The 106,974-nt window shown below is 38.7% G+C and overlaps 6 protein-coding genes and 1 long non-coding RNA gene across 8 annotated transcripts; 4 read left to right on the top strand and 3 right to left on the bottom strand.

The window, feature by feature from the left end:
* Positions 1–3,957: 3,957 nt before the first annotated feature.
* On the top strand, positions 3,958–33,017 carry samd1b (sterile alpha motif domain containing 1b). Its single transcript, XM_066708131.1, has 7 exons — positions 3,958–5,194; positions 12,224–12,725; positions 22,052–22,191; positions 22,570–22,630; positions 26,301–26,406; positions 29,554–29,668; positions 32,114–33,017. The coding sequence occupies exons 1-7, from the start codon at positions 4,079–4,081 to the stop codon at positions 32,261–32,263; spliced, it is 2,190 nt and encodes a 729-aa protein (XP_066564228.1). The 5' UTR covers positions 3,958–4,078; the 3' UTR covers positions 32,264–33,017.
* A 5,002-nt stretch (positions 33,018–38,019) lies between these two features.
* Positions 38,020–41,496, top strand: LOC136752640 (zinc-binding protein A33). Its single transcript, XM_066708130.1, has 6 exons — positions 38,020–38,533; positions 38,961–39,056; positions 39,133–39,363; positions 39,491–39,513; positions 39,596–39,714; positions 40,397–41,496. The coding sequence occupies exons 1-6, from the start codon at positions 38,129–38,131 to the stop codon at positions 40,930–40,932; spliced, it is 1,410 nt and encodes a 469-aa protein (XP_066564227.1). The 5' UTR covers positions 38,020–38,128; the 3' UTR covers positions 40,933–41,496.
* Positions 41,497–41,553: 57 nt separating this feature from the next.
* Positions 41,554–50,382, bottom strand: LOC136752639 (E3 ubiquitin-protein ligase TRIM35). The gene is made up of 6 exons (XM_066708129.1): positions 49,835–50,382; positions 45,599–45,694; positions 44,138–44,368; positions 43,984–44,006; positions 43,790–43,908; positions 41,554–43,567 (listed from the first exon to the last, which is right to left on the bottom strand). The coding sequence occupies exons 1-6, from the start codon at positions 50,237–50,239 to the stop codon at positions 43,032–43,034; spliced, it is 1,410 nt and encodes a 469-aa protein (XP_066564226.1). The 5' UTR covers positions 50,240–50,382; the 3' UTR covers positions 41,554–43,031.
* LOC136752641 (uncharacterized) lies at positions 46,196–50,728 on the top strand. The gene is made up of 2 exons (XR_010817324.1): positions 46,196–46,471; positions 50,367–50,728. It is a non-coding gene; the product is annotated as an uncharacterized LOC136752641 (long non-coding RNA).
* Positions 50,729–52,242: 1,514 nt separating this feature from the next.
* On the bottom strand, positions 52,243–69,897 carry LOC136754019 (TPR and ankyrin repeat-containing protein 1). Its single transcript, XM_066710383.1, has 7 exons — positions 69,817–69,897; positions 64,561–64,690; positions 63,885–64,041; positions 63,576–63,649; positions 62,781–62,860; positions 61,889–62,021; positions 52,243–52,563 (listed from the first exon to the last, which is right to left on the bottom strand). The coding sequence occupies exons 2-7, from the start codon at positions 64,660–64,662 to the stop codon at positions 52,558–52,560; spliced, it is 552 nt and encodes a 183-aa protein (XP_066566480.1). The 5' UTR covers positions 64,663–64,690; positions 69,817–69,897; the 3' UTR covers positions 52,243–52,557.
* Positions 69,898–76,364: 6,467 nt separating this feature from the next.
* LOC136754018 (E3 ubiquitin-protein ligase TRIM39-like) lies at positions 76,365–78,185 on the bottom strand. Its single transcript, XM_066710382.1, has one exon. The coding sequence runs from the start codon at positions 78,083–78,085 to the stop codon at positions 76,439–76,441; it is 1,647 nt and encodes a 548-aa protein (XP_066566479.1). The 5' UTR covers positions 78,086–78,185; the 3' UTR covers positions 76,365–76,438.
* A 6,003-nt stretch (positions 78,186–84,188) lies between these two features.
* On the top strand, positions 84,189–105,699 carry LOC136752638 (transitional endoplasmic reticulum ATPase). 2 transcript variants are annotated; one of them, XM_066708126.1, is made up of 18 exons: positions 84,189–84,364; positions 85,739–85,850; positions 86,422–86,594; positions 88,804–88,946; positions 89,474–89,604; positions 90,666–90,797; positions 91,200–91,302; positions 92,508–92,641; positions 92,787–92,922; positions 94,840–94,952; positions 95,676–95,840; positions 97,323–97,445; positions 98,536–98,748; positions 99,426–99,604; positions 100,083–100,212; positions 103,008–103,166; positions 104,252–104,403; positions 104,713–105,699. In XM_066708126.1, exons 1-18 carry the CDS (start codon positions 84,345–84,347, stop codon positions 104,816–104,818), a joined length of 2,424 nt encoding a protein of 807 aa, XP_066564223.1. In that variant the 5' UTR covers positions 84,189–84,344; the 3' UTR covers positions 104,819–105,699. The 2 variants fall into 2 exon arrangements, with proteins under 2 accessions (XP_066564223.1, XP_066564224.1); XM_066708127.1 differs by lacking the exon at positions 84,189–84,364 and adding an exon at positions 85,483–85,575.
* The last annotated feature ends 1,275 nt before the right edge of the window (positions 105,700–106,974 follow it).

Below are 106,974 nucleotides of genomic sequence, written 5' to 3'. Positions count from 1 at the left end.
AGGTCGTGTACAGCAATGGCTGGAATGCAGCTCGGTGGTGGCATTAGGAGCTGGTGTGTGATCGTGTTTTAATTTTCTCCCCCCGCGTTTGGGAATGGCCAATTGTGCTAATGCACTACACGTGGGGCGGGCGAGGAAGTGCGACTGGCATCCTCCGATCCCGCCTCCCCGCCCGTCTCCCCGGCGCAAACGCACGCCTGCAGGCACCTGTGCAGCCGCCAGGGGGCGCCCAGCCGAGAGAGACCCGCACGGTGCAGCCCAACTGGGCGCAGCTCGGCGGCGCAGTCACTGTCCGCACATTCCAGCAGCTGGGACCCAACCGGCGCACCTCGGCTCAGAGGGCTCAGCTATGTGTGCACTGTAATGCATGAGAGAGGATGGTAGGAGAAAAACTTCTGCGTCCTTAAGTTGGGGTTTTGAAGATGTGTGAAGCTTGTGATCATTTGGAGATGTATGGGTTATGTTGCAGGAAAAAAAGTCTCAAATGCATCAAATGCATTATCTGTCCGTTGAACTGGAATTAACTAGATAAACTGGACTTAGCGTTCTGAGAATGTACCAATAATTGAATGTAAATAATAACATGATCCTGCTCTGTCATAATGCTGGTTGAAATATCATTGTACAAGACAAATCAAATTAGCCAATTACAGGAAAAGAGTAATGAGAAGGAACTGACACTGGTGCAGTTGCATCACTAGGCAGCATATAACAACATTAGGCTTGATTTCATACATTTTGTGCAGATGCAAACCTGTAATGTACAGTAGGAAAGCTAAGCCTGGCTGTGTGCATTGTTACCATAAACAGTATTAAAACATAACTAAATAACCTGTCTACTGGCTTAAGTCTCAATAGAACATTTATACAACCTTTTAATCTCTAAACTAATGCATCACAGGATGGTTTCTTTACAGTGCTATATCTGCCCCAGGGTTAAATCAGGGTTGACATTTGACACTTACATTTGGGCAATTTTAAACTTAAAACGTATTAAAAAAAAAAAAAAGTTGGCGCAGTCTTTAGTTTTGTACTAAAATACTGTACAGGGAAATTAAATATGAATGTAGATATGCTATCTAGAGTGATTTTACATGCAGAATAATTACTGTTTTCAGAAATTACCTGTTGAAAAATGGAAAGTAAAAGAAAGCAGGTTTAATTTGGATTGTGCCTGTATTTGTTAATGCACAAGACCCTAAGACCAACGCAACTCATTTCCTGGCTCAGTATCGGAACAGCTCAAGAATTCAAGAGTCAAGAATTAACCTTAGGGGAAAAAAATACTGGAAAGGATAGGAGTGTTACCCGAGTTGGATAAACTGCACTTTTTTGTAGTTTGTAGTGTATAATAACAATAATTGCAGGTTCACTGAAAGTTGCATTATTAAATTAGAAATTGATGGGGCATTGCATTTGGTTATCAATCTGGCTTCATATGATATAATAGAATAGAAAATAATAGGTCAAACAATGTGTTTGTTAAAAGAATGAGACCTGCAAACAAATTTCCCAGCACCATTTGCTAATATAATAATACCAAAGTCTTTTGAACTGCTGTCAATTTATTTCCTTCATCTGGAAAAGTGTGAAGGAGGTAATGAACATATATTAGCAATGATGACCTATCATTTTTTCTGATCACCACAAATATATGCTGCACCAAACCAGAGAAAATTGCAGCAGACAAGTTATTTAATTACTTTACCTCTGAAATGTGGCTTTTTTTTTGTTACATCATAACAAAGTGGGATTTCCAAAGAGATAGCTTTACTCTTTCCCATGTACTGGTTTTATTTTTAAGTAATTATATCTGGAGTGCCCAACGCCCAATGACCGATAACACAATGCCCTGGTTAGTTTATTACACCCCACTGCTCTGAAATTGTAACTCAGTGGTTACAACCCATGATGTCAAATGGAATAGAAAAGTTATCTTATCATATTCATTCTCTGTAATGCATCAAAGGGCACAACAGGGAGGAAAGATGGGCAGATAACAACAAAATATGACTTATTTGAGAAGCTTATTTTGATTTCTACTGTGGGTGACAACCTAGCAATTTAAAACGAAGAATATTTTACATTTGTTAATAGCTGAAAATAGTTTTCAAATAGTTGAATATTACAATTATTAAGTATAACTATTGAACCCTGTGGAATGGCACTGAATACAGTATTAGAAATATGTGCAGTAACAATAGTGTTTCAGATACAGAGGAAGGCTCCTGGCTACAGCCTTTTCAATGGTTTCAGTACTTGACTAATGCGATTTTCAAATAAATATGCTGCAATTTGTTTTTTGGTGAGTGCATGGCAATCTTTCACTTATACTGAACACTGGGAACTACCCTGAGTACGATGAATGGTGGCAGAATTAAATTAAACTTAAGAGATTGTACAGAGAAATGTTCTTACAGCAAGAAAGATGTATTACAATGAGAGCAACTTTTACAACCAGTCATGGTTAAAATGTAAAAAAAAAAATACTATTAGTCCTACACCATACATAAATAAGTATCAGAAATGTACTGTAGGTCTTTTAGGTCACACAATAGATGGGAAGACAGAGAATTACCCAGGAACATGGTTTTACAATTTTCCAGTGAATAATGCAATGAAAACATGTAAATACTGCTAAGAGACATATGCAACTGGAACAATCCAAGTACATTTGCATAACAACTGGATATTTCAGTTAGGGATTTTCATTCTTACTTGTATATTGAACAACCAATAACCCCTAATGGAGAAAATAATGAGCTTAAAACAGCTGTAATAGAAGGGAACCAAATTAAAAGGCTATACATTAAAATGAACCAGTTATCACAAAAGAAATGCCACAAGTGAGGCAGAATTGTCTAACAATTAAGCCTGCAATGCAGTCAGGTTCTTCTAGGTTTCATAGGACACCACAGGCCACTTACTGACTGAAGATACGTCAGAATCATCTGTGTACAATATAATGAAACAGATGAAATGTTAAATATGAAGATCTCCTCCAGTTCTTCCAGTCTTAACTCAATACCAGCCCATGTGTGGACTGATTCTTAAACACAGGGCAGCCGCTTCAACTCTCTGCAAACGACCACAAAGTGGACCTATTTAGATATCGCTCAAATTACACGTTAAGATTATGTAACTTGTTGTAAATTTCCCACTAAACCCATCTGTCTCTTTTGTAAGTGATACCTCGATTTCTGAAAATATGAATGTTTGCACCACAGAGCTTATCGGAGTTGAGAGACTTCCAGCACACATTAAGGGGAATAATATTTAAATACTGCCAGGCTGCACCCCTCTTTATTTCTAAGACAAATGCTTGCATTTAACCCGTCCCAGTGGCACAGGCTTTCAATGTCATTGCAGCATTCAAATACAAGCCACTGCGCATATCCATCTAAGAGCGAGGGATTCAATGAAGCCAGGAGTGAGACGGACGCTTAACTCCACTGCGCGCCGCATTCATGTGTCTGATGGAGGAGAAGACACACCAGGACACGACGCGCTCAAAATGACATCATTCACAGGAGCAGCCCGCAGAAACGTGTCAAGAGGTTACACATGCGGCGTTACGGTGGCAACATCAAGTCGGTCTAAATGTAAAACAAATGCATTATTATTATTACTAGTATTATTATTACTATTGTGAATGTTGTTGCGGTGTTCACTGCCTTTGTTTTTATAAACAACGATAATCTGAATCCTCATAAGAAAAGCAGCAGCGACATCTTAAACGCATTTGCTTTTTAACTAACTGATCTAAAAGAGAAAATCAAATAAAATACAAAAACTGTTCATTTGGGCGACCACGCTCAAACACTGCAAGGGAAAAAGCGCCAGGAAGCGAAGCCGCAACGTCCCGGCCCATCTTAAATGCGCGCTGCCCGGACTGCGACTTGTGCGTGCGTGATCTCTGCCAGTCCACCTTAAAAGCGCAATGTGGGCAACGCAGGCGTACAGCGAGGCTTCCGCTTCATTCCCAGCCGGGCTCGGACCGGATCGGAGCGGCGGCGTCACTCTGGGGAAGACACGACAAAGGTTCTCGGTACAACCCAGCCGAACCCAGGCCAGCACCATGTCGGAACCGAAGTACCGCGACTGGATCCTGGAGACCATCGACTCGCTGCGCTCAAGAAAAGCGCGACCGGACCTGGAAAGGATCTGCCGAATGGTCCGCAGGCGACACGGGTCAGACCCAGACCGAACCCGCTCGGAACTGGAGAAACTGATCCAGGAGCAAACAGTGCTGAAAGTTAGCTACAAGGGCTCCATTTCGTACCGGAACGCGGCCAAGGTGCAGCGCAAGAGCCGCAAAAAAATCGAACAAGGTACCGGCGGCGGCGGCGGCGGCGGTGCTGTGGGTGAACAAACCCAAAATGCCAGCCCTCACAACAACGGCGCCAGTCCGGCAGAGAGCAAGGATGCCCGCGGGAAGGGCTCGGAATGTTCTGGGCCGAGGCAGTGCCCCGAGCCGCAGCCCCCCAGCCCGGGCGACGGCCGTGAGGGGGATGCGGGAGGTTTGGTCCCGGTTAGCGGAAACAGTTGTCTGTGCTGTGGCGCAGCGGCTTGCAAAAGTCAACCTCGCACGGCTCCCGGCAGCGGCGTGAAGGCAAGTGCACCCAAAGAGAAGAAACTGCAACACGGCAGCAGCCCTGCGAGCGCAGACAAGGGCACCGACACCGACGGCAGCAACAAAGCGAGGGTCACCCGCGGGCTGGAAGCGGGCTTGTCTGGACGCGAGTGCGGCAATAACGGCGGCGCACACAGGAAAACTTGCAGCCACCTTCGGCACAAGCAGCCGCCGCTCAAACCGAAATGCAGGGTCGCTGCGAAGGCGAGCCGCAGCGGCGCGGAGGGCGCTAATCCGGATTTGGGAGACCGGCTGGTGGCTTCTGTGCGGAGCCTGGCGGAGAGAAGGGGACCATCTGCGGCCAGGGGACACACGCACCTCGGCTTGAAGGAAATCCTCGGCTTCCTGAGCACCCAGGAGCGCCTGTCGGAGGAGAAGCTCACTCGCAGCAAAGTGAAGGTGGTCCTGGAGAGGGAGGTCGCCCGGGGTCGGCTGCGCAGGACGCGGTTTGGGAATATCACCCTGCCGGTGCTCGGGGCCGGGGCCGGGGCCGGGGCCGGGGCGAAACCCGCGGCGCGGCTGGTGAAGAGCGCACTGCAGGGCAGGCAGAGCACGAAAAAGGTAACTTAATATTTCCAACACGTCTGACAGTCGCGGCCGTACGCTTTTTTATTTGGCCGATTATTATTAGGAGGACACCCTAATTGGGACGGTACCTTAGAACACGTTTCGCGAAGCGGACGCACAGTCCGGTGAATATCATTTCTCACCATCGCGCTGACCCACTTCTGAGTGTTACTTAACATTCAAAAAGAGAACAGTAGTAAAAATAATAAATTATATATATATATGTAAACACGAGATGAACTGTTAGTCCACGTTTTCACGCACATTTTGGGTAGCGATGGAAACACCTCTGGGTTTGCCCATGTTTGAACACGTTGAGGTCGTGGTAGTGCGGGCTGGACGTGCGGAGGTCGTCGTTGTTCGCAGCTCCTCGGAGGAGCCGGCTGTGCTGTATGTGCGCCGGTGCGGCTCCCGGCGGGGCTGCGGGGCTGCGCTGCTGCTGCACGACGACAACTTCGCTGCCGTGTCTGGCGGGTCGGAAACAGCAGCGCACAGCGATCAGTTGCATATTATATTATAACGTATTGTTTGCGTATGTAGTGACAGTTTCGACGTCGGTTGGTGCATTTGTACTAGTTCTGTGCACTTTTGTGATCTGAGTCGGACTGGGTTTTCTTTCAACTCGTAGTGTGAGCCCAGTGTGCACGCAGTGTCTGGATCCCATGTCGCGCAGTTGAGGAGCGAAATCAGGGAGTGTTGGTGTCTCTGGGGATGACAGTGCTGTGAATACTAGTGCCAATGAGACATTTAAGGGTAAAGCACCTTAACTGGGAAAACACGCAACAACCACATTGTATAATTCCGTGTATAAGACTGCTGCATATACAGGGTATAACTAAAACCTCATCCATTTCTTTTTCTTGTTTCTTCGGAGCGGGGGTGGCGCACAATGCTTGATTAGTATCTAGATAAGGCGCGGGGCTAGATGTGCATCCCATGCGAGTGGTCTGTGACAGTGGATTCTGTTCAACTGCTGTGAGATCATTCCCCATAACAGTTTGGAAAAAATGTATTTTACTCCTCGGAAAGCAGGATAAACCAAAAAAATAAGTGCCACAAAGAAGAGTTTACATCATGTTTTGGTCAGGGCACTGTGTGTAACACTTAAACAGAGGGACAGGAAGTGTGCAGGGGAATTTAAACAGTGTCAGACTGTCAGGAAGTGTGTAGGGGAGCCAAATTCAAGTTGCATAAACCTGAATAGTTATTCAACAATTAAGATCTTTAGGTTTCAACCCTTTAACTCATTTATGTGTTCCTGTCAAGGTTGTGCAAATATTTTGATTCACCTTTTAAGTTGGACAATACTATTTAGATTTAGGCCTATATTTAAGATGTAATTTCTGAAGCTTCTTGGTCTTACAATGGAATAGTTAACATTGTAAATGCCTAAGCAGAAACAGCTACAGAATCACACACACAACATACTGGATATGAATCCTATATCCTGGAGAGCTACAATGATGTTTGGGTTTTATTCCAAACAAAGCTCCCAGTCACTTAATTTAACACACATGTATATATAAACAAATTAAGTTATCATAATCTGTAGCTATTAATTTAAAACTGCTAAATATAATAACCTGTTTGAGACCTTCCAGTCTGGCTTTCACTCTATGCTCAGCACTGTAAGTTAATTGCACTACTTAAAGTAACCAACCACCTTCTATACTAGTCCTAACCTCTGTGCAGCCTTTGATACTGTTGATCATGCGATTTTAATTGATCGACTTAGAAACAGGATGGGTGTCTCTGATACTGCTCTGAATTGGTAATCTTCTCTCTCAGGCACACAGTTTTTAGTTTCTGTTGGTGATTTTTTTTTTTTTTTTTGTCTCCCTCTGCTCCAATTCATTGTCCCTCAAAGGTAACTTTTGGGCCAATTTCATTTTCTGTATCTATGCTTCATTTTGGTCATATCACACGTAACCATATTATCTCTCTTCACTTTTATGCTGATGTGACTAGTGACTTGAGTAGGTTACAATTGACATTAGTAGGTGATACTGAGAAGGTAATTCAAGCTTTTATTTCATTGTGATTGTATCACATTGTGACTGCTGTAATTCACTTTACACCTAAGTCGCCAAGCACTCTAAAGTCTGCAGTTGGTTCCAAATTTTGCTGTGAGGCACGAAAAATAGAGAGCACACCAATTACCCCAATCCTTGCATCTCTGCACTGGCTTCCAGTGGCTTTTGGAGTAGATTTTACATTTTAATTAAGGGAAGACTTGGGATAGTCCCGATTTACATTTTAACCCCTTACAAAACCGAGCGGCCAAATGACAAAGCCTTTCTGACTTTTCCAGATTCCAAGCTAAAATACAGACTGTGCAAGCTTCTGTGCTGGACCAATCTTCCTCAAGAGCTTAAAGCAGCAAAATCAATGTCTTCTTTTAAAACCATTTAAAAAATATTTTTATAAACTTGCTTTTAAGTGTGAATAACTTATGGCTTTTCATTCCTTTTAAGTCCTTTTATAATTGTGCTCGGTATTTTATTGTGATTTAATTATTACTTATTTTAATTTCTCAGTATTTCCTACTGTGATTGCACCATTATCGGTTTTACTGGTTCAAAAATCTGTATAGTGCTTTGTACACCAGCAAGAAAAGTGCTGAATAAATAGTTATCAATAGTAATATTATTATAGAATTTGAATGTTAAGGGCTCTTCCAAACCAAAGTTGATTAGAGAAATGTTTTTAATATAGGGTTGTTGCCTGCTTCTGCAACCCCATGACATCTTAAGAGAAATATTCAAATCTTTGCTAAATTATGATATTTACATATTTTACAAGTGCTAGCCTATAATATGGATGATTCCTTCATTTCCAGGTGTACAAAACATAATGTTAATTTTGAATAACCTTTTCTGTGCAATTTATCAGGGTTTATAAAGTTGCTGCTTACAAAGTTTAAGATGAACACACTCAGAAACCTCATCACTCCTCCTGATTCAACATGTGATTATATTAATCAGGTGTTCAGTGGCTCTTGTCATCAGCAAAAAGTAGGCCAAAGAGAGCAGACTAAAACATCCAGTCAGGTCCAATTAAATAAATTGAGATTGATTGTTTTCAGTGATTCTGTAGCAAATATGTTCATTGCTAACCTTTTCCTGTCTTTTACCTAGGGATTATGAGGCTAAGCAATAACCCTAGTTCCACTGAGTTTGAACAGCCTTATCAAGGACCTCTGATCCACACAGCTCCAAATAAGTGACAAATCTCTATTTTAAGTAAAGACTGGTCCACTGACAGGGGGAGGCTGAAACACTGCCAGATCTAGGGGCATAACCTCACCATAACAGACTCATGCACACTTTTTCAGTAAAAAATCAGTTGTGGATTTCTGAAACAGATAGCTTTGTACTTCCTCTCATTATTATTATTATTATTATTATTATTATTATTATTATTATGTATTATTTATTTATTTGCAGAAACCCTAATCCAGGGTGATTTACAGGTTATTTACAGTTGCAACAGTTGTTTATATAATGTATCTGTGTTTTACAGTTAACATTCTTTAATTTATTTTAAAATTCAGTGACTGTCCATCTCACTTTGCTTTTAGAATATGTATTTTTATATACTATGTTTTTCATTATATGCCATTGACATCTTCCAGGGCAAACCACAGACATTTGTTTACAATCCGCTGACATTGTTTGCGATTTCCCATTATATCAGTGTCATTTATATGATACAAGAGTCGTTAAATCAGATCCAACAAAGAAAATAAGTGAAAGTTAATACAGCTGTATTTCAATTGGTTGACATGACTTCCATTATGTTTAGATGAGTTTTAAAACAGTGAGCTGCTCAGTGTGGGGGAGTGAGGCCTCAGTGTCACACAGTGGCTCAATGATCTGGGGAGAACACTGGCACCAGGCGGAGTCGGACATGTCAACGCAGAAATTCAGAAACAACGGAATTGAGAGAGGTTTTAAAGCAAAAGTTATACTTGGCAGATACAAGGAGCACTAGGACAGGGCTTGTTCTGATTCAGAAATGCATATAAACTGCAGACTGGTCCTAAAAACTAAAAACAGCTTCAATTTAACTGATCTCCTAATGCTTCCTTGAAGGAATGGTCTGCTGTGTTTAAACATTACATTAGAAATGCATTTAAAATCCTATAGCCTACTTCCCAAATATGTTGTGAGATCACTGGGAGGCATCAGACAAACATGATGATAGTTTTACTCTATAAAATACATGTTTTCAATCAATAATATGTGCAATTGACCATTATAATAAAAAAAAATCACAATAATACATCAATAGGTTTTAAGCAAAAGCATATTTAGCTACTTTAAAATTTAAGACCTACATTTTGATTTTCATGAATACATGTAATATTTGATCTTAAGCCTAAACCTAAAACACACATAATATGCAATTATTACAAAATATAGTTACTGTAACCATAGATACAAGTGTAACTGATCAGTTTTGAGAATTGCTTTACTAGGGCTGTTGATTTTGTTTTATGCAGTTGCCAATTTCAATGCAAGTTGCCTTAACCAGGGTGACTTACAATATATCACATTCTTTTTGTCATTTTACCCATTTATGCAGCTGGAGCAATCTAGGCAAAGTACCTTGCTCAAAGGTACAACAGCAGTGCCCCAACCTGGGATCAAACCCACAACCCTGTGCTACAGAGTCCAGAGCCCTAACCACTTTCCTAACCTAATTCACATGTATTAATAATTTAGTTTTGACATCAGAAGAGATCTATATGGCATTGCCTGCTTGGTCCATATTACAATGTGACTATGTGACAAATCGGCGCTTACGACACAATGCACTTGCAATACTATCTCTCTCTCTCGCGTATATATGACTTGTCCACAAGATGGCTTAATGTACATATACATGCAACAAAGTCAGTCGGGACCCCCCCTATATATATTTTAGTGTTTTATGAGATTTGCGCTTATCCCAACTATGGCCCATTGGATAGCCTAAATGTCGGAATTCTGAACACTGTCTGAAACACATTATTCTAGGTCACTGTGCAAAGAAAAATTGAAAAACATCCATACAACCCTGGAGTTGCTGGCACCCTGACACTCTTCTCCTCGGTGTTGCTCTATTTCTCTGCCATTTTCACTACACTAACATAGTAACATGTAAACACTTAGTTATCATTAAGAAGTCAAAGCATATAAGCTGCATGAAGCTAAATGCGTGAATGCAATTTATGAATACAAGAACTTGAATACCCAAAAAATCCTTGAATATTAAAATAATCGGTTTGGTTAATTCAATTAATTACCCCAGCTCTACTGCGGATATTGTGAAACAAGCTCTTGAAACACTTGAGTTAATTCATACTCAATGCCATTATTGCAATGCTGTGCTACTAAGGGGGGGGGGGGGGTGGGTTAGGCTTGGTTTAACTTGATGCCCAATGGAGATCTTGAAGTTTCTTACATCCTGCACCATTTTTGTAGCTGACCAGATTAACTTTAGCTTGTATTTGTGGGGGAACAAATATTGTATTTTTGCTGAAAGATTAATCAGTTTGTAATCAATGTATTTTATAGTTCACCTTTTTTCATGGAGCTACATATCAAAGTGTTTTACAGATTACCATAGTTATCATGGTTACCACAGTTCAGCAGCAGAATAGTACAGGAAGTATAACGGGAAGTATTTATCGAAATCACCATATACATTATATTAAGGTAACATGAACAGGGTAGATGCATTACTTGTTTCCAGGACCTTGAAATGTCAAGAACTAGCACAAAGCTTTTTCATTTAAAATGTTGCTGAGTAAGGTTACAATAGGAAAGGTCTGTTCTTATCAGATATTCATATTTAGAAGAAGCCTGGAATACAATTTTCAAACTTTGATATGTTGTAGCTCGGTTGTCTTTGTAAAAAAAACGATGGAAGTGACAGAACCATTCTTTGAGGCGACACATATATTGACTAACTCTTTCAGCTGTTTCTATAGGCACCTCTACATCTGTCTATGTGCCCATATACTGAAATGTAATATACATTTAATAAATAAATTGCGACTTAGAACAGCCTCAGACATTTTTCAATGTATTTATTTTTACAATAATCAAGAAAGTGAGACTGCACTCATTATGTACCATTTTTAAAATCATAATTCATTTATGTATTAAATATAGCAGTAGACATTTAAAGGCTGAAAAAAACAGGTAAAAAACAACAAACATGTTTCAGCCAAGAGGTTGTCAATGCTGAATAAAAATTAATGAATTACAGTTTGAAAAATTGTAGGCTACATCATGAGTGTGGACTCATTTTATAATTGTAACTTGTGGAATCACCACAGGCTCTTACCTTTCTTAAAGGGAATTGTGCATGATTCCTAAAATTATGGTTTTATGCATCATTGCATGTTGCGGTCAGATGTTTACCACTCTTCTATTATTATTATTATTATTTTTATTTCTTGGCAGACGCCCTTATCCAGGGCAACTTACAACATAAGTGCAAAAATACAGAGAAGTACAAGGCATCAATCATTACAAATTCAACTTAGCTAAAACATAGCAATTCAAAATAATAAATTTCACAAATTCCAATTACAATTTACACAAGTACAGTAAGAGACTTCCTACATCCTGGACAGTGAAAGCTAAGTGCTGTTCTAGTTCGATTCTGGCATATAAGCAACTTTTAAGACTTACCAAATAAAAGCGGATGTCATACTCTGGCATGTATGCTCTTTCAGTGTTTCAGAATGTGTCGGGTCATAACTACATGGAAAGTGGAAAAACTTCAAAATAACAGGACATGTCTTTCCTTTTGCAACTTGAGTCATTATTATCACATCAACCGAGTATTAGCATTTTACAGTCTTACACCTTGATAGTAATTATGGTTTGGGAACTAGCAGGTTGGACATTCTTGCATTTCATTTGCATTTGTTTATTTCAAAACATTTTGAATCCTTCAGTTCTGTTGAATATTTTAAGACCAAGTATGATTCATTACTGGTTATGAAACTGTTTCATGTTTCTTAAGGAGGAAAAAGATGCCGAAGAGCAGATGGATTCAGACTCCAGTGAGGAAGACACGCCAGATGAGCCACAGAAACCGGATTCCACTGAGCCTCCTCACAACAAGGAGGACCCTTCACCACCAGGTGCTGATGAATCTGCAATGGAGAAAGAAGATGCTTCTCCAGAAGAAGGCGACTTGGAAATCATTCCACAGGATCTTTCTGCTGTTACCGACCAGGAATCCGTCCCAGAAAAGGAACATGACTGTGCATCCACAGAGGTGAAGGAGGGCAACCTTAAGATGGATGCTTGCAAGGATCAGGAGATGGAAGTTGATGCTCCCATCAGTGAGAACACCATCACTGAACAGTGTGCCATTGCCAAGGTACTTCCCATAAGCCATGTGGACCTTGATCCATCTGCCAGTAGTGCAGCTGACGCAGGCGAAGTGAGCACTGTTGAGAAGCGTCCGGGTGAATCCTCTGCCACTGAAGACCTGGGCCGAAATCTCCAAGAAAATACAGGTAAGTTAGCCAGAGTTATATACTTTTTGAGAGGAAAGAACATCTCTGGCGAAATATAATAGCCATGCAGAGAATTAAACTGTTAATTCAACTCTAATTAAATTACAAATTGTATACAAAGCTACAGTGCAGAAACTGCAAAAAAATGTTTTGTGGGTATTACATTTATGAGTGATTAAAATAATAATCCTTTAATTATAAGGGTACCACACCCCACGTTCTTTAGAGGCATGTTTATACAAAAGCAAACTGCTGTCTCTGGTGGCACTGATGCAGTATTTCTTTCAAGGGAAATGCTGGTAAACTACAATCACATTTTGTTAGCACTGAACCAACACTCTAGGTGGCTCAGTTGCAGCATGTGGCATGTTAACTTGACTGAAGTAATCTTTTCTGTGTAAAGTGCACCTTTTTAATAGAGCATGTTTTATGAGTATGGCTTTGGATCAAAATGATGCATTTCCACTGCATATCAGGACATAATGCTTTTGTAAATGGTTGCAATCTGTTTTTGTACTCCAGGAGTCATTATTATCACAGACATTCGTCTCTTGTTGCAAAAAGGTAAAAGTGGAGAAAAAAGTAGTGGAAGGCAAAATCATACAGCATTTGATTTGTGAATTTCACATGAACATGCATTTCAAAATCATTTAAGCACAGAATGTTCAGAACTTCTTAATAACAGAAATATATAGGCTAAAGCTTTGGAAATATTATGGCATTCAGTAGTATAGTTAAAACTGAAATCACATGGAACATTGCTCTGACTGGTGTTTATAAAAATAAATGGTAATTTACAAAGTTTGGGCAAAGGTAATGCAGTGACTTTTATACAGTGTTTTTTTTAATACATTGACTATGGTGCAAAGTAACTACATTTTACAGTTTGTGTTGTGTGTTTCAAAATCGTCAGGATCTATGTGATGACCAATGAACATGAAGTGTAGGAAATAAGTCAATCATATACTCCTTAAGAGAACATCGGCTACTTACAGAACAATGGAAGAATGCATTCTCATAAATAGATTATGTGATTTATATATTATGTACTATTTTTTATTTGGTTTTCCTTACAAAGTTCTGTGGGTGCCAACTGTGTACCACACCTATTTTGAACTTCAATTAAAAGTTTTTGTCATGTGACATTGTAGTGGAAAAACTTCTAATTGCACCTTGAATTAACCAACTGTTGAGAAATGTTGACAGTCAGAGGCTTAAATTCTGAGTGAAACTACTGCCATTGCTATGATCCAAAAAAATGGTTGGATGTATGGCATCTTAATACAGTTGAATAACCTAAATCTTTTCTCTGGTATGCTTGATTAATATTGTTTTTTCTGATTGAATAAGAGGTCATACTGAGAATTTCACACATCAAATTGAAGAATCTCAGCATGTAGGTCTTTCATTTCTGGCCAATGATACTCAGGAATGATAGTCCACTTGGGTGAATAAATCTGATGTTCATCAAATAGATCTGACATCTTTCCAGCAGGACAGGAAACAAATGCTGTCACATACAGGACATGAGTGATCATATTTTATATTGATGAACTTTGACAGCTTTTGATAAATTCAAAGACTTGGGGCCTGATTTAAATACAAAATGTTTGCATGCCTCTAATGTAAAATGTTGCAGGAGAGTTGCAGCTCTGAATACAGCAGTGTCACTTCTAGCTAAAATGTCAGCAGCTGAGAACAGGGAAGAGACGAGCTTTGAAGGGGGAAAAATATATGTATCCTTGCTTAATAGCACTTATATACTGCAAATACATATAGTGGTGTGGGTTGAATGCCAACCCCTGATTGGAAAAATATAATGCAAATTAATATTAATTAATGCTTCAATGTATTTGCCCTCCCTGAAAGAAAGTCAAGCTACACCATTGTGATGATTTATTTTATTTACATTGCTCGATTGTGTAGTTGAACAGGTTGAAATGTAGGCCTATGTGATTTATTACAATTGTTTCAATTTCAGGGTCACATTTATAAATAATGTTATAAACCTAAATCTTTATTAGGCATACTATTTCTCTTCCCCACAGCTGGTTGCCCAGAAAGTAATGCCCCAGATTTCTTTCTACGGGAATTTTAGAATGTGGGGCATTAGGCTACATTCTGGGTGACCCTTTTGTGTGTATATGCGTATATGTGTATGTGTATATGTATATGTAAGTGTGTGTGTAATATATATATATGTGTGTATATATATATATATATATATATATATATATATATATATATATATATATATATATATATATATATATATGGGTCATTCTTCCTTAACATGTACCACCGAGGGTGATCACCAACTTGGTAATAGTTCAAGTTAATAGTTAAAACAAAACATGAATACATATCTTAACATCCATTGTTAGAATGCATACAAAATCAAGGAATGAATATGATGGTTTCAATAGTGAAATCCTTACCGTTTGTGTGTAATTAATATTTTTGATCACAAAAAGTTGCTGTATTGTAGTCATCACAGACATGAGTATGCCCTCTATATTTATTTGAACTAAAATGACTCGGAATTGTGTGCCTTACTCATTCATTATAAACAGAATTTAGACTGATATTATAACATATGAATTGATAACAAAATAAAACGCTTAGTTATTTACAATTTTTTACCCACATCGAATTCAAAACACTCGTGTCTTTTAAGTATTATTTTTTGTGCCCATCTTTGTATTGAATAGAAACTACCGAGTCATGATATATTATCAGATGAATATAACCACACTAATATAGGGTTGGTTATATGTGTGCAGTGTTATGCAATAATTAAAAATAAATTGTTTATGCAAGCACGGTGTCCCAAAATCATATTCGATCTGTACATTAAAGGGACGTATTTTCTTGCACTCGGCATCCAATAAGTGCATTTATTCTGCGTTTATAAATAACCTACTGTTGGCTGGAAAATGACAGTTGCTAAATTTGGAAGGGTTACTATGTGTAAGAAGTGGAAAGAGCAATTGTGTCCGTGGTGTCTCATTTGTGATTCAGATTACCACAGAGATTTCAGTCAGCAAAAAAATGGACTTGTGTGAATTTAAGGTAATGTAAGGAATACATTATCACATGATATATTTACAGTGAAAAGATTTTTGTTTGTCTGTTGTATTTTTGTTGCAGGTCGTGTTGGTCGTGCGCTACACGACCACAGATCTCAAGCGCTGTATTTAGTTAACTGTGACACCTTTTTGTGCAATTCTACAGTAGCAAAACATCAGAAATAAATAAATAATAAATAACCTAAACAGGTATCAAAATGTTATGTTGGGTGTGCCAGAAAATGAAACGCATACCCAAAAATGGCGGCAGCACACAACTTTTTAAAAATGTGGCCATCCACCTGTTCAGACGCTCATGAACACCCACAGATGCATGCAGACATTGTTTATATGTTACAATGAGCATCAGACAACCAAAAACACAAGATAATATTTTTTTATATACTTTTTGTACACCTGTTTGGTGCCTGTGTTCCAATCAAAACCCTATGGGAGGTGGTAAAAACATGCCTCTAGCACAAAATGTAGCTGGCTGATTATAAATACATTTAATAATTAAAAAACACAAGAATGTAATAGATAATGACACGTTACATGTTTGACTCTCGTGTAACACTAATGGTACATGTTTTTGGGAGAATTACCCATATATAGATATCTATATCAATACCTATATCAATCCACTGCTGTATGAAGGCCTCCCCAAGATACTTCAGTCTATAGCTCCCTTTCCCATATCACACCTGCAAATTTTATTCTTTAATCTTCCCATTTTTTATGTGGTTGTCATATTTTTTAATCTCCTGGGATCTATTCAATAGATCCCAGGAGATTAAAAACTGTCCCATTGAATATCCTATTGAATAGAATAGAAACTATTGAATAGACTATTGAATAGGAAAACTCCACGCCATCCCCGGTGGTGAAACCCTGCATATATAAATGCCGTGGAGTTTTCCTCCCTTCTGCTTTTTTTTTTTTTTTATCCCTTCTTCTGATGGTAAAATGTTATTCCTTGGCGGGGACACGGCATATCCCCACTTCTGATATGCATTTGTTGAAATATACCCCCCTGACCCGCCTCTCCCTTTGCTATCGCCAACCCCCCCCCCCAATAAGCAATAATTTATAAATTTGTCGATTATTGAAAGTTGGGAAAAATGTATGAATCGATGCATCAAATTAGAATAAATCTTTGCCAGTTTACATTTCATCCTCGAGTGTGGGTGATACTTTACATGGTTGTACAGTAAACTGTGAGCATGTTAAGGCAGTTAGATGATTTACTTTGCGGTACTCAACAGTCATAGCTTAATCTAACATGCAATTATGTTGATATTCTTTAACAAGAATATGCACCTAACTGACATAGCATAACTGATACACAGGGACCGGAATTAAAACCGTCCTTCTGCTGGATATACCCCATCTGAAATTTGCACAGTTGATGCCTGGAGAGTCTGCATTTTTTTTAATTTAAAAGTGAAAGGAACATAGCCCACCTATTTCGTTATTTGTAGCCTAATACTTTAAATATAACAACATAATTAAATCCACTGTCTGTTGTTCCAAATCATGGTTCTTGGTTATATGATATGCTTTACAAATAATAAACAAAAACAGGGTGATAATAAGTATGAATAAACACTGTTTAATCCATAGTAGCACCCCTGTGACCCAACTCTGACATTTTCGAATAAATGAAAGACGTTGTAAAGACAGAATAAAAGTAAAGAATAAAATTAACATAATTAGCGTAAGTAGAATAAATGAATAAGTCACAAATGTTAACAAATCAGTAATGAACAGGTAAACAGCTAAAAATGCAAGTAGAAGAATAAAACAGTGAATAAATTTAAATGAACAAATGGATGCAAAAACATATGGATGTTGGCGATTCACATTTAATTTGTTCATCTAATTGTGTCACACCATTAGGCTACTTCAGTTACTGTTAGCATTCTGGCAGAAAAGTGTGTGGATATAAGTCTATATAACACTTGTATTTCTTTACATTTGCCAAACTTGCTTTGTTAACATGTTGGCATAATCACGATAAGCTTTTAGACAGCAATACAGTTGTCTAAAACAAGAGGAGCTGTGAGAGCATTTGCAGGTGGTTGTCTTGCAGGTGTTTTCTTGATTTTAATACTGCTAGAATGTGACCACTCCTACGGCATTGTGTGAAACAAGATCTGTGAGAAGCTCATTTGGCACTGCAGATGATTTTAGTTTTGATACCATGAAAGTTTAGCAGCTGAAAATGCTTCTGTGAGCGGTTTGCCGCACAAAGTTTTTATTTAGTTGAGCCGTTAGTAAATACAATGAGTTTTGTTAATGACAACTAGATTCCTAAATCTCTTTAGTAGTGTTGCTCCATTTGCTTTTTGATTTTTTGTTTAAAATATTAGGTTATGCATCGTTGCTGTGACACTGATGAAGCAGTTATTGATTACGAATGAATGAATTAATTAATAAGTTAGGTCTGTTTGTAATGTTATTCTGTATTTTTGAATATTGAAGATGGTGAGAATATAGTCAAGAAAGGGTTGTAGAAACTCCACATTCTAGTTTTTTCTCTTTCTTCAGTACCTAACTAAAAAGCCCCTGTGATGAATCAGGTGGTAGTCATTAATAATTATAGTAATAACATTATTTCATTCCTGTTTGGTGGAGAGGTAGCCTAACTGTCCACAGTTGTCAGAGTCAGCTGGATCTTCAAAGCACCTGCCAGGGAATAGAACTATACCATCGAGACGTTTCAAGTACGACCATTCATATTCATTACCCTTCTTTTATGAAGCTGCTATTCTTTTCAAAATAAAATAATGTCTTTACATTTTTGCAATGTTGACGTATGATGTAAATGAGCAGACTTAAACTGAAAAATATAGTCTCGGGAAGGAAGTGGAATATGTGCCACTGAGGTCAGAAGTTTTAAGCTGATAATACCTACACATTAAAGATTTGAAATAAAGTAATGAGTTTCAGACAGGTTGAGGTGTTTTTTATACACAAATACAGACAGCACAGATTGGGCAATTACTTTTACATTTAAGCCCCTGCTTGTGTGCATTTCCTAACGCCTCATGCCCATGATGTCAACAGGATTTGTGTCCAGGACAAAAAGTTGTATCAATACAGTTTGCCTATCCGACGAGTAAGGTTCCCAAATTGTGGGTCAGGACCCACCACCTCTGTCACTTGCGTTTGTTTGTTTTCAATTGTATTCCTATTTTGTATTCATGTAGCTGCAGCTAGCACAATGTAACAATCTATGTGGAATTATATTTCAGTCCAGTGTATGTGTGTGGAGGGTGATCAGTGCCAAAAGATTAACGTGATTATGAACGTGATTATGAACATGATTATGAAGATGAACATGAACATGATTATTAACATGATGATGCAGACCATCCGCTTTTACAATGTTGCCATAGACACTAGTCGGAAATCAGACATTTCAACACAGAGCAATGGTGGACAGATGTGTTTCAATGGAAGTTAAAACATAATAGTTTGCATATTGTATTTTGTACCTTCCTATTTGGGAAAATGTACAAAGATACATTTACTCACTTACACGGTCCCTATAGATAAAGGGAGGTGTTACATGAAGTTTTACATTTTACTCAATTGCATTTATTTTAGGCTTTATACAATTAATTGTGGAGCTATAGAAAACATATACATCTACAGATAGGCTTTATATATATATATATATACATACACAAACATGTTTTTTTCTTCATTGATAAGTTCACTTGAGCAGTAATTCAGTCTAATCTAATTGGCTGCGGCGGCTATAAATTGCTTAAAACAGGCCTATTATTATTATTATTATTATTATTATTATTATTATTATTACTCGATTTCTTAGCAATTACAATTCTATATATCACATATATCACATTCTAAAGATTATAGCTCAGCATAGTGGTTAAGATGTGTGACTGCAAGTCTGGTATTGTGGGTTTGAATCCTGATGTATGCATGATTTTTTTTATGTATATATATATTTTATATACAGTATCCTGGAGTTAAACATTTTCAAACTATGGAGGACTATAAATACTAAAATGTAAAATAAATACACAAAGACAATAACATATGAAATAAATAAATACACGGATATTTAGGCCTATCTATTTATTTCAACATTTATTTATTCATGTATATATTTATTTCCCATTTGCCTTTTTGCTATTTACATTTCTCAGTGCGCTATTTTTTTCAGTTTTTGTGACAAAATGTGACAAAACCCCCCTCTATCAATCACAGCTATTGGGCTAATCCAATGGACATAATCATCTTCATAATCATGTTCATCTTAATTTTGGTACTGATCACCCACATACAAGTGTTCTTTGCCTTGTAGTGCTTGTACATTGTCATCAGGCTATAGTTAGAATTTAAAATCTGATAGAAAAGCAGTTAAAATATTGAGTGTTATCCAGATTATGACAAGGTGTGCCACAACCTGCAAAGCCCATGCATTGCTTGTTAAACATAAATGTCTGTAGTAAAATATACTCCAAAGTCAGTCCAAATAAAGAACTTTGTTGGAGTAAATGATCAACCTAAATAGCTTGAGAATTAAGAAATGACCTGTGATGTATTTATAATTTGATGTTAAAATATATCATAGGTCTTAAACATGCATAAGCAACATGGTTGCAAGCAATACAGAAAAAATACAGGCTGTGGAAAATCAAGGTGAAACATCGCTTACAGCACTAAAAATAGAAAATGTGACACTGAAAATTTGTGAAACAAGAAACATAAATAGTAGGCTAATGAAAGTCACTCAAAATATAGTAATTAAAATTATCAAAGACAATTGGCACTGTAGCACAGACCAATCATTTTTTTTCTGTCACAAAAAAAGCAATGTTTAACATTTTAAAATGTTTTGTTCACCACCTTGTGAGTGTTTATGGCCAAATAGGATACACAAAATGCTCATGTGAATTTTAAAGACATTTAACTGCATAGTGGTGCATATAAGTTTATGATTCATGCAACTTTGGTTACAGATATTTATTTATTTTTTTAATTATTTTTATTTTTTATGTTTTTATTATGTTTGAGAGTGCAAGGGGGTGAATACTTCCTATAGCCACTGTATATGTTGAGAAAAGATATTTATGAACAAATGGTTTCATAGTAAATGTATGTGCCTTCTGTGTGTCGTCTTGTGTACATGCACATTGGGACACTCTTTTCAGAAAAGGAAACGCACCAAGGAAAAGGCTGTTTAAAGGAGTCCCCCACCTACTTGAATTGAGCAGCTGATTATTTCGGTCGCACAGGGTATGGTTCACCTGCTGTGTAACCTGAAGTATAGTGAAAGGAACAAAACGAGCAGAGCGAGAGTCTGCACTGATTCATGTAATTAAAAATATTCAAAACTACCCCTGTTAAGATCTTCTAGTGGTTCATACATAGTTCCCATGATTGCTAACATCATGAACAACATACATCAACAAAAATGTTAAGTGATTAGCTGTATAGTCCTTGAACGTCAAAAACATTCACATTATATTTATGTTACCATGTATATAGTATAGTTATAATTTTTTAGTTTCCATTTTATTCTATGTCGTGGACATGAAAGGCGGCAAGCTGGTTGTTAGTCCTCCAAAGATGGGATCTTCATAAGATGCTTTTATAGGTTTACATAACTATGAGATAATAATGATACATGTGATCATCAATTTTAAAGGGCTGTTCACAAGGATCCTTTTTTTGTACAGGATAATAACATTTTGAAATTATTATTCACTTAAAGGTGGCACTGAATTTCCTTTCAGAGTGAACTGAAGGAAAAATTACTTATTTAAAATAAGTTGACCTATGTTTTCTCCAAGAAGGAATATACACTTTGCATTAGACATATTACAAAATAAGAAAGGTATATTATTTATTTCAATAAAATATAATCACACTCACAGACTTTAATTTGGAGGATTGATTTGAGATTAGTAATACATTATGCTTACTTACTTACTTACTATTTTAATAAGAAACCACATATGATGTAAAAATTTAGTTATGTTTAGTGGTGAATATTCACACAATCTGATGTGAATTATCAGTCTAGTTCTAAAATCAGTATTTAAAAAATCAAAACTAAACAAAAACACCTCAAAGCTCTGGTTTATTTCACAGTGATGAGCTTTCTACATTAGTTATATTCAGATCCTTGCTTAGTCTTGGGTTACAACACATTGGAAAACGTGCGGAAACAATACCTGTTATATTGAATGTTGAATACAATCTGCTTGTCTGTTCCAGATGCTGTGGAGCAGCCTGTACAACAGGAGATGGTCTGTCCTCCTGTCCAGATAGACAACAAGAATGGAGAGGATAATTTGCAGGTGGAAGAAGCCATTGTCACACCTGCACAGTTCATATTGGACTCCAGCTCAGCACAGGTTTGATTACCAACCTATCAATACCTACCAATATCTATACCTACCAATCTTTTTCTTCATTTGCTAATTAAAATCATTCTCATAAGCCAGAATGTATCTCTCTACTTACTAATCATTTTCCTATGTGCCTGCTGTACCCCTTGTGCTTTATCATTGCCAGTCATTATCAATGTGCTTTACAATATTTATCATTGGTTTACAGAGCTAGTGAGATACGTGTCCTTTTACAAATCTTTCAACAAACATTTTTACACAGCTTGCAGCTTAAATGCACAAGAGCATTGATCAAAGCACTTATATTGTGAAATAGTTCATAATATTTATTTATTTCAATGCCTAAATGCCTGATTTTTGTTTTTGTTTTTCTTCACTTTTTAGGACAAAACGACAGAATGTATGGAAGGTGTAACCCTGACTGCTGCAGTACCAGTTGAGAGCTGTGAGTTGTTTTTTTGTAAAATTTTATTTTCTGTAAATCATATTTTTAATTTAAAATCCTAAACTCTGTGGAGGTCCTTGCTTCAGACAGGACTCTCAGTCTAGAGAGCCACAAAGTTTCACCCTTTAATTAGTTTCTAGATCCAAATATTTTTGTATGTGAATAAGATTTGAATAAAACCACATGGTATACTTGTGTTAGACTGAGATGAACAGAAGCATGTAGTCAGTATTAGCAGGTATAAACTACATTAAAACATATGGGAAGTGGGAAGTTTCAGACTACAGGAGAAGCAATATTGGTTTTTACCTTCCCCCAGGAACCAGTTCAACAGACTTCCTCATTTGCCTTCTTTAGACGCTCCAAGCAAGATAAGAACTATCAGTATAGCTATCACTGCAAGGCGGTCCTGGCCTATCCCTTTGGCCAAACTGACTGCAACCCACGGTTTTACAATAGATATTCCCTTTAAACTGGATAACTCGACAAGTCATATGACTGTGTGACTCCAAAGTCTTCAAGAGATAATGCAGATACTGTTTCTTTAACTCTTTTTTTTATTTTTGTATTCTAACTTCGTTCCAGTCTAATCAATCACACAACAGCAAACAAATGTGCTCCTCTGAAAAAGCAGAGCAGTACATTGATGATCTAAAAGAACTTTACTCTAATTTCACTGTTTTCCATCTATCAAACACTGGGATTCGTTTGGAACTAACAATTGAAATTTCAAATTGTGTTATGAAACCACATGTTATTTAATTTGATGTTGCTCATTTTCATGGTGAGCCCACTCCCATCAGCATTAAGTAGATTATATAAGTTTTAAATATATATATTAGACACAAAGAAGTCTGATCATATTTTGCAGAACAATGTGAAGCATTGTGTACAAGGCTCAATTGAATGCATTTTGAAATTCCAACAACCAAAATGTACAAAATAAATTAAATAAAAAGAAAAACAAATCCAAAAAAGGGCAGTTATGTAAACAAACATTGATGATTGTGGAAAATGTATTTACTTGTTAATCATATTTAAATTATAACCAGAGATTAACAAATTTAAGAACATCAGAAAACATTGCAATTTTTTGCATCAGGGCATCTGTGGTGGCTTCTAATCAATCAATCAATTTTTATTTTTATAGTGCCCTTCGCAGGGTAGCCACAGAGCGCTTTGCAGAATGATAAACACACAACAACATAATAAATAAATAAACATTGAACCATATTGAAACTAAAATAAGCCCACATAAAAGAAACCAAAATAAAATAAACCATTAGGCATGGAGAGGAGAAAAACTAAAACTCCTGTGGATGGCAGATTGTTATAGGAGAAAATAAATCTCTTGGGGTCCACAGTTTAGGCTTAGGCCTAGGCCTAATGTGTGCTGCTGGCTGTGGTATGTGGGTTGGTGTTGGAACATCAGCAGCCGTTGGTTGGCGATGATTCGTCACTTCTTGGGGGGCGGGTGCACTGTTCGCCCTCTGTGCTCGGGTGCCTCATCAGCCCTTTGGGGTGGGTGATTGTGCCTCTTTGAGCTTCCAAGGTGGGGGTCAAGGTGCCTCATCGGCCGCTCGGAGGAGGCTATTGCTGGAAGACAAAATTACCCCTTAACTCCCCTAAATATAATCATTATTTGTATTTATTTATTTACTATGCTGTACTTTTACATTTATCTTCATTAATATTACTATTATTTTGTCTAAAGTTGTATGTGTTACGTTCATGCTCTTACTGCTATGTTTCTTGAAATATGTATATTTTGCGACAAGTGTAAGTTCCCCTGGGTAAAGGTGTCTGCTAAACAATAGTAATTTAGTGATATTAATGATTCAAGAATCAAAGCCATTATATTTTTGAATGATCCCAAGGAGTAAGACTTTTACTGCCCTATGTGAATAAATGTCTGTTTTCAGTTCTGAATGTTTAAACTCGGTTTTCATTTATCTTCCCCAGTCTCAGTATCATTGTTGATCTTGAAAAGGTCCTTTTGATTGACCTAGTTGATACCTTTCTTGATTTTTGAATAACTGAATCAATTCTACATAGTCTTCTCAGGTCTTGGCCAAGAACATTCCAGTCCCTTTATCTGCCCAGGCGTAGTCACTGCCTAGGTGCACAGGTTGGGTGCTTGGTTAAAATGGACAACACAGGTTCCAACCCATTCCAATTATCATACGAATCACTGTAGTGTCAAAGCAATTTGCACATACTTTTAACCAGACGGTCCAACATTTGAGTGTTTTAACACTTCAGTTACACAGAACAATGGTCAATGATTTTCTTTGTTTGCATCTCAAATGTAGGGAACTGCAACAGACCTAAATCAATTGCAACTAAAACGTTGCTAGAATATGTTACTTTCTACTTTATTAACAGAACAGGATATAATGAGCAAATAGTGGGATTCTGAAAAATACATTTCTCTACATTTCACTCACTTTCTTTAGTGTTTTTTCTCAGTAACTATGCTTATGTTATGGGGTTGTGACAAACCTGTCCTTTGACCAAGAACAACAGCAAGCCTATTATTATAATTCCTGAACAGGTTACACATCTGTAATGACCCATGATGTCACAAGGAATTTGGTATCTGTTTCTTACATTGTTGTTTCATAGTGCATATTTGCATAGTGCAAACCTAGAGGGGCATGCCACACATTATACAGTGCACAGGAGAGGACATGTTGAAAACAAAGTGAAATTACATTTTAACTGACTTTAACACCTAACTATAAAGTTAGTTTAAGAAAGCAAAACAACAAAGAGAAACTCTACATTCACTTTAAGTAAAAGAGAAGAGATTAATGAATATGGTGATCTTCCAGAGTGATTGTGAATCTTGTGTGAACTGCTCTGTAACAATACAGTGAATGACAGCAGCCCCTATATACAGATGTGCCTTTATGCCAGTGTCTCCTGGGCCTGGGCATTAGGATTAATTGTCTTATAAATCTTAATTGCTAGGATTTATCAAGCCCCTATATTTATTTTTTCCTTCCCTTTTTCACCACATTAGGCGTGCTGCTGCCAAGACATTCAGCAAACAGAATTCTGTTTAGTTTGTCCTTAAAAGGTTGATGAACTGTTTCTGAAACCGGTCTAAATGACGCATTCTTTATTCTGCAAGGGTATAAGTGGTTCAATTCCAGACATGACACATGGTCATTGAATCAGCTCAACTATGAGGGGAGTTCTCAAACTCAGCTTTTTTTAAAGGCATAATCATTTTTTCGAATACAAAATCTCATTAAGCTCAAATTCAGCTTACATAGGTGTTGTATCATACTAGAAGTGTGTGTGTGTGTGTGTGTGTGTGTGTGATATATATATATCTACATGTATGGCATATTTTTATTTGGAATTTGGGAGAAATGTTTCCAGAAGTTTATAGAATAAAACAAAAATGTTAATTTTACCCAAACACATACCTATAAATAGTAAAACCAGAGAAACTGATAATTTTGTAGTAGTCTCTTAATTTTTTCCACAGTTGTATATATGTATGTATGTATGTTTTTTATGACTTCATATATTGTGCAGTAATTTATATCAGTTTTAAAATATTTACAATAGTTGACGATTCACACATTGTCAGTTCTTCTGTTGAATATGAAGACCTGAATATATTAATATATCCTGTATTTTGCTGTGTGATCTGCAGGTTCTAGTTGCAAAATGGAGGTGGGTGTTGCATCCTGTCTGCTCACACCCACAGCGTCTCCGGGAGACACAGACGTGAGCGAGGAGAGAGTTCTGAATGGAGAGATGTGAGTATCTGTGTGGAGATGGGGATGGGATATGGGGCTTTATTATTTAAATGGAGATGTTTAACTGGTTTCCTGTCATTAACAGGGATGCACTATATATATATATATATATATATACACTCACCTAAAGGATTATTAGGAACACCTGTTCAATTTCTCATTAATGCAATTATCTAATCAACCAATCACATGGCAGTTGCTTCAATGCATTTAGGGGGGTGGTCCTGGTCAAGACAATCTCCTGAACTCCAAACTGAATGTCTGAATGGGAAAGAAAGGTGATTTAAGCAATTTTGAGCATGGCATGGTTGTTGGTGCCAGACGGGCCGGTCTGAGTATTTCACAATCTGCTCAGTTACTGGGATTTTTACACACAACCATTTCTAGGGTTTACAAAGAATGGTGTGAAAAGGGAAAAACATCCAGTATGCGGCAGTCCTGTGGGCGAAAATGCCTTGTTGGTGCTAGAGGTCAGAGGAGAATGGGCCGACTGATTCAAGCTGATAGAAGAGCAACTTTGACTGAAATAACCACTCGTTACAACCGAGGTATGCAGCAAAAAAATTTGTGAAGCCACAACACGTACAACCTTGAGGCGGATGGGCTACAACAGCAGAAGACCCCACCGGGTACCACTCATCTCCACTACAAATAGGAAAAAGAGGCTACAATTTGCACAAGCTCACCAAAATTGGACAGTTGAAGACTGGAAAAATGTTGCCTGGTCTGATGAGTCTCGATTTCTGTTGAGACATTCAGATGGTAGAGTCAGAATTTGGCGTAAACAGAATGAGAACATGGATCTATCATGCCTTGTTACCACTGTGCAGGCTGGTGGTGGTGGTGTAATGGTGTGGGAGATGTTTTCTTGGCACACTTTAGGCCCCTTAGTGCCAATTGGGCATCGTTTAAATGCCATGGCCTACCTGAGCATTGTTTCTGACCATGTCCATCCCTTTATGACCACCATGTACCCATCCTCTGATGGCTACTTCCAGCAGGATAATGCACCATGTCACAAAGGTCGAATCATTTCAAATTGGTTTCTTGAACATGACAATGAGTTCACTGTACTAAACTGGCCCCCACAGTCACCAGATCTCAACCCAATAGAGCATCTTTGGGATGTGGTGGAACGGGAGCTTCGTGCCCTGGATGTGCATCCCACAAATCTCCATCAACTGCAAGATGCTATCCTATCAATATGGGCCTACATTTCTAAAGAATGCTTTCAGCACCTTGTTGAATCAATGCCACGTAGAATTAAGGCAGTTCTGAAGGCGAAAGGGGGTCAAACACAGTATTAGTATGGTGTTCCTAATAATCCTTTAGGTGAGTGTATGTATATATATATATATATATATATTAAATTCCCCTTCCCTGTATTACTGTGTGTTATACAGTTGAATTGTATTCAGTTGAATACATTGTCTCCAAAACAAACTTCATATTAAACCTTTGTTAATGAACGAAGAACTAAAAAATAGCCTTTAAGGTGAAGTTTGCTTTTTAATATACATTGATGTTTTATGCAGTTTTGCGAAGGGCTTCACTTTTCTTTCATTGTTTCAGTGACTGCGACTATTTTAAAATGTTTCAAACTTTACTTGTGCATGCTTCATAGCAGCAGTCTGTGTAAGACTGTAGTAAAGGGGGAATTTTAAGTTTTCAAGGCTTGGAAAATATTTAAGAAAGGAAAGGTTAGAGCCTTCAATGGAAGTTTATATAATTTACTGGTGGCCATTATTTAGTTTGTGATCTAAAATGACATTTCCGTTGGTAACAATATATATGGAATTAAACATTGATCTATTTTAAATAATGTAATATGTGACATTATTAATCATTTACCATGTAATTCAAAAAATGTAAATTATGCATAGCCTATCTGTTTCTATTACTGTATTTCTTTAACAAAATACAATAGCAATAGTGTTTAAAGAGGCAGTTATGTGGGCAAGAAAAATGCAGCAAAATTCAGTGCAACACATTTTTATTTTAGATGCGCATTTTATGGAGATGGTTAATTTTATTTATTCTTTCACCAATTTCCAGACATTATATTTTATTTTGTCATTTAGTGCTGAAAACTTGTTTTGGTCCACTGATTAGCTAAATGTCTATGTGGTTGTGCTAATACAAAAATAAACATATATGCATAGCTAGAGGAGCTTAGACATTCATTGAGCACTGGTACTCGGCAGAAAATGCTTTTTAAATGTGTGAGTTGGGTTTACATACTGAGTTTTAACACCCTGTGAAGCTTGCAAGTAAGTAAAAAATGTGCTCCATGCTTGAATATCTAATTCTGTACAAGAACTTAAAACCTCTGGCTAGCACACGTTTGAAGCTTTGAAAACATGCCTATGTAAGACTGATGTCAGAAGGTTACAATCGTTATTATAAATAGCTTTTCACTTGGTTGCTGATGCTTGGAATGACCTTTCACTCTCTCATACTGCTTATTTTGTGACAAAGATGATGACAAACCAAGACCATTAAAAGCCCAGTAATTATTGTCCTTAGATTTCTGTTCCTCTTCTCTCTTTCCCTAATTTGCACGTTACATAGTAAGGTAATCGGCCAAAGTAGACAATCATTTGTTAGTTTTTGGGTCCGGATTCAAAACTTTGACCCACCCGCTAATAGCAAACTACAAAGCTGTACATCATAGCGATTACATTTCTGATTAGAAGAAAGTGACATCTTACTGAAAATGAAGCTGCAACTGAGTACAGTTCTGTAGTTTTCGATTAGCGGGTGGGTCAAACTTTTGATTTAATCACAGCCTGAGTTCTTCAGGTGTGATTTCTTATGCAAAACCAATCAAACCTAAAAGCTGCAATTAGAATACATTTGCACACTAGTGTTACATTTAAATAAAATCTTAAATTATCCAGGGTCTTAAATCCGTGAAACACATTATTTTTCATTTCCTTCAAAATAAATAATACATGTCTTTATGCTAATAAAACAGTACTTTAATTAAACACATTTCTACTCTGATACAACCCTTTGTGCCAAAGCTGAAAGTGGTAAAATATTGTACAAAAAAATTAAACTTATATATCGAGTTAGGCTTTTAGGTAGGGGGGGGGGTTATTTGTTAGTCAAAGGAGATTCATACTTTCCCCTCTTATTTAACAGCTTTGTGAAGTCTGAGAAGCCCAGTGTGGACCCAATGGACTGGACAGTGTCGGACGTGGTCAGCTATTTCACGGCGGCTGGATTTGGGGAGCAGGCCAGCGCTTTCAGGATGCAGGTCAGTGTCTATAATACTCACAGCCACAGGAGGGCAGTATAACCTTTGCAATGAGGGCTGATTCTCCTCTTGTATCCCATAAAGCTGAGTAACAAGAGTTAATAAATTGATAAACTGTGGCTTTCAGGGTGATATGAAAAGGAAAGGAAAGTGAGTGTCACACTGGACAAGCATTTGTTTCCATTGTAGCAATAGCCAAAATCAAAACAAAGCATTATTTTTAGCCTGGAGCCAAACAAATTAAAATAAACCTGGAAAACCCATTACTCATATTTTAAGTATTTTAAAGTTACATATAATAAAAAAGCTATATTGCTGGAGGTATTTGTATAGATTCAAAGTAGATAATTGAAAAACATTTATTTTCCCTTATTGTCTTGGTATTAATCTGAATTACAGGATTCTAATCACATTCATATTATAATGTCAGCTTGTTTATGGGCAGGTTATTAGGTCACTTTAATTGATTAAATCTTACTAAATGCTTTTTAATGATTGGATAATACAGGTATTTTCTTGTATAAACCTTAGGACATAAGAATAATTGAAGGGTCCTGAACTGCGACCAAATCATTCACATTTGCGACTTGGCAAGTGCAAGTGAAAATAGTAGCCTGCCACATTTTATGTTGACAATTTGCTTACGGTAGGATACAGTTGCCTAGGGCTGACGGTAAAAGGTATACCACATTTTTTGTTTGTTTAAATATAAAGCTGTGATGTGAGACATTGGAATAGGTGTCTGTCAGGCTGTTCACAGCTGTAGCATCAACACATAACAACAGTCTTTGAATGAACTTCTCTGTTGGGGGAGTAGCTGCATTAAGTGTCGGCTGTCTGTACAGTTAGCAAGCCGCATTTTTAGTATTCCAATAGTCTAATAAATGCTCTCATGATTCTGCTAAAACATTGGGTTGCCTACAGTTATAAAACTACATGGGACTACTTCTTATTTTCCAATATATTGAGAAATATATAATATGTCTCTCGGAGACAATCCCCATTATGAAACATAATTGCATTTTCTTTGTCAGCGATTCATTATATTCACTTTCAACTTGGTTTCTGATAATTTGGTTACTGCTAATAACTCTATCCATGTGTTACACATGCAAGTTTGGCATTAAGCATTATGTTTAATGTGTGGGCAGATGGATTTAATTTCCCAACAGAACCTCCAGGAATTTAAAACACCAAGTCAGAGCTTCCGACATTTTCATAGTAACGAATGAGCTGCATCATCATTGCCAATGCTGTTCCACTGACCAAACCTACTCTGTACAACTGCACTGACTTAAATACTAAAATATACAGCCGACAAATCTTACCTGCTGTTGAGAGTATGACTTGGCATATCAGAAGCTATAGAATTATAACTTCTATTGGTTGTTGTTTTGCCTTAATCTTTCACGCCCAATCGGGCTTGTTTTTATGTTAGATTTTTTCATTGTGGGTGAAAAAATTACTTTAGGTGGGTACCTACATTTTGGGTAACTTTTTTTCTACATTGCTCAGGTGTTACAGTGATGTGTATTTTGACTGAATTCCAAGTTCCAAAATACAAAAGTCTCAGAAACACTCTCCTTTGTTTTCTTCACTACTGTTGCTAAATGTCTCACAACCTCAAATCTCAGATTCTGTGCAGCCCCTGATTTATTTAAGCAGCGATGTTCTCAGAAAGATTTCTGTGAACACATGGCTCAATTTTGGGTTGCTTCTGCGCAGAATGATCCACAGCGTGTGACTAAATCACTTGTGTAAAATACATTCTTCACACTATATTTAGCAAGTCTGTACACTCTTTGCAAATTGTTTATTCGAGCTGTTAATTTTATTTCATTCATGTATTTTTAATACAAGTAAATAATAATTTCAGTACAACAATATGTACATAAATGGGGGAGTGGGTTTATTCATGTAAATGTAGTGAAGGGTAAAAACACCACATATATTGATTTACTTTGGGATTGTCATAAATAAATATTGGACTGATTTTGGGCAACTAGTGCATTTTTTACATGCATTCCCATGATTGTGTGTTTCTAAAAGCCTCTTGTTAAACAGTGCTATTTCAATGTATTTCTATTCAATTCAATATTATATTCAATTTGTATATATAATTATTTTAACTGATACATTTTTTCCCCCTGAAATGCTGTCCGTGTTTCTCTGCAATGCAGATTTCACAGGGCCTTAATACACTGGCAAAGCATGTCTCCTCCCTGTTTGCAGCTCCTGATATTTTAGTTTTAATACAGCCGGACATGGCGCTGTGATATTCAGAGCTGTGACTTATTTGCAATGTTTTGCATTAGCAGCATGCAAACAGGTTTTATTGAACTGGGCCCATGACCAGGTGTAGAGTCACTCTGCAAAATAGCAAATGTAGGACATCATTGCCTTACTCTCCTGTTTCTCATCATTCTGCTTGAACCCCCCACACAGGAAATTGATGGAAAATCCCTCCTTCTCATGCAGCGGAATGATGTGCTGACAGGGCTGTCAATCAGACTTGGCCCTGCCCTCAAGATCTATGAATATCATGTCAAGGAGCTCCAGAGGACCCACTTCCAGGATGACAGCGCACTGTGCTGATACACCTCCATGCTATGCAGCTTTACATCTTTCAAGAGGTGAAGGTGCTGTTGTTCGGCCCGACAGGCTTGCACCATCTTGGCAAGGAAGGATTTGATGCAAAGCTGTAGCTAATAACAGCATTGTCAGGGCTTCAGACCCTCTGCTTTGATTTTGGAGGATGCCATCCTCTGTTCCGCCCGTATAATGTGTTTTACTTCAGGATCCCCGTTGCTGAAGCTTACTGAAATCTGCATTCACAACCAGCAGACTGGCTTCCACTCGCTCCATCTGACTGTGAAACCCTTTGATCCATTTCTTCCCAAGTACACTTTTCTTGTTTACAGTACGCAAGGGTTTCTTTAAGCCTGGCTCATGACAACCTCTTTTCTCATTCTCAAGGTTACTAGCTCACACATCCAATTTTGTACTAATGCTGTTTTTATAAGGATTTTTGGAGTTGTTTATGTTATACAATGGAAAAATCAAACATCCCTATTTATGGCATTGTTACAAGCTTTTTTAAATTTAATTTCCCATAAATGTCCTGTTTTGATAACCATATACCTTTAAAGTCAGAGAATTAATGTTTGTGTAAGTGATGCTTCATTTTAACAGTCTAGTGATGTATGCAAAATATAAAATTGATCGACGATAGTCCTTCTTATGACCCTCTATGATTGTCCATACTTTTTGTGTCTTTTCTTATTGTGGCAGAAAATAACGAGACTACCTGAATCCCTCTTTTACACAACAATAAAAGCAGTCAGACATGCGCAAACTCTTCAGGCCTCAACATTTAATTTTAACATTGTGTCGTTTTTTATAACGGAACTGATCGCCATTTTGCAGGATGTAACTATGTTACCAGTACGTATATAAATCTGGATGGCATAAATACTTATCAGAATATAGGTTTCTGTATCATCTCTCTTTTTCTAGATTAATTTGCACCATAAAATATATCTCTTTGGTTACAAGTACATGAATTTGTGTGATTTATAGCAGGTCCCTCCCTCCTATAAAAATAAAGTGTATAAGTTAAAAGTTAAGAAGAAAAACTTTAAAATATGTACACTTGCATAATTTCCAGTAACACATATATTTATTTAATTGCATAACATAGTATAAATACATTTTCTTCCACTATGCACATCAGTGTGATGTATTGTCCTGTGAAGGGCAGCATGAGGGGTGCATTATTTTCCTAATCCCTTTCTTTAATCAGAAGGTTTTCTGTGGTCATGATATTATGACTGCAGTGTGATCTTCCTAACATGCCATGTTCAAAGCAAGCTGAAGACATGTTTTCTGACCTTTTGTACGACTTTTTACAAATGCTTTTGGTGGTAGTAACATTGTAAGCAGCAACCTTACTCAAAGGGCTAGTCTCTTATTATAATTTTTTCTGTTGATTAATGATTTTGCTTTATATATAACAAGCAGAAATGTTTGGCTTAATCTTCAAAAGTATAGGATACATGAAACCATTTGAGAAAAGAAGAGTTTTACAATTATTTTGTAGTATTTCATTAAAATACATAATAGACAAGTTGGAAAGAAACAATGTCAAAACCACTGAATACTTTGGTCTAATATGTTTTCTGTTATACCAGAAATTAAATATTGCATCAATAATTATTTTAAATTCCCAATGGTTAAAAAATGAATGAATGCTGTAATACAATTCTGACCCGTACAACATTGTATTTAATTCAGATTTTAGGTAGTGTAGCATTTTTTTATGTCACTTCAGTTAATGGACTTTTAGTTAATGAAGTTTTTCAGGTAAAACAATGTCCAGGTTTCACAGAGTTTGGTATTTGTCTTGTAGTGGAGCAGGCAGAATGTTAATTTCAGTGTGTGTTCATTGCGTACCCTGGTAATCCAAATTATGCAGAGCTTAATACAATCCTACTACAAAAGGTAAACAGTACATAAACAAATGGTTTATTCGGTTTATATCCAATCTGTTCAAAGATTATTTCTGACATTTTACCTCAGCTATTGCCATTGCAGTCCGAAGGCTGCACACTTTTTAAAACCAGAACAAAGAAAATGGAACCATTTGAAACTCTTGGAACAAGCCAGTTAAACAGGCAGGTACGGGAGAAGTAAATGGTAAGTTATCATGTTGAAAATATGATTTTGTATTAGAAGGTATAGTTTGTAAGAGAGGGTATGCTGTGAATGAACCTGTAGAAACTGGTAAAAAGAGTGATTAAGGAGTTTTCAGACCAAGGAAACACTGCAGGGCAGGAGTCTAAAATTGTGTAGTAGCTGAAGTAAAACATGAAGTGTAATTTGAAGGTTAGAAATTGCCCTGCTTTACCCCAGGAAGGCTACTTGTGCATTAATTTAATTGGCATAATGACCCCAAACACACAGACTACACCAATTCTGAATTAGAAAGAGGAAGAACAGTTTTGAACACCTGTCTCCAGACTCCTCACCTTCATCCCATTGATATTTGATAGGATGTGTTTGACGAAAGAGTGCCAGGAGCAGGATCTTACTTTATCTTACATTGATCTCTGAAAAATGGTAAACCAGGTTAATGGATACAATATTTATCTTAATTAACAATAATAATGTTAAAGCATTATTGCATTGTTTTATTTTGTCATTTAAATTTTAAATGTAATATTTGTTTCCAAATCTGCAGTAGTTTCACTGCCCAAAGACTGATAGCAGAATCAGATTATGTTGTGTATATAGTCTATCAACAGCTATGAACATTTGAAAGAGGGTATCTCTATGCATGAAAAGCAAGTTTTTGTTTTAATAAGAAAGAAAAAATATAATTGTCTACTACATTGGGTTTTTACACAATGTCTAATAGGGGACTTGTAAGACAACAGATCATGTTATTAATTTGTTAGTTTCTATGTGTCTGTGCTCTATACATTTTAATTCATAATCATTACTAAAGAAAGAGTATACTTATTGTTTTTTGTTTGTTTGTTTTAATCTCCAGGCCACAGGTGATACATGATTATGGTCTATAGCTTGGTAAATTCAACTGCGGGTGCCGTGTTTTTGTTTGAGGAAAGTAACCAACAAGGTCAAGCTGAAGTTATTTAAGTATGAGTATGCAATACAAATGCTTCTCAATTGTATTTTACAGCTGATGCAGGAATTTAAAACCAGTCCAAGAACCACATGTGTTCAAAATGAAATAAATGGTCTTCATATGGATAACAAAATATGGGATGCCATTGGATATGTTACAAATCTTCGATCTTTTAATATGAATTTTCCAATCTTTCCTTGAAGGAATCCCTTCAAAACAGGGACATTTGACAAACTCTTCCTCTTCGTCTTGCATTTGAATGCATCAGACTGAGGTTCAACAGAATAAAGGCACAAATGTTTTTATAAGAGACTGTTACTATAACAGTGTGGTTGTTCAGTGTGGACTTAAATTGCATACAGAATATTGACTGATTTTTATTTTATTTTTTATTATTATTATTTTTATATTTTATTATTTCACACTTGAAATGATACATGTGTACTGATTTTTGCTTGTTTTCCTGTTTTTGTTTTTTTGTAAAAAACACATTTTGAATAAAATATAAAGTACAATTTCACATTATGTACTTTTCTTTACATTTCATGTAATAAAGTATAACAGGCTTGTAATTTGTAACTGTATGAAGTGATGCAGCAAAACAAATAATGACTGCATAAACTCAGTTTGAAAGCAAGTGATACATGGTAATACGATAATAAAGGTATGTTCACACAATTGAATAATTTGTTTACATAATTCATCAGTTCTTCAGTGTATTAAGTGCAATAAGACTTGTAAGCTGTGCAAAAGAAATTAGGTTTACTTTATTTTCTCAATCATGATGCCTCATACTGAATCATACTGAAATTCACCGATTTAGTAAAAAGTTATATTTACTTTGTATATACATGTATTATGTTCTCAAGACTCATTAGGGTATAAGGATATTAAAGCAGCTGTGTGTCCTGTTGTCAGCAAGGTTGGCTCCAGCTCACAGCAACCCTGTTCTGGTAGAAGCAGTTGTTGAACATGGATGGATGGGTGGATGGATGGATGGATGTTGAAGCAGCACAGAGAGAATGTAGGGCCAGTAGTTTTCAGTAGAGAGTGGAGACTGGACAACTGACATGGTCAACTGATTTGAGACCATTAGAGAATGAATGGAGAGACAAGGCAATCATTCTGGGAAGATGAGGCGAGACTGTAAATGTATGTTGTTTTTTTATAATCTACAAAGTATACCTATATACAAATCTTTGTAATCAAAGTGATTGTTGAATTGCTTGACAGTAATTTAAAACGAATTAGATCTTCCCTTTGTAGTTGTATTTCAGTCTTAATTAATCAATATTTATTTGACAAGAACACCACCGAGCAGGTGGGTACGACCGTCTAACAGCAACCTTGAGCATCTTACTTGCCTTTCTCACTACAGAGGTCAGTCCATTTGAACATCAACACAACGGACCACATTGGCTCACTTCTAATCAAGTCACTGGTGTCAGGGCCCCTAGTGAATGAAAAAAACAGAAGATGGGGAAGAGTTATGTTTGCAATGAGATAGATCGCTTTTTGGTCTAATGTAGTACATGCAGTGAAAATCTATTGTCTTCATCGGACAGTGATCCTGGGTCAAGGATGGCTATAGGGAGTTGAACAGTATAGGACTGCAAGGCTGTGGCTTGGTCAGTGCTCCCTAAGAGCCATGTTGTCTGATCACTTAGGTCGGAGCCTGCCTCTTTTGTAAAAACCAAGCCTTTCCCCAAAGTTATTCCAATTATAAAAGCCACTGTTTGTAGAGGCATGCCAGTTTGTCAGCCAGCAGTTTTAAGAGGATAATTGCTACTTTTTTCTTTTTGAACATAAAATTAATATCTGATCGTGAAAATTGTATAAAATTCATGCCAGCGTGTATAACACTATTATTACCAGTCAGTACTTCCGATTCACCCGCCATATGAGACACACTGACCCTCAGGAGGCATTTCACATACTGCTGGTGACGTAATCTCAACATGTCTTAACAATAGTCACCAATAATCACCACCTTATAAGCGGGCATACTGCTGAGAATTTCAAATGTGCCTGATGTCTGAATAGGGGACTGGTGTGCAGGAGCTGGAACTATTGATTGATACTTCTAAAGCCCCTTTCTATTGAGAGCCAGCAATCAGCCAGGCCGCAGTGCAGACTAAAAAGACATTAGTAGAGTCGAGCCAAAGTTTGGTCTCTTTTATTGGTCTCGTTTATTTGAATATGCAAATGCATTCCTCCAACGCACACCTTTTCTCCACCATCCCTTTATTTAGTATGTATTTACTTTATTTTATGTGTGTCACAATAGTATTAGAGAGAGCTCCTTGGGTTTCCTAAATCAATTTCCAGTATATTATCAAAATGGGTATTTCTTTCCTGCTCTGCTTATTAAGAAAAAAAGTTGAAAGAAATGTACTATTCACCTTGCGAACACACACTAGCATAATTTTAGGAACCGTGCATGTTTCTATTTAATATTTGCAGGTAAAATTACCTTCATTTGAGATAGTAGATGAACTTAGGTAATTCAGGTTTTATGTTTATAAATGTTTTCAAATTTGTATTGCAACTTCTTAAAGAGAACTGCATTGGTCTTCTAATCTACAGAACATGAATTACAGAGAAACCTGTTATGACTGCAATGATTGGCACACAAGTACAGAGCTACAGGTTCCTCTAGGGGGCAGCATTGAACTGGAGAAGTACTATATACCTTTCACAACACATACATTTTGGGTTCCTGTCCACGTTTTCCCTTCCCAAGTCAGCGAAAATGAAACTAAATCTCTGTAATCAGAATCCATGAACAGAACGAGCAGGAAATCTGTGGAGAAATGGCAGCAAGATCTTCTGAGATGGAAGAGGAGCTCTCCTGTCCTGTGTGCTGTGACATCTACAAGGATCCTGTTCTACTGCTATGCAGCCACAGCTTCTGTAAGGCCTGTCTGGAGCAGTACTGGGGACAGAAGGGCTCACGTGATTGTCCAGTGTGCAGGATAGTGTCGTCTATGGAGAATCCTCCCCTCAACCTGGCTTTAAAGAATCTCTGTGAGTCCTTTATCAATGACAAAAGTCGGAGACCTTCAGGAGCGTGTGAAAAAGTCTGCCTTCAACATGGGGAGAAACTGAAGTTGTTCTGTCTGGAGGATAAAGTGCCTCTTTGCCTGGTCTGTCAAACTTCCAAAAAGCATAAAAACCATCGGCTTTGTCCGTTAGAGGAGGCTGTGCTGGATTTTAAGGTAAGTGCACAGAATGTATCATTTTTAAGGAAAAAATTAAACCACCTATAAAATGTTCTGTGAGTATATTGAGTAATTAACATATTTTAAGATAGTAGCTGTAAAAATAAAAAGTGAAATTCTGAAATAAGCCTACCTGAGAAAATTATAAAATTAACTAAACGCCTGCTGTAAAATAAACAAGAAGATACTGCAAGAGCTCTGGAATTGGATTTGGACGCCCCTGCCCTAACTTCCCTATCACCTGAGAAATTCAAAAAATGTATTGACTTCACCTGTACTAGATATATTATTATTATTTGAAGAGTTAATTGCATTTTCCTTGCGATTGTGCTCATGCTCTGTGCAGGTGCCATGTTTTGTGTGATGGCAGTGATGTCTGTTAGTGTGTTTCTCCACTAGTGTCAACTCTATAATTTAATTTAAGGAGGAACTCAAGATGGCACTGGAGCCCCTGCAGAAGAAGCTGGAAGTCTACAAATACATGAAAATAATCTTTGATCAGACCGCAAAACACATTACGGTAATGTATTGATGTGGTAATACAGTTGAAATCTGAAGAATGCAGACAGAGATGTATTAATTGTTTTCTATTCCAGACCCAGGCCCAAAAAACAGAGAGGCAGATAAAGGAGGAGTTTGAGAAACTTCACCAGTTTCTGCGAGATGAAGAGGCCACCAGTATAGCTGTACTGAGGGAGGAAGAAGTAGAAAAAAGTCTAATAATGAAGGAGAAAGTTGAAAACATTACAAGAAAGATGTCATCCTTTTCAGACACAATCAGAGCCCTAGAACAGGAGATGGGAGCTGAAGACATATCATTCCTGCAGGTGAGGACTGTTTCTCTGTGACAATAGTCAGTCAATGAACAATTATATTAATGTTTATCTACATTTATACTCATGTCAGTTTTGTGTCTATTAACACTTATTAACTAGACCTGTTGTCATTTTCTAGAACTACAAGAAGACAAAGAGCAGGTATTCAATTTCCAGCCTGTCTTCTGCTTTTTGCTATTGAATCCAAAGCCACAGCAGCACTGACTCCTGAATATTATTGCAGAGCCCAGTGCCCACTGCAAGATCCAGAGGGGGTTTCAGGAGCGCTGATACATGTTGCCAAGCACCTGGGCTCTCTGAAGTACAGAGTATGGGAGAAGATGCTGGGAATTGTTCAATACAGTGAGTACTGGGGGGCAGGGGGCACACAGGAGGACCATTGAGCAACATTTACACCCAGAGTCAAAGCTTGGTGACATTTTAATATTAAGTAATTTTCTCCAAGTATAAACATTGTACTGTGTTCTTATTGTTTTACTCATCAGTTGTCTGTCACAATCAATTTATGTCTGAATTTCATAAAGTTGGTGCAGGGGGCACAAGGAGGGGCGATTTACAGACTTTCACAATGCAAGAGGAACATTTAAGCAGCATTTGGCAGTCAACCATTCCCCAGCAGGAAATAGTGAAATTTCAACATTACATTTTCTCACATTATTTAATCATTATCAACACAACTGAGCAGTTAAACTGCATTGTTTTCTAATAGTGTGAATTATTTTTTTCAATAATGTATAGATTTTTATATGACAGTAAAATAATGTAGATAAATTAGAAATTAATAGCAGACTATTATCCCCAGACCCCAGGTTCTAAGCTCAGGTGTATCAGTTAATTGCCAGTTTCTGCTGATTAGCTATAACCAATACATTGCAAGAACTGACTGTTGTATGGTAAATAAGCTAACTGTTGGGCCCGCAAGACCTCATGAGCTGCAGAATAGCTCACAATTTGCATAGAGGAGAGAAAACATGTATAAACATACAGTTCAGCATTGATTTCTAATCCTTCCTTTTCCTTTCAGGTCCTGTGACTCTGGACCCCAACACGGCATACCCCCGGCTCTCACTATCTAAGGATCTGAGCAGTGTGAGAGTCGGTGCTGAGAGACAGCATCTTCCTGACAACCCAGAGAGGTTTGATCAAATTAGATTTGTGCTGGGCTCCGAGGGATTCAGCTCAGGGAGGCACTGCTGGGATGTTGAATTGGGGAACAAATCTCACTGGTTATTGGGAGTGGCCAAAGAGTCCATGGACAGGAAAGGAAAATTCAGTGTGAGTCCTGAAGGAGGCTTCTGGATAATTGGTCTGCAGGATCAGGGTTACATAGCACTGTCCTCACCATGGACACGACTCACTGTGAAGAGGAAACCTCAGAAGATCAGAGTGCAGCTGGACTATGACAGGGGGGAGGTGTCATTCTCTGACCCCAGTGACAACACACTTATCTTCACTTTTAAAGACACATTTACTGAGAGGCTATTTCCATTCTTCTGCCCTGGCATTGACCCTGTTCCTCTGCGAATCAGCCCGGTGAAAATATCTATAACATTGGAATAACACACTGCATTGAGAGTAAAATGTAGGTTCATAGCTTGTTTGAAGAACTCTTTTAAATGAAGATGTGACTCGACTGGCCCCTGAAAGGTGATGGGATGTACCAGATTACACGGTTCCAGTTTAAACCTGATGAAAAATATATCTACAATAAATTAATTAAATTACTGAAATGTAATATTGTCTTCTCATACACAGAGGCCCATGATAATTGTAAAGCAGTATTTCTATGTGAATAGTTCAGTTCTGCTGTTCATTTTATTCTAAAGCCCAGCATTAAAAAAAAACAATACTACCAAAACTTTTCCCCATAAAATTACAGTAATTGTCAGTGGCCAGCATAAATTCAGTGTGCGTGAGCAATAGGCTTGTTTCTCTTTACAAATTTCTACAAACCTTAACATACAATGAAATTAAAAGTTAAGACAAGAATTTATACAATGAGATATTTGAATGCAAAACACAATACAATCCTGATGGGAGATTAGGAAACATAAAACATGTCAAGAATGGGTCACACTAGTAGAATACTGAAATTATAGGGACTTTAACTGCATCAGATCTATGTATTGCAGATTTTCTTTGTGTAAGAAATCCAGTTTTTAAGGAATCCATGGGACGACATTGAATCAATAAGATGTTTATTAGAAAATAGCAATAAAATAATATAGAGATACAGGTGACAGAGATACAGAGGATTCCTGGACTCAGTGTAGGTTCTGAGCCCTGAGCAAAATAGATTGGTTCATTTATAGGGCGAGACCTTGAAACAGAACAAAGAAAAAGTCTGTATATGGAAATAATTGAAAGAATAAATTAATATTCATTAAATGTGGATTTATATGCAAGTCTAAGATTATATTGGCTACTGAATAATATCGAAATTAGTAAATATGATGCCCCTCTGTCATGCCTTTTGGTACAATTCCACTTCACCACTTCTGTGACCTTGTATATGACTCTCGGAAACAACAGGATGGCTTGTTATCAATGTAATCATGTTTAGCTCATCTCCTGGAAGTGTCAAAGCAAGGGAAATCTAATGTTTTGGGAACCAAGTGTCAGCTACAGACTTCTGAAGACACCGAAAGAAAGGCAGATATACATATACTGCATATGTCAAATTGAATGATTTGGGTAAGTTTGATATAGTTGCTGATCAATACTAGACATTTTCACAAGCAGGTTCCCCTCAGGTTACATTCCATCATCACCATGTAACAGTCCCTGCCTTAGGCTGTCATCTCAGAGGCAGTCTTACCCATCATAGGGAGCATCCCATCATTAGTGTAAAAGGTCACAGAGCTTGATTAGTTCCAGGTGATGCTGAGATTGATTAATACTTTTCAAGTAGAGAGACATGCCCACAGTAGTCAGGTAGGTATCTATCATCAGGCCACAGGTCACTGAACATTCTGCCAAAGTTTTTGTCCATCACCTGAGGTTATCAATGAATTTACATCTCTAATAATTCATTTGTTTTGTTGTTGCATTTTATTCAGATGAGAACAGTTATATCCCAATATACATTATGCCAAGACACTGACACTGGAGGTTTCATCATATCTGCTAATTCAGTGATATATTACTTCCATGCCTCTTGAAAATAAATTGCAATATAGGATACAGAACATTTTAATATGATATGGTTCAGGAAATAAATGTACACAGATACAAGATAGTATTTGATAGTACAAGATAATACAAATGTTTTATGAGCCATGAACTACAGGACCAATGATGAGAAACTACATCTGTCACAGAACTGTAACAGTATCAGGCTGTGCTCCTGGTTATATGCAGTGTACTGACCAATAATTTCAGCCTGGCAAATCAGGTGCTGCCAAACCATGATTAATTCTTCCAGGGCTTCTGGGAGATGTTGTACCAAAAAAAGTCTGTTGGCCATTTTTTCAGGGATTATTTTCAATTATTTGTCAAAAGCTCATTTATTTTAGATTTAATCTCCTAGTACATCAGATTTCCACATAAACTCTTCCTCCCGCACAACTCTGCTATTTAGACTGCAGTGACCAGTGACCACCCCAACAGTCAAAACTTTTAGTAGTGTTGTTCATGCAAGCTGTGCGCAACACACTGTGCTACTGCACTGTTATAGAAACCTTCAATGAGCAGATTGTCAAAGGAACCCGGTCAGTACCAAGCAAGAAGACTGGAAACACCCTCTCAGTGAATGTTTCTATAAAAGTATAGATATGTTCCTGATCATTGGCATCAAAGAATGACACCTCCCCTCTGTCACAGTCCAACTGCACTCTGATCTTCTGGGGTTTCCTCTTCACAGTGAGTGGTGTCATTGGTGAAGTGAGTGCTATATGAACACCTTCATGCAAACATAAAGTCCAGAATCCAACTTCTGGGCTTACAGTGAGTTCTCCTTTCCTGTTGATGGACTCCTTGGCCACACCAAACCACCAGAAAGATCTTTTCCCCAATTCAATATCCCAGTAGTGTCTCCCTGAGTTGAATCCTTCAGAGCCCAGGACACACACATGGGGCTCAAACCTCTCCGGGTTGTCAGGAAGCTGCTGTCTCTCAGCACTCCGTCTCACGCTGGTTAGATCCTCAGAAAGTAAGAGGCGGGGCTCTGCTGTATTGGGATCCAGAATCACATGAGCTGAAAGATACAAGTGAAATATTCAGCATATTCTGAAACATGACCAACTTTATGAAATTGAAACATAAATTAATAATTAAATAATGTTTGTGCCAAAAAATAATATGTTTATGTTTATACTTGGAGAACATTATTTCATATTAAAATGTCACCAAGCTTTGACCCTGGGAATAAATGCTGCTCAATGGTCCTCCTGTGTGCCCCCTGCCCCCCAGTACTCACTGTATTGAACAATTCCCAGCATCTTCTCCCATACTCTGTACTTCAGGGAGCCCAGGTGCTTGGCAACATCTATCAGCGCTCCTGAAACCCCTTCTGGATCCTGCAGTGGGCACTGGGCTCTGCAATCATAGTCAGGAGTCAGTGCTGCTGTGGCTTTGGTTTGAGAAGAGGAAGATGGGCTGGAGTTTACATACCTGCTCTTTGTCTCCTTGTGGTTCTGGAAAACAACACATAGATAATGTATTAATTATATCCATACCAACACAAACATAAGTATGTGATTGTGATTACATATTAATGTTGGTCTGCAATTAGGAAAACTATTGTTAAAGACTAAACAATTCTTACCTGCAGGAATGATATGTCTTCAGCACACATATCCAGTTCTAGGGCTCTGATTGTGTTTGAAAGGGATGATATCTTTCTTATTATGTTTTCAATCTTCTCCTTCATCAATCGACTCTTTTGTTCCTCTTCCTCCCTCAGTGCAGCTATCCTGGCCACCTCTTCATCGTGTAGGAACTGGTAGAGTTTCTCAAACTCCTCCTTTATCTGTCTTTCTGTTTTCTCAGCTTGGATCTGGAACAGAAAAGGTTATGTCTATTTTAATATTTTTATTCTTGTAATCTTTAAATACATATTTAAGTTATTACTCTGAAAATTTAAAATTTATATAAATATATATACACCGATCAGCCACAACATTATGACCACTGACAGGTGAAGTGAATAACACTGATCATCTCGTTATCATGGCACCTGTCAGTGGGTGGGATATATTAGGCCACAAGTGAACATTTTGTCCTCAAAGTTGATGTGTTAGAAGCAGGAAAAATGGGCAAGCGTAAGGATCTGAGCGACTTTGACAAGGGCCAAATTGGGATGGCTAGACAACTGGGTCAGAGCATCACCAAAACTGCAGGGTCATGGGCGGCCAAGGCTCATCGATGCTCGTGGGGAGCGAAGGCTGGCCCGTGTGGTCTGATCCAACAGATGAGCTACTGTAGCTCAAATCAATGTATAACTTTTTTGAAATGCGTTTTTCTGGATTTTTTTGCTGTTATTCTGTCTCTCAGTGTTAAAATACACCTACCATTAAAATTATAGACTGATCATTTATTTGTCAGTGGGCAAACGTACAAAATCAGCAGGGGATCAAATACTTTTTTCCCTCACTGTATATATATATATATACAGACGGGTGACAAATTAAAGGAAAACCCTTTAATTTTAATAAATGAGTGGAAGAACATAATGAATTCAGATGCCTCCAAAGAGGTGTACTGCATGATACAATTAAGCAATTAACATGGTTTGGATCCACTTTTCCCCATAGAGGGAAGGGTCACTGCAAATCATTATAAAGTTATTCTGAGTGATCACCTTTATCCTATGGTGACACATTTCTATCCTGATGGGAGTGGTCTCTTCCAGGATGACAATGCCCCCAACCACAGTGCACAAGGGGCCACTGAATGGTTTGATGAGTATGAAAATTATATTAATTATATGCTATGGCCTTCACAGTCACCAGGTCTCAACCCAATTGTACACCTATGGGAGATTTTGGACCAATGCTTTCCACCACCATCATTAAAACACCAAATGAACTTTTGTAAGAATGGTGTTCCATCCCTCCAGTAGAGTTCCAGAGCTTCGTAGAATCTATGCCAAGGCGCATTGAAGCTGTTTTGGATGCTCATGGTGGCCCAACACCTTAATGAGACAATTTATGTAGTTTTTTCCTTTAATTTGTCACCAGTCTGTATATTAATAATTTGTATTTATTTATTTATTTATTAAGTTTACCACGATATATTCTTCTGTTTCGTAATAGGTTTCTTTCATTACATTAAAGGCTTCCATCTTCTTCTGCAGGAGCTCCAGTGCAGACTTGAGTTCCTTCTGGAATAAAATGACAGAGTTTACAGTGTACTGGAAAAACACATCAATGGCAAACCTTACAACACAGACAACAATTTGCAGTTTTACATAACAAATATAAAATGTCTTGAATATATACATAAACTGAAAAAATGTGTCGCAGGCCTATCACTAGCTTTCTATTATCAATGGTCTGAATAAATGTATGCTGATAGGCCAAGCAGCAATCATTTCAATCAATGCATTTTTATTTTGTATGTCTCCCTTTGCAGGGTAGCCACAGAGCATTTTACATATTGAAATAAAAAATTACACAAAATAATAAACCATAAATAATTAAGTAAATTTAGGAGAGAGAGAAAAACAAAAACTCCTGTAGATAACAGATTATTATAAGAGAATATAAATCTCTGGAGGTCCATGGCTTAAGGCCTAGGCTTAATGGTTGCCTCCCCTCCAGGCAGTATAATATGAAGTGTACAAGATACTGCACAGTGACATTTAGCCCAGTGCACCAACACCGGCAGTGCACTGGGCAGAGGAAACTCAATGCTCATGTAAACAGGAGACATGGACTGGTTGAAGAGCTGTTGGGAACCCTACCATCTACAGTGCCACACAACTCAGCCTCAGTCATGGACTATTTTAAGGAGCACCAACAGCTTGTGTGTTAATTCAGCATGGGAATCACACAGGTCTGCTGGTACCCCAGAAGTGTCAAACTCCTGAGTGCTGCAAGGAAAACCCTGGAACAAAAGGGGAATTTACAGCACAGACAAGCATACACACAACAGAAAGGTAAGAAATAACAGTAATGAAAACAAAACTGAATCTTAAGAGCGAGTTTCAGAACCAGAGCCCTCGACCAAAGCAAATAAAATAATTATAACCGTCAAATATATGTAATACAATTACAGAAATCGAATCCTGTGCAGTAGAAAGAAAAGAGTAAATGTAAAGTTGTAAAGTTTTCAAATGAGTAGAATGCAAAAAGCAAGCACATAAAGAAAGTCTCTCCAATTTCTGGGAAACTGACTAACCACAGATCAATACCAGTCATCAATAATCTGCAAACTGATAGTGCAATTTTCCCGACATGGCATACCTGATGTTGTAGTCTGTTACAACAGGACTTCACAAGAATTCAAACAATTTTACACAGACTAGGAAATTTCTAGCAAGACTTACACTCTAGGATACTCCCAGAGCAACTGAAAGACTGATCCAGATGTGAAAACAGCCGAAAGACTGGTGGGGAGAGGAAAAGCAGCAGGTTCAGATGCATCCTTGGGCAATTGTAGGCCATAGAAACACCCCTTCAGAAGGAATAAGTGCAAGTGCCGGAACAGAGAGTATTTCAACAGAAATTCAAGAGCCCTAGACTCACTATAACAAGCAGCAAGCAGATTAAAGTAAAAAAGTAAAACCACATGAACCACAAAATAAAAAGCTACAGTGCTACACCCTGTGGACACTAGATCAAGCCTCATTTTCCTGGTTTAGAGGAAACTATCAGACTAGACTAAGCATGAAACTACAAACGTGATCGCATGCTTCCTGAGGAATGCCATGTACTGCACTATGAAGCAAAGGTCCCAACCATTGCTCATAAAAGAGCTAAATGAAGCGTTAAGTTTCCACAATGCTTTAGAGACTGTGTTTGTTAGAATGATTGTGTGTATGTGTGTGTGTGACAGAGAGAGAGAGAGAGAGAGAGAGAGAGAGAGAGAGAGAGAGAGAGAGATCTAATGTTAATTTCCAAAAAAAGGAAAGGTGTAACAATACGGATATTGTGGGAACTTAGGTTGTGTTGACTGAGACACATCCACATACAATGAAGATTTGGACCATAAATATTATTGTTTTGTGAGAATACATACATTTTAGCTGTATGTACAAAATAGAGAAATAATACTTCACAAACAAAGTGTTTCCCCCCAAGCTCATGAACTGCCACCTTTTAAACGCTAAAAAAAAAAACTTTCAAACAAAAGCACAAAAGAATCAAGAAAATCCACTAACAACATTTATACATGCGCAGTTCTGTCTGGGCTCGTTCAATCTCGTTTACACATGCGCAGTTCTCTCTACTCGCTCGCAGCTTTTTGACAGTTTTCAGACTTTCAAAAAACAGAGAGCAGACATCCTAGATGATCATCGCACTATCGATCTCCATTCTCATCAAATATGGCAGACCACACGCCTATAACCGTCTAAAAAAGCTGAACGTGGCTTTATGTGCTTTATGTGTGTAACAGTTTGGAAAGTGTCAGTCTTGTCATTTATAGATTGGGTTTAAACGTTGAGCATTTTCTACATTAAGTGATATTCACCTTAAGAGAATTATTATATGCAGGGCTTAAGGTCGTAATTATATTTTTTATGTTACTAAAAACATATCCATCCTCTATTCATAGAATGTGGACATGCTAAAGGAAACGTTCAAAATCTGCAAAGCCACGTTTTTTTAGACTCTGCCTCTGCTGCCATGTGGTCCGCCATGTTTGATGAGAATAGAGACCGATAGTGCGATGATAATCTAGGATGCCTGCCTGAAAATTGTCGAAAAGAGCTGCGAGCGAGTAGAGAGAACTGCGCATGTGTAAACGAGAATGAACGAGCGCAGAATTGCCTTGCAAGCATAACATAAAAAATGCAAGTGTAGTTTTGCACATAAAAGTTGTAGTTCTGTGCTCACTCATTTTGAGAGTGAATTCACTCCATAGACATCACACCTTGCACCACTTTAACTCCCCAGTGCTGATGGTCTAGTGAAGTTTGTTGCATCTTAAGAACTTTAGAGAAACTTAATAATGCACAGTGAATGAAAATACCGAAATCATAATGGAATCATCAATGGCATGGTATATATTACAATTTGAGTCCTTTGCTCATTTTGACTATATAGGTACTCTTTCATGTGTGAGGTGTTTAATACTCCACCGTAAATTACAGACTCCAGATTGTTCCTCCACAACTGATCACATGTCAATTACAGGAAATTGCTGAAAGTGAACAAATGTGGAATTTCAATTGGGAAGGGACACTATCTCAGATACTACCTTAATTCTAACCTCAACACTATGATACTATAAATGCAATTATATTTAGAAAAGTTTGTACTTTTTCTTCACTGACCCAATTTAATTATATAAAAAGTGTGTTTCCGCAATCAACCAATTTTAGTTGATTTAGTATTGAAAAACAAATAGTTTTTAATGTTGATTGCAGACTTAATTAAGATGTACACTATATTACTTTGCAGTTGTTTTAATACGTATCAGCCCACATTTGTACACATTTAGAAAAAAATATATAGAAACAAATTAAACAGAGGACTGTTAGTCAAGTTCAAGTTTTCTGTGACTCACAGATAAACTGTGATGGACAGAGTTCATGGCCTACATGCTTTTGGGATGTTTGACAGCCCAGGGAAATAGTTCAATTAATGTTAAAGTGAAAATATACTTTCTATATTAAGGCATAATTGTGCTATTCCATGTAGAAGTGGGGGATTGGGGGGCAAAGGGGTGACGGCCACAGCTCTACTGCCTTGCCACACAGAAAGTGTTCGTTTGCATCCTCCCCCCCCCCCCCGCTGGACCGATTTCCTACCTCCCCGCTTGACAGATCACACAGTGTAACACATTTTTATTTTATTTTGTTCCTGGTTAGTAAGTGTTATTTCCTAATTGCTTATGCCTCAACAGTATAGAAAATGTCTATTATTCCCCACTAACTTTGCTTTTGTGACCAGGACAGTGATATTTTGAAATGAGGAAACAGGCAAATTTGTGTCTTTTCATTCACATAAAGTCAGAAAAAAACAATATATGAATCCCAATTAACATGTATTTATACTAAATTAATACAAAAATGACTACAAAAGATTTAGAAGGGAGTACTACTTGCTTCTATACTTTTGAGGCATATGCAATTAGGAAATAACAAAAATTGTGTTACATAGTGTCATCAGCACCCCCCACTGGTCGACTTATCGCTAGCACAATACTCCCCCCCTCCCCACCCCGGTTGACAGATCACCAGCAGTGCCTCTTTTTTACATTTGCCCCTGCTCTCCACAAACCCTGTGCATGTGCCTGTAGAAGGGGCATGATTAACACAAACACAAACTTTGTTATTCAATAACTACTTTCTCACCTTATGGTCCTGTGCAATTTTTTCTGCTGGACAGAATGCATGGTTGGCATGTTTTCCTGAGGTGACACATTTGGCGCAGACAGGCTCCTCATCCTCCAGACAGAAGAGCTTTAGTGTCTCTCTGTGCAGATTGCAGAGCGCTGCACACCCTGCTCGGGATATCTGACTTTTATTTCTCTTGAAGGACTCACAGAGGTTCTTTAAGGACAGGTCAGCAATTAAAATGCCTTTAGGCGACTTTCTCCTGCAAAGTGGGCATTCCCGAGATCCCTTCTCTTTCCAGTACTTCTCCAGACAAGCTTTACAGAAGCTATGGCTACACTTCAGAATAATAGGATTCTTATATATATCAAAGCACACAATACAGGAGACTTCCTCTTCTATTTGTGAAGATTGTGCTGCCATTTCCTCAAAGTTAGCCTTCACTGTTATGAGTAACTGTTTCTAAACTGTTCTTTGTTTACTTTCACTTTCACTGGAATGCAGACTGAGTGAACTTCCTGTAACTTGCCGTTTCTCTTTTTTTCCACAGATCTTTTTCACACTTTTCAAAGTGCATTTATGGCTGATCCATAAAAATATAATACTGTAACTAAAAGAAGTTACATGAAAGGCATATGTTTCCTCTTCCTGCTGGAAAAAAAGAGCTGAGGTTTAGAATTACAACTTCCTCTGGAAGGCATCATCATCTTCCTGTCTAAATCATGGAGAGAAAATTAAAGACCAATCAGACTTATAGTGTATTTACAAGGCACAATTTGGAATGTACAGTGCCTTTAGACTTTTTCACATTTTGTTGTGTGAAACCTCAAACCTTTTGATGAATTTTCATTTCCCCCTTTGAATTTGTATTGTGAAACAACAGTTACTGTAAAATAAAAAAACTGAAATGTCTTGGTTAGATATGAATTCATATCAATACTTGGTAGAACCACCTTTGGCAGTAATTACAGCTGTTAGTATCTTGTGGTAAGTCTCTATCAGGTTTACACGTCTGGATTGTGTGGTATTCACCCTTTCTTCTTGGCAAAACTTGTCAAGTTGGATGGGGATGGTTGGTGAACACCAACCTTGAAGTCTTGCAACAGATTCTAAATCATTTTCAAGTCTAGACTTTGGAGGGGCCAATCTAGGTCATTCACTTTAATGTTTTTAAGCCACTTAGTGTCGCTTTAAGGTAATTTTATCATTGTGGTGGGTGGATCTAACCATGGTGAATATGCTGCAGGGCCTATGTAGCTGGCTAAGCAATATAGTGGTGCCCTATGGAGCCCATGCCAATGGTCGCTTCCTGGCTACTATGGTGGCAGCACAATGCCAACTTTGGCTGTCACTGGCAAGAAGGGTGCACTGACACTGACCGTACATGCTTTATTGACACGCCCCTCTCCCCTGGCTTTACACTTGGCAGTTCACATCCCCAGTCTGTTCAACATGGGGGCGGATCATTTACAGAATTTCCAAACAATTCTTTGGAAGTTTAAGTGTTTACCCTTAAAGTACAAACATCCATTGACTTCTTTAGTTCTTCAGTGTGTATGAGGAAACATTATTTTGCCAAGAAAATGTAGGTAAGTGGAATCAAAACCTGTGCAACCACCTTCCCCTGTCTGTCCCACAAGAGGTGCTAAATGGTGTAATTTTTAATTATACTTATCATTTTGCTGCTCATCTTAGCAAGGATAATTAACATGTATTAATAACTTATGCCTTAGTAATATTTTATCTGTTACAAGTTTACTTTAGAACCCAATAAGCTCTTCTGACATGAATCATCCCAACCATACAAACAAAACTAAAACACGATGGCTCAACTGACAAAACCAAAAAATTGCAGAAAGCAGGAGCAGTATTGTGATGCCATTAATTCTAACAGACTCAAAGCTGAAATACTGTTATTTCATGTTCTGGCTGTACATGAAAGGGTAAATCCATATTGCATAAAAACAAAAGCAAAATCATATCTCACCTAGATTAGAGAAAATTATTGAATCATATTTTTGCACCATGTTTTATATATATGTTTTTTAATTTTTTTTATGTATAAATTGTATACATTTTTACACAGTTTATACAATTGTATACAAAGTTTATAGACTGCTACAGTCTGTCAACAAAACAGTCAATACAAATAAAACAGGAGATAGATAAAAATAAACTTTATTTAACAGATGTAAAAAACAATTAACACATTATAAACGTAAACACCAAACCGTATTATTATTATTATTTATTAGCAGACGGCCTTATTCAGGGTGACTTACAAAATATAAGAGCATTACAAACATGCAATAATACAGTACAGATCAAAACATAATACAATTACAAGTTCATATATACCACTAACTCAACCAGAGATGCTAAAAATGAAACATTTCAAAACGCTCCCACCCCCCCACCCCCCAACATACTGCCAGCTATTTACAAAGAAATATATTGAAAAAAAAAACATCATAGATACATCACTAATTCACACCCCTCTACTTTGCATAACACATTATTAACACACCACATTGGCTCAAACCTGTCCAAATCCTGCATTCCTCTGTACAAATGAAGAAAGATAGAGTAAGTGGTCCTTGATCCTTTATTGAATTAATGAAGGCAATGTTAGTTATATTTCTTAAATGCACCTGAAATGTGAAAAAAGGGCATTGACATGTTAATGTCAGAAGAAATCCCATTCTGTTTATCCTGTTCTTGCTATTCAGTAGTGTCCACTCTCAGGCCTGAAAATGAATCAATTATGGTGTTATTCAGATGTTATATTGTTTTCTATTCATTTTACTACTTACCCCACCTATAATCAAAATTATCATTGTGTTCCTCTCATTCATCACACCTCACACCCTCCCACTCCAGAACTTTCTGGGACACCTGGCATGTCAGAAACTAGAACCAGTTTGCAGACTATTTTAAAAATGTTGTTTTGTGACTTGTGCACCTGCACACACATATGGTTATGGTGTATTTTATTATGTGTGTAGTTGATGAATCATGCCTTCCCTCAGGTGTTTGGCGGCTCACTAATTTTCCTCTCTAGTCCCACAGGGATGGAATGAGCATTAGAATTAGACAGTGTCTTATTACCTATCATAAGTTAATTCAACCCCAACAGACATATGTAGTAGAAGTTAAATAGTTTCTTTTGGACTAGTCTCGCTTGACTAAGGGAACGATGACTTGGTCAGGAGGACAAAGCCATAGGAGCTCTCAAAATTGTAATTCATCCCCAACCACCAATGCAGATATCTCAGTTTTTTTCTTATAGTGGTCTTGTTAACTAATGATCCATGCTTGTGTGGAAGCCTTGTGAACAGTATGAGCTTGGAAATGACATGCATCGGTCTTTTGATTGATGATGTTGTCAGGAATTCCCAAGTGGGCCACTGAAGATGCTAATATAATTTGAAAGGAATGACCTGACAAAAGATCTGCATTGAAACCTGCCAGTGTTAAAACCTTGTGGAGGTGGTGGAGGAACCAGTGACAAGTGATGACAGTTCTGTTTTCATTAAGAATTAAAGGGTTATTGAGTTTTGTTGTTTGAGACAAGGGAAGTTGATAAAGATCAACGAGAGGCTTGTAAGGGCTGATTAATGATTAATTCCATAATTAAAGACCATTAACTCAGTTGAACAGTTTGCTTCTTTGTAAGTGGAACAGAATGGGGTAATTGTATTGGATAGAGATGTTGGACAAGTTAGGATGGAGCTCATAATTTTTTTCTAACATTTAATGTTACCTTATCTTACCCTTACCCATTAAATATTAAGTAAAAAACTGGGGGGGTCATGTGGGTTATGTGTATATGTGTTAATGGGTTACATTCCTGTGATGCTTATGTAATTTTGGCATTTAGGGGAGTCAGGGGTTGGCCCCGCGCAGGAACACAGTGGGCACCATAATTGGGGGAGCCAGTCATGGGGTACAAACTAGTAAATAGGGGTGGCCTGGTTGAGTTGAAGAGTTTTAGTTAGAGTTTAGAGTTTAGATAGAGTTTAGAGTTTAGATAGAGTTAAGTCAGTCAGTTAGTCAGTGAAGTCCGGTTCTAGCCTTAAAAAGCCTGTTCGCAAATACATTTTTTGTTGGTTTTCCTGCGCCTCCTCCATTATTTCTGCACAGCGTGGTGGAACCACAACGAGAGCTGAGAAATGCGGTGCTCATTACAATACTTTATACATATCCACACACACACACACACACACACACACACACACACACACACACACACACACACACATATATATGTATATGTATATGTAACAAGATTAAACAAGAACTAGAAGAGGACCACATAAAAGATGGGAAGATGAAATCATGAACTTTGCAGGTGTGACATTGAAAAGAGAAGAGAGGCTGTAGATAGAAGCAAGTGGAAACAATTAGGGAGGCCTTCATCCAGCAGTGGATTGATATAGGCTGGTGGGGATGATGGTGATACACACGCACACCTGATATCAATGGTCTCTTAATTTTTTTGACAGCAGGAACATTCATGCTGCCGCCACGGAGCACATGAACAACTCCTACTCAACTGCATAGTACAGAGTGGAAAAGCTCCACTGTGCTGACAACTTAGATTTCGTACAAACTAACTATATACACCATGGGGCACACATGTGCCACCTGTGAAATATAGGAGCAGTTGATGCCAGCTGGTTAGACTGGCTAACGCAGGGCAACACTAGCTCTACTGTGTTGACAAATTAACTATATACACAGCAGAACACAAGAGCCTGCTCAAGTGCTTACCGCTGAGGACAGCAGCAGCGGACTCTTGCTCTATGGCACACAGCCAGAGCAGGCCACAGACCTGCTGACCAAGGAACTATGTACACAGCGAGGCAGCGAACAAACTCGAGCGCCATCAGCTGGGAACAACAGCAGTGAGCACCAGTCTACACAAGCGGAGCTACAGTCCTGCTGTTTAACACATATATATATATACAGAGTGGGGAACAGGCCGGATGCCTACACCACCACAACACAATGCATAATTAATTAACTATATACAGGGCGGCTTCATAAGGCAACGTGCCTGGAGGCCGCATGACAGACCCTGGGACATATCAACAGGCTGTCAGCAAATCCAGGAGCAGCTCGCGTGGGTGCTCGACTGAAAGGCATAGTCCGGTGGAAGGGAAGACACGGTTCAATAGTTCCATCGGGATGTGCTTAACCGGGGCAGACTGGGAAGACAAATCAGGAGCCAGAGCCTGTAGGCTACTTGGGGCTCGACTGCAGCCAACACCAGGTTCCCAATGGAAGGGACTGGTCCTGTCATATCCACCTGTAGAACTGGGCAAATGTAAGCGGCGAAGCCCAATCTGCAGTCGCACAAATGTCTGCCAAGGGGGCGCCTTGAAAAAGGGCCCATGATGTGTAAACGCCTCGAGTCGAGTGGGCCACCAGGTGTTCAGTCACCGGGGTCCTGGTGGACTCATAGGCCATGGTAATCGTGTCCACAATCCAATGTGAGAGGTGCTGCTTTGAAAGCGCCTGGTCCTGTGTCTGCACTCCATAAGACAAAAACAGTTGGTCTGAGCACCGAATGTCCTTAGTGCGTTCCAAATAGCACCTGAGGGCCCACACTGGGCAAAGTAGGTGAAGCGACTCTCTTGCTCCGAAGCAAAGGGAGGAGACTGAAAAGCCATCAACTCAATAGGCCTGTTAACATGAAATGGAGACAGCACTTTTGGGAGGAACGCAGGGTTAGGCCGTAGCGTGACTGTGGAGCCATATCCTGCAAAACAGACACATGATGGGTGTATGGACAGGGCATGTAACTCGCTCATGTGTTTTGCAGAGGTGATTGCCAGCAAAAACGCAGTCTTAAGTGACACTAGCTTCAGCTCAGAGTTCAGTGGCTCAAATGGGGCTATCAGCAGAACTGTCACTCATTCTCTCTTGACCTTCTCCAGGACCACTGGGAGAAGGGGGAACAGTGAGAATGAATAAAAGAGACATGTGCGCATCGATCCCTAGGGTTTCTGAGCGATCTTGGATGGAAAACCATAGTGGCCAGTGGGCGGAATCTGCCGAGGCAAAGAGATCCACTTCCGCTCTGCTGAACCGGCTACAAAATTGCTGTATCACAAGCGGGTGGAGGCGCCATTCCAAAACCGGGGGCCCCCCACGAGAGAGGAGGTCCGCCGCCGTGTTGGACAGGCCTGGGAGGTGCTTTGATAGAGCGGAGCCGTGGCTGTGCCCACAGAAGCAGATGGCATGCTAGACAGTACAGTCTGCGCGACTGGAGACCTCCTTGCCTGTCGATGTAGGCAACCACCGCTGTGTTGACGTCTGAACCAGCACATACCTGTCCTGTAGGACTGGCAGGAAATGAGACAGTTCGAGGAGTACTGCTTGTAACTCCAGGATGTTGATCCGGAGGGCCCATGCAGGCTCCGTCCACCTGTCTTGGACTCATCCATCTCAGACTGCTCCCCAACCTTGTTTGGAGGTGTCAGTCATCATGACTCCTTGGTGGCAGACTGGGCCCAGGGACACACCAAGGGTTAAATTGTAAAGGCTCCGCAACCAACAAAGCGCCTTCCAGCACACCGGAGTGACTGTGACTCGGCATGCTCGATCGTGGCGAGGGTGCATCTTGAGAGACCTGAACCACCACTGCAGTGTCCTCAATTGGAGGAGGCCGAGGGGGAGGGTCTGTGATGCAGCTGCTAGGAGGCCCAGCAGCCTCTGGCAAAGGGACACCCTGACATGAGCTTTCAGTCGGAAAGAGGGAGAGACGTGTGTAGAGAGGCAAGTCTCTCTGGCACCAGTGTGGCGAGCATGGCAACAGAATCGAGCCGTAGTCCAAGGAACTGTGCCTGCTGAGTTGGTGTCAGGCGCCTCTTCTCTCAATTGAACCGGAGGCCCAATTCATAGAGACGGCCTATAATCAGGCTCATGTGGCTCTGAGCCTGCTCCCTTGAGTGAGAACAAACCAGCCAGTCATCTAGGTAACTGAGGACACAGACTGCCTGGCAATGCAAGGGGGCTAACATGACATCGATGCACTTGAAGAAAGTGCATTGGGCTAGCGACAGGTGATCTCAGAATGCTCAGGTTGAGAACAGCAAAATCGAACGCTTGGCCCTCGAAGGCGAAGCAGAGAAACTTCCTGTGCGCCTGCGCAATGGGGATGTGAAGTACGCATCTTTCAGATCCACTGTGGTGAACCAGTCGCCAGGCTTGATGGCCTGGGACATGGTGCGCAGGTTGAGCATCTTGAAGTGCAACACCTTGATGTAGTGGTTCAGGTGCCTCAGATCCAAGATGGGCACAAGGAAGCAGAATCCCACCAATCCCATTGGTGGAGCAACGCGTATTTGCGCAGAACTGCGATAAGCTACACTACACGAACATGATGACCAAGTCAGCGTATGCATAATTATGATTGGACCATGAAACAGCTCCCTTGACCTGCCGTCTCGCAAAGCACTATAATTTATGTCCATTAGTATTGTGTTTAATTTTTATTTAGTCACATTTTAGTCAATTAAAATTAGAAGGCATTTATTTTTAGTTATCATTTTTTTCCACAGTATTTCGTCTTGTTTTCGTCATAGTTATCTTCACTGAAAATATTTTTTGTCTTAGTTTTCATTGTCAAAATTAACACTGTTTAGGAACCCGTCATTCCTGGGACAGCAAGACCTGGTGGCGTGCCACCATAATGGTTGCCAAGGACCACCCAGTTGCCCTTGCCCCTTGACATATGACTGTCACCAGCTGGTTGGCCACCGCCGCTATCTCCAAAATATCGGGCGGTGATGGTGATGTGTCCTCATGCTCCGAAGGCTCTGCCAGCTGGACCAAATACAAGGCTAGCAGACTCTCAGTATTTCTGAGGTGGGCCTCTTGGGCTCCTGCCTCATATACCCTTCGGAGAAATGTCTCTGTTATGCGACACTGCCTATTGGGGCAGGCCAAGTCGCGTGGCTCCGCTGACAGCGGAGGTAGGGAGAGAAGAATGGCATTGGTTGAATGGTGGAAATTCACCCAGCCCGCTTCTGCCGTGCCCTGGGTCCTGGCATAAGCCTCCCCTCTCCTGCCTAGGGCGGAGGCTGTTGCCGGATGGTCCCAGGTGGCCCTCAGTTCCTCCAAGAGATCAGCAAGGCAACGAGAAGGCCTGTGTGTGCCGCAGTGATCGCTGACCTCTCTTGAACCTGGACCGTGGCTGGGCAGGATCAGAGGGCCAGGACAGCTGGAGACAGTCCACGGCCCTCTGAATCACCGCCCAGAACTCCTGGTGTGGCGAGGAGGAGGCAAGTGACGATTCAGAAAAGGGGAAGGGAGTTCTGCCGCTCTTCCCCGTCGTTCACGTGCACGCGTGGGGGTGCGTGCAGCCGTAGCGGCCTGCACCGTGGGCATGTCAGGCAGGGGGAGCATGGCTGCCATGGCAGGTGCGATAGTGGCGGCCGGCGCAGCAGCGGATGCAGGCAGAGACGCGAGCGTGAGAGGCACGGCTGTCTCCAACACTGCAAAGCTGGAGGAGGAGACGGAGCGGCTTGGGGAGAGGCGGAGATCCAGCGCCATCAAACCCCTACCATCACTCGCCGGAGTGGGAGATCACCAGATGCAGCGGCGATTGCGGGGGCACCCGATGGGAGGCCAGGCCTCCGGGCGTGACATAGCAGACCTGGAAGTCGCGGCCAATTCCCACCCACTGTTGGTGCCCAGACAGAAGGGCCATAGGACATCCCAACTCCAGGCGGGCATGGTACGTCGGCCCAAGCGGCGCATTGGCGGAGGCGAGAGCAGCTCATCGCCGAGCGCACACACACATGAACAGGGAAACAAGCAGCGGGGGCACCGGTCAGTATTTGCACCAGGGGGCACACACCACTTGAAATACAGACGTGACAAGTGGAGCGCCTAGCGGGCTTGCCGCTGTAAGTGCGTCTCCACCCGGCAACGTTTGTGGACACGGGGGAACTGCAACACCAACCAGACGCAACCATTTTGTTGCCGGACAGAACACTGTATATTCCAAACATCAGGTGCCAGATACAAGTGCCGCGTATTCCCCTAGGCTTAACCACACCATGTGTGCCGGGGTTTCCAGGGAAACCAGGTGATGCGGGGTCTGGGGTCCAAGGGGGCCAAGGGTAGTAAACCACCAGCCGTAGCAGGATCTAAAACCGAGGCCTGCACACACAGACAAGGAGGTTTAGCCAAGCTCTTCCTCAGCAAACTGAGAGTGAGATCTCCTACAGTTGCAGCTGTGGGCTGTAGTGGGGGCGCAAACCGACAGAGGAGCCCCTCATGTGGGCAAGATCTCTTACCACACACCGAGGCTCAGGCCAGGCAGCCGGGCCTCGGATTTTACTGCCGCTGCTAGCGCTCCTGCTGTGGAAGAAAAAGCCCTGTGGGCAAAAAACCAACACAGCAAGCAATTGGAATATATAAAGCACTATTTAAACACAAGTATTATTTTTAAAGTGCTCTATTTGTAAGCAAAAATGAAACCGAAAGTGCAGCCGGAGCCCCGGTGGCAAACAACACAGCTGTGGCAAACAACACAGCCGTGAAGCCAACCAACCGATTCATAATTTGTTAATAATAACAAAGGGTCTAATGCACAGACAAGACACAGAGAGCTCACATTCTGGGGTCCAGCGAAATGGCAAAAGAGGATGAACTTGCGCTGACGTCATGTTTTATAGAACAGGAAGTCGGAAGGGACCTGTTCTGAGTGACGTGCGCAGGGGCCAATGGCAGCTTTGATAGAGTGATGTTTTCGATCGGGTTCCTATGGAAGTGCACAGAAGCCCCTCCCCCCTGGCAGTGCTTCCGACTTGAAAGATAACTTGTAATTACAAATTGAAATAGATAGATTGGTGTAATTAAGAATATAATTTCCTATTATTTATTTATTTATTTATTTTTCCTAAAATGAAAGCCACAGAGTAGCTAGACTGTGCACAGGCAGTACATGTGACTGACAAGAATTTGAATTACATTATTCTGTATCAGCCACTATCAGGCTGCTGTGGTTGTTGGCAGTGACTTTGCAGGCTTTACTGCTGGGTCTGCATCATCTCTGGCTGATACAGGCCTGGTTCAGTGTGCTGGCACTGCTCCCATGGCACGATTGCTGGGTTTTGGTGACACTAGTTTGCTGGAGGGTGCTTCCTTGGTGTACACAACCCTCCCAGTATGATGGCTTGGAAATATTTTGTTTATTGCAATTTCTCTTGATTTATACTGGGCCTATAGGAAGTAATCACCGCCCTTATATGATTTCACATTTTATTGTGTTACAACCTGAAATGTTGATGCATTTAAAAGGAGGAGTATACAAAGTTAACTAAGGAACTGAATATTCCTTGTCAAACACTAAGAAATGGAAGATATACGGCACCACCCAGAATCTACTTAGAGCAGACCACTCTCCCAAAATGAGCAGGCCGGGCAAGGAGGGCATTAGTCAGAGACCAATTACAACTCTCAAAGACTTACAGCATTCCATGGCTTAGATGAGAGAAACTGTCCATGTATCAATGATAGTTGAGGTAATCCACAAATCTGGCCTTTATAGAAGAGTGTCAAGAAGAAAGCAATATTTGAAAAAAAACCATGTAAAATCCTGCTTGGAATTTGAATAAAGATGTGCCAAAAAATGATGTGATTAGATCAAACTGGGATGGAGATTTACTTTTTAGCAGGACAATGACCAAAACTAATGGAGTGTCTTAAAAACAAGAAAGTGCATGTCCTAGAGTAGCCTAGTTAAAGCCCGGACATGAATCTGATTGAGAAGCTGTGGTAAGACAAGAAGATTGCTGTCCACCAACGATCCTCATCCACCTTGATAGAGCTTGAACAATTTTGCCAAGAAGAAGGGGCGAATATTGCACATCCAGATGTGCAAACCTGGTAGAGACCCCAAAAGACTCACATCTGTAATTACTGCCAATGGTGGTTCTACCAAGTATTGGTTCTTTAGCATGTTGAGTAGGTTATGTAAATCAAAGTGGACAACAAAATGTTGTGGGGATGAATACAAGGGGGTGAAATACTTCCTATAGGGACTGTATATACTATGATTTTGTTTGTGATTTACTTCTGCTATTATTGTGGTATTTGATGTTCCCTTATAATTATAATTATATTATAATAATACTGTTCTATATTTCTAAGCAGATGCCCTTATCCAGGGAAACTTAACAGTTGTTACAATATTTCACCTTGTTTTTACACAACTATATGTTTTTTTCTGTAGCAATCTGTAAACTGCCTTGCTCAAGAGTACAACAGCAGTGTCTCCCACATGGGATTGAACCCCCAACTTTCTGCTCCAAAATACAGAACCCTAAACACTACTCAACACATTGACATATTTTCTGTACGTCCTGTCGACATGTTACCCACACAGGACACACAGTTATTATCTCAGTTGTGTGACAAATGATTTTTGAAATGAAAGATAACATTGGGTTGCAGTTGAATCAGAAAATAATTATTTGTAAAGGCGCTCTGCAGGCCTATACAGACGTGCAAAAAGGGGAAGTGCAGCCTGTGTGCCGTAAGGTTGAGCTGTGGCATGTAGATTACCAGACATGCAAACTTGACTAAATGTGAATTAGTGTGAGCATTATTAAGACAACAGTACTCTCTATCCCTGTGCTCTCCGGTGACAACAACAATAATAATATTAATAGCTGTGAAACAGTGGGTTTTCCCATTGTTTATCTTCAAAATTTGAAAATGTGCTCTTGTTGTAGTCTGTCTGTCTGTTCACTATCCTATAAGTGACGAAACCTCACATCCTGAAAGGGCAGTCTGCTGAGCTTTAGACAGCCACTATGGGTTTTGGTGAGGGTTACACAGTTAAGTGTTGAAAGTGTTGCTAATATAATAATATGATAGAATTTGAACAGAGATATCAGATACATTACTTATACATTCTTACCAACACATGAGAAAATATAAACCAGTCATTTTAGAAACTGCATATGTCCTTTAGAAAAGGACACCTGATTGATCTCTCTAATTCTAAAACAAAAACCTAATTGAAGACTTTAAAGCTGAAGAGTACCACACCTTTTCCATCTGCTTACTCAACTGTGCACACAGTCTATACTCCTTTGCATTTTGTAAACATTTCATGGACAGATCGGGTACATTGCACTCCAGATATGTCTTAGATAGTTGCAAATATTCCAGCTGGATCTCCCTATTAAAAGAAAAAATAATTACATATACATTTAGACAGTTACATACTGATCAATAGTGGGTACTCTTCTACATAACAATCATACATTATTTGTCATGTAAATACATGTAGTTAGAAAATTGGCCACCGTAAGTCTTAAAGAACGCAATACATAATTAACCATTTTAATTCACAGGAAACCAAAGTCTGAAAAAGACATGCTTATGATAAAAGTGGTACTACTTTTTGTGAATATTAGTTCAATGTTTAAATGATTTCCCAAATGTCCAGTTATAAATCATCACAGTATTTTAAATGGACTTGGCAAATGAAGACATACCAATATAAGGACTCTATTGGCTGCAAGCCAAGGACCGTTGTGCAATAAAACATTATGTTGTTTTTCTGTGAATATATGAAGTAATGTCAACACTTCCACTAAATATTAACAGCACAAGCTATGATAGTCATGATTATTTACTGCTAATGCTAATCATTTATTTAATCAGTAAATAAATTATTATTTACTGATTAAGTAGTCAGAGTACATTTCTTTCTAGTTTTATTGTATAGTAATGGTAAACTTCGATTTGGAAATGGATTACACAAATATGTCGGGTACCATGTATTCCATCAACAAACCATTTTAAATTCTAATCCCCAGTATTTAACAAAATACACTAATCTGTATTTTGTAGGAAATGTGGCACATATTTAAGATAGATAGATAGATAACTGGCACTTGGCAAGGCAGATAATAGTCTTGTATTGTAGACTTACTTGGGACTGGCTTTCTTGGAATGCAAATTGAGAAGTGCATCATTAGCCAAGGCCAATTTATCCTTGCATTTGGCAGCAACCTAGAAGCAGTAAGAGAAAGAATAATAACAACTCTGCTGTATAACAGTGCTGCAAGTCATATTGCATATTATTATTATATTTGTTAGTAGACATACTTATGCAGGGCAACATAATTATTACACTCTGTGTGTAGATATGTAGATGGGAAATGGGAAAACATATTTAACATGCTATATAATGTAAGCAGAATCCAAGAATAACAAAAGGATACCAAAAGTAATATATTTTATTGTTTCCTTTATAGCAATTTCTTTTAAGCTAAAGTGCGTTTTTCACATTGGTTCTTTTATTATATATTAGCACAATCAAATACATTCAGATTTCCAACTGTACACACTCAAACCCATTTTTTAGTATTGAAACAACCTGAGAAATACATGAAAAATATATATTAAATATTGAATATTGATACAGCAGCATTTATTTTAAGTGGTTTTCCCATTGAGATTGATGGCTGTATTGCACTCCAAACAAAATAATGGAACTCACCAAGATGACTATCTTTTTTATTGTTGTTTTGCTCTAATTCTGGATGTTGTTGCAATTTAAATATAAAATTAGGAAAATATTTTGTTTTATTTTTGTTCGCAAACGAATCATGACCTTTATTGATAAGATGTATTAAGAAAGCATACAATATATTATACATTAAATAACTGGAAAATGCAGTTGATACAATGTATTTAATTATCATAATTTAATGATTTTTCTTACCTTCAAGCACTGATGTTTTGCAAAACAATCCCTTTCAATCCACTTTTGTTGAGTAGAAGGTTTAATAAACATATCTGAAACAAAAATTGGGGGGACAAAAATCATAACTAAGCAGGCACCATGTTGAAAATGTACTCTTTGATTCATTTTCATTGTTTAATTTTCATTTCCCATATCACATCTCTGCTAAAACAAGACAATTGAATTATATATAAATAAATATATCTACAATTTGCTTTAGAAATACATCCATTCCTGTCAAGCACAACCAAAGAATCATGATTCAAATCAGATTTTTTTTTAAATCACCTGTTTCTTCATCAATCTTGACTACCTGCACATACCCTCCTTTGATCAGGTACTCAAAGGCAGGGCCACACTTCTCTTGGTTCTCGTCAAACAGCCAAAGGTTTACCCTAGCTTTTGTGATGGCCGTGTACAGCTTTTTTAACTCCCCATTCAGCATCTCAGTGACACAAGAACAAAGGAAGAGACAGAATATTCATTAAGAAGGCAATGTTGTGCTATCCTTTAATTTGCAATGATTTATAAAACAGTTAACGTTTACAGAAGGTATTGAGACGAAAGATCTTCCTGCAAACCAGAGATCATCTTTTAAAGCAAGATTAAGGCTTCCAATTTATAAAAGGTCAAGATGCACCATTCAAGCTTATGGGTCTAGTTTTTAATCAATAGATCTGTTCTAGTTTTTCTATTGTCTTTGTTCCAAATACCACTTTAAATGTCTTTAAATGTGTTTGTTGTTGTGGTTTTTCTCACACTCAGGTACTTAAAGAACTCAGCTCCACACAATCAGCACAGATGTAATAAAAGTGCAGTAAATCATGGAGAAGGTTAGCTAAATCAAGACCAAGACAAATACATGCATTGATAAATTAGCTAAATGGAATTTATGCAATTTAAATGCAACTAATGCAATTTACTGCAGTAAATGGTCATGAGGGACATCCTACAACTATCCTACCTTGTGTGAATCTGGGTTTAACTCCAGAGGCCTTGGCTGTGGAGCAGTTGTCTCCTTTAGAGGAACTTCCATTAGAGGCCCACTTCGTGTTGTAGGCAGCATGGAGTGACTGAACGAGTTGATCACATGCCTGAGAAAAGTAAAACAGCAAAACAATCAATGTTTTACAAATGTCTATGTGAAGGTATATAATGGCCTCCACATTTATTAATCTCATGATAAATTGTTACAAAAAGATGATTTATCAGAAGAAAGTGTGTTTCTTGAATGCACAAATTCATTGACTTCTACAAGTTGGCTGACAGTAATACAAATAATCACAAGAGCCTGAACCCTCCAGTTTCCAATCGCTACATTGCTATGAAGAAGATTTAAGAAAATATTACCACTGCTGTGAGAAAGATAGTTTGGGAGTCAAACCCAAGGGCAATGGTTAAAGATCTCCAAGAGAGTCTAGAATCATCAGGATACAATTTCTTATTTGACATTGGCTGCATGAATCTGGTGTTAATTTAGCATTGCAGGGAAATAAGCCTCTTCTGATAGCACAGCAAAAAAGGAGCAGTATGAATTTGCTAAACTGCATCTTAATGTTTTATGGTCACATGAAACCAAAATTGAGATTTACGGACATGCTAATCAGCGTTATGTTCGTCACTGAAAAGGTGAAACTCATGTTGAGAAGAATATCATCCCCTCTGTCAAATATGGAGATGGATCTGTTTTACTTTAGCTTGTCTTACATCCTCTGGTCCTGGTTCTCTCGTTAGAATTAATGGAATGCTGGATTCAAACATTTACCAGGAAATATTGGGCAAGAACCTGGTTCCCTCTTCTAAGAAGTGAAAGGTTGGTTGAAAATAAACATTCCAGCATGATAATGATCCAGATCATGATTTGAAAAAATTGTTAAGTGAACTCTAGGCCTAAATTGGATTGTGGTTTGAAAAACAGTTCAGAAGGAAAAACCAAGAAATCTGAGGGAACCGTCAAAAATCCCTCCTGCAAAGTTCCAGAACCTTTTATAAACTACAGAAAGGATGCACAAACACACCATTATGATATTGCAGTGGTGTTAGTAATCATAGACATACACATGTAGAATAAACAAACAAATAGAACCAAATTGAAAAAAGAAGTAAACAGAAATCTAAAACATATTTCATAGTTTTAACACAACTTACATTTTCTATTTGCTTCCACATAATGTGTACACTCACCTAAAGGATTATTAGGAACACCATACTCATACTGTGTTTGACCCCCTTTCGCCTTCAGAACTGCCTTAATTCTACGTGGCATTGATTCAACAAGGGGCTGAAAGCATTCTTTAGAAATGTTGGCCCATATTGATAGGATAGCATCTTGCAGTTGATGGAGATTTGTGGGATGCACATCCAGGGCACGGATCTCCCGTTCCACCACATCCCAAAGATGCTCTATTGGGTTGAGATCTGGTGACTGTGGGGGCCAGTTTAGTACAGTGAACTCATTGTCATGTTCAAGAAACCAATTTGAAATGATTCGACCTTTGTGACATGGTGCATTATCCTGCTGGAAGTAGCCATCAGAGGATGGGTACATGGTGGTCATAAAGGGATGGACATGGTCAGAAACAATGCTCAGGTAGGCCGTGGCATTTAAACGATGCCCAATTGGCACTAAGGGGCCTAAAGTGTGCCAAGAAAACATCCCCCACACCATTACACCACCACCACCAGCCTGCACAGTGGTAACAAGGCATGATGGATCCATGTTCTCATTCTGTTTACGCCAAATTCTGACTCTACCATCTGAATGTCTCAACAGAAATCGAGACTCATCAGACCAGGCAACATTTTTCCAGTCTTCAACTGTCCAATTTTGGTGAGCTTGTGCAAATTGTAGCCTCTTTTTCCTATTTGTAGTGGAGATGAGTGGTACCCAGTGGGGTCTTCTGCTGTTGTAGCCCATCCGCCTCAAGGTTGTACGTGTTGTGGCTTCACAAATGCTTTGCTGCATACCTCGGTTGTAATGAGTGGTTATTTCAGTCAAAGTTGCTCTTCTATCAGCTTGAATCAGTCGGCCCATTCTCCTCTGACCTCTAGCATCAACAAGGCATTTTCGCCCACAGGACTGCCGCATACTGGATGTTTTTCCCTTTTCACACCATTCTTTGTAAACCCTAGAAATGGTTGTGCGTGAAAATCCCAGTAACTGAGCAGATTGTGAAATACTCAGACCGGCCCGTCTGGCACCAACAACCATGCCACGCTCACAATTGCTTAAATCACCTTTCTTTCCCATTCAGACATTCGGTTTGGAGTTCAGGAGATTGTCTTGACCAGGACCACAGCCCTAAATGCATTGAAGCAACTGCCATGTGATTGGTTGGTTAGATAATTGCATTAATGAGAAATTGAACAGGTGTTCCTAATAATCCTTTAGGTGAGTGTATATCCAGTTTTACATTTCAAAGGAACTTGTATATGTATGTTCTTTTTCCAACTACCCCGTTAACATCTTAGACAAAATAAGCAGTTATTTTCTTCTAACATTTGGATGCTGAGATTTCCTTAGTTTTAAAACCATATAAACCCTTATCACAACCCCCTGCTCTATAACCTGCCTACTAAAGCTCTGACTACTAAACTATAATTTATAATTGATTTACTTATTTTCCCCATGTACCTTATATCCAGCAGAATATCTAAATATAAGGTACACCTGTACCAAATTCCAACAGTGTATGTATTTAAGCATATTGCATATAAGAAGGCTATAAAGCTAATTGTATCTTCAAAGTAAAATATATTGTAACATTCAAGGGGCGTAACTGAAACTGTTTGCAACTGATTCTTGGTAGGGTATTGGTATTGTGTAGAGGTGCCCAAACTTTAAGGCCTGGATGGCCAATTACCAGGATAGACTCAAGCAGCTCACTGAACTAATGCCAGTGAAGGCGTTTAATTTAATGTCTTCTGACATCGTACTCCTTCATTACAAATTAAGAAAATGTTTTTAATCTTTAACTTCAGTAAAAACATTGCTTTCACTCTATTTTTCTTGACATTGTCTTTTATCTGTACTCCACTTTTTCTCTCACCCCACTGTCCATTTTGAATCCACACAGATGAGTGTCCCTCACACACACAATACATTATATTACCATCATTATATCTCATTTAATTTGTTAAATGATGTGGTCATGATCACATCTTCTGTCTGTTCTGTTAATTCAGTGATACATTTGAAAAAATAAATATACAGTGAGGGAAAAAAAGTATTTGATCCCCTGCTGATTTTGTATGTTTGCCCACTGACAAAGAAATTATCAGTCTATAATTTTAATGGTAGGTGTATTTTAACAGTGAGAGACAGAATAACAACAACAAAATCCAGAAAAACACATTTCAAAAAGTTATAAATTGATTTGCATGTTAATGAGGGAAATAAGTATTTGATCCCCTATCAATCAGCAAGATTTTTGGCTCCCAGGTGTCTTTTATACAGGTAACGAGCTGAGATTAGGAGCACTCTCTTAAAGGGAGTGCTCCTAATCTCAGCTCATTACCTGTATAAAAGACACCTGTCCACAGAAGCAATCAATCAATCAGATTCCAAACTCTCCACCATGGCCAAGACCAAAGAGCTGTCCAAGGATGTCAGGGACAAGATTGTAGACCTACACAAGGTTGGAATGGGCTACAAGACCATCGCCAAGCAGCTTGGTGAGAAGGTGACAACAGTTGGTGCGATTACTTGCAAATGGAAGAAACACAAAATAACTGTCAGTCTCCCTCGGTCTGGGGCTCCATGCAAGATCTCACCTCGTGGAGTTTCAATGACCATGAGAACGGTGAGGAATCAGCCCAGAACTACACGGGAGGATCTTGTTAATGATCTCAAGGCAGCTGAGACCATAGTCACCAAGAAAACAATTGGTAACACACTACACCGTGAAGGACTGAAATCCTGCAGCGCCCGCAATGTTCCCCTGCTCAAGAAAGCACATGGCCCGTCTGAAGTTTGCCAATGAACATCTGAATGATTCAGAGGAGAACTGGGTGAAAGTGTTGTGGTCAGATGATACCAAAATCAAGCTCTTTGGCATCAACTCAACTCGCCGTGTTTGGAGGAGGAGGAATGCTGCCTATGACCCCAACAACACCATCCCCACCGTCAAACATGGAGGTGGAAACATCATGCTTTGGGGGTGTTTTTCTGCTAAGGGGACAGGACAACTGCACCGCATCAAAGGGATGATGGACGGGGCCATGTACCATCAAATCTTGGGTGAGAACCTCCTTCCCTCAGCCAGGGCATTGAAAATGGGTCGTGGATGGGTATTCCAGCATGACAATGACCCAAAACACACAGCCAAGGCAACAAAGGAGTGGCTCAAGAAGAAGCACATTAAGGTCTTGGAGTGGCCTAGCCAGTCTCCAGACCTTAATCCCATAGAAAATCTGTGGAGGGAGCTGAAGGTCCGAGTTGCCAAACGTCAGCCTCGAAACCTTAATGACTTGGAGAGGATTTGCAAAGAGGAGTGGGACAAAATCCCTCCTGAGATGTGTGCAAACCTGGTGGCCAACTACAAGAAATGTCTGACCTCTGTGATTGCCAACAAGGGTTTTGTCACCAAGTACGAAGTCGAAGGGGTCAAATACTTGTTTCCCTCATTAACATGCAAATCAATTGATAACTTTTTTGAAATGCGTTTTTCTGGATTTTTTCGTTGTTATTCTGTTTCTCACTGTTAAAATACACCTACCATTAAAATTATAGACTGATCATTTCCTTGTCAGTGGGCAAACGTACAAAATCAGCAGGGGATCAAATACTTTTTTCCCTCACTGTATAAAACACCTTCCTTTAGTGTTTTTCATAGCTGGAGTGCACTATTGTGTGACTGGAAGATGCTTAAAACTGTCATTATAGAATACTGTAGTGTAAATGTTTGCCCATCAAGCCCATGTACAGAGTTTCTGGAGGGCAAGGGCGAAAATCCATTGATCCGTTGTCAACCGGCTGTGGGCGGGGGCTGTATCCTTTCTAAAAGACAACTTTTTAAATGTTCCTGCAGCTGTAAGAATCTGTAAGTCCTTAAAGCTGTAAGTATTTATACAAAGTATGCCCCCAAACACCACACACACAGATACACACTAGGAAAAAGTACACATCACAGTAAAACACAATATAGTTATAGGAATTCAATGCTTTAAAACCCAGGATAACCGTCTTATAGGGAAATAGATCATCAACTACAGCTCTTACCATTCTGCAGATAAGGTTGCCTACTTGTGGGGAAAGCTGACACAACATGCAGGAGTGTGAAGCCCTGGCCATTCTTCTCATTGATTCTCAATATCGGTACTGGTCACATCACATTGATGACAATCCCTTTGACCCTGCACATCGGTTGTCTACATACTGAACAGCTGTCATTCTTAGTTATTAACTCCACCATGACCCTGTAATTTCTTGGACTGCTTGTGATCTTCTCTCCTGGGGACCTTCCTATTTCTCTCAATGTCTGTCTCTGATGTGTCATGCCACTCACATAGACAGTCCTCATCTGTCATCTCTGCTGGACATTCCTTCTGAGTATCAGGACCTGGGCGCTGTTTTCCACAAACCACATGCTTCATCACTAGCCCCAAATCAATCATGGGACTGTGCAATTGATCTCCTCCCTGGCACTTCTCCTCCTAGGGGACGTATTTATCCTCTCTCCCTTCCCGAAACAAAGGCCATGGAGGAATACATCCAGGAGGCTCTCGATTTGGGCATCATTCATACCTCTACATCACCAGCCACAGTGAGTTTCTTCTTCGTGACAAAAAAGGATGGAGGACTTTGACCCTGTTTCAATTACTGTGGTCCTAATGTGGTCATTGTGAAATATCGCTACCTGCTTCCCCTGGTACCTGCAGCCTTAGAACAAATTAGACAAGCCTGTTTCTTCACAAAGCTGTATCTGCAGAGAGCCTACAATTTAATACGAATCCGAGAAGGGAATGAGTGGAAAACTGCCTTCATTACACACACTGGACATTATGAATATTTGGTCATGCCCTTTGGTCTCAGTAATGCACCATCAGTTTTCAAGGCTTTTGTCCTGATCTCAATTGTTTTATTATTGTCTACATTTATGACATCTTGATTTATTCACACACCTACTCTAACCATATATCTCATGCTTGACAGGTTCTACAGTGTTTGCTGCAAAACAAACTATTTGTTAAAGGATAAAAGTGTGAGTTTTACCATTGCTTCTTGAGTTATGTCTTCTGAGAGTGGTGTAGGGACAGTCTTGTCGCAATGACATGGCACACCATACAAGCTCTCTATCCCTGCACCTTTTTCTCCAGGAAGCTCACACCATCTGAGCACAATTATGATACTGGAAATCGGGAACTCCTTGCTATAAAGCTCGCCTGGTTAGAGGGTGCCCAGCATCCCTTTCTCGTCCTCACTGACCACAAAAATATTGAATACATCCACGCCGCCAAGAGACTGAACCCCCTTCAGGGCCACTGGGCATTGTTTTTCACTTGATTACATTTAACATTGCCCTGGCTCAAAGAACACAAAAATGGATGCCATCACCCGACAGTTTGACACTCACATGATTCCAGTGAGCACAGAACCAATTCTCCCCACCTCCGGTATAGTAGCTCCCAATTGGTGGGATATTATGGATCAGATACAACAAGCTAATGTTACAGAACCCTCACCATCTGATGGCCCTGCCTGTCTGTATGTCCCTTCTTCTATCTGCTACCAGGGTCTGCACTGGCTACTTTCTTCGCTCCCCTCAGGACATCCTGGAGTATGTCGCACCCTGTCTTTGGTTCAATGAAAATTCTTGTGGCCCACCTTACTCCAGGATGTCACCCACTTCATCGCAGCCAGTCCCATATGTGCACAAACCAAGTCACATTGCCAACTCCCTGCCAGTTTGCTAGAGCCACTTCATATTCCGAACAGACCCTGGCATATCGCTCTTGATTTCATTACAGATCTCCCCAATTCCAATGGTTATACCACAATACTTGTAGCCATGGATCGGTTTTCCAAAGCCTGCAGACTAACTCCTTTAAAAGGTCTTCCCACAGCAGGTCAGCATGGAGTTCCTTTTTTCCCAGGTTTTTTGGGTTTATGGATTGCCAGAAGAAATTGTTACTGACCAGCACCCCAGTACCAACCTGGCCAGGAGGGACATACGACTTTGGTTTTCTTCCAGAAAAATATGCTCCCGTTTCATTGGCACTTTTAAGATCCAGATTAATCCTGTGACATACAGATTGCAATTACTGTCTCAAAATCTCCTTTCTCAAGCAGGTCACTGCTGATCCATTCACTCCCATCAATGATCCAGCCTCTTCTCATCTTCCTTCTCCTCCTATTGAACTGCATGATGGTCCTGCATATCTGGTCAGGTCTATCCTCAGGTTTTGATGACTTTGGGGAAAGCTCCAGTATCTTGTGTCCTGGGAATGGTATGGTTCAGAAGAGCAATCTTGGGTGGCAGCCTCTGACATCCTCCATCCCTCACTTATCTCAGATTTCCATAAAAAACACACGACTGAGCCAATCCCCCAGCCTTGTGGACGTCCTTGTTGCTGTCTGTCACGGGTACATGTAGTCAACCATAGAGAGGGGAGTAATGTGACACCCACAGCCTGACTATTTACAATTCCACCACCAGAGGCCGCCCCAGTCTATCTTCTTCAGTCTCCACTCCCTGAACCCTGCTTCCAATCATTCAACCACAATCCTTGTTTCAACAATTACCCTTCCCACCTGTTTCATGTTCCCTTGCTCATTAGTTGTTGTATGTATTCTCCATTGTCACGCACTCTCGATGCTAAGTCTTGTTTGCCTCATCACAGCAACTCCTAAGTCTTGTTTGGTCTTGTTTTGATCAGTAGACTGTCTGGTTCCAGAACATGTCATAATTGTCAGTATTTTCTGATTTTGTATTCCTACTCAGACCAAGTATTGCCCCCACCCCCCCATTTCAGAAAGCAGAGGGGGCGTAAATGTGTGTGGGGGGGTGGTATAAAAATCAGAGAATGCTTCACATTATTAGAAAGCTGAGAGTCTCAGCTTTCATGGGATACCAAACACTTGTCACAACAGTGAAGAGTACACATGGGATTAAAGAGAAGCACACATATTTGGTGCCCTTTTAAGGGTACCAGAGGGGTTTGTCAGTTAAGGGGTTAGATTTTGTTAAACAATTCCATTATTTCTTTTTTATCGCCAATTGTTTATTTGTTCTATGCTTTAATTTCAGAGTACACTGAGACATTAAACTGTGTAAATTTCAATGTAAACTTGAAAAATTGCGGTGTTCTAAAACTTTTGACAGTAGTGTATATTCATATGTTATCACAATGAATTGCAACAGATTCTAAAAACTAATAAATACAAGATCATTTGCTTCGTATGTCAACCTTATTTCTTTGCACAAACTCAGTTATAAACTGCCCATTGGCTCACAATGCTCAACACAGTTTCATGTCACTAGCGGGGAACTGCGGTAGTTGTTCCATAGACTATAATGAGGGCTATATTGTGAAGGCTCAATGCATATGCCTTTGTCTCCGGGAGCTACAGTGGCGGTCGTCCCTTGCCTCGATTGTATAAAACTTTCTTCTACTAGGCGCTTTGATGCATGTAGAATCTCGAGGATCTGTTGCTCATGTAAAGAACAAAAGACTGAATTTGAGATACAGACAATTTCCCACTCACCTGCCCACATGGCAAAGCTTGAACAAGACATTCAGAGCTTCATCATATTTTTTAATGGCAGAACTATACTGCGTATGTATGAAATCTAGATTGCCTTGATGGTTCAGGTGTTGTGCTTTTGACAAGATATCCATTCTAGATACAGAGACAAAAGAAAAGTACACAGCAGTTATAGTAACCAAATGCATTTAAATTTCACTTAAAATCCCCCAAAAAATCTTCATTTTGGAAAAACAAAAAAACATGAAAAGACAACTATATGAATATGCTAACTACATGGAATTAAAATGCTAGATTAATTTCACATTCATAATCACAATCGTAAAAAATAAACATCTTGCATTTTACACTTTTATCCTTCCATTAACAAAGAATATTCAATTTCAGTCCAATCTATGTTGTAGCAATAACTCCTCATCACACCGCTGTAACACCTTTCCTTTCACGGAAGCTGCGCTGACAACATCTTCTCATTACTGCCATCTCCCAACTCCTAACTAGTTAGGCGACCTCGTGAGGTCTCGTAAATATTGGTCGAGTTATGAATAGCTTTGAAGAGCCGGTATTAATGTTTAATATAAACTGTATAATGTTTTTTATTAATGTTTGAAATACTAATATGTCAACAGAGCCAATTGCATTAATTGTCATGCAAGCACATGTTAGCAAGGCTGTTTTTACAAATGCTGATGCTGCAGTAGTCACTCCCAGAATTTGCTTCAAAGTTTTTGATTAACAGTTGCTATGATGACCATGGGACTGGACCTCTCCACAGAACCACATGTTATGTATTGTATAAAAGCTGTTAACTCTTGCTGTTCAGAGAGACTCCGCTCAGGTGGAGCACTTCCATGTCAAGGCCTTGCAGGCCGGACATGTTAAATAAATGCATTATTCTCTGTGCTTGAAGACTTAAATTCTTTACCTGGGTTCTTCAAGCTTTTACTCCTAAGAGTAAGTAGGACCAAATTGACGTCACTCTCAGATATTTCAGGCACTGATTTATCACGCTCAGATGCTTTATGAATATGGGCACAGATTTAAAGAATGACTGACCTTGAATCTCTGTCCATAACTATTTAATTGGATTAGTATTTAAATTACTGTGTACACATTATTTGATACTACTACTACTACTACTACTACTACTACTACTACTACTACTACTAATAATAATAATAATAATAATAATAATAATAATAATATAGTCATATAGTCAATAATAATATAGTTAAAAGTACAGGATTTTCAATTAAACAAAAAATATTAAGAATATAAAGATAAAACAAATAAAGGAGATCAAGCATACAAAATATATTGATAATAATAGTAGGTAACTAAGTACATTAATAAAATAAAGTATTTAAGAGTAATAATAATAATAATAATAATAATAATAATAATAATAATAATAATAATAAAGCATACATTTTCTAAAATCATTTTAAAAAGCATTATAATCACCAGAAAACAAGCACAAACATTTGGTTAAAACATACAAATATTAACTTTAGAACTAGTGAAATATTGCAGTTAAAATAAATAATATTTTATGTCAACTTGGAAAACTGAAAAATATACTGGAATATATTTGACTATATTACCATGAATTTGCAAAGTATTGCAAACCTTACCTAGTCTTCAGCCTTCCAAAACGACAGTAGTTTGAAATTTTGTAGACACTGATGCTGTTTTAGAATTGTTTTTTTATGCTCCAAAACACATAGGACATCCAATAGAAACTGTGCCAAATAGTCTGAATTCTCAAGTTCAGCCCATTCCAGCAAAACTAGAAAAGTAGGTACTTGTACATCTGCACAACATGACTGACCCAGTTCCTGTAACTATAGATACACAATTTAGTTTTTTTGGATTAGAAAAAGATGCATTTGTACCAACTGATGAACAGAAAATAAGTAAGTAACATTGTTACTTAAATACACCGAAGTGTGAAATTTAAATTGAGATTGAAGGACTTTGCCAGGACAAAGTCCTGACAACATCCCTTACCAAAATAAATAAGCCTATTTGACATATACCAGCAATACTGCTACAACCCTCCCATAATAGGTTGCCACAACAGTTGCAAAAAGGTTGCAAAAACTGTTAGGTTGCAGTAATATTGCAGGAAACATTTGTGCTGCTTGAGTTATTGATTATATGGTATATGATTATATCTAAAAAACACCACAAAAAGCATGCTGACTGCAGGAATGTCCACCAGAGCTGTTGCCAGAGAATTTAATGTACATTTCTCTGCCATAAGTCAGCTCCAATGTCATTTTAGAGAATTTGGCAGTATGTCCAACTGGCCTCACAACAGCAGACCGCAAGTAAACATGCCAGCCCAGGACCTCCATATCCGACTTCTTCACCTGTGGGATCAATAGCTAATGAAACTGTGGGTTTGCACCACTGTAGAATTTCTTCACAAACTATCAGAAACTATTAGGGAAGCTCATCTGCGTGTTCATTATCCTCACCAGGGTTTTTGACCTGACTGCAGCTCTGGTGGACATTCCTGCAGTCAGAATGCCTATTGCTCCCTCAAAACTTGAGACTAGACATCCATAGATTAGGGCCTAAAGAATTTCCTTATATGAATTTTTTGTTTATATATATATAGCACCTCAAGGTTCCGGCTCTTCAAAAAATAAAATATATTTTAAACAAAGTGTTTTTAGGACCATATAATGCATCCCTGGTAAACTGATTGAGTGATTTTTGTACTTTTAACATGGTTTTACTGTGGTTGTACCATAGTTAGGTCTCCAAAAACATACCTACACTTTGCTTTTTCATTATAGAGTTTAGAAAGCACAGTGAAGACATGTTATCATTGAGAACTACTGTAAAACTATAGTACAACCATAGTAAAGTGCAATCATCTTCTGGTAAATGTACCAAGGTAAGTCTGCATAAGGGCTCACCAGTATTTTTTTACATAAAAGCATACATACATATATACATATAAACATAAATATATATTGTTAAATCAAAAACAGTTGCATGCCACAAAAATCATGTAGACAGCTTTAAAGTGTGACTAATTTACTTACTATACATTAATAATATACTGTTTTGTTTTGGATGGTATTATTTTGACACCATCGGGGTTTTTTTTTACCCAAAGTGTCTATAAAATCCTCACACTGGATTGCTCCAAGTAGAATCCAGGATAGACTGGGCCATGGGGTTTGATATGAAATATGTGGAGCATTTTCCCTGTTTCTTTGGCTGGCAGAGAGCCCTCTTGATTGACTGTAGTTTCCTTTTCCACTGCACGGAAGGAAAGTGTTCCTCTTTCACAATCCAGATAAACCTTAATTATTTTAGGGGCCTGGCATACAGAGCTCAGCCCTGGATTGGAGTAACGGGAGGTTCCCTCAAAAGCCTGCAGCTGCCGGCCATCCCAGCGCAGCACCCAGGAAATGCAAGAGTCCACCCAAGACTGGCCAAGGACTTTGCATGTGGCACCAACCTCCCATTTTTTGTTGCCCTCTAACTCTACTTCCCAGCAGTGCTGCCCAGTGGAGAAACCCTGGGTGCAAAGGACCTGTGGGTGTAGCCTAAATCTCTCTGGGTGTGCAGGTAGTGCATGTCTTTGCTCAACCCAGTTTGCAGTTGAGAGATCCCTGGAGACATTTAAATTGCAGTGGGCGGTGTTGAGGTCTAGCGTCAGCTTGGCTTGCTGAAAACCAGAAACCTTAACTTTTGTGTCAGTTTTCTTAACCCATCTCTTGGAGGGAGCTGGAGTGTCAAGTTTTAATAGTACCTCACGACCTTGGCCTAGCCTCCCACGGATTAATTTTCCCAGTGACCTGGCTAACCCTTGTCCATCTTTTCTCACCTGACTGACCGAGGCCCTGTCCATCTCCCATTTGTGCAAAGTGCATGCTTGGACATGGATATCAGCCTTCAGTACCATATCCAGTGTCTTTGGAAAGGACCCCAAGAATTCCCAGGCTTCCATGCTTTCTTTCTCCAGCGCCCATGCTTCCTGGAGGAGCTGCTCAGCTATCTCCCACTTGGTCTCTGTCTCTCTGATCCGAGACTCCAGCTGGGAGTCTTGAATGTTCTCTTCTGCTGTGATAGAATCCAGAATACTGCATTCCTCAGCCTTGAACATCTCTTTGATCTCCTCAAATAACCTAGAAATTTGATCCTTCAGCCTGCTGCGGTCAGCCTTCACCTGCATCCTGGCATCCTGCAGCCAACTGACCATTTCCTGTAGCAGCTCCTGTGCCTGCACCAGCCTCTCAATCTCCTCTGTCAAGGTGGCTCTCTTCTCTGCTACTGCTTTCTTCAGCTCTTGCAGGTTGTGGTTCTGGTGACCCTCCCGGCAAGTCTCGCACAAGCATAACCCATGTTGGCGGCAAAAATACTCCAAAGGTTTCCCATGTTCTGGACAGCGGTTCATCAGAGGCATCTTTCCTTGTGTATCCTTCCTAGAAACGTCTATCGCTCCTCCTTGGTCAGGCAATGGCACCTCAGATTCTAAAGGCTCTGAGGAATCCCTGGTAGCCTTGAAACAGTCAATAATGTTGGCAAGTTTGATGTTTCTCTGTGGGACAGGGTACTGCTGATACAGTGTCCTGCACTCTGGGCAGGAGTAACCTTTGCCAGGTTTCTGGTTGTCCCACACTCTACCCAGACAGCTTTTGCAGAAGTTGTGCCCACAGCACAGCAACACCGGGTCCTTGTAGATGCTCAAGCAGACCGAGCAGTTCAACTCAGCCTCTAGGTTCGCAGATGCTGACACAGAGGATGAAACAGTTGACATCTTGCAGTTTAGCCTCAAAAAGAGAACAAGTAAAAAGTATTAAAAAAAACTACAGAGCAGTTGAAAGCTGCACTTCCTTAACTTTTTTATTATCTCTGTCTCTCCCTCTCTGTCGTACACTCTAAAATTCTAATAAAATGCTGTGTGCTTGTCTAGGACATGCTTTATATATATCCATATATATATTTGCTAAGCAATGTGTGAAGCAACTGAAGGGTGGAGCTGTGGTTTGAAGTTGATATGGTGCTGTTAAGAATGTGTGTAAAACTTCTCATTTTCTTCTCAGATGAATACAGACACAGACTGAGCACACCACTTTCTCAATATGTGGTTTTTATCAGCTATTTAATATTTTTCTTTAAAAAAAAGTATGACTTCCTCTCTCACTAGTAACACTACACTGTATACAAACAATTGAATGTCATTTCCATCCTATTGATAAGGTCCTTTGCAAAGGTTCATAAGCACAATTTGGGTATGTTTTTGCAACCAGTGTTAGTTTTGCACATGTAACATTTGTTTTATGAATAAGTGACATTTTCCATTTAATGTATGACTTGAAACTAGATTATTAAGTTTCTGCAACACATTAATGTAGCTTGTGGTTTTTGGTGTGACAAAAGTGTGTGGTTTAGCTGTGAACTCTGAGAGAGCTGTGGAGCAACACTGTGAGACAGCAAAGAGGAACTTGGCATTGCAGGGGTTCCATATAGAAATAGGAAACAAAATAGGCCCATCCCCATAGCCTTTTAAAAGTTTGGGTGCCTACTTAAATACATTGTTTATTTTAATTCTTCCTATTGCATACATACATTTACATAAGATAACAATAATTTCAAGTGTATATTCTGTTCAGATTAATCTTGGAGATAAAAATGTATGAAACCCTACAGATATCATACTTCACAAATCTACACTTCTACTCTTGAGGTTGTTATGTTTTTAGATAGTCCATTTTTTTTTACAATTAATCTAACCCCATATTAACTATTGAACTCCCTACTCCTAATTTTACAGAATTAATTCATTGCTCAATCTTGTGACACAGTTCTTACCTACCTGTGGTAAGAACTACCCATGGAGATAACATAGTATGAGATATAAAAGACATTTAGCAACATTTAGCAACATTTCTATTTCTATTACCATAAACCTTTTAGATAAATGTGTGTGGTATGCGTCTATGCTTATATGTTTGTGTGCCTCTGCATATGTGGATGTATTTATGTATTATAGCACTCATCCTTAAGTTTAAACTTAAAGTTTAAAGGCTCTTCTGAGTTCTGAGTCATAATTTGTTTGCACTAACTCCCTGTCTAACTGCACCTCCACTTGTTCCCACTAGATGTCGCCTTCGCACTTCCTTCCCGGTCACTTCTCCCAGCTCCCTTTAAATCAATCAATCAACATTCCTGAACACCATGTGCACTTGTTCAATCAACCTCTGCCCCCATTCGCCATGCAGCTTCCAAACCTGGTTCCTTGCTTCCCTCTGGTCCCCATATAAACCCCTCACACACTATGTATAATTGTGAAGTTTTGTCAGTGTAAGCTATAGTCCCAAGCAGTCTCCTAGTGCCTTGAAAGATAATTGATTCCTTGGCCACTTGCTTTACCTCCTGACCTTGACTTTGGACTTCCCCTGATTGCCGGACCCTTGCCTATTACCATAACCATGTCTTTGCCTAGCCCTTGTTTGCCCTATCCTGCCAGTATTTGACCCACACATGTCTGAGCACCTCTACCACACACTGCACCTGGGTCCCCTGTGCCCACAGGACATTACATTATTAACTTATTTATTTAACTAAAGGCATTTAACAATTTTCCACACATCTAAACTAAATAGTTAAAGTAATCTGCAAAAGCTTGCTGACAATATACACCTTAAAGACTCACTCACTCACTCACTCACTCACTCACTCACTCACTCACTCACTCACTCACTCACTCACTCACTCACTCACTCACTCACTCACTCACTCTCACACACACACACACACACACACACACACACACACACACACACACACACACACACACACACACACACACACACACACACACACTCACACTCACACTCACACTCACACTCACACTCACACTCTCTCTCTATATATATATATATGTATATATATATATATATATATACACTCACCTAAAGGATTATTAGGAACACCTGTTCAATTTCTCATTAATGCAATTATCTAACCAACCAATCACATGGCAGTTGCTTCAATGCATTTAGGGGTGTGGTCCTGGTCAAGACAATCTCCTGAACTCCAAACTGAATGTCTGAATGGGAAAGAAAGGTGATTTAAACAATTTTGAGCGTGGCATGGTTGTTGGTGCCAGACGGGCCGGTCTGAGTATTTCACAATCTGCTCAGTTACTGGGATTTTCACGCACAACCATTTCTAGGGTTTACAAAGAATGGTGTGAAAAGGGAAAAACATCCAGTATGCGGCAGTCCTGTGGGCGAAAATGCCTTGTTGATGCTAGAGGTCAGAGGAGAATGGGCCGACTGATTCAAGCTGATAGAAGAGCAACTTTGACTGAAATAACCACTCGTTACAACCGAGGTATGCAGCAAAGCATTTGTGAAGCCACAACACGTACAACCTTGAGGCGGATGGGCTACAACAGCAGAAGACCCCACCGGGTACCACTCATCTCCACTACAAATAGGAAAAAGAGGCTACAATTTGCACAAGCTCACCAAAATTGGACAGTTGAAGACTGGAAAAATGTTGCCTGGTCTGATGAGTCTCGATTTCTGTTGAGACATTCAGATGGTAGAGTCAGAATTTGGCGTAAACAGAATGAGAACATGGATCCATCATGCCTTGTTACCACTGTGCAGGCTGGTGGTGGTGGTGTAATGGTGTGGGGGATGTTTTCTTGACACACTTTAGGCCCCTTAGTGCCAATTGGGCATCGTTTAAATGCCACGGCCTACCTGAGCATTGTTTCTGACCATGTCCATCCCTTTATGACCACCATGTACCCATCCTCTGATGGCTACTTCCAGCAGGATAATGCACCATGTCACAAAGGTCGAATCATTTCAAATTGGTTTCTTGAACATGACAATGAGTTCACTGTACTAAACTGGCCCCCACAGTCACCAGATCTCAACCCAATAGAGCATCTTTGGGATGTGGTGGAACGGGAGCTTCGTGCCCTGGATGTGCATCCCACAAATCTCCATCAACTGCAAGATGCTATCCTATCAATATGGGCCAACATTTCTAAAGAATGCTTTCAGCACCTTGTTGAATCAATGCCACGTAGAATTAAGGCAGTTCTGAAGGTGAAAGGGGGTCAAACACAGTATTAGTATGGTGTTCCTAATAATCCTTTAGGTGAGTGTATGTATATGTATATATATATATATATATATATATATATATATATATATATATATATATATATATATGTAATCATCCTATTTTGGTAAATTATATTGTTTTCATTGCAGGATTTTGCCATTAAGGATTATGGCATGTGTTTGGTATCTTCCAAGTAGACTGATACTGAAAATATACCACATTTATTTTTTCTTTACAAAACTCTGCAATACTTAATTAAACATTATTTGTGTTATTTATATATATTTCTAAATTGATTATATTGGCATGTCTCAAATTGTTAAAAAGCTATATAATTAAATATGATTACAACTATTATTACTTTTATCATTGCCTAAGGCCAATATTAAAACCAAAACCCTGGCAAATGGTAATTCAAAATTCCACCCTTGATTTCTTATTCAGTATATTAAATTAAAGAATGTTACAGATAACAGCCTGAGGAGGATACAACATAGAAAACAATCTAACTATGCCATCCTTTTAATTTATTTTCAGGTCAAAGAAAAAAACACAAGAACTGTCACATAGATATCCCAGTGTACTTCTGCTAAGCATTTTTTTTTAGATTTATAACACAAATACAGTACCATGAAAAAGTATTTACCCCCTGTCTGATTTTCTGCATTTTTGCATATTTTTGACACAGAATGTTATCAGATTTTCAACCAAAACCTAATATTAGATATTAGTGAAAGTTATGCAACACCTAATGCCCCATGTGAAAATAATTGCCCCCCCCCCCCCCCCCCCCGTTCAATAAGGAATCACAACATCTCAGTAGGGTTTAGGTCTGGATGTCTGGCCATTCCAGAACTTTATTTTTTGTGTTCTTCAACCATTCTGATGTAGATTTGCTTGTGTGCTTTGGATCATTGCCTTGCTGCATGACCCAGCTGCACTTCAGCTTCAGCTCACAGATGGATGGTTTGATATTCTCGTGTAGAAAGGGCCCTGCTCATTATTATTATTAATGTTATATTATTATTCCCCAGTTGAGCCCTTACTCCTGGCGTTGGCTATTTGATTATGTGCAGGGGCCCCTGTTGGCTCCCTATCCCTTGAATACAGTTGAAATTGTGTTCTTAACATTGGGGTGTATGCGTCCCCCCCTTCGCCTATGGTTGCATAAGAAAATAATTCTCCAAGCTGCAACATCGCTCCTGAACTGTGGTTCCGGGAACAAAGGGACTGTCCTGTACACTGTATAAGATAAATCCAGACAAGGGAGGGCTTGCTTGGGAGACACACAGTGCACAAAATAGTTGTTTTTTTCATCACTTCCCTTTGCATAGGCAATATAGTCCCCTCTATAAATAACCTAACCTTTTTGTTTTCTGGATGCATGATGACATTATTATAACACACTCATTATTAGTGACATTTGTCTTTCCAAAAACCAAAATACCACATTGAAATCATTCCTACAGTAATTATATATATATATATATATATATATATATATATATATATATATATATATATATATATATATATATTAAATGTGAGTTTGCATTTCTCATTTTGGTTTCAGTGTATACATAATTTACATAAGTGTAGGTTTAGAGGGGGGGCCAATATTGAGAGAGCGTCGATTTATCCCCCTCAATTTGTGTCGTCCCACCCCCAGCCCTCCCCCCCCCCCCCCCTACACACATACACACACAGACACACTTCTGAAACAAATGAGAATTTATATCTCCAATATATTTTGAACATGTATTAGGCAATGTAAAAAATAATACTAGAACCAGACTAACGGGTGTGAAGCCCATGGACCATGTTCAGAGCGTTAAAGGAACTGAGATTTGGGAGGAGTTTAAATCATCTCCAACTCAACTGCCAATCGTTTCAGACTCAATACCTAATGGCAGTTTTCCATTTAGCAGATGCATGAAATAGTAGAATTGCCATCAAGGGTGGGGTTTTGAATGACCATTTGCCAGGCTTGGTGAGGTTTGGTTTTAGTATTGGTCTTAGGCAATGATAAAAGTAATAATAGATGCGAATGTATTTCAGTACATAACTTTTTAACAGTTTGTACGCATACCCACATAATTAATTTAGAAATATATATCAATCATAAAAAAGATTAATTTAGTAGTTTTGTAGACCATAAATACAGTCTAATTAACAAATTACCAGATTTCTATAGTGACAACCTGGGATGTGTTGGTGTTATAATGTTAGATGCTGATCATTTTTGCAACACATACAGTATATTCCAAATATACTTTACTAAGACTGTCTCATGGTTATGTATGTTTCAACCAGTTAAAAAAACTATAGCCTACACATAGATAAAAACGACTGGGCACAGTGTATGGTGTTTCCATCTGGTAATGGTAATAGTATGCGCTCGTAGCTGTCTGTGTTGTGACTGGAATGCATCCGGGCAGCACACATGAGCACACATGAGCACAGAGCCTCTCCTATCTGCTCCACCTCACACTGCAGTGCTGGAAACGTGGAGTAAATTCAAGTGAGCACATATAGTTTGGATCTTGCACACACACTGTTACACGGCTGGGAATCTGCCAGTGCATGTGTGTGCCGTGCTTCCAGTGCGATGACCCATTCGCTTTTGTTGATGTTGCCGCACCGGGATCTGGAAAAACGTGCGTCTGAGGCAGAAGCGCTGACACGAGATCCGCCCGGGAGTCAGTCCAGCACCTGCGCGCTGAACCACCTCGACGCGCCGACGCGGGGAGAAAACCAGCACAGCCGGCGCCCAGACCAGTGCCCAGACCAGCGCTCAGACCAGCCCTCAGACCAGCCCCCAGACCAGCGCCCAGACCAGCCCTCAGACCAGCCCTCAGACCAGCCCCCAGACCAGCGCTCAGACCAGCGCCCAGACCAGCGCCGAATCACCGCTCAGACTGCCCGCCATGTCAGCGTCAGGAGGGGAGTGAGTACTTCTGTTTCTCTTCATTATATGAGCTTTCTTATGACTGGATGTTGGTCGCAAGTTTATACAAGAATAACTTAGTATGACCTATTACTTTCGTCTCTGACTATTTATATAACTAACTGGCCAGAAACATTGCCAATATTTAAACGCTTAAAACAAAGTTCATGTTAACGTTATTATTATTATTATTATTATTATTATTATTATTATTATTATTATTATTGACCTAAAATATAAATGAGATGATGAGTAAGTGCTTGTTGTGCAATGTAGCACAACACATATTGTACATCTAAAATTATATCAAAGTTAAATATAGAATAATATAGAGCAATACATATTTGCGATGAAGACATTTTCAGACAGCTGTGGTTTTATTTTAGAGTTAGGTTGATGAAAGATAACTGCAAAAACAATAACTCAGATCTAAGTAAATGTACGTGTATATACATATATATGATCATGACGTATGTGTTGTTGTTTTAATGAAGGTGTATCGATATATCTATATTTTAGGAATATGGATATATATTATCTAGTGTAGAGATAACTGATGCATTTTCATTGTAAATCACAGAGGCTGATTCTTTCTTTTTTAAATAGGTGGAAATGTATACTTTTATGAACTCTGTCTTTTGGAAAAGTTCACCACATAATGCAGGCCTGGCTATATTCAGCTGTGCACATCACATGGAGTAACAGGAGCTGAGAACCATGTGTGGACAGAGTGTCCTTAGCTATGTGCAGAGACTGCATGTGGGTGGCCTCTTTATATCCAATGGGAATGGCTTAAAGATTTATTTGTTTGTTGTTACTTTGTTTCTTTGTTTATTTCTTATATGTCTTATATCTTTAACCAGGACTACTTACAGTTGTTAGTTCTCAACATAGGACAACAGGAACAGTTGTGGGAACTGTAGGTTGCTAGTTTCAAAAGTTCTCAACATATTTACCTATTACTAAATGATAATTAAATATTAAAGTTAATTTGCCTAATATTATGTTATGCGAGTATGAAGGTCAGCAATTTCATGTACCAGCTTGTAACTGCTAAGGAGAGACCATAATGCTTGTACTGATAGTGTGATGAAATACTTGATTTAGGGGAAAGAGACATATTACTTAATGCCTTTTAAGTAAAGAACAACATTGAAACCAGTTCTGAATTTCACAGAAAGTCAGAGGAACAAAGCTAAAATAAGAGAAAGGTAAATACACAGTTTAGATGGAGTTAACAGTTAAGACCCTTGCTGCACATTTTTTCTCATGGAAACACGTACTACTACAACAACGAAAAACAATTCTGACAAGTCATGTTTAAGTATGATTGCCAGCTCTAATGACTGAATTCTGGATTGAATACCTTCTCAGCTCCAAGGGAGAAGATTACTCCACTGCCATCCTGAAACAGAAGCATCGTCCAAACCGTCTCATTGTCGATGAAGCCCTCAATGAAGACAACAGCATTGTCTGCCTGTCACAGGTACAGTGCTATAATTCTGTATACAGAAACACCTTTAAATGTAACCCCAAATCCAAGACCAAAATAAGGCAAGATGTGAGCAGGTTAATTCTAAATGTTTTAATAGTGATATTAGTAAATTATGATAAACACATTTTTGACAGGAATGTAAACCCTAAGGACCCCAGTAGATGCATGTGCTTTGTGTTACAAAAATTTAACAAGCTTGAGAAAAATATTATTCCAATCCACCAGGTCTCTATACACATACATCACACTGGGTTGTTTCTCAACGACATCACCGCACAACCTGTTATAAAGCAGACAAAAAATAGCACCTGCCATATACAGTGCAGTGCCAACATAACTAGTAACCAAGAACATTATTACAAACAGGTGAAGCAAAACAATATATTTCAGGAACATGGTCATTTAACTGTCCATCAGTTTTTTTACATACATTCAAGTTATAGAAACATTGCAGGGCATACCTAAATTACTACTTTAAGACAGCTAAACATGATTCATGGCAGCATTATTGGTCACACAACCCTTTCCTATTTTACTCCCCACACTTCCTCTGTCACTGCAGGCTAAGATGGAGGAGCTACAGCTATTCCGGGGTGACACGGTTCTTCTGAAGGGAAAGAAACGCAGGCAGACGGTCTGTATTGTCCTGACTGATGACACCTGTGCCGAGGAGAGGGTGCGGATGAATCGTGTTACTCGGAACAACCTGCGCGTACGTCTGGGTGACATCATCAGGTATTAGTACTGTTGCCCCTATTGTGTGGATTTGAAGAACCAACACTGCACATGTCAAATGGAATACTCTAAATAGGCAGAATTATGTCATCATAACAGACAATTTATACACTATGATCCTTGTTACATAGACAACTTTGAAGTCAAAGGGTGGTCACACCAAATATTGATTTGATGTAGATTTTTCTTCAGGTCACTTACTTTGCATTTTGTTAATTGATAAATATAATCTATTAACGTCTATTTTTGTAAGCATTCTTACTTTATTTTTTCACACCTGCCTAAAACTTTTGGACAGTACTGTATATTAAGTGATTCTTTCACAGAGAAAACTGTGTTTGGAAAAAAAAAGTCCTGTTGTCCTTGTAGTCCTTAAGACTTCTTAGTTTCTATTTCTATTTCTGTTTCTATTTCCATGTATGCAAGAGTTTCAGAAATCTGTGCTTTACATGCAAATAAGTAAGACTGGTTGACATTAAAATTAAAAATGTGTATGGTATTGACAATTATAGGCCTTTTACTTTAGAGCATTAATTGTGTGGTTCATTGCTTATCTGTTACAGCTCTATTCAAATCCTTATAAATTTCTTTATTGTAAGTAGTTTATATTTGCTGCAAACTGTGTGCCACGCAATCATTGCCTTTGTGGTGTTATCCTTCCTGTTTACAACCATGTTTTCCCATTACTTTGACCTGAAACTTTGATTAGACACACAAAACACATTATCAAGTTCTGTTATCATAGCTGAAAACAGAACCCAAATTAGGCTTTACATTGTTTTCAATCTGATAGATTTTATTGCTATTGTTGTCTGTCCTTTTGTTTTCGTTTTTCCTGTAAGTGTTTGCAGTGTTGGTACTATGATTGATGCAGAAAATAAAAGCCTTTCCCCATAGTGGTATAAGTCTGAAGTCAACTAATATAATAAGGTTATCATTCAAGTTGAAAATAGTTCCCAAGGGCGACTATGACACTAAGGATTATCTTTCAAGTCGAACAAGACACAGTAACTGGGGTTCTAGCAGGACTATTAGCAGCGCTAGGGTAGATTTCTATACCTACCCCCAGTCCTCACTCAGGAGAAAACCCGACAAAACTGTAATCTAGCCCCATGACTGCAGAGCAGATGCAGTGTGTGTGTGGGGTTGATAGGGCTCTATCTCCTGTAGGTTGCTGCGTCTCCATTTTTCTTTGTTTACCTAGCATCTCAGGGCTCTGAGTTCAGATTTCTTTGTATACTTTGCTGTCTCGAGGTGGTCTGTCTGCCCTAGCTAGTCAGTGCTTAACTGCCCTTGGTCTCAAAGCCAATGCTTAATGTTGTCTATTGACCCAAAATGTCCTTTCCCGGTACGTTATGCCATCCTGTGTAATCTGTTGACACTCGAGGTAACCTGTCAACACCTGACACCCTGTGGACGCTCGATGTGCTCATCAATGATCTATGTCATATCCCAATGTCGATTGACATCATTCAAGGATTCAGTGTCATGAGACATTCAACCAAGAAAAAAGAAATACAATTCTGTATACGGTGTGTTCTATCCTTGCTAACACTGCTGGTCATTGTCGACCGCTCAGTAAAAGCATATCTCAAACAATGAACATCTTGTAATTCAGCAAAGTTTCACACAAGATATTTCATACTGTAATTCATATTGCCATTAACCCTCATCAACTGTCAGTCTTAGCCTTTCCTTTTCTGTGTTTGTGTGATGATAAATGTAGGTCTATTGTTGACTTTTGAGCGTGACCGAAAGATAGCATGTTTTGCAAAATAAATTATACCCATCAGTGTACAGAACATGTGGTGCGTATCGTTGCATGTGTTCATTTGATTACATGCTTTTTTATTGCAATGTCTTTGAGTTCATGTTTAGGTCTCTTTTAACATCATCTCATCATAAACATTCATCTTAATCAGTTAATCAGCATAATGTGTTGGTTTCGTAATTAAGAATTGGATTACTATAACTGTAGAGGCTGCAGGGACATCTAGGGCACAGCAGTTGAAATACAATTGAAAATAAGGGCTCACAGGGCCCTAGTCATAAGAGTCTTGTCTGTTGTTTGCACTGTGTGGTTCTAGTGGTCAAATGTCTGTTGAGTAATTCCATACGTTTAAGTCAAACCAAGATTTTGCTTGTTTGCTTTCTTGAAACCATATTGAATAATTTATATTTGTCTTCGTGACTTTGTTTGTGTTTTCAGTATACAGGCCTGCCCAGATGTGAAATATGGTAAAAGGATTCACGTGTTGCCCATTGACGAGACCATCGAGGGGCTTTCTGGCAATCTCTTTGAGGTTTTTCTGAAGCCTTATTTTTTGGAAGCATACAGGCCTGTGCACAAAGGTACAAAAACTTCAGATATGGCTCATATAATTAAAAACTTCTCTGTTTGGTCTCTAGCTGTGTAATAAAACATACGTGTTTACTTCAAGCAAAATAATGCCATCTTTGAAACCTCAATACACTTATGATTTCAAAAGGCAAGAGGAACATTTGTAAAATTATTTGTAATATAAACGTCATTCTTACCATGATCTCATTTGATACATTAAAATATAAAGTTACAGATTAGTGTTTAAACTATTCCATAGTTGAATATGCATGTTCAAGTTCATCTAAGATTATAGATAAGATTGCATTCAATCTTCCAAACCACAAATGAATGTAGTGCAGTCGGCCTGTCTGTGAGTGGTTATTTACATAAGGAATAAACAGAAATTGTAGCCCTTTATCTAACTTGAGGTGATGTTTTCTATTTTTCTAACATTTTAGTAATATGTAATATTGTATAATTTTATTTTTGAAGCATTTATAAGTCAGTTTCTCTGAGTCCTTCATCTTTACTAAACTGGTTGCTGCTTTGTTGGTAGATGATATTTTTCTGGTCCGTGGAGGGATGCGTGCTGTGGAGTTCAAAGTTGTTGAAACAGACCCTTCCCCTCACTGTATTGTCGCCCCAGACACCATCATTCACTGTGAGGGAGAACCTATTAAGCGCGAGGTAAAGATGTTGTTGACAGATCTCTTATGGTAGCTTACAGTTCACAATGCATTAAACCAGTTTCACCCAACCCACAAGAACAGTGACTGTGTATGGATAAACTTCCTTCAAAGTGTCTGTGTCAGTCGGTTAGTGTGAAAATGAAAGCAACTTGTTTACAATGGCACAGACAATGTTTCCAGCTTGGGCACCCTCCTTTGTGGTATAGTATGTGACAGTGCTGTGCAGGGCAGGTAAAGGCTGCCCTGAATGGCACTACATCCCCCAGAAGCCAGAACAAACAAACAAACAATCAACTGACTGGTAACGAACTCTGGCACATAAGTTTTGGACTGGATTATTGGATTGTGAACCTTAGCATGGCTGTTGGTTTGTCTTGTTTTTGTTCATTAGTTATATGTGTAGTTTAGGGATCTGTGACTATGTTTAGTTTAGGCTCATTAAGGAGCTAGGGTTTTGGTTTGAGTGTCTGTATGTCCTTTTGTTTTACACACGCCATACACTGTACACAATAAACCTGCACTTCCTTCACCATACTCTAATGCCTCTGAGTCGCTGTTTCCACAGAAGACCCCACCTATAGACCCCAGATGCCATGTCCACCCTACACGTTGTCACAATTATTACACTGCTAATATTAATAAAATGTTTTAAAAATGCAAGACTATATATATACTATATAAGTACTCCAAGTATTTAGAAGGAGAAGTGAAATAATATATAATAAAGTTATAATATGGATTTGACAATGTAGGTAAAATCGTCACAGAATCTTATAAACAATCTTTTAAACAGGACAAACATAAGGAATCCAATTTGAAAAATGAGTAATGTGAAGTTTTACATATATTAAATGATTACTAATAAACCTGATGCCTAGTAACTGTGAGTATGAGACTTCTATTTTCATATAGTACCGTTTTAATTCTTCCCAAAATATTTATTATGGTATTGTTAGAAAACAGTAAATGTATAAGAGTGGATCAATTTAAAAGGTCAATAGAAAGTCAGTATATAAGGAGGTAAATCAGTGAACTAAATCCCCTTTGTGTGAACACTAGGATGAGGAAGAAAGCCTGAATGACATTGGCTATGATGACATCGGTGGGTGCAGGAAGCAGCTGGCTCAGATCAAGGAGATGGTGGAGCTTCCTCTCCGACACCCTGCACTTTTTAAAGCCATCGGTGTAAAGGTGAGTGCCACTGACAGGGTTATAGCTGATGAACAAAGGGCCAAGTACATAGGAGTTTGTCCCTTATCTGCTGGTCTCACTTGTAGACATTGGCTGTGTCTATGTTGATGAATAAGTAATGACAGTAGAGACAGAGATAGCCCAACAGCTATGGTTTTGTCATTAAGTTCAAGTCGCACACATGAAAGTCAGGTCCCCGTTACAGGAATGAACTGGTTCCTATGCCATCCTTTTGAATTCAGCATTGTGGGTTGCTTGAAACTATAAAGTGCTTTGGATGTTTTGGTTTTGATAACAGGTGATGTAGAAATAAACATTTTTGGATTATGTGGGTTTGACAGCAGACTAGGAACACAGACTTAAAACTTTTAAACAAGTGATGTTCTTCCTTTTATTGCCCAGCCCCCTCGAGGGATTTTACTCTATGGCCCACCTGGGACAGGTAAAACCCTTGTAGCTCGTGCTGTAGCCAATGAGACAGGGGCATTCTTCTTTCTAATCAATGGTAAGTGTTTTTTTACCTGAAAGATATCTGTACTCTGGATCTTCATAAATATGTCTGCAATATAAAAATTCATTGTCTGTAATCAAGTCAAATGTCAATGCAGTATGCTTCTTTTTTTCTGCAACCATAGCATTGTACACTTATAGCTTGAGCTATACTTATTCATATGACCCTATACTTTCAATTGAACAGTGGACATATGCTAATATATGAAGAGTCGCAGAAATCCAGAGAGAGATGCACCTCCAATCAAAAGGTTTTTATTACAAGCAGCTGCATGGACGAGGTTCAAGAGGCGATCTCAAGAATAGTCTTAGAGAAGTTACAACTGATAACTGCTCAGGAAGACCCAGATATGGTTAACCGGGGTCAATTTAAGGCATACGTAATGTTTAATATAAGGGGGGCTTGTATGATGTATCAAGCCCAAACCCCTGTTGAAAACTGGTTCTTATCAGACCCTGTTCTTCTAGGTATCAGGATTGAACTATAGCACAGTACCGTGGCACATTAAGACCGTGAGACGGTGACCTTGTTCATACAGACACGGAGGGAAAGAAATGCAGTTATTCAGTATATATTAATTAAGGTTGATCTAAAATTAAAAAATACCTGTGTAGTTATGCAATAAATTGTACATATTCAAACATATTTCATTAAAATGCATTATATGATTTATATAAATAACACTATTGGTCACATTTTACAATAATGGGCACCAAATCCTAATGAACTGATGAATGAATACCGCATGCACTTCATCTGCTGTTAATCACATGTATTACAAGGTGAGGGTCAGGGTTAGGGATAGGGTTACAGACTAGGTTTTGATTTAGGGCTTTAGGGAAATGCATGAGGCTTCCATATGTCAATAAGAATTGATGCAGAAGTGTTACCTAAGTTAATCAAATACATATTTTACAATTTATATACAATTTTCTCAGTATTCCAAGAACCATCACTAGTATTACGATTACATACATATGTACATTTTGAAATAAATATATGCTTTATTTTATTGTGTTGTTATCCATGCATGAGTATACACTTTGTATCACTGTATACATGATATGTAAATAAACTCTGGCCCTGCTTTCAGCTTATTCTATGCAAAAACAAACTACATACATATTTTAGCATGAATAATTGTTACTGGAATCTATCTTTCTCAGATAAATAACAATTTTTCGTTACAAATCTCATAGGGCCAGAGATCATGAGTAAGCTGGCAGGGGAGTCAGAGAGCAACCTGCGGAAAGCTTTTGAGGAAGCGGAGAAGAATGCCCCAGCAATCATATTCATTGATGAGCTGGATGCCATTGCACCCAAAAGAGAGAAGGTTGGGGATGACTTTTGAGTGGTTTACAGCATTTGAAAGGAGGCAGTATATTTCTCTCTGGGACATCCCACGATGTGCAGTTCAGGAGGAATGACCAAACTCAGTATAGCTCTTTTGTTGATGTCTGATATTTTTAATGTTCCAGACTCACGGAGAGGTGGAGCGTAGGATCGTGTCTCAGCTCCTCACTCTGATGGATGGTCTCAAGCAGCGCATTCATGTTGTCGTCATGGCCGCCACAAACAGGCCGAACAGTGTTGACCCAGCACTCCGACGATTCGGTGAGTGAAGAGACACAATAGCAACAACTGCAGTTATTTAATTTGTGTGTTTTAAGATGCAGTAATGCAAAAAAGAATAACAATATGGCTGTCTGAGATGACACAACCTCTTTTGAGAAACAAAAAGGTATTTTATTTTTTTGACTGAAATTTTTTTCATAGTCATATGTGATCATTACCTGCCATTACATTACCGATTGAAAGCTACAAAGTGCTGTGTTGCATAATCTTGCACATTTAATGAAAATCGGTTTTGCAGCATGGAATATTAAAAACAAAGTTCTTTTTTACATTCATGACAATGCCACCAATAAAGTTTTAGCAAATTTGAATTTCTCGAGTGGGAATCAGCCTCAAGCTGACAGATAATTACGGAGCTTTTGTTGGCATTTCAGACTTTCGAATGTGCAGCAACTGCTCTTTCTAGGAAATCAGATGTTTCCATCTCAATGGTCTAGCTCATTACTATCACACTGCTGTCAAAGCACATGATAAGTGTGCCCGGGGAATCCCACATGGTGATGCAGTTCAAAACAAAAGTTACAGGAGGTGTCAAGCTTAGAAACAGCTGTTAGAGTCATTTTAGGCAAACTTGTTTCCAGCCTACCAATGAACACTTCAAGAGTGCAAAGGCGACATTACTTAGGGAGGACTATTAACTGCAAAAATAAACATTGTCGAAAGACGACGTTAAACAGTACTTTGACAGAGAGCCATGCATTTCACTAGATCAGGATTCACTTCTTCATTGGGGGATAAACAAATGTCAATTCAAAAGACTTTATTAAGCATTAGGGTCCCAGTAGAGTTTTTTCAATTGCAGGACTTGTATGTAAATTATGTATGTAAATTGTCTGAAAATATAAGAAAAACTAAGAAGGTTTTGGTGCTGCTGCCTTCTTTATATATTTTTGTTTGCTATTTTAAATTTTGTAAAAAAAAAAAATTGGTTTTACATGAAGAGTAAAGGAAACATTTGGCCATATACCTTTGTTATGGAGTTTGGGATTTCTTTTTGAAGATAAACAATTACTTTAGACCAAACTCAAATCTAAGGGTAAACATGCTACGTGCAAACAAGCAAGTAATATTTGAATATGTAAAATAAATGACTAATAAAAATGATTTGTGTTTGAATTTTTGGCATTGGGATTTGTTTATTTTTCTTATAAAATTGGACTGCAGTACAATTTCTGGGTATGTTCCTTTATTTTGAATAATTTAAATACTATGGAATAATTAATTAATTTGATTTAAATTAATATGATGTCAGTACTTGTAGTTGGTAGCTAGTAATGTTAAAGTATCATGCTGTAAATGTGTACATATTCACATATGCTTTTTATTCCTGTGAGTGTAGGAGTAGGATAACAAGAGTTATGTTAATTGAATACACTAAAATATTGGTCCCCAAGAATTCAATTGGGAAATTATTTGAAATTCTCATCCTTAGTTATTATTAGTATTGGTATTATGTATCAACTGATGTCTTATTCCACAGTTTCTCAGATTCAGATTCACAATTTAACACAAATGTATGATACAACATAACAAAAGTTACATACTGAAGTAAGCTAAAGATACAGCAACTACAGAAAATGTAGCAGAGGATTAAATTCATTTGAACAAAACATGTCTACAAAAGAGTAACTGAGGTTTTAGGTAAAAGCAAAGCTGGTGAGTTTACAGGATATAAAAGCAAGATGTAAAATATGATATTTAAATGCAGACTGAATAGGTGTGTTGGAGGAGGTTCTCATTGGTATACTGATATTTCAACATGAATGTAAGCAAATCCTTTTTTGCAGTTTCAGAATGTCTCTTAAAATGTATTTTATGTTCCCAGATTATGGGGCCATCTGGTTTGCAGAGCATACTGCAGACCACCTAGACTTAGATTTAATTTTCCCTTCATAGGACGGTTTGACAGAGAGATTGACATTGGGATCCCTGATTCTACTGGTCGGTTGGAGATTCTGCAAATTCATACCAAGAACATGAAGCTGTCTGATGACGTGGACTTGGAGAAAGTGAGCATAGGGGCTGGGGAAAATCAGGTTACAGCAAGGGCAAAGGGTTAAATCTAAGATGTCTTAAATACGCTCGGCAAATTGGATAATTGCATACTCAATTTTATTGCATAGCAAGCAGCTGGTCCCATTTTAAAATGCATTGTTTTTAATAGAAACTTATTGTTCTAATGCATAATTCCAATTAGTGTATAAAGTTGTGTGGTCCCAATCACAATTTCACAATGCATTTTACACCTGATAATTGCTTAGTGCAGTCCGCTACAGTCAAGGTCAGAATTCAATCAAATACTTTTTTTATACTCAGTGGAAGAAGAAGAAAAATCTATAGAAAGTTTACCAGCTACGCACTTTATTTTCATTGACCATAGTAACTGTATTATTATGCAGCTCCCTGTTTGAAAAAAGATGACTGTCATAAAAAATGCAATAAAATCACAAATTCATATAACAGTATTGAAGGGGGCATCTATCTCTAAGGAAACTAAGCATTGATCAGTGGAGTGACATTTTTCTGTCATATAACATTTTAAATTTGTTTTCTACAGAATACATTTTGTACATATAAATGAATGCAATGTTTCAGATCTTCATGGTTACAGTTTTCCTGTGCTGTTTTCTTTGCTCAGAATTTTCCCATGTTTCCCAACATTTTCGTAAGTGCATTTCTTGATATCCCCTGTACTGTATCCATAAAAGAGACAATGCTGTTTCATCTGACAGATTGCCACCGAGACTCATGGACATGTGGGTGCAGACCTGGCTGCACTCTGCTCTGAAGCTGCCTTGCAAGCCATTCGCAAGAAGATGATCCTGATTGACCTTGAGGATGAGACAATTGACGCGGATGTGCTTAACTCACTGGCCGTCACCATGGATGACTTTAGGGTATGTGGTACCTTTAGATAGGATATGAATTTTAAGAGAGAGCATGATTGAGCACTATGTTGCTCAAAATAATGCACAGTAGATAAAAGGAGAAAGAGAAAATACATCTGTCACCCGGATCCAAAAGTGTTCTGTAGCATATGCTGCCGGGCCTCAGATTCAAATCAATATCACAGGCACACATCAGAGTGTGCAGCCAAAGTGAAACAATTAAAAACCTTCTATCTCATAAGATCCCTGAGCAATAGTGGGTTTTAGGATTTGAAGAGTGACTTCACTATAATGGGTTCCCATTTGACCCCAAGTGACCATGACAGACCATGTTTTTTGGACCTCGTCTCTTTGCTGAGCGGGAACTCTTGGCAGCTTTCCCATCAGGGAGATCTTCTGTTGCAAGCTCAGGGTGTGCTGTGGCAAATCAGACCCTCCACTAATGTGAGAAAGAGGATACTGCCAGTATCAGGCAGTGCGGTTCACGCATGAGCCCTTTGGATTCACTGTCTACACCAGCGGTTCCCAAACTTATAAAATCCAAAATCTTTGGAATATTTGATATGCAACTGTTGCACCAGTCAGTTTGCATAGCTCTTGAAGAGGTCATCCTCACCAAGGGATCCAGCCCAAGCCCCCAGGGGTGCGGGAGGAAAAATATTTAATGGCTGATTATCTTTCCAAAAAGACACCCCCCCCCAGAAATGTAAGGTTTTTACTGTAAGCAACCCCCCCGCCCTCCCCCCGCTCTCACGCTTTTAGAGTGTGGTGACCTATAAGCAGCTTTGTTAAACAACTTATTTTCACTGATCCCATGGTAACGACATAGGCCACTCTTTGTGTTGTATCTTCGACTCAAAAGATAACTTTGTAATCTCTTTTTAGAATTAAAATTGGTATTTATGATAAGTCCTGAGAAGAACCAAAGTTGACCCCATAGTCTTCTTAAGATTTAGTGCATTACCCAGTACCATGGGGCTACCATAATATTCAGTTCAAGCAAATAGGAGTGACTAAGCTTGATAATTGTTTAGAAAAGGAAGAGATTATTTGGCCCGCCTTGCTCTTTTGGTACAGCTTAATGTTCTGAGGATTTCATCCATCCATTCCTTGAAGGATCCAAATTAATCAACTTAAATAACATGGCAGCATAGGTTGTTCCAAACACCAACGACCTTGTATATAAAGCAGATGTCTCCCATTTTCGTTGTTAAATGCACTTCCACTTAATTTCCACTTAATCCTTATTTCCTTGTTAACCCTGAAGTAGTACCTAGAGTATTGCTGTCCATGGCTCTTTAGAGTACTAATTAATGGGGTTGGCAAAGAATCTAGAACTATACATTCTTAGCTGGACTAAAATGGCCATGTCATGTTTGGCCTATCTTTTCCTATATATTATTCAAAGGCCACATTCCATTGCTTTTTCCCAAATGTATAACACTTCCTGTTGACATATAAAACTTATCCTTGTGTCTCTTTGTTTGGCAGTGGGCTCTTGGTCAAAGTAATCCATCTGCTTTGAGAGAGACATTGGTGGAGGTACCTCAGGTTAACTGGGAAGATATTGGTGGACTGGATGAAGTGAAGAGAGAACTTCAGGAGCTTGTGCAGGTTTGCTATTGACTTTTACAGACTTTAACTATGACAGTAGTATACTTTAGACATTGTACTATATTACTGCAAACTTCATTTATAATTACTTAACCACTACAATAAGCTTCTCTTAGGTTTGTGAATGACTACCATTACCTGGCATTCTTAATTGATTTAAGTTTTTGAACTTATATTGATTGCTCAGGTTTGATACAAATAGAATGTTCCGACACAGCTTAATTAATATCTTTCCCATTGGAATGAGGGTAAAAGAGTAAACACATATACTACATGGCTAAAAGTGTGTGGACACCCCTTCTAATTAGTGGATTCAGCTATTTCAGCCACACCCATTGCTGACAGGTGTATAAAATCAAGCACACAGCCATTGGCAGTAGAATGGGCTGTACTGAAGAGCTCAGTGACTTTCAATGTGGCACTGTCATAGGACGCCACCTTTCCAACAAGTCAGCTTGTCAAATTTCTCATAGACCTGATAGAGCTGCCCCAGTCACATGTAAGTGCTGTTATTGTGAAGTGGAAACATCTAGGAGCAACAACAGCTCAGCCTTGAAGTGGTCAGCCACACAAGCTCACAGAATGGGACAGCCGAGTGCTGAAGCGTGTAGCACGTAAAAATCATCTGTCCTCGGTTGCAGCAATCACTTCCAAGTTCCAAACTGCTTCTGGAAGCAACATCAGCACAAGCCTGAATGCATGTAAATTTTGGTGGAGGAGGCATAATGGTCTGGGATTGTTTTTCATGGTTCGGGCTACGCCCCTTAGTTCCATTTAAGGGAAATCCTAACACTACAGCATACAATGGAAAGTGGAAAGCCTTCCCAGAAGAGTGGAGGCTGTTGTTGCAGGAAAGGGGGGACCAACTCCATATTAATGCCCATGATTGTAAAATGAGATGCTCAACGAGCAGGTGTCCACATGCTTTTGGCCACGTAGCGAAGATTTAAAAAAAAAAACTAAAAAAACTATAAATAGTAGTAGTAGTAATATTATGAGAAATGCTGGAACCACATTTTTTTTTAAACTTGATATCTCTGACATTTTATGAATTTTCATAATGACTGACTCTTCTCTTTCTCTCTCACAGTATCCTGTGGAGTACCCAGACAAGTTCCTGAAATTTGGGATGACCCCATCTCGTGGTGTTCTGTTCTATGGCCCCCCAGGTTGTGGCAAGACGCTCTTGGCGAAAGCCATCGCTAATGAGTGCCAAGCTAACTTTGTGTCCGTCAAGGGTCCAGAGCTCCTCACTATGTGGTTTGGGGAGTCTGAGGCCAATGTACGCGATATCTTTGACAAGGTAGGCAGAAAAAACAACTGGCAAAGCCAAGATCAGAAACAACATGAGAGGTTAGCACCAGAAAGTTGTTCGTTTTTTTAAGAACCTCAGAGTATGATGCCCTGAAGTGCAAAACACAAACAAAAAGTACAGTACAAACTAACTCATATCCACAGCACGTGCAAGCGAACAGAAAGCCACAACACAAGCAAGCAAGCTCAAAGCAACAGCACAATGGAAACTCGGTCTCCAGAATGGCAGTACAGGTATCACGATATCCAGTTACCACGTGACTAAACCACCGGTGACTATGGAGGATAATTTGTGCCAAAATTTAAAAATAAATAGATAAATAAATACATATTAGGACAGTTGTGGACCAGTGCATCCATCCCAGGAGGGCTCTTAAGCTCATAAATAGTGATCCACAGACATTGACTCTTGTGAAGTGAAGAGATCTGTGTGCACCCTGCCAAACCATCAAATAATATAAATATATACAGAGGAGAACATGCGTTTGGTGTTGGAGTGAACGAGCACTTCCCCACACAATATGTTTATAATATATATTTAATATTATTATTCTGCTAGGATCCACTGCTATAAACATAGAAGAACTTTGTGTTGTGTGTGTCTTTTGTTCATCCTTCTCCTGATGTTTGCATTCTTATACCTCAACAATCCCTTCTCTCTCCCAGGCACGACAGGCAGCCCCTTGTATCCTGTTTTTCGATGAGCTGGACTCCATCGCCAAGTCCCGAGGAGGAGGTGTGGGAGATGGAGGAGGGGCAGCTGACCGAGTCATCAACCAGATCCTGACCGAAATGGATGGCATGACAAACAAGAAGAATGTTTTCATCATAGGGGCCACCAACAGGTGTGGAAAACTGAAACTTTTGGGTTTCATTTTTTCTTGTTTCCTGTCATGGAAGATAATATGTTAACATTATAATTCAACCCTAAGATCTAAAATGATTCACACTATTATTTCTAATTAGGGCCCTGCATTTTATACAAGCATCTTTCTTCGACTGCACTTAAATTCCTCCCAGTTGGTCATGTCGTCTGCTTAATTAAATCACAAAATCTTCAGATTCCTTTAATCATCTTAACTTTAATAACATATATAATTATATCTGTATTCACAATTCACTCTGCTTACATTCTTAATTATGCAGTTATGTTACATTATCTTTAAATTTACTATGCTAGCCTGCTGAAATGTTGTTTTATTTATTATTTTTAATTTAGCTAAAACAGTTGATTAAATGATGACTCCCCTTCATGTATGTGTTAAGCTATATATAGCTAAGTGTTGTGACCCAGATCTGAATGACTTTGTTTGACTTTAATAGGCCTGACATCATTGATGCAGCAATCCTGAGGCCAGGGAGGCTGGACCAGTTGATTTACATCCCCCTGCCTGATGAGCGATCCCGGGTCGCCATCCTCAGAGCCAACCTGCGCAAATCTCCGATTGCCCGGGTAACATATGGCATTCAATGATGGGCTTGTCTCATCTCATACTAACTGTAATATTACACCAGACTGAAGTTGGTGTTGGTTATATTATTTTATAACAACAAGGTTGTCCTTCACAGTCAATCATCAATCACATAAAAGGTATGCTTAGGTGCTATGCAGAAAGTATAGAAAGTCTACACCCCTTTTAAAATGTTCTCCTTTTAGACATGTGGCAAAAAGTGTTTTGGTCTGACAAAACTAAAAGGGAAATGTTTGGTCTAAAAGCAAAGCGTTATGTTTGTCCCAAACCCAACACAGCATGTCACCCAAAGACCCTACTGTGAAACACAGTGGTGACAGCATTATGTTATGGGGATGTTTCTCATCAGTAGGGACTAGGGCACTTGTCAGTACCAAAGGGAATTTGAACGGAGCAAAGTTTTGAAAAGTCATCGAGGAATGCTCCCCAAAGAACTTGACAGAGCTTGAACGGTTTTGTAAAGAAGAATGTTCAAATATTGCCAAATCTAGGTGTGCAAAGTGGGCAGAGACCTATCCCAACTGACTCAAAGCTGTAATTGGTGCAAAGGTGCTTTTATTAAGCATTAACTCAGGGTGGGGGGGTCTTTTTTTTTTCCCCTTAAAACTGTGGAGTATGGGGTGTAGAAAAGTACCCAAGTATGCTTGAAACTCTGAAGCACTGACACAACTAAATGTGAAAAAAGTTCAAGGGGGTGTAGACTTTCTATAGGCACTGTATTTAAGATACTACACACTTCCAAAAGTGAATAATGTTGCTAAATGAATAATTAATAAGATCAGACTACCTCCAAACAGTCTCAAAGAACAGACGAGCAATGCTACAATTTGATTTGGATAATAACTTCATGTTATGGCACTTAATTCTTAATCAGAAAATAAATATCGACTTCATAAACAAACAACTATACAATATTTATATGTTGTTTATTTATATATTTATATATATATATATATATATATATATATATATATATATTTATTTTTTAAATATATATATGTTATTGATATTATTTGATTTATACGTACATTTCTTTCGGTTTTGTGTCTGTAAGTGTCCAGGGATTATGGATATGGAAAATATATTGCTTCATCTCAGTGCCCCATGTCAAGATAAAGAGGGAATGCTTTGGATTATTCACTCTGAAAGGAAAAGTGCCACCTATTGGTCTGCCAGTTAAACAGTAAAAATATGTCAACAAATTATGAAGCACAAGATAACACCATGTAACACATTTTTTTTTTTTTCCTGGGTAGTAAGTGTTATTTCCTAATTGCTTATGCCTCAGAAGTATAGAAAATGGCTATTATTCCCCACAAACTTTGCTTTTGTGACTAAAGTAATACGAAAATGACTACAATAGATTTAGAAGTGAGTAGTTTTTCAAGATTTATGATTATATTGTTGAAGAGTTGCAGAAAATAGCAAGAGACTCTGAGTGTAGTAGAAGGTTGATTCTTTATTCCAGCAGCTGCAAGGGAGCCTGACCTGAGAAGTTTCCTCAGACAGTCTCAACAATTCTAAGTTACATTTGGTATTTTATGGGTTGTGTTTAAGGCAGAGAAGATAGTTCTTTCCTTCTTGATAGGTGCAAACAAGCTTACTAAGCAAATTGTAACTAATTAACAAGAGACATTAAAATTACTTACTACATAGACTTTATGAATGAATAACCTCTTGGTCAAGGATGCCAACTCAGCAAGTTTTGTTAAACAACAAGATGTAGTGAAACAACAAAATACAGAGCCTTAGAGATAAGATATCTATATTTGAAATGAGAGAAAGAATCTATACTGTTTGAGGGAGGCTGTTTCAGCTTTAACCAGGTCCAAAGAGTAACAGAGAAACAGAGTCAGCTGTAGAACTCTGGGAATGTGAAATGTATCTAGAAATATTCAATTTAGATCTTCATTGTAAATTACAGTATAATCGTAAATCTCAAAAAACAACTCACTTCTAATTCTTTTGTAGTCATTTTTTTATTACTTTAGTATAAATACATGTTAATTTGGATTCATATGTTGTTTTTTTCTGACTTTATGTGAACGAAAAGACACAGATTCGCTCGTTTTCTCATTGGAAATAGGTACATTTAAAAATATCACTGTCCTGGTCACAAAAGAAAAGTTTGTGGGGAATAATTGCCATTTTATACTTTTATACTATACTTTTGAGGCATAAACAATTAGGAAATAACACTACCAAGGAACAAAAAATGTGTTACATAGTGTAATTAATCAGGCCCTAACTCTCAACGTATTGTGCATAACTGTACTAATTGTATTTATTTATTGGCAGACATCCTTATCCAGACCTGGTATCCTCTAGTCAGGCAGTCAAGAAAAAGTGACTGAAAGTTATTACAAAAAAATGTATTTTAGTATTCAATTGTAAACTGCTGGTCACAGAGGCCATGTATGTTTATGTATGTTTATCTAGCAGGGAAATAAATGGATCTCCACGTTGTTTTCCAATATGTCCCTTGTCTGTTGCGGCCAACCTGAGGTAAAGTAAATTTGAGTCTGGTGTGGGCTTTCTTTAAATGGACGTGATCTTAAATGGAGACACGATCTTTCCAGAGAGACCTGCAGAATGTGTGCCTATGTATAAAGACCCCCAGCTGCATTACTGTTAACAGCAAACATACTCTGAAGTGTGTGCCTTGTCAGCAGAAGGTGCAGATATTAAATCCCAATTGGGGTGGAAACTTGTTAAATCCTTATGATAAGTACGAATCTATGGCACTTTGTAACATTTATTCTGGTGTTGTTCATAGGATGTGGATCTGAATTACTTGGCGAAGATCACAGACGGCTTCTCAGGAGCAGACCTCACTGAGATCTGTCAGCGTGCCTGTAAACTGGCCATTCGAGAGGCCATAGAGGCAGAGATCCGAGCAGAGCGAGAAAGGCAAAACCGTACCGATATGGCTATGGTTAGTGTAAATCAAAATATAGAACTCACACACTTAATAAAGCCCCAAAACATTTAACAGAACAATCTGTACCTTATATACTACCTTTAATAGCTAATATTACAGTGATCTTAAGTTAATACCACATTGAGAAAAGTTGACAAATATGTGAAGATAGGCTTGGCTATCATCATAATGCTTTGGTGCAAATGTGATGAGCTAAAATAAATAAATAGATTGAGAGTCTGATAGACAGTCTAATGTTGTGTTCACTGCTCTGCCATGTGTCCAGGTCTGGTGTTGGCTATGGGTGAGAGCTGGTGGTAAAGGAAGCAGTTCCCAAAAGGGTGGCTTTGTGTACCTTGGACAGACAACCTTTGGACCAGGAACACACAAAATACTGCAGCTAAAATCCTCCTATTAGAACAATCAGGAGTATAGAGCCATACAGAGCAGGCTGAAGCAACACTTCAATGCCAGGAAATTACTGTACAGAATTAAGAACAACTGGAACCACATTAAAGAGTTTATGCAAACCTATACATAGAATTCTGTTTAATAATGAAATGCCTTTGCTTACTTGTCAGGTGTGTTGATATCTTAATTGTAAATGTTATTACTATATCTGCAGTGCACAACATAGGAATAATATCAAATGTGGGACCGTAATATTAATAATATATTAAAGGCCTGAATAACTAGAATGATTTTATCTGTACAAGACTGCACTTGGTCATGTTCTGTGAAGCCTTTGGTCACATGGAAAAATGTAGAAAGGGAATAAACTATAAACTTATTTTTTCAGGTATGTTTCTCTTTTTCTGTGTGTGGTTTTCCCACCTGTGATAAGTAGGCCCTAGGTAAGCAAATGTTTTTTAGGACTTTAAAAGGTAGATGAACCTGACCAATATTTTGACTTCTGTGTCAGGTAGGCAATTCTGTCAGTGTTGTAGGAAAGAATGCTGTGACACTTTTTAAAATATATAATATAATGAATATGTTAAGTTTCATACTCAACTTTACAGATGCTTGTCAAACTAAATGACATGGTTCCATACAAATATCCTTTTAGCCACATAAGGTGCTTTGCATTGGTCTTCGCACAGGATGAAGACTCTGACCCTGTTCCCGAGATCAGGCGCGATCATTTTGAGGAGGCAATGAAATTTGCCCGGCGCTCCGTCAGTGACAACGACATCCGCAAGTATGAGATGTTTGCACAAACTCTGCAGCAGAGCCGAGGCTTTGGGAACTTCAGGTACTGCAAGTCATTACTTTTCCATTTCTCAGCATGATTTTATTGTGGACCTTTCAAAACAGCAACTGCAAAATAGTGTAGAACATGAAGGAGATTTAATTGATAAAAAATGGTTTATAGCAGACACCTGCATGAAAATGAACAACTGTTTCAGATACACCTCTCAGTGCCTGATCTGCATGGCTTAAAAATAGAGATGAACTTGTATCTATATACAAGTTTCTCTGAACCAAGAGAGTGTTTTCAGATCTCAGTCATCATCAAGTTGAGAATTCAAAGCTATGTTTTCATATGCGTCTGTTCATTTAGGTTCCCTTCTGCATCGCAGTCCAGTGGAGGGGGGCGAGGGTCGGGACAGGGGGGAAATGACCCAGGAAACCTCTACAGAGATGAAGGAGATGACCTCTATCAATGACCTGTGGGGCTTCAGAAACTATCCAGTCACTATTCATGACTGGACCTGTGCTCTTTGGATCTGTACTAAAAAGGTCTGCGGTTTGGATTTCTAGAGTGTGAGATTTGCAGTATAAAGCAGGAGCCGCATATATATTATCCTGTGTTCTTTTGTAGTTTCTGCTATAATAAAGCTTAGCCCACCCAAAAAATCTGAATCAAAACAGCATTGCATTTGTATGTTTGTTTGTTTTTTTAATAATTTGAAGATGTCATTATTATATTTACTGAAGTTATAAACAGAGGCTGAACACAAGTAAATAAACAGCCAGATATGAAAATAACTTTGGTTTATTCTGGAACCATACGTTGTGCTGCCTGTGTATGTAGGGTAAAAAACGGTGCTGTTGCTCTTTGCTAAATGTGAAGCAGTAACATACTGATATGTTGTGTGGTGGCAGCCCCTTGTATGTGAAGTCACGCCCCATTTCTACACCGTCTGTATGACAAAGACAAAGATTGCATCTATGTGTGCATGGAGATTGACATTCAAATGTGATTCTGTTCCCACTGGTACTGAGAGAGCATATAAGTACCATTAGCTCTTAAACTACTGTATTCTCTTCTGTACAAAGATACAGATCCTTGACATTTTATTGAGCTATTATTTTATTTTATTTTGTAAGTTCTAGAAAATACCAGCTAAGAAAGTACACATTTATTGTATAGCTTTAGTAGAGCTTAAAGAACAACTATGCAACATTAACAAAATAAAATTCAGTCTTTATTAATAAGCAATGGTAACAGTTGTTAAGAGATATGTGTGAGTAAATTGTACATGATAGTCAATTGTAATGCAGAAAGGTCAGTGGACATTTGACATTAAAAGAGCTATTTACATCACTGGGCTTATTTTCTGTTTCATTCTCTGCTATTAGTTTTGCCAAAAAGGCTTTTTGTAATGGTTTAGCACATTTTGCTTCCAGGTGAAAAAAGTGGTATGATGTGAATGCCATGTGAAAAATACACACACACACACACACACACACACACACACACACACACACACACACACACACACACACACACACACTAGGAAATGCAAATAAAGGATATTTAAGTTAAACTTCAGTAATCCATGCATTACTGTATTAAAATATTTTTAATGTTTTTAATAACATTTCTCTGGGAATTCCTCTAGGACCTACAATATCTCTATTCTTTTGTATATATTTGCCCTGGGCTTAGAGGATTTAAGGAGTAATTTCAATATAAAATATTATTTTAATATGTATCTATGTGTGGATGACTTATAGGTTCTTTATTACAGTATCAATAAGGTTAAGCTCCAGTGAGAAACTTCAAGTTAAGTCAATAAACCCAAGTTATGTTAACAAAGTAGACATTGAAGGTCTTAGGGACCTGGTTGTCTTCAGATTAGTGTTTGAACATCATACTGCCTGAAGTTTTGTGTCAAAATCTGCAGCCCTAACTCGAAAACGGATGACTGATTGAAGAGGGACGGACTGAAGAAATAAAATGTGTGTGTGTGTGTGTGTGTGTTTGTGCTGTAAACTCTTCCCAGTGTCTGCAGAGGTTCCATACGATTTTGTAACGTCAAGTTACAGAAGAGCAGCCATTTTACACACATTTTTCAGATCAAAGGCTTTGAATGAAACACATAAAGAGGCATAACCTGTATCCTGTTGTCTCCTACCTACAGGTGGATGTACTGCTGGTATCCCCAAGTGAATTGAGGCTTTGTCTCCTAATTCTCCATCTTGTCTAAATTAGTAATGGTTTTGGCTACCTGGAAGATTGAAATATAATTTCTATTACTACTATAATGTACTATTAATGTACCATTTTGCTGAGCATCTTCACAAATAATTTTAGTTCTTGACTGGAAATGAAAGCAGGCTCACACTGAGCAAAATTTAATAATAATAATAATAATAATAATAATAATAATAATAATAATAATACATGTGTTTTTATTCATTTTCATGCTGATTATTTGATGTTTGCTGTGCAATTCAAAGCGGAACCAAAGTACGTAAATATGGGGCAAAATCCGGGGAAGGATTTGCTCTTAGTGCGTATTATTGTTTCCTTCCTGACCATAGATATAAAATCACTAGAGTACTTTAATGCAAGCCGGTGGCCATATTGCTTAGG

This window comes from Amia ocellicauda, chromosome 7, assembly GCF_036373705.1.
Source record: "Amia ocellicauda isolate fAmiCal2 chromosome 7, fAmiCal2.hap1, whole genome shotgun sequence".
Taxonomy (NCBI): domain Eukaryota; kingdom Metazoa; phylum Chordata; class Actinopteri; order Amiiformes; family Amiidae; genus Amia; species Amia ocellicauda.
This window is presented reverse-complemented; position numbering and strand designations above follow the sequence as displayed.

What these genes read in the sequence shown, in the direction of transcription:
- LOC136754019 (XM_066710383.1), bottom strand. Translation starts at nt 64,662, where the DNA reads ATGCTGCCTACAACACGAAGTGGGCCTCTAATGGAAGTTCCTCTAAAG. An exon ending in CAAGATTGATGAAGAAACAG is followed by an intron (nt 63,650 to 63,884) that starts GTGATTTAAAAA and finishes TTTTTGTTTCAG; the next exon opens with ATATGTTTATTAAACCTTCT. An exon ending in CAAAACATCAGTGCTTGAAG is followed by an intron (nt 62,861 to 63,575) that starts GTAAGAAAAATC and finishes TACTGCTTCTAG; the next exon opens with GTTGCTGCCAAATGCAAGGA.
- LOC136752639 (XM_066708129.1), bottom strand. Translation starts at nt 50,239, where the DNA reads ATGGCAGCACAATCTTCACAAATAGAAGAGGAAGTCTCCTGTATTGTG. An exon ending in AAGACATATCATTCCTGCAG is followed by an intron (nt 44,007 to 44,137) that starts GTAAGAATTGTT and finishes GTTGTTTTCCAG; the next exon opens with AACCACAAGGAGACAAAGAG. An exon ending in GCTGGGAATTGTTCAATACA is followed by an intron (nt 43,568 to 43,789) that starts GTGAGTACTGGG and finishes TGTATCTTTCAG; the next exon opens with CTCATGTGATTCTGGATCCC.
- LOC136754018 (XM_066710382.1), bottom strand. Translation starts at nt 78,085, where the DNA reads ATGTCAACTGTTTCATCCTCTGTGTCAGCATCTGCGAACCTAGAGGCT.
- LOC136752638 (XM_066708126.1), top strand. Translation starts at nt 84,345, where the DNA reads ATGTCAGCGTCAGGAGGGGA. An exon ending in ATGACGTGGACTTGGAGAAA is followed by an intron (nt 94,953 to 95,675) that starts GTGAGCATAGGG and finishes TTCATCTGACAG; the next exon opens with ATTGCCACCGAGACTCATGG. An exon ending in CGAGGCTTTGGGAACTTCAG is followed by an intron (nt 104,404 to 104,712) that starts GTACTGCAAGTC and finishes CTGTTCATTTAG; the next exon opens with GTTCCCTTCTGCATCGCAGT.
- samd1b (XM_066708131.1), top strand. Translation starts at nt 4,079, where the DNA reads ATGTCGGAACCGAAGTACCGCGACTGGATCCTGGAGACCATCGACTCG. An exon ending in GCAGGCAGAGCACGAAAAAG is followed by an intron (nt 5,195 to 12,223) that starts GTAACTTAATAT and finishes ATGTTTCTTAAG; the next exon opens with GAGGAAAAAGATGCCGAAGA. An exon ending in TGCAGTACCAGTTGAGAGCT is followed by an intron (nt 22,631 to 26,300) that starts GTGAGTTGTTTT and finishes TGTGATCTGCAG; the next exon opens with GTTCTAGTTGCAAAATGGAG.
- LOC136752640 (XM_066708130.1), top strand. Translation starts at nt 38,129, where the DNA reads ATGGCAGCAAGATCTTCTGAGATGGAAGAGGAGCTCTCCTGTCCTGTG. An exon ending in AGACCGCAAAACACATTACG is followed by an intron (nt 39,057 to 39,132) that starts GTAATGTATTGA and finishes TTTCTATTCCAG; the next exon opens with ACCCAGGCCCAAAAAACAGA. An exon ending in TACAAGAAGACAAAGAGCAG is followed by an intron (nt 39,514 to 39,595) that starts GTATTCAATTTC and finishes ATATTATTGCAG; the next exon opens with AGCCCAGTGCCCACTGCAAG.